The sequence below is a fragment of the Erinaceus europaeus genome, chromosome 1 (genome assembly GCF_950295315.1).
Source record: "Erinaceus europaeus chromosome 1, mEriEur2.1, whole genome shotgun sequence".
Lineage (NCBI taxonomy): Eukaryota > Metazoa > Chordata > Mammalia > Eulipotyphla > Erinaceidae > Erinaceus > Erinaceus europaeus.
In genome coordinates, this window is record NC_080162.1 from 166,284,813 (window position 1) to 166,428,991 (window position 144,179).

A 144,179-nucleotide genomic window follows, 5' to 3' on the forward strand; every position below is an offset into this window, starting at 1 on the left:
TTCTTCCTTCAAGCCATTCATGACAACATAACTACCTCCGTATGTCCCTCTCCTTTTCCCTCTCTCTCTGGGTGCTGATGGATCTGGAGTTCAGAGCCCTCTTATCTTCATCCTATCACTTCTTCCTTGATGGGAGTATGGATCAAGGTTTTTTTTGGGGGGGTGGTGCAGAAGGTAGGAGTTCTGACTTCTGTAATTGCTTCTCCACTGATCATGGGCATTGACAGGTAGATCCATACCCTCTGCCTGTTTCTCTTCCTCTAGTGGACCAGAGCTCTGGAGATGCGAGGGTCCAGGACACATTGGTGAAGCCATCTGCCCATAGAATTTGGGATGGAATCATGGTAACATCTGTAACTTGGTGTCTGGAAGGTGGCATGACCTAAATTGAGAAAAAATGGTTAATGAACAGGAACCAAAAAGTAGGATTAGAGCAGATGGGATTAGGGATTTTAGGGTAGAAGAAAGATAGGAATTCCATTTTAGCATGTCCTTGAGTGCACACAACTATGGCAGTTTTGCTTGAGTTTGATAGCTAGCCTGAATTTGGATAAAAATATTGTCTGAGAGAATGGTGTCAGAGTAGAGAAAAGGGCTAGAAAGTTGGATTAGAGAAGACAGTAATTCTTGTTCTTGGAAAAAAAGATCCATGGCTAAAATTAACTATTTCCTTCCACTCATCTGACCCAGGGCATATTTATATTTATTTGTGTTTATATTTATAATTTATCACCAGAGCCTGTTTAACTTCTAATTCCCTATTGGTCTGAATTTATAGCACATGGTCACGGCTGGGAACATTGAAGGCTGCACTTATTTATTAATCTCAACAGGCCTTTCTTGTGTGGCAGGGCAGGAACCCCCAGCCTCACTGCAGAGACTGGGGCTATTCTGAACGTTGTTGCTAATCAGCCAGTGGAGGTGAGGAGAGGGATCTCTTAAGAGGTCTAGGCCCATCATATGTGTGTAGGGATCCAAGGATTCTCTAACTAGGGCCCCAGATGATGAGGTGGTGCAATATTGACCAAAAAGATCATTATTAAGTGGTCCAGTCTCTTTTATCCAACTTTTGTAGCCATCTCTTTATCTGGTGATCTTAGACTTTCTCTCAGTTGTTTAGACATTGGGTATCATTTGTTGAGCCCAGTCAGAATTAACTTTTGGGTATCTGTCTTTTTTGGGCCCTTCTGCTAGCTGATTTGGTCTAAGTCCAATCAATTAGAGAATTGATGATGCCTTCTTTAGGCACTTCAAACATTATTGAGTGCTTTGACTTTGGATTATATAATTGCCCCTTGTTTCTGGATACATGCACACCTGTCTCCTGTTCCCTAAACCCTAGCCTAATTTGCTGTTACTTAGTTAAATGATGTGCCATCTAACATGGATGTAGGTAGTCCCATGTGTTAGGAAAGGTCTCACAAGATTTGAGGAGTTGCAAGGTTGACTTCTCAGGCCTGGTATCTCTGGTTACAGTCCACAGTAGGAATTCAATAGCAGCATAATGTGGGGTGGCAGAACTGGTAGTGATTTGGTTGAAGTCGACAGAGGTAGTATGGTGGTAAGGAATCAGAGAAGAAATATCAAGAAGTATAGGCATAGTCCTAGATATAGCAGTACTAGTAAAATGAGGATCTTAAAGAGAACGCAAGGTGTTTTTTATATTCTTAGAGCTTAGAGTATCAATAATTAATAAATAATCATTATTATAACCAGAATAGTTGGGGGTTTATTTTCTATGATAATCTAATGTTTAATATCTATAGTAATATGCTTCACTATGCTTTGAATGATTTTAGTGGTGTCTGAACTTCTTTGTATTTAAATATGTACAGGGTCAAATGGTCTTGATCTGTCTGACCTAAAGTTGTGAATGATTTAGATGTTTACAGAGCTATATTTGCAGTTACATTTTTAGAGCACCTTAAACAACTTAATCCCATTATCAGAATTTGATCATCTTGGATATCTAAGATATTAAAGTTTAGGCAAAAGCAAATATTTGTTATTAGTGCTATTGTTTAGGCAGTTAGGGAACTTGAGATATTTATTTATTTTCTAAAGATATTTCTTATATCTTTTTAAAATATTTATTTATTTATTTTCCCTTTTGTTGCCCTTGTTGTGGTCATTATTGTTGTTGTTCTTGATGGATATGACAGAGAGAAATGGAGAGAGGAGGGGAAGAGAGAGAGGGGGAAAGAAAAATAGACACCTGCAGGCCTGCTTCACTGCTTGTGAAGCAATTCCCCTACAGGTGGGGAGCTGGGGTCTTGAACTGGGATCCTTAAGCCGGTCCTTGTGCTTTGCGCCATGTGCGCTTAACCTGCTGTGCCACCACTGGACTCCCAGAACTTGAGATATTAAATCTACCCCACCCCTACATGTCATATTAATAGTGATAGAACTAAATAGTGATACAACTAAAATGTTACACTTTTCCCACCACCTAAAGCCTGTTATCTCCCACCCCCAGGTAACTACTCTAGTTTTTCAATTTAAATATGGGTTGTGTTGTGTGTGGTTGTTTATTTTAAGAATGTGTGTTCAGTTCTCTAAATTCCACATATGAGTGTAATCACAGATTCTTATGGCCCCATGATATCAGTATACACTACCCTTCATCAATTTGTCATCTTCCTCCACCATAGAACACTGGGTTCTCAACCTCCCTTTCAACTTTCCCTTACCGTTACCCTTAGGATCCTTAATACTGCTGTACTTTGCCATGTGTGAGACCCAGGTTCAATCACAACCCCCACCTCATTGGGGAAAAAACTCAGTGTTGAGATTTCTTTCTCCCAAACCTTCTCTCTGCCATGCTGTCTCTTTCTGAAAAAAATCATCGTAGCGTAGTGAAGCCCTGGAGATGATAGGAAAAAAAAAAAAAGTATCTTTGAATCTCAGACAGATTTAAATATTGGGGGAAGAGGGTTGTGGGCTTGTATTCTTTACCTTTGATGGTCTTTGTCTATATCTCCATGATGCCTACCTGGAAGCTAGGCGGCATTTGACTTTGGACTTAAACTAGGAACTTTCTCTTATTTCCATCATCATCTTGACTTTGTGATCATCACCATGCTTTCATAACTCACTCCATCTGAAGGGTACTTGTATTCATTATATCCTTATGTGACGTCCAACTTCTATATCTATACCCTGGTCTGAGTATCAGTTGTCTGTTATCAGAATCATCTTCTTTACTGTTCTTTTGATAGCAAAACTGGAGCATAGGTAGATTAGACAAGCCTAAACTTGGTGGATTTTGTAGAATTTGACAATTAAGAAATGTAATCCTAACAGGCCTGAAAATATTGTTTTACCATGCAGTTTTTTTTCCCTGAATAACATGGATGGTTATGTACAGACATTTTATTCTTTTCATTTTTTAATCAGACCTTAGTATCAAGAAATATCACCTCTACTGTTCCCAGCTTCTGTCATGTGCTCCCAACTCCATCTCTTAATCTTTGCCCACTGACTCATTTTTTTTCCTCCCAAGGGCCTTTGAAGTGCTTAATTCCCTTTCCTAAGATATCACAAAGAGATGATTCAAGAGAATTAGATCAAAAATAGTGTCAGCTTTTTCCAGTTAATTCATTGTTAAATTCCTGTACATTTTCATGATTTGTTTTCCTGGAGGCTTTGACATTTTCCTGCTTGGTTGTGAGGTATACTGTATTAAGCACATTAACACTTGAAGATTTCTATGTAATTTGAAAGTCCTAGTGAGAGCTAATAAATACTTTAATTACCTGTAATCCAAAAAGATCAGTGAAGAGTACTATTTATAATTATTTTAAAATCATAAGAATTTTAAACTTAAAAAATTAAATTCTAATTATGTTTCATACTTTTTACTTTAACCCAAATTATATGTTTGTCCTTTATTTTTAAGTATAAATATTTTGATGAATAAGAGAAGGTAAAACTCCACTACCTTGTCTGAATCTTTCTCATAATTAATGCTTATATTTAGATATTAACATTTTGGGAAAAATTAAGCTGTTGTTAAATGTGCCAAGGCTATAAAAATGAATATACTTTAAGTTACAATTTCTTCAGAAATCTATAATTTTACCACTTTAAAAAGTGGTTTAAATTAGTTTATATGCTTGTTTTTAAAGCAGGACTTAGGAAGATACTTTGCTTTAGCTAAACTTAATACATAGTTCAATAATTTTCCATATGACTATTACTTCAGATAAAGTATAAAGTGGATCAAATCTTATGTTGTCTTGCAAAAGAAAAAGTAATCAGTATTCACTAATATCATAGAAATACTTATAGAGAGATAGAACTTAACTCTTTTTTCCTATATATGGTCTATATCTTTCTGTTCAGTAGCACAGCCACAAACCACATCTGGTTGTTAAATTTAGTGAAGTAAAATTAGTTTCCTTGTTTTAGCAGCATTTCAAGTGCTCAGTAGTGGCCCTGTTAGGCACCAGAGATAGTAAACATTTTTATCAGTACGGAAAGTTTATTGGAGCGTGCTGATCTCAGTTTTCTGAGCTCATCAATTTATGATTAGAGGCATTATAAATTATTTAGTGTTTTTTGATACAGTATATTTTATAAGTGACTGAAATCTGTTTTAAGTCCTAGGCTATGAAAATAAGCTTTTCATAATACTTTTTGAAGTTTACATCTTGATAATTACCCTGATACTACAGGTGGACTCCTTTTATTTTTCTTTCTTTTTCTTTTCAAAGTGAAAGATGAGAGAGAAGGAGGGGACACTGCAGCACTGCTCTACCACACATGGGGCTTTGCTCGGGCAGGTAATTCTGTGCTACTACAGGGGCTTGCTCAAACCTAGGTCTTCATGCATAGCAAAGTGTACTCTGATGGATGTGCTAGTTCCCAAACACCTAAGTGATGTTTTCTTGTACTTACAAAAATTATTTCTATTAACAATAATACAAACATATATTTAGAAAATAGAAATCACTTATATAGGAACAGAAGGACAGATAAAATGAGTTGTTGACTGGATTTGATTTTATGACCAAATTCTATTTCCAAAGGAACTTTTTTCCCCTGAAAGAGTAGGTTCTAGAACAAAAAGCAAGCTTTTTTCTTCTAAAGCCAGGAGATTGGGTCAAGGAGGTCTTAAACCAAAAACAGTACAATTCAGTGATACAATACCATTTCTGGTAGTTTTAATTTAACTGCATTCCCATTTCTGGACTCCTGTATCTGGACTCTAAGTGGACTTATGGGAACTGCAGGGGCCATTTAACATATTAATAGCTCTTGCTGTGGTTAGCGACTTGCCAAAGGCAATGCTATTAGTGGTAAAGCTAAAGATTGAACTCATGTAGTAAATACAGACCTCAGTCAGCTGGAGTAATTCTCTGATTTGATATTTGTGATTTGTTCAGATTCTCCACACCACAGGTAATTCTGGTGTGAGAGGATTTTCAGGATGCTTTTGATTTTATTAACTGTTAAAAATTATTTGGCTCCACATATTCCATATATCGTGAAACAAAATGAAGAAAAACAGAAACTTTTAAATTTAATAAGTGTAACATTAAATTTGAGAGACCCATCCTACTAGGGAAAGAGAGAGGCAGACTGGGAGTATGGACCGACCAGTCAACGCCCATGTTCAGCGAGGAAGCAATTACAGAAGCCAGACCTTCTACCTTCTGCAACCCTCAATGACCCTGGGTCCATGCTCCCAGAGGGATAGAGAATGGGAAAGCTATCGGGGGAGGAGGAGGGATTTGGAGATTGGGTGGTGGGAATTGTGTGGAGTTGTACCCCTCCTACTCTATGGTTTTGTTAATTAATCCTTTCTTAAATAAAAAAAAAAAAACAATAAAACAACAACGGCAACAAAGGGAATAAATAAATATTTAAAAAAAAAAATGACCTCCCAGAAACTTCTTCAAGGAAGTTCATAAAAAAAAAAAAAAAAAAAGAAGACCATTTCATAAATGACGTAAAAAAGATTTGACATAGATTTTAGAATTTCTTTGGTCACTGTTTAAAACTGCAACACCAGTGTCATGATAAATGAAAAAGAGCAATTGTTAGTATTCCAAATCTGTGTGATTACATAGCTATAATTGGTTCTTAAATGCTAGCCAACATCTGGTTGTTGTAAGATACACAGGGCAGGGAGTCCCGCAGTAGAGCAGCGGGTTAAGTGCAGATGGCGCAAAGCGCAAGGACGGGCCTAAAAAAAAAAAAAAAAAAATTTGAGAGTAAACTTTGTATAAAGAAGTTCTAAGAGGGATCCAAGCCGCAGTGCAGTGTGTTAAGTGCGCATGGCACAAAGAGCAAGGATATAGGTTCCAGCCCCAGCTCCCTACAGAGAGTCGCTTCACAAGCAGTGAAGCAGATCTGCAGCTGTCTATTTTTCTTCCCCCTCTGTCTTCCCTTCCCCTCCTCTCTCGATTTATCTCTGTCCTACCCAACAACAACAACAATAATAACAACAACTATAAACAAGGGCAACAAAAGGGAAAAAATAGTCTCCCAGTACAGTGGATTTATAGTGCAGGCACTATGATAACCCTGAAGGCAAGAAAAAAGAAGGAGAAAGAGAGGGAGGAGGAGGGGGGAGGGGGAAGGAGAGGAGGAGAGGGAGGAGGGGGAGAAGGAGGAGGGGTAGGGAGGAGGGGGAGGGGGAGGGGAAAGAGGGGGAGGAGGGGAGGAAGAGAAGGAGAAGTTCTAAGATAAGGTTTAAGGTTTTTTGAAACTTAAGTATACCTCTAGAAATGATAATTTGATGATAAAACAGGCAAAAAGGGGCCGGGTGGTGGTGCACCTGGTTGAACTCACATTACAATGCACAAGGACCAGGTCTGAGCCCCTGTTCCCCACCTGCAAGGGGAAAGCTTCACTAGTGGTGAAGTAGTGCTGTAGGTGTCTCTCTGACCTTCTCTATTACGCCCTTCTCTCTTGATTTCTGGATGTCTCTATCCAATAAGTAAATAAAGATAATAAAAAATAAAAGGCAAAAATAGTACATATAATGTCATTCCTTTTTAATAAAATCTGTCATATGAAAAATAGACTAGAAAACATATTCTCAATTATTAATAATATCTGTATAAGTAAATAAGACAAAACAGATTTTTAAAAGATGGATAACATTCTATGGAAACATATACTTTTAAATTTATCAAGATTGTTCATAGCACCTTATTAACCTTGTTAATTATAAACAGGGTTCCTATAGTTAATCTTTTTTTAAATTTTTATTTATTTATTTAAGAAAGGATTAATTAACAAAACCATAAGGTAGGAGGAATACAACTCCACACAATTCCCACCACCCAATCTCCATAACCCCCCCCTCCCCTGATAGCTTTCCCATTCTTTATCCCTCTGGGAGCATGGATCCAGGGTCGTTGAGGGTTGCAGAAGGTAGAAGGTCTGGCTTCTGTAATTGCTTCCCTGCTGAACATGGGCGTTGACTGGTCGGTCCATACTCCCAGTCTGCCTCTCTCTTTCCCTAGTAAGGTGTGTCTCTGGGGAAGCTGAGCTCCAGGACATATTGGTGGGGTCTTCAATCCAGGGAAGCCTGGCCAGCATCCTGGTGGCATCTGGAACCTGGTGATTGAAAAGAGTCAACATATGAGGCCAAACAAATTGTTGAGCAATCATGGGCCCAAAGCTTGGAATAGTGGAGAGGAAGTGTTAGGGAGGTACTCACTGCAAACTCTAGTGTACTTCTGCTTTCAGGTATATATTTTGCAGTAGTTTATGGATACGTGTGAACATAAGCTCTCTCTCACAGAAACTGGTGTATATCTAGGTTATGGGACTTAGTTAGAAAGTGAACCACCTGAGAAGAAATTAGAGTGTACTATAAAAAGAAAGGTCTCACCCGAGTAATGAAGTTGAAGGGTTGTCATTCCACACGTGAAGTCTCTGGACACAGTCTGAGGTAAAGCATGTTGAGGTGGCAATCGTTGCGTTGGTTAGGTTGTGATCAGCGGATGCAAAATTATTTGGTATGGATTGGGAGAGGCATACGGGAAAGTGGGCCCTATCCAAGGGTTCCAGGACTGGAGGAAGTTGGGGCTCTATAGTGGATATGTGAGGTTCCTGCTGTCTTAGGGTTCAAAAAGACAATCGATAGTTAATGTTATCATCACATTATTTGGTAATTGGGTTAACTTTGAAAAGTCCTTTTGTTATGGTTTGCTGTACAGTATCCAGTATCTTGTATATAGCTGTGCTATTGGATGCTTCTAATCTACTTTGTCTAGGCTTTTGAGAGAGTCCGCAAATCAAATACACAGCCTATATATTAAAAAGATTCAGTTTGTGTTTTGAAAAACTTTGAGACATACAATTGATTTTCCCCCTCTCATATTAACTACTGATTTATATGTCTACATTTTGCTAGGAGTGTACATAAACACCATTCCCACCACCAAAAGACTGTGACCCATCCCTCCCGCCCACTCCCACCTCCCACTGCCCCAGGAAGCTGCATGTCTACCCCTCACCACAGGGTTTTTACTTTGGTGCCCTACTTACAATTTGGTCAAGTTCTGCTTTTAGTTTCCCTTTCAGATCTTCTTATGCAACTTCTGTTGATGAGTGGGATCATCCCATACTCATCTTTATCTTTCTGACTTAGCTCACTTAACATAATTCCTTCTAGCTCTGTCCAAGAAGGGTCAGAGAAGGTGGGTTCATTGTTCTTGATAGCTGCATAGTATTCCATTGTGTATATATACCACAGCTTTCACAGCCACTCATCTGTTGTTAGGCACCTGGGTTGCTTCCAGGTTTTAGCTATTATGAATTGTGCTGCTATGAACATAGGAGTACACACCTCTTTTTGGTTGGGTGTTATGGAGTCCTTGGGGTATAACCCCAGGAGAGGAATTACTGGATCATATGGAAGGTCCATGTCTAGCCTTCTGAGAGTTTTCCAGACTGCTCCCCACAGAGGCTGTACCAATTTACATTCCCACCAGCAATGTAAAAGGGCTTCTCTGTCCCCACATCCTCTCCAGCATTTGTTGCTGCTGTCCTTTTTAATGTATGCCATTCTTACAGGAGTGAGGTGGTATCTTAGTGTTGTCTTAATTTGCATTTCTCTGACAATCAGTGACCTAGAGCAGTATTTCATATGTTTGTTAGCCTTTTGGATCTCCTCTAAGGTGAATGTTTTGTTCATATCCTCTGCCATTTTTGGATGGGGTCATTTGCTTTTTTGGTGCTAAGTTTGCTGAGCTCTTTATATATTTTGGTGATTAGTTTCTTGTCTGATGTCTGGCATGTGAAGATCTTCTCCCATTCTGTGAGGGGTCTCTCTGTTTGTTTGATAGTTTCTTTGGATGTGCAGAAGCTTTTCAATTTGATGCAGTCCCATTGGTTTGTTTCTGCTTTAGTCTTCCTTGAAATTGGGTTTTATTCATCAAAGATGTCCTTGAGGTGTAGGTGGGAAACTGTTTTGCCAATGTTTTCCTCTAAGTATTTGATTGTTTCTGTTCTGACATCTAGGTCTTTGATCCATTTGGAGTTGATTTTTGTTTCTGGTGAGATAAAGTGGTTCAATTTCATTCTTCTGCATGTTACAACCCAGTTTTCCCAGCACCATTTATTGAAGAGAGCCTCCTTTTTCCATTTAATCCTTTGGGCCCCCTTATCAAAGATTAGATGCCCATAGGTGATGGGATTTATTTCTGGGCTTTCAATTCTGTTCCACTGGTCTGTGTGCCTATTTTTGTTCCAGTACCATGCTGTTTTGATGATGATGGCTTTATAATATAGTTCAAGGTCTGGGAGTGTGTTGCCTCCATTTCTGTTTCTTTTCCTCAAGATGGTTTTGGAAATTCTAGGTGTTTTCAAGTTCCAGATAAATGATTGTAGTGTTTGTTCTATTCTCTTAAAGAAGCTTGGTGGAACTTTGATGGGTATTGCTTAAATTTGTATATTGCTCAGGGGAGAATATTCATTTTGATGATATTTATTCTTCCAATCCATGAGCATGGGATATCTTTCCATTTCTTGGTATCAGTTTCTATCTCCTGGAGTAGCGACTCATAGTTTTCAGCATACAAGTCTTTCACTTCTTTGGTCAACTTTATTCCTAGGTATTTGATTGATTTTGCTGAAACAGTAAATGGACATGATTTCTGGATGTCTTCTTCTTCAGATTTAGTGTTTGCATAAAGAAATGCCACTGATTTTTGTACATTGATTTTGTAGCCTGATACCTTGCTATATTGCCTAACAACTTCCAGTAGTTTTCTACTGGATTCTTTAGGTCTTTCTATGTATACTATCATATCATCTGCAAATAGTGAGAGCTTGACTTCTTCCCTTCCAATCTGTATTCCTTTGATTTCTTTCTCTTGCCTGATTGCTATGGCAAGAACTTCCAATACTATGTTGAAGAGTAACGGTGACAGTTGACAGCCCTGTCTAGTCCCCAATCTGAGGGGGAATGCTTTCAGCTTCTGTCCATTGAGTATGATGTTGGCTGTAGGTTTGCTATATATAGACTCCACTATCTTGAGGAATTTCCCATCTATTCCCATTTTTTGTAGAGTTTTGAGCATGAATGGGTGTTAGATTTTGTCAAAGGCTTTCTCAGCATCTATTGAGATAATCATGTGGTTTTTGGCTTTGCTTTTATTGATGTGGTGAATGACATTGATTGACTTAGGGATGTTGAACCAGCCTTGCATTCCTGGGATGAATCCCACTTGGTCATGATGAACAATCTTTTTGATGTGTTGCTGTATCCGGTTGGCCAAGATCTTGTTTAATATTTTGGCATCTATGTTCATCAGAGATATTGGTCTGTAGTTTTCCTTTTTTGTTTTGTCCCTATCAGCTTTTCGTATCAGGGTGATGTTGGCTTCATAAAAGGTGGAAGGGAGTATTCCTGTTTCTTCAATCTTATGGAATAGCTTAAGAAGTATGGGTATTAACTGTTTCCTGAAAGTTTTGTATAATTCGTTTGTGAAGCCATCTGGTCCAGGACTTTTGTTGTTGGGGAGATTCTTAATAACGGATTCAATTTCTTTGTCTGTGATTGGTGCATTTAGATTTTGTAGTTCTTGGTTCAGTTTTGGAAGTGCATAGGTTTCTAGGAATTGTTCCATTTCTTCCAGATTCTCTAGCTTGGTGGCATATAGTTCTTTATAGAAGTTTTGCAGGATTCTCTGGATTTCTGTGGTGTCAGTTGTGATATCTCCAGCATCATTTACAATTCTATTAATTTGAGCCTTCTCTCTTTTTTGTTTGGTGAGTCTGGCTAGGGGTTTGTCAATTTTGTTTAATCTTTCAAAGAACCAACATTTGGCTTCATTGATCTTTTGTATGGTTCTTTTATTTTTGATGTTGTTTATTTCTGCTCTAACTTTAGTGATTTCTGTCCTTCTGGTTGCTTTAGGGTTCCTTTGTTCCTCTTCCTCTAAGTCCTTGAGGTGTGCAGTAAGGTCGTTCATTTGAGCTTCTTCTTGATGTTTAATATGTGATTGTATGGCTATAAGTTTCCCTCTCAGTACTGCTTTAGCTGTGTCCCAAATGTTTTGATAGGTTGTGTCTTCAATTTCATTAGTTTCCAGGAACATTTGAATTTCCTGCTTGAGTGAGTCTCTGACCCAGTGGTTCTTAAGGAGCATGTTGTTTAGTTTCCAAATTCTGTGTCTTTTAATTATTTTCTGTTTTTTGTTAAATGTTAATTTTACTCCACTGTGGTCTGATAAGATACTTGGGATGATTTCAATGCTCTTGAATTTATTGTTGCTGTCTTTGTGGCCTAACATGTGGTCTATCCTTGAGTATGTGTTACATGGATTTGAAAAGAAGGTGTATTCCAGTTTTTGGGGGTGAAGGAGTCTGAAAATGTCCAAGAGGTCTAGTCTGTTGATCTCTTCATTCAATTCTCTTGTATCTTTATTGGTTCTCTGCTTTGTTGATCTGTCTAAGTGTGAGAGTGGGGTATTGAAGTCTCCCACTATTATTGTATTACTATTGATGTATTTTTGAAATTCTTTCAGTAGATGCTTGATGTATTTACATGGTCCCTCATTGGGTGCATAGATGTTAATAATTGTTATGTCTTCTTGGCTGATTGATCCTCTAGTCATTATGTAATGTCCTTGCCTATCTTTTATTACTTTATTTAATTTAAAATCTATCGTGTCTGAGATGAGAATGGCTGTTCCTGCCCTTTTTTGTGGTCCGTTAGCCTGTATGATCGTTTTCCATCCTTTCACTTTAAGTCTGTGTTTATCTTGTTGTGACAGATGGGAATCTTGCAAGCAGCATATGGTTGGGTTATGTTTTCTGATCCATCCCCCCACTCTGTGCCTATAGATGGGTGAGTTTAAGCCATTGACATTTATTGATATTATGGATTTAATGTATTGTAGTGCCATTTTTCAAAAAAAAATTTGTTTGCTCTGATATATTGCAAGTATTATAGTGATGTTCTTGTTTATAAGAGGTCTTTTAGAACCTCTTTCAGGGCCGGCTTGGTGATGGTTGCCTCCTTTAACTGTTGTTTATCTAAGAAGGTTTTGATTCCTCCGTCTAGTTTGAATGAAAGTCTAGCAGGTTATATTATCCTTGGTTGAAACCCTCCTATAGTTAATCTGAAATAGCTTCTTATAATTTTGACTTGTCTTTTGACTTCAAGGAATTTCTAATCACCCCTATATTCTCATAGTAGACAGTTCTTTTCCGCTTACAACACACTAATTTATAGTATGCATTAATATCTACTAAGTAATATTTTCCATATTTTAGCCCCTAAGTTAAACCTTTATATACTTTTTCAGGGCCTAAATTATAAGTGAAATGCATTTTAAGTCTATAATGTAGCAAAATGGTCTATCTTGCTGACATAGTCATCAGTAACCACCTTTCAGACTAGGAAGTACTGGATGGCTAGAGGAAAAGATTTTACTTGATTTGGTACTTTTTCTACTGCCACAGTACAAATGATCATAGATCTTTGACTATTGAATGGTATTCACAAAGTACATTTCTTAAAAATCCATATTATAATATTGGCTATTTCCTCTTTCAAAAGTTTAGGATAAAGTGTACAGCTACACAAACTAAATCCTGTCTTTAGAGGGAATTTGGACAAGTAAAAAAACTGCTGTGATTAGATAGTAGAAAGGGGAGGGCTACCCATAAAATATATGAAGCAGGATTGGAAGATTGAACAATAGTTATGGAAAAAGACTCATGCCTGAGGCTCAAAGATCCTGGGTTCTTTCTCCTACACCACCATAAGCCAGAGCTAAAAAATTTTTTGGTTTAGATAGATACACACCTATGTATTAAACCCTGCCTTCCTCCTCTTCCATCTCATATGGTCATCTTGGGTTTCTCATCTCAGTACATTTTTCCTTCTCTTTCTAATATGAACAGTAAAGTCACATGAGAATAGGACAAAGAAAAATAAGACAAACAAGGGGGAAAAAATAAGACTGAACAGAAAATCTGTGGTAACTCTGAGAATTATTTCAGGGTGATTTCTGGTCACACTGAAAGGGAATTAGATTTCGCAGCGGAAAGGAAAAGGCTCTTCCTTCTTTCACTTCATTTCTAGCCTAGAAAACGAAAGTCCCTGGAAACACAGAAAACCAGAAGCTTCAATTTGTAATCATTTTCAAAGCCAGATGCATGATTCCTGTCTCTTCTAAAGGCTTCTTTCTGCTTCTTTCCCCCCATAACTTCTATGAGCCTTCCCTTTCTTTGCTGCCACTTCCCAAATTGGCCTCTTTGGATGGACTATAGCTTCTCTTACAAAAGGGCTATTTACTGGCTACATAGATTTTCTGTCTCTTGCTCTTTAGGGTATGTAGTTGTATTTTATTTTCCATTTTTTTCTTCCTTTGCTTGCTTGCTTGTTTTATTCCTTGATATTTTATCAGAAGGGAAAAATCTCTTTCTAGCTTACTTTTTTTTGCTGCTGAACATCTTATGAGCAGTTATTTATTTTTTTATTCTAGCATTATACCTTTGCTATGTTTATTCTCTGTGATGAAATAGTTCCACATCATGCATGGTAAAATATATTCACACAAAGTAAACAATATATTTCTCTGAGTCCTAAAAATAATCCACCTGTGTTAGAATTCTGTTGGAATATGCCTCATTTACAGAGGTTGGTAAGGAAAATTATGCTTTTGCTTTTGAATTTCTGTTTTTAGACGTGGCACGTTTATGTTTTATGTTGAGGAATATTTGTAATTAAGTTAAAGTTATAGAGACGTCATGCAACGGAAGCATAGTAGTTGTTAAGAAACCTATAAATAGAATTCAAGTGAATTCGCATGGGAAGGACATTTTGTGACCCTGCTCCATATGTTCCCTCCTCTGCTCGGTATGCTTCATAATTATTTCAAAGTACAGTAGCTGTGGATGGTTAGAATTTCTGTAATTGCTTTCCTGTTTCTCTTGTTCTTGTAATTTTCAAACAATGGTTTCCAAACCTGGAAGTTCTAATTCACTTGATCATCCTTGTCCAAACTGTCTAGTTCACAGTTCACTCATATATAGTGAATGGTGTCCTACATAAGTTTTCCCAGCCCCCTATAAATTCCTTGCTATAGAAAAATTATCTCTATCACAGTCATAGTAGTGTCTTCAGTGTTTATCAAGTACATTTCAAAAATCAAAGATTCCTTATTTGTAAAATAAATAAATGACTGACAAATTTAGAAGGGTGATGGAAACATTATGTAATGGCTGAATGTTTGATAGCTTGATTTAAGAGTTGGGAGCATAGAGCAGAAGATAGATTTGAGAATTCTCCCACAGTTTGCTTCCTAGTCATTTTCTCCCCCCCCCCCTTCTTCCTTTCTTCCTTTCTTTCTTTTTCTTTCCTTTTATCCCTTCAGGGTTATTGTTTGGGCTTCGTGTTGACACTATAAATCCATTGTTTTCTTGGATGGGACAAAGAGAAATTGAAGGGGGGGGGATAGAAAGATAAACACCTGCAAACTTGCTTCACTGCTTGTGAAGTGATGCCTGTGCATGTGGGAGCCAGGATCCTTGAGCAGGTCCTTGTGCTTTGTGTTCTGTGCGCTCAACCTGGTGCGCCACCACATGACCCCAACTTCCTAGTCTTTTAGTAATAGTATTAATGATACAAATGATGATGATGGTATCACATAACTACTTCCCACTAGCAGTTGAGAAATTCTGGAATAATTGCTTTATGTACATTATCTTATTTCATTAAATTAAGACCTTGTGACTTAGGAATTGGTACCCCTGATAAGTACACACATAAGGACACACACTAGGACCTGGGTTTACGAAAATTTCACAAGGGGTGAAAAAGGGATGCAGGTGTCTCTATCTCTATCTCTATCTCCATCCTCCCCCTCGATTTCTCTGTAGCCAACAGATAAATAATAAAAACTTAAAAAGTTGATGTGTTAATTAACTATCATATTTAAATATGAAAACTAGGAGAATTTAAGTGATTTGCTTAATGTCATATAGCTAGAGAGTGCTAGAATCTGAACCTGTTTATTCGCCTAAAAGAAGTTAAATCAACGTAATTGAAATGCTAAAACTTAGTCAATTTCAGTTTATTTAGACTGTTTCAGGGCTCTCCTGAACTTTGTGGTTAGTTTTACCCTCAGGTTAACTTTTATCATTATCATGATAATAAAAAGGTCAATAACTTTATGGTGCAAGTGTTGGGCACTTCCAACAGAAGAAAAAAAATCTTCTGTGAGTTCTATTATGTGATAGAAATGATATATCTTTCTCAGACATTCTTATCAAGTTTCTTTGTCCCCAGTTGAGTCATTCATCCATATTTGAATATATTATTATGACCTTATAAAAGCATGGTCAAACAGGAACTATAGGTAGTTTCTCTTGAATTACATGAATCCCAGCTAATTGTTGAAAAAGCTGTGACCTAGAAGGTGTCACAGTGGATAAAAAATTGGACTAAAGCATGACATCCTTAGTTCAATCCCTGATATTATATGTGCCGGAATAATACTCCGGTTCTCAGCCTCTTAAGTCTAATAGGTAAATGAATACTTTTAACAAGTAAATTCTGGAAAGGCAAACATTAGTTATATGCTAGAAAATTACAGATGTAAAATTTTATTTAAATAATCTTAGTAAACATTAAGTCTTCCCTTAGTAGGGGAACAATACAGTATCATGAACATATTTATTTATTACCTCTAGACTTATCACTGTGGCTTGATGCTGGCACTACAATGAAGCTGAGGCCATTTCTCCCCCCCCCCCGATTTTATTCAGTAAGACAGAGAGAAGTTGAAAGAGGAATGGGAGATAGAGAAAGATGGACACTTGTAGACCTGCTTTATCATTTGTGAAGCATTCCACTGTAGGTGGAGAGTTAGGGCTTGAACCCTGGTCCTTACATGTAGTACCATATGTGCTTAACTGGGTGTGCCATGAAAATTTTATTAATATATCTTATAATGCCAGTGTTTTTTTGTTGTATTGAGATAAAATGGACATATAATGTTGTGTTAAAGTTGTATAATATATTGACTTTATACACATATATTATGAAATGGTGATCATTTCCACCACCCAAATGAGTATAGTATTTTTGTGGTGATGAGAACATTTAAGATTTACTCTTTAATCAACATTCAAACATATAAACAGTATTATTAACTATAAACTATTTCCTTTGATTTTTTTCATCTTAATAGTAATTTTTCTTTCTGGAGTAACCTTGGTTTAAAAGTCATAAGTGTTTTAGAAGTACATTTTTTCCCGCCTATTCAATATGTTTTAAATCCAACAACCACAAACTCATCAATTTCCCCCCCACCAATGTCGTAGTTATACTTTTTTCCTTTTTTATTGTTTTATTTATAAAAAAGAAACACAGACGAAACCATAAGATAAGAGGGGTACAACTCCACACAATTACCACCAGCAGAACTTCGTATCCCCTCCTCCGATAGCTTTCCTATTCTTTAAAACTCTGGGAGTATGGACCAAAGGTCATTGTGGGTTGCAAAAGGTGGAAGATTGGCTTCTGTAATTGCTTCCCCACTGAACATGGGCATTGACAGGTCGATCCATATTCTCATCCTGTCTCTCTCTTTCCCTAGTGGGGTTGGGTTCTGGGGAATCAGAACTCCAGGACACATTAACGGGGTTGTCTGTGCAGTGAAGGAGATTTCAGAGAGCCCCTTCAGCCATGTAAGGGTAAAAATTGAAAATTATAATGGGGGCTAGAATGTTATGTGAAAAAGTGAGAAATGTTACATATGTACCAACTACTGTATTTTACTCTCTATTGTAAACATTAATCCCCCTGATAAAGAAAAGAAAGGGAAAAAATAAAGTTATAACAGAGCCCCAACCTGACCATACTGATCTCAGATTTTTGTAAGAGTATCAGAAATAAATGCTACCTTGTAGCTCATATTTTGTTTTGGCTTGTAGACAAAGTCATATTGTGTTTACACAGCTACACAAAAACAAATTCAAGAAAGCTGCATGGAAATGGAGACAAATTGGAGTTATGTTGTTACGAGTCAAACAACCACTAGGGTACTGAGAACATTCCTGTAGGGGAAAAAAAAAAAACCCAAAATGAAATATATCAATCAACACCACTTATTTAATAAAGTATATTTGCTAATTAGAGCACATTTTACAAGAACACACACAAAACAGCTATGTACATTAAACACAATAGAATTATCATCTATTTAAAGGGTGGTCTGGCAACTAAAAGGGAATAAACAAAATAAGACAGTCTTAGATGAATCAATGATGATGTATAATAAAATAAGATATATGATGAGCTTGATCTGACTCAGTTGAAGTCTTAAAAAACACATAATGAAGAAATTATTACACCAATTTAGTAAAAAATTTTCTGCAATGGGTCAGTTTTTCAAAATACATAGTTAGAACTGATCAATGTCTAATAAAACGTGAAATTATTACTTTACTTCAGTGTTTAAATAAATTCTGTTTTCCTTTCCCCCTTTGTTCTTAGTCTCCTTTACTCATGTTCCATTTGTCACCCTTAATTTAAATGTTAATATACTTTAAGGTTTTATTCTTAGTCTTCTGCTCTAGGAATAGTTCCTGAGAATCTGATTCATGTCTTATGATCTTAACAGCCAAGAACAATCTTTCTCTAGCAACTTTTTCTCCTCTGACAATTGATTCCTTCCTGAATATACTTTGGTGTTCTAAGCTTAGTGGGCTAGATATAAACTTGTCTCCCTTTTTTAAAATAAAAACAAACAAAAACAAAACCTTTGTTTTGTTTAGTTTTACCAAGCACTGCTAAACTCTCCTTTATGGTACTGGGGATTGAACCTAAAAGCTCAGAGCTTCTGGCATGAAAGTCAATTTGCATAAGCACTATGCTGTGACTTCAGCCCTGGGGGCTGTTCCCATGGGGGATTGAATTGTTTAAATATTCTTACCCTAGTACCAGAAACTACTTTGGGAATTGCATAATACTTTTTCTTCTTCATATATATAGTCTTATTGGGTGTACTTCAGAAGTAGTTCTAAAGTATCTCCACAGCAACAGAAAGGTGTTGAAGAGGTTTAAGCACCAAATTAATACAACTAGTGTTGATTTAATAGTGATTACTATAAATTCACTAAGAAAAAAATTGCTGAAGAATTAAAAGTATTAAGATAATGAATTATTGAACAAGATCAGGAAAGAGATTGTGGATAGTTGGACAAAGATGGTGACAGTGGAAAGGTAGAGAAATGAATTACTTTTATAGGTACTTTGATGGTAGAATAGAATTTGGTGATGGACTTTACATGAATACTTGGGAAGCTGGGGAGAACTATCAAGGTGCTAATCAGGTTTCTGCTATCAGCAATTTTGTATAGATAGTTGTGTACAAATTTCCAGATAAAGAATAGCAAATTTTTCTTGGGTGAAGATTGTTATTACAGCTGTGGATATTTTATGTTGGAATAATTTGGGCATACAAGTAAATGTGCTTATATTTAGGTTGAATGAACCTATCTAGTTTTCAGAACTGATTCAGAATTTAATGTGTTTAGAGAGTTTAATGGAGAGTTGGTGATAACGTGGGTGAGAGTACCCAGGAAAAGAATAAAATGTGGAGTAGGTAGGCTAAAATCCTAAAAAACACTCACATTTGCTAGTTGATAGAGTAAAGGCTTCTACAGAGGAGGCAGAGAAGACAGAGGAATTAGGAGAAAAGTACAAGATAGAAGTTAGATTGGGAAGAACAACAAAAGGGTGAATTAATCTACAGATAATTATGCTGAACTTTGGTCCTTCAATTCACCTCTTTATTTAGGTAATTTTAATTTTTATCCTTTTGGTAGAATAAAGCTGTGTTTCAACATATAGCGCTTTTCTGAGTTCTGTTAGTAAATTAATGAACCTGAAGGTATAACTATCCAAACAGAAGTAAAGATGACCTGGAAACCTCTGAATTTCTGCTGGTGTCTGAAGCAAGGAAAATCTTTTGTAGGGAGCTTTCAAAGCTTGACCTAACTTGGAGTAATTGACATTAGAAGTCATTTCATTGACATTTAGAAGTCATTTCAATGACCTAGCATAGTGTGCAACAAATAATAGGTGTTAATTAACAGTTGTCATTAGTAATCTGAACTGTGACTCTTACATGCATAATATAATACAAATAGATGGTCATTAGTATCATATTTATATTTTTTGTGAAAATAAAGGCCAAAATATGAGTAAACTCTGGTTTATTATGGTTCTGGGGAACCTCTGGGGTCTCAGATATACAAATCCTGTGTTTTAACTGAATTATCTGTCTGCCCCCCAAACTTCTTTTTTCTGTTAATGTCATATTGATAATATTAGTAACTGTTTAAGTTTTTATGACCATTTTTCAAAGTATATTTAAATTAATTTTAAGTCTTTAACATTCAGTAAGAGACTTTTCTATTGTAAGAATAGTGCTTAGATGTATAGGATTTCTTCACTCCAAGGTTATTTTTTACTAAGTTTATTTATTTTCATGAGAGATAGAGTGGGTGAGAGGGAGATATGGAGAATAGAACACTATTCAGCTCTGGCTGGTTTATGGTAGCATTTGGGCTTAAACCTGGGAGCTCAGAGCCCCAGACATGAAAAAAAAATTTTTTTAACCATTATACTGTCTCCCCAGTCCCTAAGATTTATTTTTTAGTGAGAGAGGCCAATATATTAACAATTCGAATAAGGTAGACTGTAACAAATATTTTAGCACAGTCAAAGGCTAAATATTATCAGAGTACAAGGAGGAATATACTAATGTTAAATGTTTTACTCTGTAACATGGGCTTATTTGTAACATATAAAAATATTACATAATTCTATACATTTATGTTCAACACTTCTTCCTTTTAGTATTAAGTATAGTACCATGTACTATGTTCAGTTGTCAAAAATTTTATAATCAATTGTTCCTCATCTATAATCCTAGAAAATATTTTTCTTCCTATATATTTTCTGTTCATTTGAAAATATCACTGTGGAGATACTCTCATTTATGCAAACTACATTTTGTAAGTATAGTTTACTCAAGTGTTAGGTCTAAAGAATCTAAGAGTTATGCAATGAATACTAGTTGTTATTCTGATTTGTGTCTAAAATAGTTTCCTTTTTCAATTTTAGGGAAATAGAGGGAGAGAGACAGGCTTTACAGCACTGTTCCACCACCAATGGTGCTTTCCCTGGCACTGTGGTCCTCTGTTGTGGCAACAGTGACTGCAACCAGGGGCTTGGTGAGGTGTGCTCTATTTCAGGTGAGCTATCCTGCAATAGTTTCTTATTGATGGAAATTAGACACATTTGACTTTGCCAGTACAATTAGGGGAATTCATCATTGTTTATAATAAACTGGCTTAAGATCTAATATTTAAAATTGAAGATGTAAGGGTGCTCAAAATCTGTAGTGCTTCTTATGTGGGTACATTTAACCTATGAGGACCAAAAGCAACACAACTAGAAAAATGTCTTCTTAATATATTGAACTTTTTGAGAATGTACTTGACAAGGCTGATGAATCTTGTGGCAATGTTGGTAATTTAGTATCACCAAGTATAAGAATTAGACTGTGGCATATCTGACCTTTGGTAATTTAATTTTTCTCTACATTTTTAGCCTCATGGTTCTGCTATCTAGTCAAGGTTTTCCTAGAAGGAAAGTCTCCCACCCCAAGATTGTTACATTCTGCTTCTGCTACATTCTTTTCTAGAATGGCCTTATCATTTCAGTATGTTTGATAAATACCAACCCATGTTTCAGTACCTAGGTGATAGGTGATGCTGAAATTTTTTAAGTTATCTTTATTTATTTATTGGATAGAGACAGGTAGAAATCGAGAGAGAAGGGGGATGATAGGGAGGGAGAGAGACAGAGAGACACCTGCAGACCTGCTTAACCACTTGTGAGGCTTTCCCCCTGCAGGTGGGAACCAGAGGATTGAATCTGGGTCCTTGCACATTATAACATGTGCGCTCAACCAGGTTTTTTTTTTAAACACATTTTATTATTTATAAAGTGGAAATATTGACAAGACTATAGGATAAGAGGCATACATTTCCACACAATGCCCACCCTCAGAGCTCCATATCTAATTCCTTCCCCTGATAGCTTTCCTATTCTTTATCCCTCTGTGAATATGGAACCAGGATCATTGTGGGGTGCAGAAGGTGGAAGGTCTGGCTTCTGTAGCTTATTCTCTGCTGAACATGGGCAGTGGCAGGTTGATCCATACTCCCAGCCTGTCTCTCTCTTTCTCTAGTGGGGCAGGGATCTGGGGAGGCAGGGCTCCAAGACACATGCTGATTTTTTTTTTTTTTTTATGAACCATTTCCTATAACATCTTTGAACTCTGAACTCTGTACTATACAGCCTGTGGAAGAACTCCCAGTGGTAACTTCGTATTGATATTCAGGCATTTTTAAAACCTCCCTGTCATGAGCTTTAACTAGTGATTTGCTCTTCATAAATAGAATGTAGAAAAACAATTCAACTCAACTTCTGAGATGAAGTTAGACAAGAATAGACACCCCATCACACATACATGCAATCCAGCACCACACCCTGCTTAATTTTGATTTCACTGTTTTAATTTTTTGCCATCAAGACTATTGGTGCCTACATGGTATGGCACTTCCTATAAATAACTATAGAGCCATGCAACAAGATAGAGATCATAGACTCAGGGATCAAGAATATTTGGAGTCTACTTCTGCTACTTTCCCTTGGAAACTGTGTATTAAGCCAGTCATATTTTATTTCTCTATACTTCTATTTCCTATCTAGAAAAAAATCATGAGAGCAACCATAATCTATGTTTCCATAATTAAGTGTGCAAAATAAGAAAGTAAAAGAGACCAAATCATAGTTAGTATCCATTAAGTGTGAACTATTGTTATCATTAGTACAAAGAGATGAGGTGATTTGTCTAAGGTTGTAAAAAAGTTGCAAGTGGAGTTTATCTGGTTACTATAGTAATTAAGTAGTCTTTCTACTAATCCTTATTACCTCTGAACCTGCAAAAGATATCCCTCCAGGGAATTGTAAACATCATCAGAAAGCTTCCTTCAGGCTCTGTCACTCTGACAAAAATACCTACAGAGGACACTGATCTTTGTTTTCTCAGGTCCAGTCAAGCAAGTGAATTGTTCGCTCAGTTAACTGTCCTACATCTAATCTGTCCTTGATCCACAGAAAGAGAAGCAAAAATATCTGTGAGGCCTATAGCTACTTAAACTGGAGGTCAAGACCTTTTGTTACCTGACCACAATCTACAGATATTCTTAACCCCTGAGTTTGTCATCCCTATCTTGTTGTCACATGACTATATTGTCATTTATAGATGGAGTGGGGCAGGTGGTGGTGTATCTTGTAGAGCATACATTACAATGAATAAGGACCTGTGTTCAAGTCCCCAGTCCCAATCTGAAGAAAGTTTCATGAGCTATGATGCAGTGCTGCATGTGTCTCTCTTCTTCTCTGTCCCCTTACAAAATAAATGAAGTTGCTCTATAAGCACTGACAGTAAGATTTCGAAGACATTTCTATGTTGAAAACAACAAGTTGCAGAGAAATTGTAAAAACTTTTATTTATGAAAAAACCAAAAATATACATATTTCAATACAAATAGACATATTGGACAAATGTATACACTAGAAACAAAAAAAATGTTGAAGCCATTGCCATGTTCAATTGAGAAGAATAAAATTCATTCTACATGGTATAAAGAACAAGGAACCTCTGACTTTATTTTGTGGAAGAGTTGTGTGGTAGAAAAGTAGAGGAAATGACTAGAAAACCCATGGTTCTAGTCTACTCATGTCATGTTTCTGAGTTGCTAAAAGACGCAGCATAATACAGTGTGAGGCCTAACTGTGACCTCACATCTATAATAGTACTTTTAGGACAAGAGATTTAAATAACTTTTTTCTTTTACATCTTCTAAGATAGTGTTGACTGAATTTACATTATAAGATCAAAGGGTAGCTTTCCAGCTAAAAGTAATGCTTGTGCCTTATCTTATTTTAAGATTATTTATTTTGGTTAGAGACAGAAATTCAGAGAGAAGAAAGAGGAAGGCAAGGAGAGAGAAGGAACATGCAGCACTGTTTCACTGTTCATGAAGAGAAGCTTCCCACTATCAGTGGGGGCTGGAGGCTTGAACCTGGGTCCTGACACATGCTAACATATGTGTTCAACCACATATGCCACCACTCAGCCTTCCATCTCATCTTTAAGAATGATAAAAGAGGGCTGGGTGGTGGCGCACCTGGTTAAGCGCACATGCTACAATGCGCAAGGACCCAGGTTTGAGTCCCTGGTCCCCACCTGCAGGGGGAAAGCTTTGCAAGTGATGAAGCAGTGTTGCAGGTGTCTCTCTGTCTCTCCTCCTCTACATTTCCCACTTCCCCCTCAATTTATGGGTGTCTCTATCCAATAAATAAATAAAGGCAATAATAGAAAAAATTTACAAAAGAATGTCAAAAGCCAACATCTTTCAGTTAGTGAAAAAATGTGAGAAATAACAAGAAGTCTTCTTCTCTTAAGAACAACTGTTTTGGGGGTCCAGACAGTGGTGCACCTGGCTAAGTGCACACATTACAATGCACAAGGATCTGGGTTCAAACCCTGGTGAAGCAGGTCTGCAGGTGTCTCTCTTCCGCACTATTTCCACCCCCTTGTAATTTCTCTCTGTCTCTATTCAAAATAAATAAATAAAGATTAAAAATTTAAAAAAAATATTAAAAAAAGAACAACTGTGTTTTCTGTTTGTGCTTGTAAGTTACCTATATAAATCAAGACCAAACCTCTGAAGGTGAGTCAGTTACTCAGAAAATATGTTGACTATTCCCTGACTAGGTTCTCAATTTGCCTCTGAATAGTCTCTTTAAAAAACCACTTTTTATACCTAAACTATGATTTTACTATGGTCCTTGTCTGGGTTTCTTCACAGTTTTCTAGGGCTAAGTCTTTTTTTCTCCTTTAGGCACCAAGGGAACTAATCTAATTATACTCTTAATATTTTATTCATCCATATCTTACATTCTCTATTTTTTAAATTAATTAATTAGTTGATTAATTAATCTATTTATTTATCTTTTGCCTCCAGGGTTATCACTGGGGCTTGGTGCCTGCACCGTGAATCCACTGCTCCTAGGGACTATTTTTTCCCCTTTTTGTGCCCTTGTTGTTTAATGTTGTTGTGGTTATTATTATTGTTGTTGTTATTGATGTCATTGTTATTGGATAGAACAGAGAGAAATCAAGAGAGAAGGGGAAGAAAGAGGGGGAGAATTGATAGACACCTGCAGACCTGCTTCACAACTTGTGAAGCGACCCCTCTACAGGTGGGGGTAGGGGGGCTCGAACTGGGATCCTTACACCAGCCCCTGCGCTTTTCATCATGTGCGATTAACCTGCTGCGCCACCGCTCGACCTCTACATTCTCTATTTCATCACAAAAAACCTCTTCCCCACCCAAACTGTTTGCTTTCTTTAAAGATATTGGTCTATTAAAACTCAGAATTGTTATTATGCAAAAATTGATTTTATTTCTTTAAGATAAAGAAACTCAGACTTTAAATACTCTTAGAAAACATGGGGAAACAAGCTGTATTCTTTATACATACTACATATATATTTTTTCTCTTAAAAATTATTTATTGGGAGTTGGGCAGTAGCGCACATGGCGCGAAGCGCAAGGACCAGTGTAAAGATTCCAGTTTGAGCACCCAGACTCCCCACCTGCAGGGGAGTCACTTCACAGGCGGTGAAGCAGGTCTGCAGGTGTCTTTCTCTCCCCCTCTCTATCTTCCCCTCCTCTCTCCTCTCTCCATTTCTCTCTATCTAACAACGACGACAGCAATAATAACTACAACAACAGTAAAAACAAGGGCAACAAAAGGGAAAAGAAATAAATAAAATTTTAAAAAATATTTATTTTTTATTAGTGAGTGCGATCCACTCAGCTGCTCAATTATGGCTCGTGGCACTACTAGGGATTGAACCTGGTGTTGCTGAGAGTGTGGCAAACTTTATAGGAAAGAGACATAGCTGGCACATAGACAGGATAGGGCCACTGGAAGATACAATACTTTGCTGATTTTCCCTTGCAATTTTTATCCTTGCAAGTGCTTTCATCCCCTCCCCCCCACACACCAGGTGCTTCACTTCCTCTCTTCTCTGGGTACAGGTGCATAACAAGAAACCACCCTGGAATGTCAGGAGACAAAGAACAAGGTCCTGCATGTAATTTAAAACTGTCATGAATGACTCTGTCACCTCTGAGCCCAGGGCCTTTCTAGCCCTAATTTGCCTTTAACACTAGGGTTTTAGATGCCTCAGGCAAGCAAATTTTGTGTTTTGAACACATCAAACAATCTTCCCACCAATATATTTTTTTTCTTTTCTAATACAGTACAGGAAGGAGACCTGAGCCAAGCAGTTGTTTCTATAATAAAGCAGGTTGAATATTCATGCCCAATTCACATATGGGAAAGTGCCTCGAAAATGAGTTATCCAGACATTTAAAGGTCTGTAAAGGAGGCCAGGCGGTAGCACAGTGGGTTAAGCACACATGGTGTGAAGCACAAGGACTGTAAAAACCACTGAATCACACTTAATACTTGGTGAATATTATCAAAGTACTCTGATTGAGTGATATTTTAAATATTTTTTTCCACACTAATTACAGGAAATGTGTTTGGCAAGCATCAAGCACATCTAATGATTAGTTAGAATACCCCTTAATGATCATGCTTAATTCTGCAGGTGAGCCATATTTGTGAGCAACTATCTAATGTGGAAAGATACTCAATGATACACCAAATTTTTGTACATATTAACTTTTTGTTAATTTAGAAGGATATTGTCTCAAATAACATTATACAGTCCTAGTTGTCTTTAAAAAATGAATATTATTTTTAAAAAGGAAAAAGATGGACTTAAAAAACATTGAAAACAATATATCCATTTTTTGCCACAGATGTTAAAAATGGAATAGATATAAAATTAAATAAATATTCATGAACCATGATTCATCTCCTTCATTTGATAGGAAGATGATATGTCTCTATGGTAACAGTAAAACTGCCATCGGGAATGAGTATTTTTCTCTGTGTGTATTTTCATGATCATATAATTTCAGAAGTATATGATTAAGAATAAGAAATATTCTGAAATGAGCTGAGGGTGGATCAATTGAGGTAAAGTAAAACAATGGAACAAAGGGAAAATCTAAATCTAAGAGAGAGAATAAATTATTGTGATATGACAAAAAAATACATTCCAGGAGATGAGCCGCCATTCTTCATTGGGAAAATTACAACTAATCTCTCAAGTCTGTGAAGTAGAAAAGGAAAGTGAAACAGTAATCTTCAACTCTGTCCCATGATATTAGAGAAGAATTTCAAACCTTTGACTTACTGATTTGGGTCAGGAGAGATGGAAGGAAAGGGATGAAATAATAGCATTTATACATGTTGATTTAGCTACCCTCATTTCAGATATTATGATAAGAGCAAAGAGACATGTTTTTCATCATGAGTCTCTGAGGTGGCATTGGGAAGACAGCGTGGAATGATTTGGACTCACAAGACAGTATAACAACATTCCTTATGTTCATCTTCATAATCAACATCTTCAGATTTAAAAAATTATCCAAGTCTTTTCTTTGGGAGAGCTATCTACTTGAGACACTAGAAGTTCAGAAATATGACAATACTATGGGGAACTTAAAATTCATGTCTCTTCTGGGATACTATTTTCACTATTGAGGGTCATATAGAAATGGGACTTTGTGAAAGAGATGCTGATTCCAACCTTAGTGACTATCTCCTTCACTTTACGTCACAAGTAAGATGAAGACCATTGCTCCAAGGGACATCTTAAGACCTTATTTCTCTTCATGAGTGGAGAGAACTGTTCTTTTCTGGCATATGCAGTATTTGGATCCCAACCTCATGCATGCAAGTCTTATATTCTATTGTGAGCTATCTCCCTATTCTATTTCTTACTTCTTATAAAAAAATTACACTAAGATAATTTTATCAATATTTCATACATTCTTATCAGGCATCATTAAATTTATATTAACTTACTGCTTTTATATGATTTAAGGAATATAAAATAATCCTGGGAACTTTCTAACTAACAAATAAGGTATGTTGCAAGAAGAATTAATATCATCAAAATGAATATACTACTCAGAACCATCTACAAATTTAGTGCAATCCCAACCAATCTTTTTAGGAGACTATAACAAAAGCTACAAATATTTATCTGGAACCAGAAAAGACCTAGAATTGCCAAAATAATCCTGAGGAGAAAGAACAGAACTGGAGGCATCACACTCCTAGATCTCAAATTGTATTATAGGGCCATTGTGATCAAAACTGCTTGACACTGGAATATAAATAGACACAGTGACTAGTAGAATAGAATTGAAAGCCCAGAATGGATCAAGATCTTGAACATTAGACCAAAAACTGTCAAAGACTTAGAGGAAAATATTGGCACAACTCTTTTCCATATAAATTTTAAAGGCATCTTAAATGAAATGAATCCAGTTGCAAAGAAGACTAAATAAAAGACAAATCAATGGGACTACATCAAATTAAAAAGCTTCTGCACAGCAAAAAAACCAACACCCAAACAAAGAGATATCCCACAGAATGGGAGAAGATCTTTTCATGCCATACATCAGATAAAGGCTAATAACCAAAATATATAGAGTTAACTAAACTCAGCAACAAGAAAACAAATGATCCCATCCAAAAATGTAGAGAGAATATGAACAGAATATTCTCCGTAGAAGATATCCAAAGGCCAATAAACATATGAAAAAATGTCCCAAGTCATTGATTGTCATGTTATAAATGTACAAACTATTGTATTTTACTGTCAACTGTAAACCATTAATTCCCCCAGTAGAAAAATAAATAAATAAATATAAAATTTAAAAAAGTATGTTGCAGAACTTAATCCCATTTTTTTTCACTGAAAAAAAATACATACCATTGTTTTTAGTATCTCGAGTCTGGAATCCCCAAGAATAGCTATTTCAGACACTGATACCTGGTATTATGTGGTGGAATCACTCTGGCTATGCAAAATGATGGGGTGAACAGGAAGAAAATTGTGTGATTACTTCATATACAAAATTTCTATTAATTTAGTTCTTCATACTATGTTGTGTTTGATCAGTATGTCTAGTGTCATGTTGTTAATTTCCTGCCTTCTTTCCAACATCGTGTCAAACTGTAAGGATCTAAGTTTTGTTACCATCCTCTAACTGCTTTCTTGTAAGATCATTTGTTGATTTTTTTGCTTTTATTCTCATCCTTACTCATTTTTCTTTTGCATATACATGTACATATATATATATATCTTAATTGTTAAACATGTTCAATTTCTTTATTTTAAACTTGTTAATGTCTCCCCAATCTTTTTTAAAAAAGTCCAAATTGAATATCAGCATCTGGTTTCGTTTTAGCTAACATTCAGGCTCACTATGAAGTGCTTTTTCATCTAACTATACTAACAGGATATTTCTTTCTTTCTTATTCTTTTTTTTTTTTTTTTCTGCTTCCAGGGTTATCACTGGGGTTCATTGCCTGCACTACAAATCCACTGCTTCTGTGGTCATTTTTTGGATAGGACAGAAAAATTGAGATGGGAGGGGATGATAGAGAAGGAAAGGGAAAGACAGACACCTGCAGACCTGCTTCAATGCTTGTGAAGTGACCCTTCTGCAGCTGGGGACCTGGCGGCTTAAACTGGGATCCTTGTGATCCTTATATGGGTCCTTGCATTTCGTACAATGTTCCTAACTCCATGTGCCATTGCCCAGCCCCCCAGCAGGATTTTCTCTGGTTCCCTATGTGCCATATTCTTTTACAGTTGAGATTTTAATGTGATTTTTTTTTCTGCTCCTGAAACATCTTTTCTTCCCCCATATTTATTTTTTATTATCTTTATTCATTGGATAAAAACAGTCAGAAATCAAGAGAGAAGGGAGATATAGAGAGGGAGAGAGACAGAGAAACACCTGTAGCCCTGCTTCACCACCCATGAAGTTTTCCCTCTGCATATAAACCATAAATCTATATGCATATAAAGCATATATATATATATGAAATATCATGATGTATTTTTCCTGTGTTTTTCTAAGGTCATTTAGTTACATAAAAACAAAGATCAATCACTGATATATTACCTGTTTTATTCTGTAAACTATTGTCATCTCTCAGTGAGGTTCATAACCCCTCATTCATAGAAGGACCTGTGTTTATTGGGGAAAAAGTGAACCAGGTGCTGATTTGCAGGCTCATATGAATTGAAAATTATACCATGCCAGGAGTTTAGAAGAGAGTGAAACAAGTCAAGTCTGATGGTGCAAGTTCAAGGAAGTATGGCAACATATCCCAGTCTCAAGTTCCATTAACTTTTTGCCAGGTGATCAAATGTGTGTGTGATCTTGCATTGTTGTGATGGAACACAGTTCTTTTATGCTTAACAATTTCTGGACTTTCTAGATGATGGATTCATTCAAACTGTCCCACTACTGACAGTACACATTTGAACTGATTGTTTAGTAGGAGCTTGAAATAGCAAGGCACCTTTAAAAAATCCCACCATACTGACAATATAACCTTCCTCTGATGAGTGTTTGCTTTAGATGTTGTTTGAGGTGAGTCATCAAATCATGACCAAGACTATTTGTATGCCACATTTATATAAATAACCCACTTTTCATCACCAGTTATCAGTTGCTTCAAAAAAAGGATAGTTTCCTCATATTTAATGAGCATATCTCTGATGTTTATATGTGCCATCAAATGAATTTGAGTTCATGAGTAACATAAGCATTAAGTTTCCTTATGTCCCAGCTTCTTCAGCTAGTTGTGAACATCTGAATGAGAGATTTTCAATGTTTCTACAATATCCCCATGTCATGTAATGTGAACTTGCAAAAAGACAAAACAAATAAAAAATATAAGCAGCAAACTGTTTCTAATATTTGTGGAGAACTATGATAGATATCTGTGGGAGGTGAGAAGGTGGGTTTGGCTTGATCAATGCCTTGATTTTATTGTCATCAGCCTCAATGAGCCCTCCTGACTGATATGGGTCATTGAAATCAAAATTACCAGCATGAAATTTTTGTAAATGTCATTTGATATTGACATTCTTGTAGAGTATTGCCATTTTAAACTTTATGCAACTTTTCATAAGCTTGACATGTGTTCTTCCCTTAACAAGAGTAAAACAGTAAAATTTGGGGGAAAATCAAAACAAATGATCTTTTTTTTTTTTAATGAAGCTACAACTGTCACTTGTCAAGTGGCATAGCAATAGCATAGATGTAGTTACTCTAGTACTTCCAAAATGAACTAGCACAGTCTGTTGTAAAAATGAGTCATGACTTTTCCAACAATCCCATACATTTTCCCCCCAGCAGGATTATTGCTAACGCTTGGCATTGCATGGTGACTGTACTGTTCCTGGAAACCATATATTTTTTTTCTTTGCTGAAGGATAAAAGATGAGAGTTAGTAGAAGGGAGAGGGAGAGAAACAGAAGGAGAGACACTTGCATCACTGTTCTGACATTTCTGAGTATACCTCCTGAAAGTGAGGGCCAGGGGCTTGAAGCAATTTCTTCTCAATGATAATGTGTACATTCTACTAGGAATGCCACCCATGTGCTTCAAACGGTATTTTAACACATTTTATCTTGTTAGAAATAATACAAGAAATGCCTGGTTTTTTAATAATTAATTTTTGGAGGCAATCAGTCATTGCAAGAAGTTACTAGGTTGTGGTGATATGAGAATATATATATATATATTTTTTTTTTTTTCTCAGAGTGCTCCAGACTCTTAAATGAGTGTTGATCCCTGCTGTAAAACAACAAACCCTCTTTCCAACCTCATCCATTACTCTGCTTTTATCCTCTTCAAAAGTGATATTCAAACATCCTATAGTGTATTTTGTTGATTGATGTGTGTTGTCTTTGCAACATTGAATATCAGCTCAATGAAGAAAGAGGCTTTTTCTCTTTTGTTTACTACTCTATGCCTAGGTGCCTAGAATAATTGATAGTATAAAATAAATATTCACATAAATTTTAGCTGAAGAAATTAGTGAATAGCTTCCCTTTTATGAAACAGAGAGTAGGGAGGTTTAAGAGGTGTGATTTTAAATTCTAATTTTACTACTTACTAATTCTGTACCATACGGCAAATTATCAATGTTCTTTGAAGATATTTCCTTATTGTAAATAGAGCAGTAGTAATATGTCCATTTAACTAAGAGCTCCATGAAAGACCTTATTACAGAGGTTAGTGTAAAACAGTTGCCTAATAAAACCTATTTTCAGTGACTCATTCTCAAATACTACTTACTGTGTGATTACCCTATGTTAAATCCTCTGCTCTGACATTAGGAATAGTACAGAAGCAAGAAAGAGTGCAGACATAGTTGTTCATATAGCTTCTGTGTGAAGAAGAGAGGAAAACACATAAGAAAGGAAACAAAGATAAACGTTTATGCTAAGAAGGTACCTCGGCCTCTTAGTGCACAGAACATATATGTCTGAGACTCCATAAGCCACAGGTTCAATCTCAGGTACCATGTTATACCAGAGCTGAACAGTGCTTTTCTCTTTTTCCCCCTCTCTCATTCCCCTTCTCTCATAATAAGTAGATACATTTTTTGTCACTTATTTTTTTATTTTTGTTTTGTCACTTATTTTTAAATTTATTTTAAAAAGAAGACATTAACAAAACTGTAGGATGGGAGGGGTACAACTCCATACAATTCCCACCACCAGGTCTCTATATCCCATCCCCTCCCCTGATAGCTTTCCTATTCTTAATCCCTCTGGGAGCATGGACCCAGGGTCATTGTGGGTTGCAGAAAGTGGGAGGTCTGGCTTCTGTAATTGCTTCCCCACTGAACATGGGTGTTGACTGGTTGATCCATACTCCCAGTCTGCCTCTCTCTTTCCCTAGTAGGGTGGGTCTCGGGGGAAGCGGAGCTCCAGGACACATTGGTAGGGTCGTCTGTCCAAGGAAGTCTGGTCGGCATCCTGCTGGCATCTGGAACCTGGTGGCTGAAAAGAGAGTTAACATACAAAGCCAAACAAATTGTTGAACAATTATGGACCTAAAGGCTGGAATAGTGCAGATGAAGTGTTGGGGGGTACTCACTGCAGACTATTGTGTACTTTTGCTTTCAGGTTTATATTTTGCCCTAGTTTATGGATACGTGTGAACATATGCTCTATCTCAGGGGACCTGGTCTATATCTAGGTTTTGGGACTTTGTTAGGAAGTGAACCACCTGGAATGGAATTAGAGAATACTATGAAAAGGAATGGTCTCACCCAAGTAATGAAGCTGAAGGGTTGTCATTCCACACCTGAAGTCTCTGGACACAGTCTGAAGTGAAGCATGCTGAGGTGGCATTCGTTGAGTTGATTATGTTGTACATTTTTAAAGTAGAACTTCTGAACTTGCAATATTGTGAGAAAGAAGTAAACTAGAAATTGGCATACAGTTACTAAAACAGAACTGTTATTTAACATTTTGATGATCAAAATTACATATTATATTTGTTTATCTAAAGTTTTACTGATATTTATCTTTACTGTTGTTGTATAATTGTATTTTATTAACCCAAATCACCTGTTTATACATATGTATTGAAGGTATTATTGAAGTTCTAGTAATTATTTTTGTTAATGTTTTATTTATTTTAATGAGAAAAATGAAAGAAAGAAAGAGAGTGAGACCAGAGCTCTGCTCAGCTTTGGTTTATGGTGGTGCTTGGGATTGAACCTGACACCTCAGAGCCTCAGGCATGAAAGTCTTTTTTTGCATACTTATTATACTATCTCCTTAGCTCTAATTCTGACAAATCTATCTTGATATTTAAAGAAGATAGGGTGCTGTTTATAGAGTGGTAAGTTTCTGTTTTGCCCCTCTAGAAGACCTATTTCCTGACTTCTCTAGAGCTCCTATAAGAGAAAGTGTACAAAGTAGGACTTTCTTTAAATCGTTTCAGGATTAGCTGAGAAACCACTAGCCAGTCACTGTGGTATAGGCAGAGCTCAGCGAGTGATCAGAAACTGTTAATTTATGAGAGGCTGGACAAATACGAAATTGCAATGGACTATAATCTGAAGAGGCATGAAAAAAGAACATGTTACTGGAGCTGGAAGAGCACATGGAGTAAGAGGATGGTTGCTGCAATGACAGCTATGACACTGATTGTGGAGTGCAGGAAAGAGGGGGGCAGAAATGCCTAAAAAGTCAGTACTTCGCTTTCTACCTCCTTATTCTCCTGCTGGCAAGTCATATTATTTAAACTAAAATGGATGCTATATGATTAAAAAAAAAAGAAGCCTAGATGAGAAATTCCATAAGAGACAACTTTCTGTTGCAGACAGAAGGGTGGTAAAGAGCAGATAATGAGACTTGTAGTTGGAGTTTTTATTTCCCTGAGTTACCCGCTGGGACTCCCTGATGCTTATTTTAAATATTCAGAATCATCTGTCTTGATCATTACTTTGAGTCTGAAAGCTTCCTTAGAAATAGAGGCACAAGATCAATACTTTAGGCTGCTCCAGAGAAGACCTGGTGGCAAGGAAATATTTTCCTTTTGGGGGTAGATTTCTGTAGGCATGAAAAGGGTATAAATGGAATATTAATGAGACCATTTTGAGAGACACTGATAGAAAAATACTCTAGTGGATACTAATGAAAAATGCTAAGAGCAAAGACTCCAAGATGGAGAGAATTGTAAAACCTTTGAATATATTAGATAGTGTGATTTGTGTTACACACACACACACACACACACACTTACACACATATAGTGGTAGACTTCTAAGAACTGAACTTCTAAGAACAGAATGAACTTCTCAAGCATTCTGCTTAGAACCTTTTCCTTTTTGAAGTGATATTTACTCATATCAGTTTGGGTTTTTTTCTTTATTTTTTTACCTTATCATTTCCTGTTAAATCATACTTATATCTCCGTTCTTTTAGAGAGATCCATCTTTCCTAATATTTTGTTGACTAATATGAAAGCATATTCATAAATTCAATGCAGAAACCTAACTGCCATGAGGTCTCACTTTTATCACTCTTTATTTATGAACTAAACAGTTTTTATTTTTTTCTTTCTTCTCTAGACTATTTGGGCTTAATATAATTGAAACTATTAAAAAGATCAAAGAGAATGTGTGGCTAAACATTCAAATTGAAAAGTGAATTGAAGATGTTTTTTTATATATGTTGATTAACTTTCACCAATGCAATAAACACAATTTAAAACTAAGCCAGGACATATTTTTTCTTACATATTATACAATTTTATACGACACAATTAAATTTAGATTTATTTACTATTTATGGTTAATACAATATTAAATAAAATATAATAATATTTATGGTTAATGAAAAAATAACCAGCTATTGTAATATTCTCTTGTTCTAAGTAACATGATTTTCCTTATATTTTGGAAATCCTTTACTTTCATTTTAACTTTAGAATATCAGATATAGGGAGTCTGGCGGTAGCACAGCGGGTTAAGCGCACGTGGCACAAAGCACAAGGACCAGCCTAAGGATCCAGGTTCTAGCCCCCCGCCCCCACTTCAGGGGAGTCGCTTCACAGGTAGTGAAGCAGGTCTGCAGGTGTCTGTCTTTCTCTCCCTCTCTCTGTCTTCCCCTCCTCTCTCCATTTCTCTCCTAGCCAACAATGACGACATCAATAACAACAACTACAATAATAACTGCAACAATAAAACAAGGGCAACAAAAGGGGAAATAAATTTTAAAAAATAAAAATAAAAGAATATCAGATATATATGTCTACATATGTATATACACATATTTGAATGCTTATATAATCTGTCTATCTGTACTGGTTAGACATCATTAAACACAAGCTTGTCTTCATTTACTTGTGTAATGATTGAGTTATGCCACTGACTATTAGCTTAGTTTATTAATATAAAACATGAATGCTTAAAACACTCACTATGCTACCCTGTATAGTAGTTGAAAGAGTTTCTCATTTAGAGTGGCATATCAGCTATGTTTTGCTCTCAACATTTAATGAGAAGCAGTCATTTGAATCACTTCCAGCAGCCTGAAGCTTGAATTTCCAAATGTTGCATATAAGTGTTCAGTGGATTTATGTTTCATTCTGGTAGAGATGTTCTTCTAATGGATTTTGCCTGCAGCTGGTGATATTCATTGAGCAGTGGTAGAAATCAATTAAATTATACTTTTTTTCCCTTTATAAATAGATGATTTCATAGATTTATACATTGTAAAGGGGGATGCTTTCTAACATCAGTGTTTAACTTGAATCCATATTCAATCTATGCTTAATAAGAGGCTCATTCTTAATAAGTGAGATGCAGTTCTTATACCAGGTACGACACATAACATTTCATTTCAGTCAATTAATTTGGTGCTATGGAGAATTTTAATTGTTTGGCTCATTAGAAATCTTTTGTTTCCTAAGGCCACCGTCTGAAATAATGCCATGGAAATACATTCTTTTCCTTACTCTCCCCATAGAATGCAGTACTCTTGTGTTATACTAGAAGAGACAATAAAATGAAAAGACTTCAGAAATTATGGTTTATAATGGTATACATTTTTTATTGAGGATTTCAAATACAATGGAATTTTTTCATAGTAAATTGTAATGACTATTCTAGACCATATCTACCAAAAATAAAAATTTCTGAACACTAAGCCCTGCTTTTAAATCATATACACATGAGCCTAATTGGAAAAGAAGTGCTGAAGAGTTCTTTTGCTTCATAACTTTTTACTCAAAGTAAATAACATTTGCCTCATTTGTCAAATATATTTCAATTAGAATCATTTTTACAGTATTGATTTTGATAAACTAACCTTGGAGAGTAAGGGTCACAGGAAGTTTTTTTTTATTATTATAAGTGTAGTTTTCCAGAAACAGCATACAATATAATATATTCTGACTAAATTAGAAGTATGTAGTATAGTGAAAATGTATAAAACTTGCATTTTTTATCAATATTTTTTCTTAGCTCAGCAAATCTGGTCTCAGCCTTGGTGAATTATGAAGACCATTTTTTTGTGTGTGTGTGTTGAACAAAATTGTTCAAATACTATGTCTAATGTATGCTACAGTATAAAGTTTGATTTTAATGTCTCTTATGCCAACACATTTTGTCCAGAAGGATGAAATACTATCTTTTTTACTTGCTGAGTAGCAGTCCACTGAGTATATATCCTGTACCTTATTTATCTAGTCATTTAGATTGTTTCCATAGTTTGATTATTATCTTCACTCTCTTTTTTCCTTCCATAAATTCCATTCCTGGGGAGTTGGGCAGTATCACAGTGGGTTAAGAGCTTGTGGTATGAGGCAGGGACCTTCTGTAAGGATCCGGGCTCTAGCCCCAGGCTCCTCAACCTTCAGAGGAGTCGCTTCCCAGGCAGTGAGGCAGGTCTGCAGGTGCCTATTTTTCTTTCCTCCTCTCTGTCTTCCCCTCCTCTTTTCATCTCTCTCTGTCCTATCTAATAATGACATCAATAACAGCAACAATAATAACTCCTACAATCAGTAACAACAACAACAACAAAAAACACAAGGATAACAAAAGGGAAAATAAATAAATATAAGAAAAAATTTAAAAATTCCATTCTTAATACTTTAAGCGCTTAAATTTTTTTTTCTTTATTGGGGAATTAATGTTTTATATTCAACAGTAAATACAATAGTTTGCACATGCATAACATCCCCCAGTTTTCCATACAACAATACAAGCCCCACTAGGTCCTCTGTCATCCTTCATGGACATGTATTCTCCCCACCCACCCACCCCAGAGTCTTTTACTTTGGTGCGATACGCCAATTCCATTTCAGGTTCTACTTGTGTTTTCTTTTCTGATCTTGTTTTTCAACTTCTGCCTGAGAGTGAGATCATCCCATATTCATCCTTCTGTTTCTGACTTATTTCACTTAACATGAATTTTTCAAGGTCCATCCAAGATCGGCTGAAAATGGTGAAGTCACCATTTTTTACAGCTGAGTAGTATTCCATTGTGTATATAGACCACAACTTGCTCAGTCACTCATCTGTTGTTGGACACCTGGGTTGCTTCCAGGTTTTGGCTATTACAAATTGTGCTGCAAGAACATATGTGTACACAGATCTTTTTGGGCATCAGAATGCCCCGGTCAGCAGGGCGGTGAGCAGGGGCTAGGAACCCAATGAGACCTGAAATGATAGGGACAAGAGACACGAAGAACGACAGCAAGTCAAGTTTCTGATCAAGCTGTAAATTTTATTGTGAGCACAGGCATTATAAGGCTTTGGGGAAGGAGGGGGGAAGTGCTGGAGGAGGAGGAGGGGGAGCAATCTTCAAAGGGGGAATGTTCCTTGCAACATACAATGGATGAAATCATGTTTGCTACCACAGCTATGTGTTGTGTCACTGTTTCTGATAAATGGTCTACCTGAGGGGAAAATGGCCTGCCCAGGGGGAAATGAAACTTGTCTCGAGGGCTTCCATTGTTTCAAAGCTAATCATCTATCAAGCAGAGAAATGGCTCCTGGCAGGTTCCTTAGGATATATCCCCAGGAGGGGAATTGCAGGGTCATAGAGTAGGTCCATTTCTAGCCTTCTGAGAGTTCTCCAGACTGTTCTCCACAGAGGCTTGACCAATTTACATTCCCACAAGCAGTGCAGGAGGGTTCCTTTGACCCCCACACCCTATCCAGCATTTGCTGCTGTTATCTTTTCTGATGTGTGACAGTCTCACAGGAGTGAAGTGGTATCTCATTGTTGTCTTGATTTGCATTTCTCTAGCAATCAGAGACATGGAGCATTTTTTCATGTGTTTCTCAGCCTTTTGGATCTCTTCTGTGGTGAATATTCTGTCCAATTCCTCCCCCCATTTTTGGATGGGGTTATTTGTTGATTTGTTGTTGAGTCTGGCAAGCTCTTTTTATATGTTGGTTATTAAACTCTTATCTGATGTATGGCATGTAAAGATCTTCTCCCATTCTGTGAGGGGTCTCTTGGTTTGGGTAGTGGTTTCTTTTGCTGTGAAGAAGCTTTTTAATTTGATGTAGTCCCATAGGTTTATACTCGCCTTAGTCTTCTTTGTAATTGAATTTGTTTCATTGAAGATGTCTTTAAAATGTATGCAGAAAAGAGTTCTGCCAATATTTTCCTCTAAGTATCTAATAGTTGCTGGTCTAACATACAAGTCCTTGATCCACTTGGAATTTACTTTTGTATTTGGTGAAATACAGTGATTCAGTTTCATTTTTCTGCATGTTTCAACCCATTGTTTCCAACATCATTTGTTGAAGAGACTCTGCTTTCCCCATTTAATAATCTGGGCAACTTTGTCAAGGATTAGATGTCCATAGGTGTGGGGCCTCACTTCCGGGATCTCAATTCTATTCCACTGGTCAGTGTGTCTATTCATCTTCCAGTACCAAGCAGTTTTGATGACAATGATCCTATAATACAGTTTGAAATCTGGGAGTGTGATGCCTCTGGTTCTGTTTTTTTTTTTTTTCTCAAGATTGTTTTGGCAATTCTAGGTCTTTTCTGGTTCCAGATACACATTTGTAGTATTTTTTCTATTCTAAAAAATGTGCTTGGGATCTTGATGGGGATAGCATTAAATTTGTAGATGGCTCTGGATAGTATATTCATTTTGATGATGTTAATTCTTCCAACCCATGAACATGGAATATCTTCCCACTTCTTTGTGTCTTTTTTAATTTCTTTGAGTAGTGACTCATAGTTTTCAGTATACAGGTTTTTCACTTCTTTGGTTAGATTTACTCCTAGATATTTTATTGTTTTTCTTGATATAGTAAAAGGAACTGATTTCTGGATTTCAATTTCTTCTAACTTAGTGTTTGCATAGAGGAATGCCACTGACTTTTGAATGTTAATTTTATAGCCTGACACCTTACTGTATTGCCTGATGATTTCCAAAAGGTTCTTGCTGGATTCCTTAGGTTTTTCCATGTATATTATCATGTCATCTGCAAATAAGGAGAATTTGACTTCTTCTCTTCCAATCTGTATCCCTTTAATTCCTTGCTCCTGCCTGATTGCTATGGCAAGAGCTTCCAACACTACCTTGAATAGTAATGGTGATAGTGGACAGCCCTGTCTAGTACCTGATCTGAGTGGAAATGCTTCCCATTTTTCACCATTGAGTATGATGTTGGCTGTAGGTTTGCTATATATAGACTCCACTATCTTCAGGAATTTTCCATCTATTCCTATTTTTTGTAGTGTTTTGATCATAAAGGGATGTTGTATTTTGTCAAAGGCTTTCTCTGCATCTATTGATATGACCATGTGGTTTTTGGTCTTGCTTTTGTTGATGTGGTGGACCACACTGATTGATTTATGTATATTAAACCAACCTTGCATCTTTGGGATAAACCCCACTTGGTCATGATGAACAATCTTTTTAATATATTGCTGCATCCGGTTGGCTAGAATTTTGTTCAATAGTTTCACATCTATGTTCATCGAAGATATTGGTCTGTAGTTTTCTTTTTTGGTTGTGTCCCTGTCTACTTTTGGTATCAGAGTGATGTTGGTTTCATAGAAGCTGGCAGGGAGTATTCCAGTGTCTTCAATCTTCTGGAAGACTTTTAAAAGTAGAGGTATTAGTTCTTCTTTGAAGGTTTTGTAGAATTCATTTGTAAAACCATCTGGTCCAGGACTTTTATTTTTGGGGAGATTTTTGACAACTGTTTCAATTTCATTAGCTGTAATGGGCCTGTTCATGTTATCCACTTCCTCTTGACTTAGTTTTGGAAGTTGGTAGGTATCTAGGAAATCGTCCATTTCTTCCAGGTTCTTTAGCTTGGTGGCATATAGTTGTTCATAGAAGCCTTGCATGATATGTTGAATTTTGCAGTGTCTGTTGTGATAACTCCTTTTTCGTCTAGTATCCGATTTATTTGGGTCTTCTCCCTTTTTTGTTTTGTGAGTCTGGCTAAAGGTTTGTTGATTTTGTTTACTCTTTCGAAGAACCAACATTCACTTTCGTTGATTATTGTATGGTTTTCTTATTGTCAATGTTATTTATTTCCGCCCTAACTTTAGTGATTTCCATCCTTCTGATTGCTTTAGGGTTCCTTTCTTCTTCTCCTTCTCCTTCTCCTTCTCCTTCTTCTTCTTCTTCTTCTTCTTCTTCTTCTTCTTCTTCTTCTTCTTTTTCTTCTTCTTCATCTTTAAGATGTGCAATCAGGCTGTTTATTTGTGCTTTTTCTTGTTTCCTAATGTGTGCTTGTATAGCTATGAACTTCTCTCTTTGTACTGCTTTAGTTGTGTCCCAAATATTTTGATAGCTTGTGTCTTCATTTTCATTGAATTCTTAAAACATTTTGATTTCTTCCTTTATTTCCTCTTTCCCTCAGAAGTTGTTAAGAAGTGTACTGTTGAGCTTCCACATTTGGGGACTGTTACTAATCTTTTGTTGATTGTTAAGTGTTAGTTTAATTCCACTGTGGTCTGAGAAGATGCTTAGGAGGATTTCAATGCTCTTGAATTTGCTGATGCTGTCTTTGTGGCCTAACATATGGTCTATCCTTGAGAATGATCCATGTGGATTTGAGTAAAATTTGTATTCCAGTTTCTTGGGATGAATGACTCTGAAAATGCCCAGTAGTTCTAGTTTATCTATCTCTTCATTTAGCTCCCTTATGTCTTTATTGATTTTCTGCCTGGATGATCTGTCAAGTTGAAAGAGTGGGGTGTTGAAGTCCCCTACTATGATTGTGTTCCTGTTAATATATTTCTGTAGCTCTTTCAGTATATGTTTGATGTATTTAGATGGATTCTTATTGGGTATATAGATGTTAATAATTGTTAAGACCTCTTGATTGACTACTGATCCTCTGAGCATTAAATAGTGTCCATTCCTCTTTTTTAATCTTATCTATTTTAAAATCTATCATGTCAGATATAAGAATACCTGTTCCTGCCCTTTTTTGTGGGCCATTGGCTTGTATGATAGTTTTCCATCCTTTCACTTTAAGTCTGTGTTTGTCTTGTTGAGTTAGGTAGGTTTCCTGTAGACAGCATATTGTTGGGTTGTATTTTTTGATCCATCTTCCTACTCTGTGTCTTTTAATAGGTGAATTCAGGCCATTGACATTTATTGATATCAAAGATTGAAGATATTTTAACACCATTCTTGAAGAGTTTTAGAGTGTTCTGATATATGTCCTATTTATGGTGGTCTGACTGTTTATAGGAGACCTTTCAGAGCTTCATTCAGGGCAGGCTTGGTGATAGTTGATTCCTTCAACTGTTGCTTGTCTGAGAAGGTTTTGACGCCTCCATCTAGTCTGAATGACAGTCTAGCAGGATATAGTATTCTTGGTTGAAAGCCTTTCTCATTGAGCACTCAATAGATATCTTGCCATTCTCTTCTGGCCTGTAGTGTTTGTATGGAGAAGTCTGCTGCTAATCTTATGGGTTTTCCTTTGTAGGTGACTCTTTGTTTTTCTCTTGCAGCCTTCAGGATCCTTTCTTTATCCTTATTCCTTTCCATTCTAAGTATGATATGTCTTGGTGTCTTTAGGACTGGGTTAATTCTGTTTTGGCTTCTTGAATCTTTACATCTTTGTTGTCTAGACTAGAGAAGTTTTCAGCTATTATGGCCTGGAGAATGCTTTCTTTCCCTCTCTCTCTTTCTTCCTCTGGTATGCCAATAATGCATATATTGTTTCTTTTGAAGTCATCCCATAGGACTCTGTTGTTGTTATCAGCATCTATTAATCTCTTTTTGAGATCTCTTACTTCTTTTTTAGTTGTCTCTAATTTGTCCTCGATCTTGCTAATTCTGTCTTCAGCCTCATTGATTCTATTCTCTCTGCCCTCGACTGTTTTCTGGAGTTCATCTATTTTGTTGCCCTGTTCTAATACTGTTTTAGCTTGTTCAGCTAGTTGCATTCTTAGCTCAGCAATTTCAGCTTTCAGCTCTCTAATAACCATGAGATAATTAGTATTTTCTTCCATAGTCTCATTTATTGTTACTGTATTTCTGATTACAATTCTTTCAAATTCTTTACTCACTCCTGTGATTATTTCCTTAGCTAGTGTTTAGATGTTGAACTCATTATTTTGTGCTTCACCCTCTGGGGGACTTTTACCTGGACTCTTGTCCTGGTTAGTTTCTCCAATATTTCTTCTTGTTGTTTTAACCATTTTATATATTAAGTTATGAGTTCCCTCTCTCAGAACTTTTCAAATTACTGATCACTATTGCCTGGATTGACTTGTGTCTCAGTAAGTTAATTAAAGGGTTCACAGTGGTGGAAATTAACAGTTGTTTCAATAGTATTTTAATCCCTGAGTTGGAGCTCAGTGGTTTAAAACCCTCTTTTTTTTTTCTTCCCTGAGGGCTTTTAAACTATAAATAGGCTTCTTAGCTTAATCACTGACTCCTGACCAAGAGATAAAGCAGGGTGTGGCAGATATAATCCAGTGGTTATGCAAAGAGACTTTCAGGTATAGGTCTTCTCCTGAGTTTCCTGGTTAGATCTCTGTCCCCTGGTGTCCCTCCCTGTCGCTGCTCCAGATTCTGAGGGCAGTAGCAATGGAGACTCAGAGTTGCACTTGGTGAGTCTCTGGGGATCCTTCTCCTCCCTTCAGCTGTCCCCTTGTTGGTGGAGCAGATTGGAGCTGGTGTCTCCACTGATAAACTGCTGGAATGTTAGCAGTCACTTAATCTCTCCCTACGCTCTTCTCTGTCACCAGCCACACGTGTTTGTACTCACTGGTGATTTAGTGGGTTCCTGTGGTCATTCTAGTCCTGTCTTGTTTCGATCCTGGGTGGTCTCCTTTGGTATTCCTTAATTTTTTTTAAAATAAAGATCTGGTCACATACTCACCTGCTTACTACCAATCTCAATCAGATGAAAAATTCAAACTCAGCATGGTTGGTAGGATTTACCTTGAGTCTGATGTATCACTGTGACTTCAACTTCATTTGGGATAGCTTCCTCCCTTGTTCACCTTCCTCCAGACATTTCAGATTTGCTGTTTAGGGGTCTGTGGACTTGCTCTTCCCTCTGTGTTGGGTCATTCTTTTGCCTGTATCTTAACCTGATGATTTCATTCAGTCTTGAACTTCATAGTAAATCATATTTCCTGAGTGAAGCCTGGACTAATATTCAATATGTTACATCCTCATTATTATTAGATAATGACCTATTTATAACTTTTATATAATCTGATATTTTGTAATGCATAAGCACATAAATGCCTTTATCACCAATGTACATGTGTTTGCTTTTCTTGTGTTTAATATTATAATAATAAGAGCTTATAAGTTCTGTAAAGGCAGAAGTAGGTCTCTTGCTGAGCAATATATAACTCATACCTATACTTGAAACATGGTAAGACTTTTCTAAATATATGTTCAATGATTTAATGAATAAATAAGTGTGAGAAATAAATGTAGCAGTGACTTAACTACTTTGAATACCTGTAAACAGGTTAACTGTGAAAACTACTATGTCAAATCACCTTTACACAGAGAGGAAAATAGGAAATAATTCCAGAAATGAAAATCAGGATTTAACACATTAAATTATATATTTAAGTCTTGAATAGAAATGGAAGGAAATTAAAATAATGACTAAATTAGAAGTATATAGTATAGTGAAAATGTATAAAACTTGTATTTTTTTATCAATATTTTTATTAGCTCAGTAAACCTGGGCTCAGCCTTGGTGATATGTGAAGACCATTTTTTGTGTGTGTGTTGAACAAAAGAATGCAACTATATAAGACTTTCATAATTTTCTCTTGACTTTTGCCACCAAGGCTTTACTGGGATTAGTGCCTTCATGATTCTACCATTTCCAGTGGACTATTGCTATTGTTTGGACTGATTTGTTTGTTTGTTTTACCATCTTCCAACAGAGAGTGAAAGTTATAGAGGGGGAGAGACAGAGTGAAGGGGAAAGATACTACAACACTACTTACTTGTTAGCCTGAGGCTCAACTGGATACACATAGTAAAATGTGCACTATCCTGGGTGAATCATATCTTGTCCATACATAATTTTTTTCCCTTTTAAACATGCCAGGTTATTGTTAAATTGGTACATAATGAAGAAAGCAAACAAGCAAACAAAACAGTCAAGTCAGTTGTCTTTAAAAAAGGACATATATGATTTAGTAATAGTTTTCTAATTGCAGAAGGCCTCAGAACCATCTAGGTAATGAGTTTAAATATAGAATCCTACACCAAATTCCCAGAGATTATGATTAAGTAAATCTAGAATGCCACTTTAGGGTATACAGTTTTAATAGTCATTCAGATGAAGGTGCTCTTTGGATCATAACTAAACAACTCTGACATGGGTAGAGAGACACACAAAAATATGCCACTTTGTTGGAAAATAACCTTGATGGAACCTGCACAGGATGGAAAAATTGAAGAATGAGGTTAACACCTATGTTTAGAGGTAATTGCTAAGTAAGATTCTAAATTGTAAACAGAAATTACTCAGGAGTGGGAATCACAAGGTTATGGCATTTCGAGTAAAAGAAGATGCACAACAATCTCTTTAATAGTGAGAGAAGCGCTATCCTGGGAAGTATAAGTAGCTCTCAATAGCTGCAATGTGTAGGCTGGTAGTGATGAGACCAGAGAGGTCAGCAGGCCTTATTATGATTTTCTGTGCTATGCTAGGAGCTTGATTTAATCTAGTGGGTAATAATAGTGATGTCTTCACAATGGAAATTACATACATACAAATACATGGTTATATTTATAGAATTCTACATAGGAAAGCAAAAAGTGGATTGGGGTATATAATATGAAATTTGGTGAAGTCAGTTATAAGGTTTTCACATTTATTCGAGAGATGACAGGAATAAAAAATAAGATATTATGACAATAGAAAAAAACAGCAAATAAATAGATGTGATGGTTATTTAGTTTGTACAATTGATAGAATTTAATGATTCCTTGTGTATGGAAAGTTGAGACAAAGGAATAGAGGGAAGATTGATTTATATTTTAACAGAGTATATATAACATAGACACTAATTAATTATTGATCAATGAACTAATTATTAAAAATATAAGTCATTTTAAGAACTTCCTAATAACAATACAAATATGAGATACCAAGAATTTAGGAAAGAGAAAATGTTTCAAAAATGTACTTTTATTAATATTGATCTTTAGATTTTAACTGAAATATTAAAGGAAACTTGTTGGAGGTATAGATCCCCCAACCTGGGTAGAGGCCTTTCATTTCTACATTGAGTCTTGAGGAGGTAGACCCCAAGGCCGACCTGGCCTAAAGGTGTGTCCCTCCTCGACTCTGTAGGCTGAGATGGCCTACCTTCTTATACAACATACCTAAAGGTTCCCATTTCTCATGTGTGACCAATATGTGACCTCCCTTTATAACTTGGATCCTTGTAGGCTGGTAACTTGCCTTTGAGCTTGAACTGGATATGAGAAGCAGGTGTAACCTAAGAGCATGAGTAAGGTGCACCTGGGGTTAATTAACATGGAGCGTGAGTGTCACACGCTTTCCTCATTGGGTCCTACATACTTCCCCTATGTTCCTATTGGATGGTGTATCTAACTCCGTGTGTGAACAATAAACAAGCAGTCTCTGAAACACTCCTGGAGGTTGGTTCTTTCCTTGGCGCCTCACCCTTACCGCTGGTTCCCGATTCCTCATGTTGCTGCTGCTTCTCCGCTGGCTGGAGGATGCCCAGAAACAGAAACTTAAAACCCTAAAAGCTTTAAACAGTCTATAAATTATCATTTTGCAACTAATTAAAATTTCACATTACAGAAACAATCTAACTCAGTAACTACAATTATTTCAGAAAAAGTCAGAAGAATCACCTCCGTGAATGCCTATATCCTACACTCACAGTCTCTTTCTTTCTCTTTTTCTTTTTTTTTTCTTTCTTCATTCCTTTCCTTCTTTTAAAAACAGAGTCCTGCTCATCTCAGGCTTATGGTGGTAATTGAACCTGGGTCTTTCGAGCCTCAGGCATGAAAAATCTTTATGTAGAACCATTATGCTGCTTCCCCTGTCCATTCCCAGTTTTCTTTTCCATGTAAAGATTCAACAGCGACTGATCTTTTAAAATTTCCCATAAATTTTGCATGTATGATGGTAAAGTGAGTATAACAAGAATTATGTTAAATATGTTAAATATGATTATATTAATATGGTACATATGTCAACATATATAAAAGAAACATATGAAAGATCCTAACTTCAGATTCAGTGTAAGTAGTTCTGTCAATAGGTTGAGTGTGGAAATTACCAGTTTCGTTTTTGTCATTTCTGGGCCAAAGCATAGAAGAGCAATGGTGTGCTATCTTGGCAATATGTTCACCTTCACCTTGAGAAAGCAGAGTCACTTGATAAACAGAGCTGGAACATTGACTGCCGGGAGGACTGACACTTTGAAGAGTCACTCACCTGGTATCATTAGACTTTGTGTGAGTGGGAAGAAAATCTTTGTGTTGTTTACCCATGGCTATCATAGTGTTCATTCGTTATTATAGTCCAGCCTCATCCATGCTCATTAATCTAGTAGGAAGATTCAGGAACATGGCATGTAACCAGGGACATAGCAACAGGCTCTGCACCTGAGAATGAGAGACTGAAACATAGGATAAGCAGAACAAACAAACAGTGTTCGAATACCAGTGTGTAAAAAGTGACTATATGACCCCTGGGTCAGATTGGTGGGGTAAAGAGTTAATTGTACTAATATATTTTCTTTGAGTTTGGCAGCTACTCTGCCCTAATCCAGCTTTTGAGTTCTATTCTCAATTCTGTCATCATCTTCCCAGACAATATTTTTGTCCATCTGCATGTTTGTTATCAAGTGCAAGCAAAAATTATTAAAGTTATGGCCCCTAGGAACTTACCAAAAATAGACTTCCTATCTTCTTTCTACCTCAGGATCCCTAATCTCATCAGCTCTATTCCTACTTTTTGGTTCCTGTTTATTAAACACTTTGCTCTGCTTTATATCTTACCACCTTTCAGCCACCAATTTTCAGATGCTACCATGATTCCATGCTGACCTCTGTGGACAGATGACCTCATCAACTTATAGTGAAACCTTATCTCTCTAGAACCTTATCCCCAGTAGGGAAAAATAGAAACAGACTGGTGGTATCCATCAACCTGCCAATACCCGTGTCCTGCTAAGAAGCAATTATAGAAGCCAGAACTCTCACCTTCTGCAACCCATAAGGAACTTTGGTTCATACTCCCAGAAGGGGAGAATTGTTAGGAAACAATTACTAGAGGGGTCTGAACTCCAACTCTGTCAGAGAGAGAAGAGAAAAGGAAAAAAAAAAGTACATTCTGAAGTAGTAATAGGTGTAGGTGTGAATTAGAAAGGAAAAGAAGGCAGGACCATAGAAAAAATGGGGTGGGGAGCAGACACCAGGTTAAACACACATAGTATGAAGTGCAAGGACCACCTACGGATCCCAACTGGAGTCCCCTGCCTCCCCATCAGCAGATGGGTCACCACCCATCTCTATTTCCCTCTCCTCTCTCAATTTCTCTTTGTCACATCCAATAAAATAAGAAATGACCACCCTGGGGCTCAGTGCCAGCACTACAAATCCACTGCTTCTTTTTTTTTTGCCCCTGCAAATAGGGACCAGGGGCTTGAACCTGCATCCTTGCACACTGTAATGTGTGCACTTAACCAGGTGTGTCACCGCCTGGCCCCTAGGATTTCTAATAAAAATATCAGGAAGACTGGGATCAGGACACTCTTCAACAGCTAATGTTTCAGCATCCCTTTGCAGAACTAGGTCACTATGACTCAGTTTCATTTACTTGTGAGCTGGATACTATACTTCAGACACAGTGATAATCTTTATTAGGTGTGGTTGAAAGTGGCTGTGGTGATGCTAGCAGCTCTTGGTAACCAAATCTTGTCCAGATTGTGTGAGAGGAAAGGGAGTTCTTTTGGACATAGTGAAATTATTTGTTCCAAAAAGTGATATTTTACTTAATGCTTGACTTAATGCATGGCCCCAAAGATGAATTGAGAGGGCATAAAAAGATATCATTTTTCTCAAATGAGCAAAAAGCCACATAGCAAAACTATTCCCTTTGTCTACAAAGAAGAGTACTGGTTGATTTTAGATAGCTAGAATAAAACCTAAGCCACATCTAAACTGAAACATGGCATATTTAAATTCGATTTGCATTCAGCTAGAATCTCACATCCTTTGTGTTTTCTGTGATTGAATTACTGCAATAATATTGCTTTTTTAGGTCTTATGAAAAATTAATAACTTAATTCCCCGTGAATCTTATTAATATTAATGTAGGAACTAAGAGTAACACATAACACATATAATACTTGCCTGTGGTCTGTTTTATGGTGTCAGTCCCAACTTTGTTATTTATTAAGTCTTAGTAGGGTATAAAATGCTTCATTAAATAGTATCTGATATGTCTATAGGAAACACTATATGTGAGAGAAATCTTTTCTGAAAATATTATGCTTAATTCTAGCCCGAAATGGTTAATTTCACACTTCAGAGAAAGTGGAAAAAGCTACTTCAAGGCCTGACTTTAGTGTACTTCAGACATATTCACAACCAAGGAAAAGTCATAAGCAACAGAGAAAAATTCTTATTTACTTATTTAAAAATGTATTTATTTTTTATGAAAGAGAGAGGTGAGATATCGAAGCATTGCATCATCTGCATGTGGCCCTGCCAAGGACTGAAACTGGACCTTCAAACTTTCAGTTCCTATACTCTAATGAACTGAGTTCTAGATCCCAAGCAGAAGAGGATTTGTATATTATAAGCGACTCTGTAGTCTGGCATATCACTATGCATGTGTTTTCCTCTTAAGGCTATACTGATATCAAAATGGCTATTATCATCCACTCTGAGAAGTTTCTTTCTTTATTTTGTTAGTATATTGTCCAATGACTAAGTATAATCAGGATATCTTGAACAAAATCATCTCATTTATACACTACCAGGTGTATAAAATGTTTCAAAATATCTTCCTGGGTCTCTGTGAAGGAAATACTTAACAAACTAATTAAAAAGTAAATTGAGGTAAAAGTAAATTGAAAGATATAAGACATTGCTAATATATAGTTTTTTAATTAGCAAAAAAAAACCTTAACATAAAATACTTCTGATTTTATTTAAATGATAAAGTTTAACTACTCTTTTCAAGATTGTTGTAGCTAACAATCCACAAATATATTTTAACTTAGAACTTAAGTAAATTTATTGTGATCAATAAAAATAAAAATATACACTACTTGGAAGGAGAGTGAACAAGAAAGTTTTAATACTTTAAGTGAGTTTCTGTCTAGAAATTAAAAAATTAATTAAGGATTTAGTTGCATGCATAAAACAGAAATAATATAATGTAAATTGTGGTCTTCAAGGAAATACCAGCTTTATAATACCATAGATTATTGACTGAAAGGTTTCTATCCTGAGCTACTAGCCAGTTTCTTTTAGAATAAAGGCCAAATCCATTTTGAAATATAGCATATCCCCTTAGTTCTACGCTACTAACTTCCTAATTCATATCTACATTTATTAAATGAAATTCTTTTTTTTTTTTTTTTTTTTTTGCCACCTGGGTTATCGCTGTGGCTTGGTGCCTGCACTACGAATCCAGTGCTCCTGGAGGCCATTTTTTTCCCATTTTGTTGCCCTTGTTGTTATTGTTATCATTGCCATTGATATTGTTATTGGACAGGACAGAGAGAAATTGAGAGAGGAGGAGAAGATGGGGAAAGAAAGATAAGACACTTGTAAACTTCCTTCATCGCTTGTGAAGCAACCCCCTGCAGGTGGGGAACGGGGCTCTAACCGGAATTCTTACTCCTGTTCTTGCATTTTGCACCATGTGCGTTTAACCCGCTGCCTTGCCGCTGGACTCCCATCAAGTGAAATTCTTGAATTCAATTGACAGACTTCATTTGCAAGGATTCTGAATCATGTTAGAGAATACTGTTTTTCAAGGAAGCTGAGTTAATAATTATATACAAATACAACTGGGATTGCCACATGGCGGCTGTTAGCGTTTGTTTCTTTATTTTCTCTTGGACCATTGCACTTATTTGGCATTCACTATTTTTAAAAAATATTTAATTGAAGTTAAGGGAAAACACACATCAAGCCAGCCTATTTTTGAGGTAACGGTGGTTAGTTTTCTATGTTATGCATTTATTCTCCTTCTGTTGCCTGTATTGGAATGTAGGAACAAGTGTCACAAAGCTTCAGAGCATAGGTAAACAAATCCTTGAATTGCCTGTAGAGTTTGCCAAGTGTGGAGCAGCTGCTGTCAGGGGACAGAATCACAGAATGTAGTTAAACAGAAATAGAACATTCAAAACAGGACATGAGATGCTGAAAGAAAGTAGGCCAAATTAAAAGGAATAACAATTTCAACTTAATACTCTTTTCCTCCCCAGGTTAATCTTGGAGTTTGTGCCTTCTTGCAGGATACCTGTTTTTCTATCACAATGCCTGTCAGTGAACCACAATCCTCTATGTAATTTTCTGGTAAGAATATCCATTTACTATATATAGTCTATCTCAACATACTTTTCTTCCTACTGTCTTCAAAGTCATTGATATCTTCAGATCTGTCTTATAATTTTCAAGGGTCCTGTTTATATTTTAACATGAAATGTTACTAGATAACATCTCAGAAGGAGGAGAGAAAAAAGATGTCCCACTGACTACGGCAAAATGACTCCAGATCTTAAATTGCTGCTTTAGATTTATTTAATTTTTTATTATTAAAACATTTGTTTGTATTGAACACTTTCTTTTTTTATTTATTTAAGAAAGGAGACATTAACAAAACTGTAGGATAGGAGGGGTACAACTCCACACAATTCCCACCACCCGATCTCCATATCCCATCCCCTCCCCTGATAGCTTTCCCATTCTCTATCCCTCTGGGAGCATGGACCCAGGGTCATTGTGGGTGACAGAAGGTGGAAGGTTTGGCTTCTGTAATTGCTTCCCCGCTGAACATGGGCGTTGAATGGTCGATCCATACTCCCAGTCTGCCTCTCTCTTTCCCTAGTAGGGTGGGTCTCCGGGGAAGCTGAGCTCCAGGACACATTGGTAGGGTCGTCTGTCCAAGGAAGTCTGGTCAGCATCCTGCTGGCATCTGGAACCTGGTGACTGAAAAGAGAGTTAACATACAAAGGCAAAAAAATTGTTCAACAGTCATGTACCTAAAGGCTGCAATAGTGCAGATGAAGTGTTGGGGGTGTACTCTCTGCAGACTCTTGTGTACTTCTGCTTTCAGGTATATATTTTTCCCTGGTTTATGGACACGTGTGAACATATGTGCTATCTCAGGGGACCTGGTCTATATGTAGGTTTGAGGACTTTATTGGGGAGTGGAACACCTGGAATGGAATTAGAGAATACTATGAAAGGAAAGGTCTCACCTGAGTGATGAAGCTGAAGGGTTGTCAGTCCACACCTGAAGTCTCTGGATTGAACACTTTCATGTACTGCTAGATTATTCCTTCAGTGATGACAGTCATACCACTGGCTACAGAGTGTATTGGCTGCAAAGAATCAATGAGTTGAATCTCACTATGGGCACTGCCCTTGACCTTGCTTTACTCAAAAATATATTTCTTTAATAAAATTATTCTTGCTCCAAAACACTGTAGAATGAGTATTAAGTTTCAATGATATTGCAGTTCAACTTCTCGTTTTTCTTATTTCATTACTTGTGTTATACCTAAGAGTTGTTCCCAATAATACTACTTCAAGTGATGATGACATGATAATATATAGTAAATCCTAAAGACTTCTCTAAAAATCTATTGGTAACAAAAATTAAGTAGTAAAGTGGTAGGCTAAAAGTTAGTATACAGAATTGGGTTGCATTTCTATATGCAGTCAATGAACTAGGAAAAAAAAAAAGAAAACAGTTACACTTAGGATAGCATCAAAAATTTAAATACCTAGGAATAAATTACCCAAAGAAGGTAAAAACAATTGCACATCAAAAATGTTAAATCACAGCTAGAAGAAATAGAAGGATCAGTAAAATAGCTCATGTACCTAATATGTCTGCTTTGCCTTGTTAGCAGTCCAAGTTTGAGTCTGGTCCCCACTACATTTGAGTTATCTTCAGTTCTATGATATACTTTTCTTTCCCTATCTATCTCTTATTCTCTCTCTATCTATCTCTGTTTCTCTCTCTGTCTGTGTCTGAGTGTGTATGAAGATTTCATCCCAGTGTGGTGATGACTTGATGATGACAAAAAGAAGAAAGAGAGAGAAAGAGAGACAAAAGAGAGAATAGTGAGACAGAGAGAGAGAGAGAGGGAGAGAGAGAGAGAATAAACACTGGACAGTGGAAATGGAAAGATGAATCGGAAGAAGTAATACTATTAAAATAATTCTATCCAATCAACATATACATTTAATGCACCCTCTGTCAAAATACCAATGGCATTCTGTAAAGAAATAGTATAAGTGCTATTGAAATTTGTTTGGAACCACCCAAGATCCCGAGTTACAAAAGCAGTCCTGACAAAAAGAAAAATGGGGAAATTGCATATTCTGAATTCAAACTATACTATAAAACTCACAATCTCAGCAGTGTGGCATTGGAATGAGAGTAAATGTATAGATCAAGGGGATAGAATTGAAAGAAACAAACCCACATATATATGGACAACAATTTTTTTAAACTTTTTTTTGTCACTGCCCCCCCCCAATACACACACACATTAAATTGATCTTTCCTTTACTAACACATCAAATGCTGCTCTGATTACTCATCCAGCCCAAGGAAACCCAGAGAAGTAGAGGATTTTCTCCTACATCCCAACACCACCTTCCTAAACTCTAGAGGAGCCAGAGTCTAGTGACAGGGTCAGAGGAGCACAATCACACAGCAGGAGGCCAGTTTCTAAGAGGTAGAGAGAATCCCAGGATCTTTGATTTGGAAGCCAAACTGAGGTGGAAGTAGGGAGGAGGCCCCAGTGCAGCTGCCTTTCTGTAAGCTGTCAGTCAGTGAAGGGTGATCCAGGGACTACTGAAGGGACAGCAAAAGAGAAGAGAAACTCAGTGCCAGTAGCCTCAATGTGAATCTATGCACAATGCAGAATTCAGCCTTTAGGAAATGTCTGGTTCCTCCTACAGTCTCTGCAGGGCCCTGGAATTTTCAGAGTTCACTTTCCAAATGTTCTCTGTGCTATTTCTCCAACTCTGGCAACAAATGGTTACTCTTGGAGGTCACCTCTTCAGCCAGCATCCCTTGGAGAAATAGTGCCCATTGCTCAAAATGATTTTATGCTTCCAAGTACGTTGTCTTCTTGGAAAGAGCTGGGTGTAGGGGCAGGGAGATAGCTCATGCAGTAGAGTACCTGCCTTACTATGCATGAGCCCCTGGGTTTCATCCCTGGCACTGCATGGGAGAATCTGGGCATGGATGGAGCAGTGTTATGAGGCCTTTCTTGTATCTTCTTTCTATCTAGTCTTTTTTCCCCATATTTTATTTATTCATTTATTGGATAGAGACAGAGAAAAAAATCAGGCAGAAGAGGGAGACAGATGGAGACAGAAAGAGAGACATCTGCAGCACTGATTCACCACCTGGGAAGCTTTTCCCTGCAAGCGAAGATTGTGGACTTGAACCTGAGTCCTTGTACATAGTAACATGTGTACTCAGCCACCACCTGGCCACTCCCTATCATCTTGAAAATAATGAAGAAATTGGCCCAAGATACTATCAGGTATGCATGAGACCCTGTCCTATATTAAAAAAAAAGGGGGGTCTGAGAGGTGGCACAGTGGATAAAGCACTGGATTGTCAAGCATGAAGTCTTAAGCTCAATTCCTGGCAGCACATGTACCATAGTGATGTCTGGTTCTTTCACTCTCTCTCCCCTATGGTAATCATGAACCACAGAACCAGGTTCTGGCTTTGTAAGGTCCAGTCCCAGTGTCAAAGGTCCTGGAATCTAAGAGAAAAGCCAAATAGGTGGGTTGAAAGTGACAGTACTGTGAGCACCTACAGAGAAGAGGGAACTATTAGAAGCTGTGAACACACACAGAAGGGAGTTTAATCCAGCTCTCTAGACCTTGTTAGTCTCTGATTCCAGATTGAGGCAACAATTTCTGCAAAGACCCAGAGGGGAAAATGTTTTAGAATGTTCCAGAAAACTCAAGAAATTCAAGGTGAGATGTTCATGCAGGAACCCATTTCCTGGCTGGGAGTGCAGAAGGTTGTGGGTTTAAAATGTGCATGGAAGAAGTGATCAGTTATGTCTTTTAAAAAAGATTATTCTGGATGGAGAACAGAGTCTATTCCAAGGTGATTGTAGCAGTGAAGAAGGCATCATTATTATGATGATAACTATAATTATTTTTACCAGGGACAGATACACACATTATAAGCACGGAAAGATAATTTGGGGGTATGAATGGAAAGGAAGTGTCCAAGCTTGTGGCTTGAGGAGTGGGTGGGGGACAGAGATGATAAATGATTCAGGACTCTGAGCGAGAGAAGGAAGGGAAGTGGGACGTATGTTAGGTGGTAGAATCCTGAGACCTTTGGAGGAAAAATTCATTTTCACTTCATTTGAAAACCCTAACTTGGGGGCCAGCTGGTAGTGCAGTGGGATAAGCGCACATGGTTCAAAGCACAGGGCTGGTGTAAGGATCCCAGTTCAAGCCCCTGGCTCCCCACATGCAGGAGGGTCACTTCACAGGCGGTGAAGCAGGTCTGCAGGTGTCTGTCTTTCCTTCCTCCTCTCTGTCACCCTCCTCTCATATGGACAACAATTTTATAAAAACCAAGAGCATACAATATAGAAAAGAAAATAGTATTGGAAAGAGTATTGGGAACACTGGATAACTAATTATGAAAGAATGAATCTCTCACACTATACATAAAAGTTAACTCAAAATTGATGAATAACTTGGATGTTAGAATTAAATACTTAAACTACATAAAATAAAATAAAGGCAATATACTCCATAATATTGTCTTCAGTAATATCTTTGGAGATTTTGTTAAAATGGCAAGGGAAAAAAACAACAAAAATAAGCAAATTAGACTATATCAAACTAAAAAGTTCTATGTACTAAAACATACTGGCATTGAAATTAAAGGATCCATTACTAATTGGCAGAATATATCTGCACATCATTCACATGAAAATATCATATCCCAAAGCATAAAGAGTTCATAAAATCAATAACGTAAAAACAAATAATCACATCAAAATTAGGTAGATTTTCACACATACTTATCCAAAGAAGACATACAGACCATCATATAAAAACAGAATAATTTCTCAGACCCTATATAAGTATTTAAATATAAGTATTTAGTAAACCCAAATTTTGTTCTGTGGATTATAACATAACTGTATCCTTACCTGCTCATACCACTGAGTTGCTGAAAACCAGTAGAGAGGGAAGGAGAGAATTCCTTTCTTCCATGATTTCATTAATTTTTTATTTTTTTTGTAATATGCTTTTGGCTAAGGGTATATGAAATTTCCCTTGCAAACTGAAGTTTTCACTCATATCTATACAGCTCAAGTTTTGTACATATATGTGTGTATTGGTCTCTTGACCACTGTTTATTCAGACTATATCAATAATTTGACTCTTTGTTTAGTATTCCACTCACAGTGCATCTTATCTGGCTTAGATTGACAAACCAGCAGTGTTAAATATCCCTACGACAGGGTACCATTTTCCCATTTAATGCCTTTACAGATATAGCTAATTAATTGATCATGAGCTTAATGCTTACTCCACTTTGCAATTTTCAAGAATCACAGTGCATGCAAGTGTTCAGGATCTTTTTACACAGTCCAGACTTTGCTATCTTCTATTCTTTAGTCAGTCCATTCTCACAGTCTTTATATTTTTGTCTTGCTTTAGATGAGGATGGTTACATGTCTGTTATTATTGTTGTTGCTTTATGAGGGACATAATACTTTACACGACAGTTGTTACATAGACACAATTTCTTATCTTTCCATAACAGATGTCTGTACAACACTTCTGCTATGGATTTAGGTCCTTCTCCAGCATTGAGGATCGGGTCGTCAGTGTTCATTGAAACCCCTCAGTCCCCCAAGCCTTTGACCTTACTGCAATAGACCAAGGCTAGTTCAAGTTTCACCTTGTGTTTTCCTTTTCTTTCCTTGTTTATCAAGGTACATCTATGAGTAAGATCATCTTGTATTTATCGTTCTCCTTCTGACTGAACTCATTTAACATCAATCCTTCAAGTGCCACCCAAGATATGGAGAAGAATATTTTATTATTTTTTATAGCTGAGTGATATTCCATTGTGTAGGTATACTACAACTTAATCACTCATCACTGAACATTTGGGTTGCTTCCATGTTGGCTTTATTAGAAATAGTGCTGCTATAAATAAAGTTGTATAAAGATCTCTTTGGATAGGTGTTTTTGCTGTCTTAGGATAGCTCCTCAGGAGAGGACTTGCCCAATAATAGGATAGGACTGTTTCCAGTGTTCTGAGAAATCTCCAGACTGTTTTCCACAGAGGCTGGACCAATTTAAATTTCTTTTTATCTATTTTTTATTTACTTATTTTTTCTATTTTTTTTACTTATAAAAAGGAAACATTGACAATTCCATAGGATAAGAGGGGTACAACTCCACACAATGCCCACCACCAGAACTCTGCATCCCATCCGCTTCCCTGATAGCTTTCCTATTCTTTAATCCTCTGGGAATATGGACCCAGGGTCATTGTGGGATGCAGAAGGTGGAAGGTCTGGCTTTTGTAATTGTTTCCTCTCTGAACATGGGCATTGACAGGGCGATCCATACTCCCAGTCTACCTCTCTCTTTCCCTAGTAGGGTGGGTCTCTGGGGAAGCGGAGCTCCAGGACACATTGGTGGGGTTGTCTTCCCAGGGAAATCTGGTCAGCATCATGCTAGCATCTGGAAGCTGGTGACTGAAAAGAGAGTTAACATAAAAAGCCAAACAAAATGTCGACCATTAATGAACCTAAAGGCTGGAATAGTGCAGATGAAGAGTTGGAGGGTCCTCCATTTTGTAGATAATTAGTAGGCCTATTTTAGTTATATTCCAAACGGCCTGTGGCTATACTAGTTTTTGGGTTTTTTTTTTTCCCCTCAGCCTGAAATCTGATATGCAGGTGGATGCAAGTTTTTGTCTGGGGAGATGATGTAATGGCTGGAAAAGTCACAGAAAGCTGGATCAGGGAAGAGATTAGCTCCCTAACATGTGGAAGGGGTATAAATATTGTTGACTGTAAACCCCATTGATGTGATGTGTTCTGGGGCCCATATTCAGCTTAGGAGCCTATGTGACCTCTGCTTCCCAGTAGATCTGAGCTCACATTCTGTGATCATGAGTAGGAGCATTCCAGGCTGCCCCAATATCAGGACCCATCTTCCTCAGGTGTAGCATAGAGTATGTTGTCCATCCTCTCTACTGTTGATCCAAGTTGAGGGCAAGATCCTATGCGGGGCCCACAAAAAGGTCTATGTTCTTGTTCCTCATAGAGATGACCAGTACCAATAGAGAAAGGGATTTATTTGAGGTCTTGGCCCATCATGTCTGTTTGGGAATCTCAGGACTCCTAGATTAGGGCTCCAGCTGATGGGGTGGCCTTATAGTGACAAAAGAGTTATAATTAAAGTATGCCAATCTCTTGTCCTTATTTAGCTTTTGCAGCCCTTGCTTTGATAAGGATACCCTGGGAGTGAGTGAGAGAACTGTAATAGGAAGTAGGTGAGGAGGGTGTCTAAATCTAAGTAGACACTGTTTCATTATGAACTTTATAGTGACTCACTAAAGACTATTGTGTACTTTTGCTTTCAGGTATATATTTTGTCTTAATTTATGCATACATGTTAACATATGCTCTATTTCAGGGGACCTGGGCTATATCTAGGTTTTGAGACTCTGTTAGGAAGTGAACCTACTTGCATTCAAGCAACTTTTCTATGTAATGAGGAACTATTGGCTATATTAATACACTTACAGTTTCCAGAAATACTTCTTTATTTTGTCAGTAGAAGGAGTTTTAATCATTACCTCATCACAACAGAAATGTACATAAGTGTATTCGTGGTAATAAGGCATAGTTGTTATCAATATTCCTTCATCTGTAAGGTACACACTGATAACAGTGTTACAAATAGTGCATATCTACCTGTGATATAACTTATTTTATCCACCTTAAACATCAATAATAAAAACAACTTTTGATTATGATATAGAAAAGTCTGAATTATTGTTATTTCTTTTTTAAATTGTTTTAATACCAGTGTCTTAAAACAATTATAGAAATGTATCACCAATGACTAAGAAATAGAGTTTTTTCTTTAGTTTTAAGATTTTTCAGGGCTACGATGGTGGCACATCTGGCTGAGCACACATACTGCAGTGCACAAGGACCTGGGTTCAAGCCCCTAGGTCCCCTTTGTAGGGGAAGAAGCTTTATGCATTAAGCAACCGTGCTACAAATCACCCCCTCTTTATCTCCCTCCCTCCTCTTACCTTTCTATGTCCCCTCCCTTCTCAATTTCTGTCTCTATTCAAAGTAAAATAAATAAATAAATAAAAGTTTAAAAGAGTGGGGGAAAAGATCTTTGTTGCATTTGGCAATTTAAAAAGTGAGTTTGTTGGGATTTTTCCTTTTAAATAAGCGTTTCCCCTGTACTTAATTTAGTATTCAAGAATCATATTCTTTTTAATAGCTTCTCTCCTACTTTTATGAAATCCAGGGACTAGGGGAAGAGAGAGACAGGAGGGGAGTATGGATCAACCTGTCAATGCCCATGTTCAGCAAGGAAGCAATTACAAAAGCCAGACCTTCCAACTTCTGCATCCCATAATGACCCTGGGTCCATACTCCCAGAGGGTTAAATAATAGAAAAGCTAGTAGGGGAGGGGATGAGAAACGGAGTTCTGGTGGTGGGAATTGTGTAGAATTGTACTCCTCTTATCCTATGGTCTTGTCAATGTTTCCATTTTATAAATAAATAAATAAATAAATAAATAAATAAATAAATAAATAACCCAGTGACTTGGAAATCTCTGTATATTGTGGCTCTATGTTCTAAAGGGCAACAAAATCATTTCTTACCTAGAACATAGTTTCTTTCTTACTGCAGTTTTGTGGCAAAAAGAGATATAAAACATGTTCCTACATAGACTGATTTTTTTTTTTTTTGACTGAGAAGACTGAAATCAAGTGTGCTCATGGCATTAAGTCTCAAAATCCTGTTTGTCAGGCTGATCTGTGGAGAAGTGAACAGGCACTTGTAGTACCCTATTACATGAGAAATGATACCTAGATGCTCATGAAGATCCTGATAAACAAAGAGACCAGAAAATGCTTCAACTATTTCACAGTTATGCTAAGCATAAAGAAAAGAGAAATCTCTCTGAGAAAAAGAATGCCTCTCTGATTAGGAACAGTGTTCCTCACACAGAGTTTTTTTTTTTTTTTTTTTTCCTTATCACTAGGGCTTCACTGCTCCAAGCTAGATTTTATTGTATATAGAGAGACAAAAACAGAGGGATAGAAAGATATCAGAGCACCAGTGTAGAATTGTACCCCTCTGTCAGGTTGCGTCATGGGGGAGAGAGTAGAGACCAGGTACTTGTGGCAGAGTGGGAATGCAAATCTTTATTCACTCAGATGCCCCAGAATTGGATGAAAGCACAGCGGTTTAGGCCATGTGGAGCTAGCAAAATGGCCACCTCCCACTATGCCCACCAGCCCTTTTCCGGGTTGGGTCATGGAAGAGAAAAAAGAGAAGAGAGTGAAAGTGGAAACAGGAGAGGCTTTTATTTATTTATTTTTTTAATTTTTTATTTAAGAAAGGATTAATGAACAAAAACATAAGGTAGGAGGGGTACAACTCCACACAATTCCCACCACCCAATCTCCATAACCCACCCCCTCCCATGATAGCTTTCCCATTCTCTAGCCCTCTGGGAGCATGGACCCAGGGTCATTGAGGGTTGCAGAAGGTAGAAGGTCTGGCTTCTGTAATTGCTTCCCCGCTGAACATGGGTATTGACTGGTCAGTCCATACCTCCAGTCTGCTTCTCTCTTTCCCTAGTAAGGTGTGTCTCTGGGGAAGCTGAGCTCCAGGACACATTGTTGGGGTCTTCAATGCAGGGAAGCCTGGCCAGCATCCTGGTGGCATCTGGAACCTGGTGATTGAAAAGAGGAGAGGCTTTTATGGGAGAGTTCCGGAAGTGGCAAGTTGGGACGGAATTGGCTAGGAAAGGGGTTGGAGAGAGGCAAAAGGCATGTTGGGAAGGTGGAAGCGTCCTTAGCAACTGTTGCAATGGTTTTAACTGAATTAGCAATACCCTGAGGGGATAACGTGGTGGAGATCTGTAAATAATATTTGCATGGAAGTATAGTGGTTTGGGGGCCTTACCAGTGTTCAACCATATCTGCTCAATTTCCCAACACCCCTCTTATCCTATGGTCTTGTCAGTGTTTCCATTTTATAAATAATAAAAAAAAAAGCTCACTGACTTGGAAATCTCTATATATTGTGGCTCTTTGTTCTAAAGGGCAACCAAATATTTCTTACCTAGAACTAAGTAAGCATAGTTTCTTTCTTATTACAGCAAAAAGAGATCTAAAACATGTTCCTACATAAACTGATTTTTTTTTTCAACTGAGAAGACTGAAAGATATCAGAGCACCAGTGCACTGGAGGTCAAGGATTCCCTTTCCCTTACTCTCTCCCTATCTCTTCACTTTCTACTGATTTCTCTCTCTCCCCCCCCCCTCTCTCTCTCTCTCTCTCTATATATATATATATATATATATATATATATATATATATAGTATATATATATATCCAATAAATAAATAAAACATTTAAAAAACAAAATTATAATCTCCTTCTTAAGCAACTCTTGTATTTATATGTTTTCACATTTATTTAATTACCTCCGTTTTCAATTTCAAGCTCTCTCTACATCTCCATATCCAAGAGCAAATTTTATTGGCGTGTCAAGAGCAAATATTATTGGCGAAGAAATATGAGTCAAGAGTATTTAGCAGAACTGGAACTAGGAAGAATGCCCCCTGGCCCTTCTTCTAATATGTTCTTTTTATGCCATGTGGCTTACAAAATTAACAAAATAGGCCAGGTGGTGGCTCACCTGGCTGAGCACACATATTAACAAAATAATCCTACTTTAATTTACTTTTGTTGACCTGGCAAAACAGAACCATTGTTACATATGAACACATAGGTGGGGACCAGCAGCTCAAACCTGGGTCTTTGTGCACTATGACATGTGTACTCAACCAAGTTACTCCACCACCCGGACCCTATATGAACATTGCCCAAAAAGCATGACTGTAAAGATGCTACATTTCTCCTGTGACAGGATTAGTCCTTTTTTTTAAAAAAAAAAATTATTTATTTTCCCTTTTGTTGCTCTTGTTTTTTTATTGTTGCTGTAGTTATTATTGTTGTTGTTATTGATGTCGTTGTTGGATAGGACAGAGAGAAATGGAGAGAGGAGGGGAAGACAGGGGGAGAGAAAGATAGATACCTGCAGACCTGCTTCACTGCTTGTGAAGTGACTCCCCTGCAAGTGGGGAGCCGGGGGTTGAACAGGGATCTTTACCCCAGTCTTTGTGCTTTGCACCACCTGTGCTTAACCTACTGTGCTACTACCCAACTCCCCAATTAGTCCTTTTTTATTCAGCTTTAATATCCTACTAACATCTGAGAGATATTCCTGGAAAATTTAAATAAAAATACAATGTCTTTTGTAAGTAAATTTGCATAAGTTATTTCATAGCTAAGAAGGGAGCAGTATGGCTTCCAATTTCGTCATGCTTTTTATACTTGTAACATATGTGAGTTGCTACACTATAGTATGTTTGCAGTGTTTGTTCATAATTGAATACTTTGTGACTAGAATAACATATTTTAATTGGAATATTGATGATTTCCACAATCACGTTTAACCATAGAAGAAATTAATCATTACCTATATTTATTTCCTTCCTTCCTTCTGACCTCCCTTCTCTCCTTCCTTCCTTCCTTCCTTCCTTCCTTCCTTCCTTCCTTCCATCCATCGTTCCAATGGCACTGCACAGCTATGGTTTAAGGCGGCTAATTACTAGGTACCTGGGGCTTCAAAGCCTCAGGCATGAAAGTTTTTTACACAGCTCAAACTATTTCCCATGCCTGAAATAGAGTATCAACCAATATAAAAAGCTTATCTTTTCTTCAAGTAAAAAAATTTCTTACTAATTGTAGCAATTATAACAACTCTTATTTGCATAGATATTATGTCAGGAGATTATAAAAACTTAATGCAGCCACACTGTATTTGGTTCTTTTTGTTAATTTTTTGATTTAATATTGATTTATAAAATTATAAGATAACGGGGTATAAATCCACACCATTCCCACCAATAGAGTTCTGTGTTTCCATCCTCTCCACTGCAAACTGCACTAGTTCTCCCAAGATCACAGATATGGGTTTATAGATTGACTATTATTTCTGTAACATCTCTCTCTCTCTTTCTATATATATTGTTTTCCTGTGGTCCTTATTTTCTTCTTATTTTTTAAAGTAACATCTACTACTTCTGAGTGTGTTTTTTATTTTCTCCCTCTTCTTTCTCTGAGTCCTCATGGAAATGGAGTTCAGAGCCCTCTGGTCATCTTCCTCTAACATTTCTTTCTCTCTGGGATTATGGACCAAAATTCTTTTGGGGGTGCAGAAGGTTGAAGGTCTTTGAAGATCTATCTTTTGTAATTGCTTCTCCACTGGACATGGGCATTGACAGGTTGATCCCTACCCCCAGCCCGTTTTAATCTTTCCCTAGTGGGGTAAAGCCCTGGAGAGGTGAGGTTCCAGAACACACTAGTGAGGTCATCTGCCCAGGTAATCAGGATAAAATCATAGTAACATTTACTACTTGATGGCTAAAAGGTGGCAAGGTATCAAGCAGGACAAATGTTTAATAAACAGGAACCAAAATGTAGGAATAGAGCTGGTGATATTAGGGATCCAGTTGTGGAAAGAATCTAGGAATTGGGAGTCCGGCAGTAGCACAGCGGGTTAAGTGCACGGGTGCAAAGCACAAAGACCTGTGTAAGGTTCCTTTGAATCCCCCGGCTCCCCACCTGCAGGGGAGTCGCTTCACAGGCTGTGAAGCAGGTCTGTAGGTGTCTCTCTTTCTGTCCCTCCTCTGTCTTCTCCTCCTCTCTCCATTTCTCTCTGTCCTATCCAATGATGACATCAATAACAACAATAATAACTACAACAACAATAAAAAAAAAGAAGCTAGGAATTCTATTTTAGGTATGTTCCTAAGGGCCCAAGACTTTGGTGATTTTTGCTTGTGCTTGATAACTAACCTGAAGGTGGACTAAAAATATTGTCTGGGAAGATGGTGTCAGAGTTGAGAATAGCACTAGAAAGCTGGTCAGGTCAGAGTAGACGAGGTTCACCACCACCGGACCCAATGCCCTACTCTCCAAAGGGAGGCTGGATCATCCTACCTTGACACTCAAGGAAAACTGGTAGTGAAATGAGTGCAGCCTAGATTATTCCCAGCTGTGCCCATTGACTTTGAACAGCGAATGTCAGGGACTCAAATGTTATACAAGTTCCTGTGCTAAATATGAATATATATAGGCCCTGGGTCAGATTATCATGTTAAATAGGTAATTGTATTTATATATTTTCTCAAGTTTGGGAGCTACTCTCTGACCTGATCCAGCTTTCTAGTCCTATTCTCAACTCTCCTTTGGAGAGTGGGGCAGTCCCTACCATTGCTAGTTTATACTGAGTGTACTATTCTGAAGAAGCACAAAAGAGGGATTATGATGACATTTCAGATGGAAATGGAGTGGTGATGGAGAGAGGGGTCTATTAGAGATCTAGGATCATTTTATCTATGGGGAAATGCAGAGAAGAGATTCCCTGAGTAGAGCCCCAGATAATTAGGTGGCTTGGCAGTGACCAAAAAGGCCATCATTGAGTGAGCCAGATTATTACCCTTGTTCACCTATTGTAGCCCTTTCTTTATCTGCTGAGCTTAGATTTTTCTCCATTGTTAAAGCATTTGTGTGGCTGGCACTTACTATATCCAAACCAGTATTAGGTTTATGGAGTCTGGCCTCAAGTTAGGGAGAAAATACAGCTAAGATTTTAGTGGGGTCTAAGTAAACAAGTTTTACTGCATTTGCTTGTTTGATGACTAATAAAGGTTGTCATAGAGACAATAATTGTCCTAAAGTTAATATTTTCTGGCAGTATATCTCTTGGCCAATTGTATACAGTCTTTCTTCTTTGAAATATTATCAAGGGATCACAATAATGCTGATACTGTTAGAAGAGATTAAGAGATATATCTCACTTTATTTTGTGTAGTTGAGTAGATAAAATGATAGAGGGGAAATGAAGTAAGGGGCAGGAGAGGAAGGTATCTAGGCCTAAGTAATAAATATTTCATTAGAGAATTTATGGTGCCTTCTCCAGGCCTCTGCTGGATTGCCAAACTCATTAGGTCTATGTCTAATCATAGCGGACTGTTAAGCACTTTTATACTGGGGTACATTTGCCCCCTAACTTATGGATATGTGTACATATGTACCCAGTAGCAGAGGTCCTAGTCCATATCTAGGTTCTCTAATTTTGTCAGATAATGCACCACCTGAAAAGGAACTAGGGAGTCCCATGTGTTAGGAAAGGTCTCTCCAAATTATTGGAGTTGGAAGGCTGACATCTCAGGCTTGAAGTCTCTGGATACAGTTTGAAGCAAAAAGGCAGTGGCAGTGTAAGATGGCATGTTGGCACTGATTTATTTAGTTGAGGTCAGCAGACACAGTATAACAGAGTAAGGGATTCAGAGGAGAGGCATCCAGAAATATAAGCAAAGTCTCAGAGTTTCCAGGACTGGGAAAACTACGATTTTTAAAGAGAATAAGGAAAGTTCCTCACAGCCTTAGAGTTTAAAAAAGAAATTGATTCATGCCTGAGGCTCCAAAGTCCCAGGTTCTATCCCCTGTACCCTCATAAGCCAGAGCTGAACAGTGCTCTGGTAAAAAAAAAAAAAAAAGAAATTGATAATTATAACCAAGTTACTTGGGAGCTTAGTTTATTATGAAAATCCCATGTTAGGATTTATTTGACTTCACTGTGCTTTATGTCATTAAATGCTTTCTACAAATAACTATATCTTAGGTACTGACAGGATGGGATGATTCTGATCTATCTGGTCAAAAGTTGTAGGTAACTTAGTATATAAAGTATTTATTTTTAGAGTTGTTTAAACAGTTTAAGCTCAGTGTCAGAATTCAGTTAGATTACACATTTGAAACATTAAATGTTTAGAATAAAACACACACACACATCCAAAACCAAAATCTAGGCAGGTGTGGAACTTGAAACATTCAATCTATTTTCCCCATGACTATTTGTTCAATTTTGAGTGGAATCACTTTTCCCCTAACATGTATATGAAAGTCTCTCCAGCCACCTTCCCCACCCCACCTCATTTAATCTTACATCTCAGAGATGGGATCTGCTTTGAACAGTTGCCTCTCTAGTTTTCACAAATTTATTAATAAATAGAACAAAATTCTAGCCAGCCAGATTAATAAGATATACATAACTTACAACAATAACAAAAAATATTTCATCCAAAAATGGAGAGGTGATATGAATAGAATGCTTACCACAGAAGAGATACAAAAAGCTAACGTGAACATGAAAAGAAAATGCTCGAAGTTATAGATTGTTAGAGAAATCCAAGTAAAGACAATGAGATACCACTTCACTCCTGTAAGAATGTCAGACACCAGAAAAGATAACAGCAACAAATGCTGGAGAGGTTGTGGGGACAAAGAAACCCTCCTGCACTGATGGTGGGGATGTAAAATGGTCCACCCCCTGTAGAGAGCAGTCTGGAGAACTCTCAAGTAGAACTACCTTATGATCCAGCAATTCATCTCCTGGGGATATATCTTAAGGACCCAAATATACCCATCCCAAAAGATATGTGTATACCTATGTTCATAGCAGCACAGTTTGTAATACCCAAAACCTGGAAGCAGCCTAGATATTCAGCAACAGATGAGTGGCTGAGTAAGTTGTACATATATAGAATGGAATACTACTCAGCTATTCAAATGAATTCACCTTTTTCTCTCATCTTGAATGGAGCTTGAAGAATTCATGTTAATTGAGATTAACCAGAAAGAAAAGGCTGAATATGACATGGTCTCATTCATAGAAGTTGAGAAATAAGAACAGAGAAGTAACACAAAGCAGAGCTTTGACTGGGCTTGGTCTATTGCACCAAAATGAAGGACTCTGGGAGGAGAGGGATTTTTTTTCAGGTCCTGGTGCAAGATGGTGGAGGAGAACCTAAGCTGGGGGTAAGAGTGTTTTGCAAAAAACTGAATAATTTACACATGTACCAACAATTTTATTTACTATAAACCAATTATCCCTCATATAAAATAATAATAAAAAGAAAGTACTTCCACAACAAATCTTCTTGATATCTAACCAATACTACTGAAAAGAACAATGATAAGCTCAGTTTAATCTTATTAGATTTTTTTTCAATATTGTATTTATAATATGTGGTTTCCAGGAATATATGTTTCCATTTGCAATCAAGAATTTATATATTTAATTATTTCCTATTGTTGGTGAATTTACTTATTACTATTATTTTGAAATGGTTATAATAGCTATCTTTATAATAGCTAATATGTTTATAATAGCTAATATGTTTACCTTTTTATGATTTATTGGTGGGGTTAATGATTTATAGTACAGTTGTTAACACATAGGTACAATTTCTTATCTTCCTTTGATAAGTGTTTGTAAAAGGCTGTCACCCCCAATGTAAGTCTATTACATTTTTATCTTATCATTGACCACTTTTGCTTTAGAAGATGTCTAAGTCAGTGATAAAATATAATTTTAGATAAAGTCTAGAAGAGAAATAAAGGTTGTATTATTTATACCATGTTTAGAAAGACATAGATTCCTTGCATTAGTTTGTTGTTCTCTAACAGCCTAATTACCTGGGAAATATTTTTTCATCATTTTATATTCTTAGGAAATCTTGTCATTTTTTTTACTCTATGGTTTATTTTGTATATTCAGATGGCCTTAGTGTGTGCATATATATTATAATATATGCATATACATAAAATATATGTAATGGTTACAGAATTGTTAATCCATACACCAGTGAGAAACAAATATACCAGTCAGGGTATTATGTTTTTGTGCAGTTATTTTTGTCTTTATCTTTACAGTATCCATTTGAATCAGTTTTCCAAAGTGACTTAATTCAGCTCCTTTTTACACTGTTCCCTTCTATGTGCTTATGTAAGTCATTTATAATAAAATAGATTCACTTAACAACACAACTGTACTCTATCTTAGGTTCCCTTATGTCTTGGTTGGCATTTAAAATTATGTAAAGTAAAATTTTTTTTTTGTTTTGAAGTTCCAAAAATGTTGACTAATGTGGTGAATCATGTATCTACCATGGCAGAACTTGAAGTATTTCCATCAACCTTGAAGTACTCCACTGAGCTACTCCTTTGTAGTTTATTTCTCTTTCCCAACCCCAACCTCTTAGCAGCCGCTAATGGTTTCCAACTCTATTGTTTTGCTTTTTTTTTCTTCTGGAAATTCATATAAATGCAACCACACCCTGTTTAGCCTGTCACTTAGTAAAATACATTTAAGGTTCGTATATGTTGCCTTTTGAATCAAGAGTATTTTTTTTAAATACTGACTAGTACTCAATGGATGAATGTATCAGTATGTTTATCTACCTACCTATTAAAGATCATATGTTTAAAGGCTTTAATGTTTATGAAAATAGTTTCTGTAAATGTTAACATACAGATATTTTTCCATAAAAAGTTCTCATTTCACTAGGATAAATACCTAGTAGTGTGGTCGCTGTTTCAAATGCTAGGCAGATCTTTAACCTGAAAAGAAACTACCAGACTCTCTTCCAAAGTGGCTGAATCTTTTCTCATTCCCACTAGAACTGTATGAGAGAATCCCTTTTTCTATGCTTTTTCCAGCATATAATATTGTCAGTTTTTTTTCCTCCTTGCCCTTCATCATCCATGCAGTTCCACTTGCTTTTGTCTTTGAACATTTCCCCCCTTTTGTGTTTTCATGGGGTATCAATAATCAAATCCAGCGGCACCAATATATAAAGCATACACACTACCTATTGAGTCACTTCTCTAGTCCCCCTCAGGGATATATGTATATGTACATATGTCTATGTATCTATTTATATGGGCATCACTGGGGCTTTACTGTATTTTTCTTTGTTGATGTTTACTTGTATTGCTATAAGTATTTCTATACTGCTTTTGCTGCATCCCATAGTTTCTAATAGATAATCTGTTAATTTTTTTTCTCAAAATATCTTTCTTTTTTAAGATTCTCTGATTCTTTATCATTGACTTCTGGGGACTGGTGTTCTCTTTCAGACTCTTCACCTTGTTTTCCCTTGCTCAACTAAGCACACATTTCCTTCTTCTCTCACCCCCCCACCGAGCAGCAGGTACTAAGGCTTTGGTTGATTGGGATTATTCTCTTGTTTTAGTAGTGGGGACTTCCAGGGAAGAGCTAGTCCAAATACCAGAACCATAATCTTGGCAAAACAAAGGGCAAATGTTGGTTGAGAAAACCATGTTGCTTATTTTCTATCTGGAATCAGGTCAACAGCCCGTTTTTCCATTGTTATGGGTCTCTTCAGTTCATAGAGGGGTTTTCTGTAATCTCAAAAATCCCTCTACTGTTGACACTACAGCCAGTCTTTCCAAAACCCAACATCTTGTCCTAAGGTTCTGTCACCTCAAATAGTATTGTTCTTCTTCGCTGAGTAGGTCATATGTGTCAGCCTCAGTGCAACAAAGTATTGAATTCCCCCAGTTTCTTCTGCCATCAGGAATGTCTGCTTTAGATACACTCCCCTCTCCCTGATTAATACCTATCTACTTGTTTACAGGAAAAAATGTGGATCAACTCAGAAAAGTAGGTTAGTGAAATCTCCTTATGGGAAATAGTTGAGTTCTGGTTGTGCTCAGTGAAAAGACTTCCTAACAGATACTTTGCCATGAGGGGCTGGGTGGTGGTTCACCTGGTTAAGCACACATAGTACAATAAGCAAGGACCCAGGTTCAAGCCCCCAGTCCCCACCTGCAGGAGGAAAAACTTCACAAGTGGTGAAGCAGTGCTGCATGTGTCTCTCTGCCTCTCTCCCTCTCTCTCTCTCTTCCTCTCAATTTCTGGCTGTCTCTATCCAATAAATAAATAAAAAGATAATTTAAAAATTAAAAACCAGATATTTTGTCATGTAGTGACATTATCTCCAATATTGGGTAGCATATACAATGTATTAATTAGTTTTAAAGACTGGAAAGCCCAAGACCAAAGCCTTTACTTATTAAATGTTGATCAGAGCTTGATTCATGGCTTATAGATATCCTTTTACTCTCTGTACTTTTACATAGTTAAATACATGAAAAGACTTCTCAAGGTATCTTATATAAAGACACCTATTCCATAATTGAAGACAACCTTTACAACCTAATCACTTCTCAAAGACTCCCAATGCATATTATCACATTGAGGAACATGGTATTTCAGTATATAGTTTTTCATTCATTCTTTTTCCTAATTTATCACGAGACGATGTGAAAAGGCTCTTTCTACATAGCCACACCTCCTGACCACTAGGAGTATAGATTTTCTCCTGAGTCACCTGGCCAGTTCCCCCCCCCCCCACAAACCCCATGTCAGTATAGGGCTTCCTTGCTGCTATTCCAGCCCCCTCAGGGACAATAGTACTGGAGACCCACAGTTGTAAATTGGTGAGGCTTACATTGTCCTGCCTTCAGCAATATTTGCTGAGCAAACTCAGACTACAGGTGGTGTTTCAACTGGCAGACTGCCAGACTGGTACCAGCCCTTTCAAGTAGGTAAGAACTTTTAGCCCCAGGAATCTCTCCTTAAGTCCTCTGTCCAGGAGCCACATGTGTTTGCACTCACCCATAGCTTGGTGGGTTGCTGGAGTGATCCTAGTTTTATTTTGTTGTGTTCTCAGGTGATCCTCTTTGCTATTCCTAGTTGAGTCAAGAGAGCAAATCACAGCTGCTGCTACTCTTGGCTACAACTAATATGCAGTTTTTAGTAAAAACAAATATTCAGTGCAGAATACTTTAAGTCTCCTTTTTATTCACTATAAAGCTGTCCTACACTTCATCCTGTCTTTAAATATTTGCAAAGTGCACATGATTATGCGAGTGGTAGGAAAGTACTCTTGCTATAGTATACTTTGGGAAGTCTTTGCTTAATCTCCTTTAATTTTCTTTATTTCCATGGGCTATTTTCAAATTTTACATTCCCAGGCCCTATTTCAGATCCATTAAATCAAAATTACTGAAGGGTCAGTCTAGATATCTACATTTTGAAGAAGCTCCTTAGGGCATTTCTTTTGCACAAGGTATTTGAGGACGACTGTACCAACCGTCACTGGAGTACTCCCTCCTAAATCTTCCCATTTTATATTACTACAAACATCTGTATAAGTGTATGGATACGCTGAACAAATCTGCAATTGTTGTACAGCTAGGCAAGTCAGCTAATATGTTTGAATGTTAGATTCAAAATGAAGCTTAATCTAGTAATCTGGAAATATTGGCAAATTTTAAAAGGATAAAGACCTAAAAGAAAGTCATGTGACAAAGAGTCAAAGTATGAATGTCTGTGCATCTATGTAAATGAGTATATGTTTAAAATACTGACTTATCAATTCAATGATTATTTTTAATACAAATGGCTTATGGCAGTGAGTTTAGAAAGTTTAATGAATAGAGTAGATTTTTTAACTATGAAGTATAGTAAGAGTTCTGTGGTCACTGAACTATCTAGAATAATATATGTAATTTAGCTCCATGTCTTAAAAATCATTGTATAGTAATAATACTTAATTAAGGCTATGTTTAATAGATTATTGCCAGAATTTCAAATTTTATTATTATACAATTGTCCGTATTTTGTGACACTTCTGTAAAATTTCTAAAATATTTTACTTAAATTCTATCCTTAAGAGATTTTTTTTTAGAAATTGTATATTCACACACTTCTGCAGTGGGGTGTGAATACATTAAACTTTCTAATGTGCTTTTGTAAATGTGAAAATATTCAGAATTTTATCGGATTGACAGCAGAAGAAAATATTCAGGAACTCTAACTGAATGTCTAACATAGTGCTGACACTTTTCTCAACAGTCAAATGAATTTTACTATAGAGGTTTTGGCTTTTCAAATTTGTCTGCTTCTCTGAGGTTAAAAATTAGATGCAGCTTGTGATTTGGTTTTCATTTTATTTCAGACATTCAGTCATGCATTTATTCATTTTTGCATCCATGCCTCTGTTCTAGAAATATAAAATACTTCTGATTGTGAGTGCTATACAGTGAGTAGGAAACTATAGACTCTTTACTATAGAACCAATATAGTTAGGAGGACCAGACTTTCAACCACATTATTGACATATAAAGGGGAGGGGAAATGCTGGCTTACATGGTACCTGTGTCCTTGTCTGTCTTTATGCTATCCAGGAAATTAGTCTGGCTTTGTGTGACTATTGAGCATGTGAAATATGGCTAGTTCATTTTGTGCTTAGATGTGAACACACCAGATATTGTGGATATGGTACCAAAAGAAAACCACAGTATTTTATATTGATCATTTGCTAAAATGATTGTTTTATTTACTCAGTTAAAATAAAATATAAAGCTGTCTTTTACTTTTTCCAAACTGGATCTGGAAATGCAAAATTTTCATTTTATTTACTATAGTATAATGATTGTGCAAAGGACTTTCATTCCTGATGATTTTCATTTCCTACACCACCATATTTTCTATCATTAACAAAACCAAACAAAACATAAGATAAAGTTTTTTAAAAGAAAATTAAAACTTGCACTTGTAGCTCTTAATGTAGTTCTTTCTTTCTTTCTTTCTTTCTTATTTTTTTTTTCTTTGCTTCCAGGCTTATTGCTGGGGCTAGGTGCCTGCACTATGAATCCACTGCTCCTGGAGGCTATTCTTTCCCTTTTATTGTCCTTGTTGTTTATCATTGTTTTTTTTTTTAATTTTTTTAAATTTTTATTTATTTAATTTTTTTTTAAAATTTTTTATTTAAGAAAGGATTAGTGACCAAAAGCATAAGGTAGGAGGGGTACAACTCCACACAATTCCCACCACCCAATCCCCATAACCCACCCCCTCCCATGGTAGCTTTCCCATTCTCTATCCCTCTGGGAGCATGGACCCAGGGTCATTGAGGGTTGCAGAAGGTAGAAGGTCTGGCTTCTGTAATTGCTTCCCCGCTGAACATGGGCGATGACTGGTCGGTCCATACCCCCAGTCTGCCTCTCTCTTTCCCTAGTAGGGTGTGTCTCTGGGGAAGCTGAGCTTCAGGACACATTGGTGGGGTCTTCAATCCAGGGAAGCCTAGCCAGCATCCTGGTGGCATCTGGAACCTGGTGATTGAAAAGAGAGTTAACATACAAAGCCAAACAATTTGTTGAGCAATCATGGATCCCAAGCTTGGAATAGTGGAGAGGAAGTGTTAGGGAGGTACTCACTGCAAACTCTAGTGTAATCCTGCTTTCAGGTATATATTTTGCAGTAGTTTATGGATACGTGTGCACATAAGCTCTCTCTCACAGAAACTGGTGTATATCTAGGTTATGGGACTTTGTTAGAAAGTGAACTACCTGAGATGAAATTAGAGTGTACTATTAAAGGAAAGGTCTCACCCGAGTAATGAAGCTGAAGGGTTGTCATTCCACACATGAAGTCTCTGGATACAGTCTGAGGTGAAGCATGTTGAGATGGCAATCGTTGCTTTGGTTAGGTTGTGATCGGCGGATGCAATATTATTTGGTTTGGATTGGGAGATGCATACGGGAAAGTGGGCCCTATCCAAGGGTTCCAGGACTGGGGGAAGTAGGGGCTCTATAGTGAAGATGTGAGGTTCCTGCTGTCTTAGGGTTCAAAAAGACAATCGATAGTTAATTTTATCATAAAATTATTTGTTAATTGGGTTAACTTTGAAAAGTCCCTTTGTTATGGTTTGCTGTACAGTACCCAGTACCTTATATATAGCTGTGCTATTGGAAGCTTCTAATCTACTTGGTCTAGGCTTTTGAGAGTCCGCATATCAAATACATAGCCTATATATTAAAAAGATTCAGTTTGTGTTTTGAGAAACTTTGAGACATACAATTGATTTCCCCCTCTCATATTAATTAACTACTGATTTATATGTCTACATTTTGCTAGGAGTGTACATAAACACCATTCCCACCACCAAAAGACTGTGACCCATCCCTCCCGCCCACTCCCACCCCCCACTGGCCCAGGAAGCTACATATCTACCCCTCACCACTGGGTTTTTACTTTGGTGCCCTACTTACAATTTGATCAGGTCCTGCTTTTAGTTTCCCTTTCAGATCTTCTAAGTCAGCTTCTGTTGATGAGTGGGATCATCCCATACTCATCTTTATCTTTCTGACTTAGTTCACTTAACATAATTCCTTCTAGCTCTGTCCAAGAAGGGTCAGAGAAGGTGGGTTCATTGTTCTTGATAACTGCATAGTATTCCATTGTGTATATATACCACAGCTTTCTCAGCCACTCATCTGTTGTTGGGCACCTGGGTTGCTTCCAGGTTTTAGCTATTATGAATTGTGCTGCTATGAACATAGGAGTACACACCTCTTTTTGGTTGGGTCTTATGGAGTCCTTGGGGTATAACCCCAGGAGAGGAGTTATTGGGTCATATGGAAGGTCCATGTCTAGCCTTCTGAGAGTTTTCCAGACTGCTCTCCACAGAGGCTGTACCAATTTACATTCCCACCAGCAATGTAAAAGGGTTCCTCTGTCCCCACATCCTCTCCAGCATTTGTTGCTGCTGTCCTTTTTGATGTATGCCATTCTTACAGGAGTGAGGTGGTATCTTAGTGTTGTCTTAATTTGCATTTCTCTGACAATCAGTGACCTAGAGCAGTTTTTCATATGTTTGTTAGCCTTTTGGATCTCCTCTGTGGTGAATGTTTTGTTCATTTCCACTGCCCATTTTTGGATGGGGTCATTTGCTTTTTTGCGGCTAAGTTTGCTGAGCTCTTTATATATTTTGGTGATTAGTTTCTTGTCTGATGTCTGGCATGTGAAGATCTTCTCCTATTCTGTGAGGGGTCTCTCTGTTTGTTTAATAGTTTCTTTGGATGTGCAGAAGCTTTTTTCAATTGATGTAGTCCCATTGGTTTGTTTCTGCTTTTGTCTTCCTTGCAATTGGATTTGATTCATCAAAGATGTCCTTGAGGTGTATGTGGGAAAGTGTTTTACCAATGTTTTCCTCTAAGTATTTAATTGTTCCTGGTCTGACATCTAGGTCTTTGATCCATTTGGAGTTGATTTTTGTTTCTGGTGAGATAAAGTGGTTCAATTTCATTCTTCTGCATGTTTCAACCCAGTTTTCCCAGCACCATTTATTGAAGAGAGCCTCCTTTTTCCATTTAATCCTTTGGGCCCCCTTATCAGAGATTAGATGCCCATAGGTGTTGGAATTTACTTCTGGGCTTTCAATTCTGTTCCACTGCTCTGTGTGCCTATTTTTGTTCCAGTACCATGCTGTTTTGATGATGATGGCTTTATAATATAGTTTAAGGTCTGGGAGTGTGATGCCTTCATTTCTGTTTCTTTTCCTTAAGATGGTTTTGGCAATTCTAGGTGTTTTCAGGTTCCAGATAAATGATTGTAGTGTTTGTTCTATTCTCTTAAGGAAGCCTGGTGGAACTTTGATGGCTATTGAATTAAATTTGTATATGGCTCTGGGGAGAATATTCATTTTGATGATATTTATTCTTCCAATCAATGAGCGTGGGATATCTTTCCATTTCTTTGTATCAGTTTCTATCTCCTTGAGTAGCGACTCATAGTTTTCAGTATACAAGTCTTTCACTTCTTTGGTCAACTTTATTCCTAGGTATTTGATTGATTTTGCTGAAACAGTAAATGGGAGTGATTTCTGGATGTCTTCTTCTTCAGATTTAGTGTTTGCATAAAGAAATGCCACTGATTTTTGTACATTGATTTTGTAGCCTGATACCTTGCTATATTGCCTAACAACTTCCAGTAATTTTCTACTGGATTCTTTAGGTCTTTCTATGTATACTATCATATCATCTGCAAATAGTGAGAGCTTGACTTCTTCCCTTCCAATCTGTATTCCTTTGATTTCTTTCTCTTGCCTGATTGCTATGGCAAGAACTTCCAATACTATGTTGAAGAGTAACGGTGACAGTGGACAGCCCTGTCTAGTCCCCGATCTGAGGGGGAATGCTTTCATCTTCTGTCCATTGAGTATGATGTTGGCTGTAGGTTTGCTATATATAGACTCCACTATCTTGAGGAATTTCTCATCTATTCCCATTTTTTGTAGAGTTTTGAGCATGAATGGGTGTTGGATTTTGTCAAAGGCTTTCTCTGCATCTATTGAGATAATCATGTAGTTTTTGGCTTTGCTTTTATTGATGTGATGAATGACATTGATTGATTTACGGATGTTGTACCAGCCTTGCATTCCTGGGATGAATCCCACTTGGAAATGATGAACAATCTTTTTGATGTGTTGCTGTATCCGGTTGGCCAAGATCTTGTTTAATATTTTGGAATCTATGTTCATCAGAGATATTGGTCTGTAGTTTTATTTTTTTGTTCTGTCCCTATCAGCTTTTGGTATCAGGGTGATGTTGGCTTCATAAAAGGTGGAAGGGAGTATTCCTGTTTCTTCAATCTTATGGAATAGCTTAAGAAGTATGGGTATTAACTGTTTCCTGAAAGTTTTGTAGAATTCGTTTGTGAAGCCATCTGGTCCAGGACTTTTGTTGTTGGGGAGATTCTTAATAACGGTTTCAATTTCTTTGTCTGTGATTGGTGCATTTAGATTTTGTAGTTCTTCTTGGTTCAGTTTTGGAAGTGCATAGGTTTCTAGGAATTGTTCCGTTTCTTCCAGATTCTCTAGCTTGGTGGCATATAGTTCTTTATAGAAGTTTCGCAGGATTCTCTGGATTTCTGTGGTGTCAGTTGTGATATCTCCTGCATCGTTTACAATTCTATTAATTTGAGTCTTCTCTCTTTTTTGTTTGGTGAGTCTGGCTAGGGGTTTGTCAATTTTGTTTAATCTTTCAAAGAACCAACATTTGGCTTCATTGATCTTTTGTATGGTTCTTTTATTTTCGATGTTGTTTATTTCTGCTCTAACTTTAGTGATTTCTGTCCATCTGGTTGCTTTAGGGTTCCTTTGTTCCTCTTCCTCTAAGTCCTTGAGGTGTGTAGTAAGGTCGTTCATTTGGGCTTCTTCTTGGTGTTTAATATGTGATTGTATGGCTATAAGTTTCCCTCTCAGTACTGCTTTCTCTGTGTCCCAAATATTTTGATAGGTTGTGTCTTCATTTTCATTATTTTCCAGGAACATTTGAATTTCCTGTTTGAGTGAGTCTCTGACTCAGTGGTTCTTAAGGAGCATGTTGTTTAGTTTCCAAATTCTATGTCTTTTAATAATTTTCCGTTTGTTGTTAAAAGTTAGTTTTACTCCACTGTGGTCTGAGAAGATACTTGGGATGATTTCAATGCTCTTGAATTTATTGATGCTGTCTTTGTGGCCTAACATGTGGTCTATCCTTGAGTATGTGTTATGTGTATTTGAAAAGAAGGTGTATTCCAGTTTTTTGGGGTGGAGGAGTCTGAAAATGTCCAAGAGGTCTAGTCTGTCAATCTCTTCATTCAATTCTCTTGTATCTTTATTGGTTCTCTGCTTTGTTGATCTGTCTAAGTGTGAGAGTGGGGTATTGAAGTCTCCCACTATTATTGTATTACTATTGATGTATTTTTGAAATTCTTTCAGGCGATGCTTAATGTATTCAGATGTTCCCTCGTTGGGTGCATAGATGTTAATAATTGTTAAGTCTTCTTGGCTGATTGATCCTCTAATCATTATGTAATGTCCTTGCCTATCTTTTATTACTTTATTTAATTTAAAATCTATCGTGTCTGATATAGAATGGCTGTTCCTGCCCTTTTTTGTGGTCCGTTAGCCTGTATGATCGTTTTCCATCCTTTCACTTTAAGTCTGTGTTTATCTTGTTGTGACAGATGGGATTCTTGCAAGAAGCATATGGTTGGGTTATGTTTTCTGATCCATCCACCCACCCTGTGCCTTTTGATGGGTGAGTTTAAGCCATTGACATTTATTGATATTATGGATTTAATGTATTGTAGTGCCATTGTTCTAAAAAACAATTTCTTTACTCTGATATATTGCAAGTATTATAGTGATGTTCTTGTTTATAAGAGGTCTGTTAGTACCTCTTTCAGGGCCGGCTTGGTGATGGTTGCCTCCTTTACCTGTTGTTTGTCTAAGAAGGTTTTGATCCCTCCATCTAGCTTGAATGAAAGTCTAGCAGGATATATTATCCTTGGTTGAAACCCTTTTTCATTCAGCGCTCGATAGATATCTTGCCACCCCCTTCTGGCTTTTAGAGTTTGAGTGGAGAAATCTGCAGATAGTCTTATGGGTTTTCCCCTGTATGTGACTTTTTTTTTCTCTCTTGCAGCCTTTAGGATCCTTTCTTTATCCTTAATTCTTCTCATTGTGACTATGATGTGTCTTGGTGTCTTCAGGTCTGGGTTGATTCTGTTTGGTACTCTCTGGGCCTCTTGAACCTTGATATCCTTTCTGTTATTCAGGTCTGGGAAGTTTTCTTGTATTATTTCCTCTAGAATGTTTGCTTCCCCTTCCTCTCTTTCTTCCTCTGGCAGGCCAATTATACGAATGTTACTTCTTTTGAGATCATCCCATATGTCTCTGTTGTTGTTTTCAGTGTCTCTCAATCTCTTTTTAAGCTCTTTCACCTCTTTCTTAGTTTTCTCTAACTCATCCTCTGTCTGACTAATTCTGTTTTCTGCTTCTGTTAGTCTGCTTTCCCTTGCCTCAGCTTCTTTCTTCATTACAGCTATTTCAGCTTTCAGTTCTCTAATTGTCTCAAGATAATCAGTATTTTCCTTGGGGGTCTCAACTGTTGTTTCCCTAATACTGCCATTCCTTTCCTCCAATGTTGTTTTCATTTCTGTGATTAATAAGTTTATTATTGCTTGCATACTTTTCTTATCTATGGTTACTTCTGACTGATTTGTGGTTTCTCCTGGGCTCTTGTCTTCATTCATTGGGGTAGCAGTTTTATTTATTTTTAATCTACCCATTTTTTTATTTATGTGTTTCTCTCTTTTTTTTTATTCTCTGTTGTTACTCAGTTGTTGTGTTTTGAGCACAAGTAACACTGTACTAAATACCTTTTTGCAATTGCACTCACCAACCTCTGGAATTACAGTAGCAACTGAAGTAAGTATTGAAGGAGTTTAATCGTTACCAGTTAGCCAAACAATTTCTCCAGTCTGTGAAAAAATAGTAACCAAATCCCAGTGAAGAAAGAGAAAAGAAAGAGAGGATAGTAAGAATAGACAGTTATGCAAATCTACTATCCAGTGTATATTCTAGGGGTAACTAGAGTGTAAAGGGAACTAGAGCAGAGATACACACATAGAGAGTCAACTCTGGGTCAGATTTCTTCCCCAAAGTAATTCACAAATTCAGAAAGTCAAAGAAGAAAGAAGTGTATGACAAGATTAAAAAAAAAAAAGAGAGATAGAGAGATATAAGAGAGAGAAAAGGGAGAAGATAAGAAGATGAGTTGTAATTAAAGAGCAGTGCGAGGAACTTCCCAAATGTGTATCAGTGAATTTAAAAAACAAACAAACAAACAAACAAACAAACACCCTGTTTGGTGGTATGGGGTATCCTGCTAGTAGCTGGTCCCAGGCACTGCTTGGGGGGGGGGGCGGCGGGAAGGATGTATGCTTGAAAATTAAAAGGAAGAAAAAAGAATTTTTTTCCCCTACTCTAATTCTTAACCCAAATTAAGTTATAGACACCTCCTTGGTGTCACCGCTATGGCCCCTTATTGGCTGGCCTGCTAAAGGCAGAAAATCCTATTGTTTACACGAGATGTGTCTGGAGCTCAAAGGCTAGCCGCTTCTCAGTCCGCCATCTTCCGGGAAGCCCCCCACTCCAGACTTTTTTAAAGGATTTCTCAAAAATGAAAACTAGCTCCAAGTCCTTTGATCCAATGAGAGCTATACTCAAGAAGTCTTTGGATCCGCCCTCAGGGTCGCGGTGGACCCTGGAGACTCCCAAGAGGAAGCCCCCGAGCTAAAGTGCTCTCTCCAGGTCCTCTGCCCGCTGCGCTCTGCAACCGGCGGAGGAGCCGCCTTCCTGGGCTGGCGGAGGACAATGCCCGGCGCACTCACCTTGCCCGGCGCCACCTGGGAATTCTGGAGCCCCGCTAGTCCGTGTCACCTTTACTCTAATTCTTAACCCAAATTAAATTGTAATCACGTCTTTGGTGTCACCCCTTATTGACTGGCCTGCTAAAGGCAGAAAATCCTACCTTGCCGACGATGCGATCAGAGCACTCGCTGTTAGCGACTTCTCAGTCCACCATCTTCCTAACTCCCCTGTTGTTGTTATTGTTGTCATTGTTGTTGGATAGGACAGAGAGAAATTGAGACAGGAGGAGAAGACAGAGAGGGGGAGATAAAGATAGCTGCAGAACTGCTTCACCGCTTGTGAATTGATACCCCCTGTAGGTGGGGAGCCTGAGGCTGGAACTAAGATCCTTGTACTTTGCATGTGCACTTAACCCACTGCACTACTGCTGGCCCTCTTTTATTTTTTATTTTTTTGCCTCAAGGGTTTTTTATTTTTTTGCCTGCTAGGGCTTGGTTCTGGCACTAAGAATACACTGCTCCTGGTGGTCACTTTTTTCCAATTTCATTGGCTAGGACTGAGAGAAATTGAGCGGGGATGGGGAGATAGAGAGGGTGAGAGACAGGGAGACACCTGCAGACCTACTTCACTATGAAGCTTCACCCTTGCAGGTGGGGAGCTAGAGGCTAGGAGCCAGAGGCTGGAATCCCCATCCTTGCATGGGTTCTTGAACTCCACTGGACATGGGTGTTGGCAGGTGGATCCATGCTCCCATCCTGTTTTTAATCTTTCCTTAGTGGGACAGGGGCCTGGAGAGGTGAGTACATTGGTGAGGTCATCTGTCCAATGAAGTCAGGTTGGTGTTATGGTAGCATCTGCAATTTGGTGGCTGAAAAACCATTAAGATATAAAGCAGAACAAATTGTTAAATAATCAGGAGTCTAAAGGTAAGACTATAGTATATGAGATTTGAGGTCTCCATTTTGGAAAATGCTAGTAGGTCCAGTTTAGGTATATTTGAAGGGGCCTATGACTTTATTCATTTTTGCCTGAGCCAGATAGCTAACATACAAGTGGGCTAAAAAAAGGTATTGTCTGAGGAGATGGTGTCAGAGTTGGGAATAGGACTAGAGAGCTGTATCAGGGAAGAGAGTAGCTCCCAAATCTGGGAAAAATATATAAATATTGTTAACTGTAAACCCCATGGATTTGGTCTGGAGCCCATATTCGGTGCAGGAGACTATGTAACTTCTGAATTCCTATATATCTGAGCTCGTATTCTGTGGTCCACAGGAGGGTCCACTATGTTGTTTCTGATGGAGATGACCAGTGACAATGGAGAGAGGAATTTGTTAGAGGTCTAGGCCCATCATGTCTATGTGGGAATCCCAGAATTCCTCAACTAGATCCCTGGATGATGGGGTGGCCTAGTAGTGTCCAAAAGAGCCATCATTAAAGTATGCTGCTCTTGCCCTTATCCAAATTTTTTAGTCCTTGCCATATCTGACAAGGTTAGCCTTGGAGTGATTAAGGGAAGTGAAATAGAAAGTAGGTGAGGAGTATATCTAGGTCTAAGTACAAACTATTAGATTAATTACTTTATGGTACCTAATTTTTAAAAAGTGTCCAATTTTTAGGTCTTTCTACTTGCTTGCTGCTCTTATTGAGTCACTGCAATCTATTGTCACTTTACATTAACACACACACACACACACACACACACACACACACACACACACACACATATATATATATATATATGACTGATTTATGGTTACATGTGAAAGTGTTCTGTCTCCTGGGCCCTGGTCTATATCTAGGTTCTGTGGCTTTGTTAGTGGCATAGGTGCCACCATCTGAGCTGCTTTATACAGTAACAGCTTTGCAGGAAGTTCAGCATGGCTGGACTCTCTGGGCCTAACTGAAATCATCTTGCCTTTTGCCATGTATAGGAGATTAAACTCTGTGGTTTTAATAATCCTTATCTATGGCCAGACCAATAACAAAACTAATGACAAAGCCTGCACTGCACTCTGTAAGATTGATCATAATGGAACAAGCAATATCAATAATGCAGAATTTTTCAGGAGACTCTCAGAGGAAGAACTGTTTTCCCCTTTTGTTTAATTGTACAAAGCTATGTAATATTACTAAAGAGGTTCAGAACATGACAATTGGCCAATTGTGGAAGAGTTACTTGTGCCTTTTGTCACCCCAGCACCCATACCACAGGTAGAAAAGGTTAGAGGAAAATATAAAGAACTATAGTTTTCCCCAAAGTGTAAGGGCCCTTACCAACTGCCCCCACCTACCGACCCCCCTCTTCCATTTATAGGTATATATGATGAATACTGTAGTCATGTGATTAACATTAAGGGCAAATGGGTTGAGGTTAAAAAGTTGCCATTTATGAATAGACTGGGAAGGTCCCGTCCTCCTTGGCGTTTGCCTTCCCAGAACAGAAAATTGCTATCATTAGGCAGTTTAATAAATACTATAAAAGGCAGGAATGTGACATCTATTGCTTACCTGAAACAGAAGAGTTCAATAATAGACAGAGATATTAATCGAGATGCTATCAACAAGACAGTTTGCTTTGTAGAAACTGACCTTTTTGAAACAATGGATGCTTTACAGAAATCTCATGATATTCCAAGAAGGTTGCTCAAGAAAAATGGGTTATAATTTATAGATCAATAAGTAATAAGAAGAGTTTATATTATTAACTGTTAAAATACAGAAATTAATTTTATAGTAAACAGTTGTGCAAAGAATTCTGCAGAAATAATAAACTGACACATGTTGTATCCTGGTGAAAAACATAAAATAAAGCTCTGCAGAGAGAAAGCAGAGATACCTCTCTCCTGCTCTTGAAGCTATAGAGGTGTCTCTCACCTCATTCGCACAGACTCTCCTCCCCCTTCAGGGACTCTAGTAACCTGCCGAGGCTGGCCACCAGCATGGTAGGAAGTGCACTGCCTGATAGGGAATTGAGGAGTCCTCTGAGCCAGGAATAGTCTCACCAGTGTACTGGAGCTGAATTGTTGACATTGTAGGCCTGACTTCTGTAAGCATAATCTAAAGTAAAACATGTTGAGATGGTAGTGGCTGTATTGATTTGGTTGAGATCAGCAGATACAGTATCAAATGGTATGTGAAATGTGCAGGAAAACAAGCCATGCCCCCGAGGTTCCAGGACTGGGAGAACTATGGGTACTATGGAGAATGGGGAAGGTTCCTGCTAGAGAAAGAGCATGAGAGGCAATGATATCACAGCACTGAAGACTCAAAGCTTCCTACAATGTAGTGAGGAGCTGTTGTGAACTTGCTTCATATATGACAAAACAGCTACACTGCCCAGGTGAGTTATCTTGCTGTGCAGTGGTTACTATTTTATCTCCTTTATAGATGAAGGCACTAACCCTAAAAGTCTTATGTTAAAAAAATAGTTCAATGCTCTTAGAATTTGAACTAGCAAATATTTTTTATTGTTGATATTTCCCGTATATCCCCACTACTGGAATAAAAGAAATGTTAAGAATATTGGCTGAAGAAACTTTTGCTTGGCAATATAGAAGTTCTATTGGGAAGTCAGAAGTGCTACTCTGACTAAATCTAGTGTAGGGCACCAAAGTAAAAACCCTGTGGTGAGGGGGAGCGTGGACATTAGGCTTCCCAGGGTGGCAGGGGTAGGGAGGAGGGGACACAGCCTTTTGGTGGTGGGAATGGTGTCTATGTACACTCCTATTAAATGTAGTCATATAAATCACTAATTAATATGAGGGGAAAATTGGTTATATGTCTCAAACTTTTTAAAACACAGACTGAGTCTTTTTAATACATAGGCTGAGTCTTTGATATGTTGACTCTCTCAGAAGTCTAGACCAGGGAGAACAGAAGCAACTGGTGGCACAGCTATTTACAAAATGTTGGGTATTATACAGCAAATCCAAACAAAGGGACTTTTTAAAGTTAACCCAATTACCAAATAATATGATGATAACAATAACTATCCATTGTCTTCTTGAACCCGAAGACAGCAGGAACCGCACATTTCCACTATAGAGCCTATATTTTCCCCAGTCCTAGAACCTTAGGGTGGGGCACACTTTCCTGCATGCTTCTCTCAATTCATATCAAATAATATTGCATCCGCTGATCACAACCTAATCGATGTAATGCGTGCCACCTCAGCATGCTTCACTTTAGACTGTGTCCAGAGACTTCAGGTGTGGAATGACAACCCTTCAGCTTCATTACTTGGGTAAGACCTTTCCTTTCATACTATTCTCTAATTCCATTCCAGGTGGTTCACTTCCTAACAAAGTCCCCAAACCTAGATATAGACCAGGTCCCCTGAGATAGAGCATATGTTCACATGTATCCATAAACTAGGGCAAAATATATACCTGAAGCAAAAGTACACAGTAGTCTGCAGTGAGTACCCCCCAACACTTCATCTGCACTATTCCAGCCTTTAGGTCCATAATTGTTCAACAATTTGTTTGGCTTTGTATGTTAACTCTCTTTTCAGCCACCAGGTTCCAGATGCCAGCAGGATGCCGACCAGACTTCTTTGGACAGACGACCCCACCAATGTGTCCTGGAGCTCCGCTTCCCCAGAGACCCACCCTACTAGGGAAAGAGAGAGGCAGACTGGGAGTATGGATCAACCAGTCAACACCCATGTTCAGCGGGGAAGCAATTACAGAAGCCAGACCTTCCACCTTCTGCAACAATGACCTTGGGTCCATTCTTCCAGATGTATTAAGAATAGGAAAGCTATCAGCGGAGGGGATGGGATATAGAGATCTGGTGGTGGGAATTGTGTGGAGTTGTACCCCTCCTATCCTATGGTTTTGTTAATGTGTCCTTTAAAAAAATGACAGTTAAAATGCAAAAAAGAGAAAAAAAATAGAAAATAAAAGAAATGCTATTGGGCAAGCCTCACAAACCCCACTTCACTCTCCATATATGTAACTTTTCTCCTGGAAAAGTAGTGTGTTCCCAGACCCTAAATACTTACAGAATTCCAGGAACTGGCTTTGAGATAACTGACACATTTCCTGAGAAAGTTAGTGTCTACACCTGCAATCCTACCTCCCTACTCTACTCTCAAAAGTCCTGACTGTTGCCTTAGATGGCATTTTGAGACATGAGACTGGCATCTTTTCAGGTTTTGTTAACATCTGATTAAAATATATTTTATTACATTTAATTTTGCCTCATTATTAATTTGCTTTGTGAGTAGCAAGCACTGAAGCCTTTTTTTGTTTTTTGGAAGTAATAATCAGGGTCCGGATGGTGTTGCACTTGGTTAGGTATCTTATGGAAACTATTGTTTGCTCATTGGAAATAGTGCAGGATTGTTTGGGGATCCTGCTTCAATCAGATGTTCAGGGAAGAAGTGTTTGTTTGCTTATGGAGCTATATATATTTAAAAGAACACCCTTTTTTATTTCTCTGTGAATTTAGCATGAGAAGTTATGTTAGAGTGAACTTAAAAACTGGAAAGTTGGTACAAATGTAATTCATTGATGGAAAGTGAGACTTAAAATTTTGTAGGCTTATGGTTTCCTATCTTTCATTTAGTTTTGTATGGCTTCACTTTATTATTCTTCTCAAAAGACCATGGAGTTGGGAATTTGGTTGGTACTCCCATTCTAAAAGAATACACGGGTAGGGCAGTGGTGCACTGAGTTAAGAGCACATAGTAGGAAGCAAGCTCAAGGACCCGCTCAAGGATCCGGCTTCAAGCTCCCAGCTCCCTACATATAGGGGCGGGGTTGCTTCACAAGTGGTGAATCAGGTCTGCAGGTTCTATCTTTCTTTCTCTTTCCCTTTCTATCTTCCCCTCCCCTTCAATTTCTCTCTGTCTTATCTATCTATCTATAATATATATATGCCAGGAACATTGATAGTGCAGGCACTCAGTTCCAGTGATAACCCTGGAAGCAAAAAAAAGAAAAAAAATTGAGTCTTTATGGAGCTTTTGATAATTAATTAGCTATTTTAGTAATAGACTTCTAAAAATATTTTAATGAGGGAGTCGGGCTGTAGCGCAGCAGGTTAAGCGCACATGGTGCAAAGCACAAGGACCGGCATAAGGATCCCGGTTCGAACCCCGGCTCCTCACCTGCAAGGGAGTCGTTTCACAGGCGGTGAAGCAGGTCTGCAGGTGTCTATCTTTCTCTCCTCCTCTCTGTCTTCCCCTCCTCTCTCCATTTCTCTCTGTCCTATCCAACAACGACGACTACAACAATAAAAAACAACAAGGGCAACAAAAGGGAATAAAGAAATAAAATAAAATATTAAAAAAAAAATAAAAAATAAATAAAAAAAATATTTTAATGAGAGAGAGAGAGAGACCAGAGCACTGCTCAGCTCTGGCTTATAGTGCTGGGAATTAGATTTGGTGTCTCAGAGCCTTAGGCATGCAAGGCTTTGGCATAACCATTATGCTGTCTCCCCAGCTCTGTAACAGACTGTTACAGATTTTTACAATTTGTAAACAAAGTGTTTCTTTTCAAGTCTGTTCTCCAATAATATAATTTACTATAAATTTAATATAATTTACTGTATGTAGTAATAATATAATTTAATATGATTTATTTATAAATTTAATATAATTTACTGTGTGCAGGTCTTTGAATTCCTTCTTTGAGTAAATTTATTCCAAGGTATTTAATTATTTTTAGTACAGATGCAAATGGATAGTTTCTCTGATTTCTTGTTCTATTTTGTAATTTGTATGTGGAAGTACAACAGACTTTTGTAGATTAATTTTGTACCCTGACAATTTTCTTCTTTTATAATTTCTAAAATCCCTTTTCTGGGGTGCACATACTACCATGCTTAGTGCAAGTACTGGGGTTGGAGCCTGCTTCCCATCTGCAAGGGGTTAGCTTTACAAGTGGTGAAGCAGGTCTGCAGGTGTCTATCTTTCTCCTCCTCTTTCTATCTCACCGTATCTCTCTCAATTTCTCTCTAGCCTATCTAATGAAAATTAGAAATAAGGGGGCCATGTGGTAGTGCAGCCGGTTAAGTGTACATGGTGCAAAACGCAAGAACCAGTGTTAAGGGTCCTGGTTTGAACCCCTGGTTCCCCACCTGCATGGGAGTAGCTTCACAAGCGGTGAAGCAGGTCAGTAGGTGTCTGTCTTTCTCTCCCCCTCTCTATCTTCCCCTGCTCTCTCCATTTCTCCCTATTCTATCCAACAACAATAGCAATACTAATAATAACAACAAAAGGAAAGAAATGGCCTTCGGGAGTAGTGGATAGTGCAGGAAAGGAGCCACAGCAATAACCCTGGAGGCAAAAAAAAAAAAAAAAGAATTAGAAAGAAATGAAAAGCAAAAAATAAAATAAAAAAATGCCCGTGGAAGATTCATCATGCTGGTACTGAGCCCTAACAATAACCCTGGAGGGAATGAAAACAAAAAACAAAACAAAAAAACCTTAGTTGAAGTCTCTTAGCCTTGTTTTTGTTTGTTTGTTTGTTTGTTTTGGTTTTTTCTTAACCACCCCTCCTCTTTTTTTCTTTATTGGGCAGGGGAATTAGTGGTTTACAGTAAAATATTGTGGTTTTTATATGTGTAACATTTTTCCACATAACAGTATAACCCCCTCATGTCTATTTAATGTCATCTGCAAATAGTAAGTTACTCCTAATTTGTTTTCTAACTTTAATTCCGTTTATATCTTTCTTTTTATTCCTCCTAATTTCTGTTGCCAAGTAAGAGAGGAAAAAGATAAAATCTACACAGACTTACAGCACTGTATTTAGTAATGGAGAGGGGGGGCATTATTGGACTTGCCTCTTTCTTTTAGAAGCCAAGCACTCAGAATTTTTGTTGTTTATTCTTTGTTTGTTTTCATTGAGTGTAATATTGGTTGTGGGATTGTGACCTGTCTCCTTAATTATATTGAAATTCATACTTTATATACCTATTTTATTGAGGATTTCTAAATGATTATTTATTTTTTAATATTTATTTATTCCATTTTGTTGCCTTTGTTGTTTAACATTGTTGTAGTTGTTGATGTCATTATTGTTAGATAGAACAGAGAGAAATGGAGAGAGGAGGGAAAGTCAGAGTGGGGGGAGAGAAAGTTAGAGAGTTGCTTCACTGCCTGTGAAGCAACTCCCCTACAGGAGGGGAACCGGGGACTTGAACCAGGAACTTTACACCGGTCCTTCCGCTTTGTGCCACATGTGCTTAGCCCGCTGCACTACTGCCTGACTCCCTCTAAATGTTTATTTTTTAGAGCGGGAGAGGGAGAGAGAAAGGAGGAAGTCAGTGCTCAACTCTGGCCTAAAGTAGATTCCAGAGGAGGGAATGGGGATGCAGACATCCAAGTATGAGCTCTACTACTGAACTATCTGCTCACTCTTCTGAGGATTTTCTTTTTTCCTCATAAAGTATGCATTTCTGTATCTGTTGTGAAAACTGTGATTTTTTAAATCTTTATATTGATGTGATTTATCATATTTATTAACTTCCATATGTTGAATCATCCTTCCATCCCTGGGGTAAATTCCATTTGATTGCATATATAATCATTTAATGAGTTGTCGACTTTATTTTATTACTATTTTTTTGAGAAATTTTACAACTTTTTTCATCAGAAATATTGGTCTGCTTTAGTTTGTTGTGATGTCTTCTTGCTTTAGAGTCAAGGTTATGTCAGTTTCAAAGAATGTTTAGAAAGTATTCCGGGAGTCAGGTGGTAGGGCAGTAAGTTAAGCGTACGTGGTGCAAAGCTCAAGGACCAGCGTAAGGATACTGGTTTGAGCCTCTGCCTCCCCACCTGCAGGAAGGGGTCACTTCACAAGCGGTGAAGCAGGTCTGCAGGTGTCTGTCTTTCTCTCCTGCCCCCTTTGCCTTCCCCTCCTCTCTCTATTTCTCTTTGTCCTATCCAACAATGACTATAACAATAAAATAATAAGGGCAACAAAAGGGAATAAATAAATATTAAAAAGAGAAAGTATTCTGTACTTAACTTTATGGGAAAATATGAGAAGCATTAAGGTTAATTCTACTTTTAAAATTTGGTAGCATTCACTAGTGAAGCAATACAGTGCTATGCTATTGATATTTGTTTGTTTATTTATTTACTTATAAAAAGGAAACACTGACAAAACCATAGGATAAGAGGGGTACGACTCCAAAAAATTCCCACCACAAGAACTCCCTATCTCATCCCCGCCCTTGATAGCTTTAACATTCTTTAACCATCTGGGACTATGCACCCAGGTCATTGTGGGATGCAGAATGTTGAAGGTCTGGCTTCTGTAATTGCTTCCCTGCTGACATGGGCATTGGCAGGTGGATCCATACTTCCAGCCTGCCTCTCTCTTTCCCTAGTGGGGTGGGGTTCTGGGTAATCAGAGCTCCAGGACACATTGGTGGGGTTATCAGTCCAGGGAAGTCTGCTTGGCATCATGCTAGCACATGGAACCTGGTGGCAGAAAAGAGAGTTAACATAAAGCCAAACAAGTTGTTGACTAATCATGAACATAAAGGCTGGAGTAGAGCAGATGAAGAATTGGGGGAAGGTCTCCATTTTGTAGATAATTAGTAGGCATATTTTAGTTATATTATAAAGGGCCTGTGACTATCCAATTTTTTTTTTTCCCTGAGCCTGAAATCTGATATGCAGGTGGATCCAAGCCATTGTCTGCGGAGATGATGTCATGTCTGGATAAAGGAACAGAAAGCTGGTTCAGGGAAGAGAGTAGCTCCTAAATATGGGAAAGGTGTATCAATATTGTTAACTGTAAATCCCATTGATGTGATGTGATCTGGGGCCCATATTCAGCTTAGGAGCCTATGTGACCTCTGCATCATTGTAGATCGGAACTCACATTCTGTGGTCATGAGAAGGAAAGTTCCAAGCTGCCCCAATATTAGGACCCATCTTCCTCAGGTGTAGCATAGAGTGTGTGGTCCAGCATCCCTTCAGAGGATGGAACATTCTGTACCATTGTTGATCCAAGTTGAGGGCAAGGTCCTATGGGGGCCCACAAAGGGGTGTATTGTGTTGTTCCTGATAGAGATGATCGGTAACAAAGGAGAGAGGGATTTATTCGAGGTCTAGGCCCATGTCTGTTTGGGAATCTCAGCACATCCTAACTAGGGCCCCAGCTGATGGGGTGGCCTGATAGTGACTAAAGAGTCATCATTAAAGTATGCCAGTCTCTTGCCTTTATTCAGCTTTTGCATTCCTTGCTTTGATAAGGGTAGCTTAGGAGTGAGTGAGGGAAGTATAATAGGGAATAGTTGAGGAAGGTATCTATGTCTAAGTAGACACTATTTCATTATGAACTTCATACTGACTCACTGTAGACTATTGTGTACTATTGCTTTCAGGTATATATTTTGCTCTAATTTATGGATACATGTGAATATATGCCCTATCTCAGGGGACCTGGTCTATATCTAGGTTTTGGGACTTTGTTAGGAAGGGAACCACCTGGAATGAGTTAAAGCATCCTATGAAAGGAAAGGAAAAGTAATGAGGCTGAAGGGTTGACATTCCATGCCTGACATCTCTGGACACAGTCTGAAGTGAAGCATACCGAGGTGGTACTCATTGTATTGATTAAGTTGGGATCAGCAGATGCAATATCATTTGGTATGTGAACTGAGAGAGGCATGCAGGAAAGTGAGCCTCACTATAGAGGTTATGGAAGTGGGGAAATATTGGCTCTATAGAGGAAGTGGGAGGTTCCTGCTGTCAGGGTTTAAGAAGGTAATAGATAGATATTACTGTAATCACATTATTTGGCAATTGGGTCAACTTTAAAAAATCCCTTTGTTAGGATTTGCTGTATAATACACAACATCACCATGATTTATGTCCTTTGATATTCTTTGATATTATTTGTATATAGCCATGTCACTGGGTGTTTCTGTTCTCCCTGGTCTTCACTTTTTTTTTTTAATATAAAAAGGAAGCATTGACAAAACCATAGGATAAGAGGGGTACAACTCCATACAATTCCCACCACTAGATCTCCCTATCCCATCCCCTACCCCCCAATAGCTTTCCTTTTTTATTGTTGTTGTAGTTATTGTTGTTATTAATGTCATCGTTGTTAGATAGGACAGAGAGAAATGGAGAGAGGAGGGGAAGACAGGGGGAGAGAAAGATAGACACCTACAGACCTGCTTCACAGTTTGTGAAGCAATCCCCATGCAGGTGGGGAGCTGGGGGTTTGAACTGGGATCTCTATGCTGGTCCTTGCACTTGGCACCACGTGCGCTTAACCTGCTGCACTACCGCCCAGCTCCCAGCTTTCCTTTTTTTATCTCTCTGGGAGTGTGGACCCAAGGTCATTGTGGAATGCAGAAGGTGGAAGGTCTGGCTTCTATAATTAAATCCTTGCTGAACATGAGCGTTTGACATGTCAATACATCCTCCTAGCCTGTATCTCTCTTTCCCTAGTTGAGTGGGGCTCTGGGTAATAGTGCTTCAGGACATATTGGTGGGGTTGTCTGTCCAGGAAAGTCTGGTCAGCATCATGCTAGTGTCTGGAACCTGGTGGTTGAAAAGAGAGTTAACATACAAAGCCAAACAAACAGTTGAACAATCATGAACCTAAAGGCTGGATTAGTGCAGATGAAAAGTTGGGGGCTCCTCTATTTTGTAGATAGCTAGTAGGCCTATTTTAGTTATATTACAAAGTTTTTGTGGCAATACTAGTTTTTTTTTTTTGTTTGTTTGTTTGTTTTTCTCCTGAGCCTGAAATCTGATATGCAGGTGGATCCAGGTTATTGTCTTGGGAGATGATGTCATGTCTGGAAAAAGGAACAGAAAGCTGGATAAGGGAAGAGATTAGCTCCCTAATATGGGAAAGGGGTATAAATATTGTTGACTGTAAGCCCCAAATCGATTTGATTTGGTCTGGGGCCCATATTCAATTTAGGTGCCTATGTGACTAGATCTGAGCTCACATTCTGTGGTCATGAGTAGGAACATTCCAAGCTGCCCCAATATCGACCCATCTTCCTTAGGTGTAGCATAGAGTATGTTGTCCAGCCTCCCTTTGGAGGTTGGAACATTCTCTACCATTGTTAATCCAAGTTGAGGGCAAAGTCCTATGGGGTGTTTTATTGTTCTGGATAAGGATAACTGGTAACAATGAAAAGAGGGATTTATTTGAGGTCTAGGCCCATCATGTCTGTTTAGGAATCTCAAGACTCCCCAAATAGGGCCCCAGCTGATAGGGTGGCCTGATAGTGACTAAAGAGTCATCATTAAAGTGTGCCAGTCTCTTGCTCTTATTCAGCTTTTGCAGTGCTTGCTTTGTTAAGGTTAGCTTTGGAGTGAGTGAGAAAACTATAATAGTAGGTGAGGAGAGTATCTAAGTCTAATATACTATTTCATTAGGAACTTTATACTGACTCATTGCTGACTATTGTGTACTTTTGTTTTCTGGTATATATTTTGTCCTAATTTATGGATACATGTGAACCTATGTTCTATCTCATGGGACTTGGGCTATACCTAGGTTTTGGGACTTTCTAGGAAGTGAACCATCTGTAATAGAATTAGAGAATCCTATGAAAGGAAAGATCTCACCTGGGTAATGACGCCGAAGAGTTGACATTTCATGCCTGATGGTGCTGGACACAATCTGAAGTGAAGCATGCTGAGGTGGTACTTGTTGTGTTGATTATGTTGGGATTGGTGATGCAGTATCATTTGGTATGAATTGATAGAAGCAAGCAGGAAAGTGAGCTCCACCTTAGAGTTCGAAAGACTCGGGGAAATATAGGCTATATAGAGGAAGTGGGAGGTTCCTGCTGTCTTAGGGTTAAGAAGACAGTAGGTAGTTATTGCTATAATTACATTATTTGGAAATTGGGTTAACTTTGAAATATCCCTTTGTTAGGATTTGCTGTATCATGCACAACATCACCATAATTTATGTCCTTTGATATTATTTATATATAGCTGTGCCACTGGTTGCTTTTATTCTCCTTGGACTAGGCTTTTACACTCCTATTGATTTGTAGTCATATAAATCACTATTTAATTAATATGAGAGGGGAAGAATTGATTGTCATTTTAATACATAGGCTGAGTCTTTGACAAGATAACTCTCTTTTAAAAAATTTTTTATTTTTAAAAAGGAAACATTGACAAAACCATGGGATAAAAGGGGTACAGCTTTGCACAATTCCCACCACCAAACCTCTGTATACCATTCCATCCACTGATAGCTTTACTATTCTTTAACCCTCTGGGTGGGAGTATGGACCCAAGATCATTGTGGGGTGCAGAAGTTTGAAGGTTTGGCTTCTGTAATTGCTTCCCCGCTGAACATGGGCATTGATAGGCCTATCCATACTCACAGCCTGTTTCTCTCTTTTTCTAGTGGGGAAGGGCTTTGGGGAGGCAGAGCTCCAAGGCACATTGTTGGGGTCGTCTGTCCAGGGAAGCCTGGTAGCATCCTGCTAGCGTCTGGAACCTGGTGGCTGAAAAGAGAGTTAACATACAAACCCAAACAAATTGTTGACCAATCATGAACATAAAGGCTGGAATAGTGCAGATGAACTGTTGGAGGTCCTCCATTTTGTAGATAGCTAGTAGGCATATTTAGTTGTATTTCAAAGGGTATAAATATTGTTGAATGTAAACCCTGTTGATTTGATGTGATCTGGGGCCCATAATTAGCTTAGGAGCCTGTGTGACATCTACATCCCTCTAGATCTGAGCTCACATTCTGTGGTTATGTGTAGGAACATTCCAAGCTGCCCCAGTATCAACCCATCTTCCTCAGGTGTAGCACAGAGTATGTTGTCCAGCCTTTCTTCGTGGATGGAACATTCTGTACCATTACTGATCCAAGTTGAGGGCAAGGTCCTATGGGGCCCACAAGAGGATCTATTTGTTGTAGAAATGACCAGGAACAATGGAGAGAGGGATTTCTTAGAGTTCTAGGCCCATCAAGTCTGTTTGGGAATCTCAGGACTCCTAGATTAGGGCCCCAGCTGATGGGGTGGCCTGATTGTGATGAAAGAGTCATCATTAAAGTATGCCAGTCTCTTGCCCTTTTCAGCTTTTACAGTCCTTACTTTGCTAAGGTTAGGAGTGAGTGGGAGAACTGTAATAGGAAGTAGGTGAGGAGGGTATCTAAGTCTAAGTAGATACTATTTCATTATGATATTGATACTGACTCACTAAAGACTATTGTGTATTTTTGCTTTCAGGTATGTATTTTTCCCTAATTTATGGATACATGTGAACATATGCTCTATATCTAGAACCTGGCCTATATCTAGGTTTTGAGACTCTGTTAGGAAGTGAACCTCCTGGAATGGAATTAGAGAATACCATGAAAGGAAAGGTCTCACCTGAGTGATGGGGGTGAAGGGTTGGCATTCCATGCCTGACGTCTCTGTACACAGTCTGAGGTGAAGCATGCTGAGATGTTACTGGCTGCATTGATTAGGTTGGTATTGGCAGATGCAGTATCATTTGGCCTGACTTGAGAGAAGCATGCAGGGAGGTGAACCCCACCCGAGAGTTTCCAGGATTAGGAGAAACATAGGCTCTATAGAAGAAATGGAAGATTTTTGTTGTCTTAGGGTTTAAGAAGACAATAGATAGTTTTTGCAATAATCACATTGTTTGGCAATTGGGTTAACTTTGAAAAAGTCCCTTTGCTAGGATTTGCTATATCATAGACACCATCATCATATTTTATGTCCTTTGACATTACTTGCATATAGCTATGCTAACAGTTGCTTTTGTTCTCCCTGGACTAAGCTTTTAAGAGAGTCAACATATCAAAGACTCAGCCTATGTATATCTCAATGTTGTCTTTATTTGCATTTCTCTGACAATCAGTGACCTGGAACAATTTTTCATATATTTGTTAGCCTTTTGGATCTCTTCTGTAGTGAGTGTTCTGTTCATATCCTCTGCCCATCTTTGGATGGGGTCATTTGCTTTTTGTTGCTAAGTTTGCTGAGCTCTTTGTATATTTTGGTTATTAGTCTCTTCTCTGATGTATAGCATGTGACAATCTTCTCCCATTCTGTGAAAGAGAATTCTTTGTTCGTGTGATAGTTTCTTTGGCTGTGCAGAAGCTTTTCAATTTGATGTAGTCCTGTTGATTTTATTTCTGCTTTAGTCTTCCTTGCAGTTGGGTTTGTATCATCAAAGATGTCCTTGAGTTTTAGGTGGGAAGTGTTCCATATAAGTACCATGCGCTAACCAATTGCACGACTGGAGCTCCATAGGTGGGAAGTGTTCCACCAATGTTTTCCTCTAAGTATAGTTTCTGGTCTATCATCCAGGTCTTTGATCCATTTGGAGTTGATTTTTGTTTCTGGTGAGAAAAATCGTTCAGTTTCATTCTTCTGTATGTTTCAACCCAGTTTTCCCAGCACCATATATTGAAGAGAGCCTCCTTCTTCCATTTAATACTCTGGGCCACATTATGAAAGATTAGATGTCTATAGGTGTGGGGGGTTAGTTCTGGCCGTTCAATTCTGTTCTACTGGTCTGTGTACCTATTTTTGTTTCAGTACCAGGCTGTTTTGATGATGATAGTCTTATAGTTTGAGATCTGGGAGTGTGATGCCTCCATTTCTGTTTCTTTTCCTCAAGATGGTTTTGGCAATTCTAGGTGTTTTCAGGTTCCAGATAAATGATTGTAGTTTTTGTTCTATTCTCTTAAAGAAACTTGGTGAAACTTTGATGGTTATCATGTTAAATTTGTATACTGCTCTGAGGAGAATATTCATTTTGATGATATTAATTCTTCCAATACATGAGCATGGGATGTCTTTCCATTTCTTGGTTTTATTTTCTAATTCCTTGTGATTCATAGTTTTCAGTATACAAGTCTTTCACTTCTTTGGTCAGGTTTATTCCTAGGTATTTTATTGATTTTTGCTGCAATAGTGAATGGGAGTCATTTCTGGATATTCTCTTCTTTGGATTTAATGTTTGCATAAAGAAATGCCACTGATTTTTTGTACATTTATTTTGTAGCCTGACACATTGCTATATTGCCTAATAACTTCCAGTAGTTTTCTGCTGGATTCTTTAGGTCTTTCTATGTATACTATCATATCATCTGCAAATAGTGAGAGCTTGACTTCTTCCCTTCCAATCTGTATTCCTTTGATTTCTTTCTCTTGCCTGATTGCTATGGCAAGAACTTCCAATACTATGTTGAAGAATAATGGAGATAATGGGCAGCCCTGTCTCTTCCCCGATCTGAGGGGGAATGCTTTCAGCTTCTGTCCATTGAGTATGATGTTGGATGTAGGTCTGCTATATATGTACTCCACTATCTTGAGGAATTTCCCATCTATTCCCATTTTTGTAGTGTTTTGAGCATGAATGGGTGTTGGATTTTGTCAAAGGCTTTTTCTGTATCTACTGAGATAATCATGTGGTGTTTGTTTTTGCTTTTATTGATGTGGTGCATGACACTGATTGACTTACTTATGTTGAACCAGTCTTTTCTGGGTTAAATCTCACTTGGTCGTAATATCTTTTTGATATACTGTTGTATCCGGTTTTCCAGTAACTTTTTTTATATTTTCACATCTATGTTCATCACATATATTGGTCTGTGGTTTTCTTTTTTTGTTGTGTGCCTATCTGTTTTTTTGTATCAGGGTGATGTTGGCTTCATAGAAGGTGGAAGCGAATGTTCCTGTTTCTTTGATCTTGTGGAAGAGCTTTAGAAGTATAGGTATTAAGTGTTTTCTGAAGATTTTATAGAATTAATTTGTGAAGGCATCTGGTCCAGGACTTTTGTTGTTGGGAAGATTCTTAATAATGGTTTTGATTTCTTTGTCTGTGATTGGTGCACTAGGTTTTGTAGTTTTCTTGGTTCAATTTTGGAAGGGCATATGTTTCTAGGAGTTCTTCCATTTCTTCCAGATGCTCTAGCTTGGTGGCAAATTGTTCATTGTAGAAATTTCACACGATTTTCTAGATTTCTATGTTGTGATATCCCTTCTATTGTTTACAATTCTATTTATTTGAGTCTCCCCCCCCCCCTTTTTAGTGAGTCTTCCTAGGGCTTTGTCAATCTTGTTTAATTTTTCAAAGAACCAACATTTAGATTCATTGATCTTTTTTATGGTTCTCTTGTTTTCGATGTTTTTTCTGCTCTAATTTTCCTTTGTTCCTCTAAGTCCTTAAGTCCCTAATGCATGCAGTAAGATAATTTATTTGAGCTTTTTCTTGTTCTCTAATGTGCGATTGTATGACTATAAGTGTCCCTCTCAGTACTGCTTTGGCTGTGTCCCTAATAGTTTGATAGCTTGTGTCTTCATTTTCATTTGTTTCCAGGAACATCTGAATTTCTTGCTTAAGTGACTCTCTGACCTAGTGGTTCTTAAGCAGCATGTTGCTTAGTTTCCAAATTCTGTGACTTTCAGTAATTTTCTGTTTGTTGTTGAATGTTAGCTTTACTCCACTGTGGTCTGAGAAGATACCTGGGATGATTTCAATGTTCTTGAATTTGTTGATACTGTCTTTGTCACCTAACATTTGCTCTATCCTTGAGGATGTGTTATGTGGAAATGAAAAGAATGTGTATTCCAGTTTTTTGGGGTGTAGAACTCTGAAAATGTCCAAGAGGTCTATTCTGTCCATCTCTTCATTTAATTCTCTTGTTTCTTTGTTGATTCTCTGCTTCGTTGATCTAAGTGTGAAAGTGGCAGGTTGTAGTCTCACACTATTAATGTATTACTATTGATGTATTTTTATAATTGTTAAATCTCTTTGGTTGATTGATCCTCTAATCATTATGTAATGGCCTTGCCTATCTTTTATTACTTTATTTAGTTTAAAGTCTATTGTGTCAGAGATGAGAATGGCTGTTCCTGCCTTTTTTTGTGGTCCATTGGCCTGTATGATAGTTTTCCATCCCTCACTTTAAGTCTGTGTTTGTCTTGTTGGATCAGGTGGGTTTCTTGCACCCAGCATATGGTTGGGTTTGTTTTCTAATCCATCCTCCCACTCTGTGCCTTTTAATAGGCGAGTTTATGCCATTGACATTTGTTGATATTATGGATTTAATGTATTGTAGTGCCATCATTCAATAATATTTATTTGCTCTGATTTATGGAAAGTAGTGTGGTGATGTTCTTGTTTATAAGAGATCTTTTAGAACCTCTTTCAGGGCAGGCTTGTTGATGGTTTCCTCCTTTAACTTTTGTCTGTCTGAGAAGGTTTTGGTCCCTCCATCTAGTTTGAATGAAATGATATATTATCCTTAGTTGAAACCCTTTTTCATTGAGGGTTCAATAGATATCTTTCCATCCTCTTCTGGCTTTTAAAGTTTGAGTGGAGAAGTCTGCTGATAGTCTTATGGGTTTTCCCCTGTATGTGTCTTTTCGTTTTACTCTTGAAGCCATTAGGATCCTTTCTTTATCCTTACTTATTTTCATTATAACTATGATGTGTCTTGGTGTCTTCAGGTCTGGGTTGATTCTGTTTGGGACTCTCTGAGCCTCTTAGATCTTAATGTCCTTTCTGTTGTTCAGGTCTGGGAAGTTTTCTTCTATTATTTCCTCAGCCTCAGCCTCAACCCAGGAAAGTCTACCTGGAGTTTCTTTCTTTTTCCTTCTTTCTTTCTTTTTTTTTTTTTTTTTTGATACCTCTAATAATTGGCTGTCTTTGCTCAGGCTACCTGTAGCCAATCTGGAGCAGTCTAAGCAGCAGACTGTTAGGGTTTTTTAATTCTATTTTATTGTATTATTATTACTATTATTATATACACATGTCCCATTTTCCAACCTGCTTCTTCAGGTTCACCAAAATTAACTGTTGTTTTTGTTTTATTTTTTTCAATTGAAAGGTGATTGGGTGTCCTATCCATTGTAAGTGGAACTTATTTCTCTCCCTATTCCCTCCACTTTCCTTTTTTATATCCTTCTAGTTAAATTAAAAAAAAAACCTTTCCTTCCACTGCTCTTTTTTTTTTCTTTTTCTTTTCTTCCTTCTTTTGCTTTCTGAATTCACTGATACTATCTTGGGAATTATTTTGTGGAAGAAATCTGACTCGCAGTGGACTCTGTGTTTGTGTGTCTCTCTTTTCTACTTCCCTTTCTCCTCTTGCTATCCCTAGAATTTACAGTGAATAGTAGATTTTCATAATTGTCTATTCCTGCTCTCTCTTTTTTCCTTCCTATTTTTTTTTCTTTTGGTTTTGGTAGCTGATTTTTCTTGGACTGGTGGTGCTGTTTTGCTATTGTAATTTCTGAGGTTTCTGACTACATTTGTGAAAGGGCTTTAGTATAGCGTGGCTTGTACTCAAAACGCAACAACTGAAGAACAACAGAAGAGAAAAATAAAAACCACACTAATAAAAAACAATGGTTAAACCAAAAGCAAATAAAACTTCTACCACAATTAATCAGAATAGGAGCCCAGTAGAAACTCCAAATCAGTCAGAAGTAACCATAGATAAGAAAAGTATGCAAGCAATAATAAACTTAATAATCACAAAAATTAAGAAAACTATCAAGAAAAGGGCTACCAGAATTAGAGAAACGACAGATGAGACCCTCAAGGAAAAATAATAGCTACCTCGAGGTAATTAGAGAACTAAAAGCTGTAATAACTGAGCTAAAAGACCAACTGGGATTCTTCCTCTGGTGCTTGCGCTTTCTGCCACTTGTGCTTAACCTGCTGCACTACCGCCCAACTCCCATTGTGTGTCCTTTTAAAGCAGATGTAGGGATTTAAAGGTGGGATATGGGAGAGAGGTCACTGGGGTGTTGAGGATCCACATCTGTGGTGGATGAAAATGATGCTTTGTGGACCGTGAGATATGCTTATACATATCTTTGGGAATGTGTGAAAGTATCCCTGTAATAGCAATTCTGTAAATTAACATTTCCTCCAAAGTGATAAAATATAACTCTGAAAATAAAGCCAATAAACATTAAGAAATTGAGGTTAGTTTTGGTTTATTTTAAAAAATGTTCCATGAATACATGAAAATAATGTATATCCATCCTGATAGTAAGAAATCTTTAAATCTATATTAAATATTTCTTAGCTACTTTGCTACTTCAGATCTTCATTTCCTTGAGCCTTTCCTGTCTGAATGGTTTACTTATGTATGTGGATGCAAAAAATCCCTTGCTATTTCTGAAAGACATAGAAGAAAGCTCAGAAGACCTGGGCAAAGTCATACAAAAATCAGGAAAAATAGCCATAGTGATAAAAATAATTAGAAAACAGAGTTTACAAATAACAAACAAAATTAGAACTTTAAATAAGTAGACAGCAGATATTCCATATGCAAAATGTTCAACACAAATGAGATAAAATCTGTTATAGAAAGCTATGTACATGTGACAATCCAAGTAGAATGCTAAAATCAGTAAACTTAAAAAATCTTTATGTATTTAAAAAATTATTAATGATTTAATAATGTCCATAAGATTGTGGGATAAGAAGGATACAGTTCCATACAATTTCCACTGCCAGATTTCCATATCTCATCCTCTCCATTGGAAGCTTCCCTATTGTTTTTTTATTACTTAATTTTTATTTATAAAAAGGAAACACTAACAAAAGCCATAAGATAAGAGGGGTACAACACCACACACAATTCCCACTACCAGAACTCTGTATCCCATCCCCTCCCCGATAGCTTCCCTATTCTTTATCTGTCACTACCAAAGATCTTTATAGGGTACAGAAGGTAGAAGGTCTGGTTTCTGTAATTGCTTCTCCACTCGACATGGTCATTGACAGGTCAATCAGTACTCCTAGCCTATTTCTATCTTTTTCTAGTGGGATAGGGCTCTGGAGAAGTGAGGTTCCAGGACACATTGGTGACAGGGACTGTATTAGTGTTGGCCCTAAATTTTATTTCTGCCGTTATTATGAGAGAGACATATAGACATTTTATTTATTTATTTTTCCTCCAGGGTAATTGTTGGGGTTGTTCAGGCACTACTAGTCCACTTTTCCAGATGGCCCCTTTTTTTTTTTTTCTTTTCCATTTTATTGGATAGGAAAGAGAGAAAATGAGAGAGGAGGGGGAGATAGAGAGAGAGAGACTAAGAGAGACACTGCAGACCTGCTTCATTGCTTGTGAAGAGTCCCCCTGCAGGTGGGGAGCCCAAACTCGAACCTGGGTCCTTGTGCAGATCCTTGTACTTAGCACCTTGTTTGTTTAATCGGGTGTGCCACCACATGATCCAAGGGTGAATTATTTATGATAGTGAGCATCTTTGTTTGAAATGTTCTATCTATAAGCAAAGGAAACCATGAATTACTAGTAGCAACCACCAGAAGTTAGAAGAAAAGCATTGAATAGAAGTCTTCCCTCAGAAGAAATCAAATGTATCAACAACTTGATTTTTTAAATTGTGGCCTCCAGAATAATGAGAGTATAAATATTTATTATTTAAGTCACATTGTTTATGAGAATTTGTTACAGTAGCTTTAGGAAACCAGTACAAAAGTCAATATAAATCACCCAATATAAAAGTAGTTATTTTAGGATAAATGTCTGCTATTTCCAGTTTCTGATAGATCATATACCACAAGTAACAATTCCTCTCACCTAACCTATACAACAAAGTGGAAAAAAAAAAGATTTATCAGTGCTTTAACAATGGTTTACAAGACTTTAAGATTACAGTGATAGAGTTCCATTCCACACCACCAAAGGTCTGTGTGCACCCCATCCAAAAAAAAAAAAATCCCAACATGGTTTTCATGGAACCTTAGAGACAATAGGCTACTTTGTTTTTTTTTTCCTTATTGAAAGCTCATATGTTTCAGTTCTCTAAGTTCTACATAAGAACAACACCATTTGCCAGTGAAGTAAATGAGGTAAAAAAAATGCCACACATTTACATAACTGATCAGGTGACTCAATGAGTTGTGTATATTTTGTTAGTGAATTCTGAACGTTGATTAGAAAAGGTTATATCTGATAAATCTTTGGAGTAGGAAACTAATCTTAATATTTGAATTTTTTCTTCCCTCCAGATGTATTGCTGTGACTCAGTGCCTGCACTATGAATCCAGTGTTCCTGGAGACCATTTTTCCATTTTCTTGCCCTTTTTGTTATTGTCGTTGTTGTTGGATAGGACAGAAAGAAGATCGAGGGGAGGAAAGAAAGATAGACAACTGCACACCTGTTTTGCTGCTTATGAAGTGACTACCTTTAGTTGGGGATTCGGGGGCTCAACCTGGGATCCTTATGCTGGTCCTTGCACTTCACACCTTGTGAGCTTAACATGCTGCACTACCGTCCCATCCCTATATTTGAATATTTTATTTCACTGAGTATATTAGTGTATTGGGTATATTGTTAACTATTTGATAATTAAACAGTCTTTTTTTCCTACTCTTTCCAAAAATTGTTTTCAGGTAGCCATAACATGTAAAGTAAATGAGAGTACATCATTTGCAAATTATAAAGATCTTATACTCTTATCTTATGGGAGGACTGAACAGAAATTATTTAACTTACCCTTAGGTTTCTTGAGTAATTTTAATAGGTTGGCTACCATGATGACTAACATTCTACAACTATGCTGTTTTTAAGTATTGTGGAACTCTTCATCTTAACTAGATTTCCCTTTTTCTGTTGTCTCTTTTTTAAAATGCTGAGTTCTGGGGACAGGCAGTGGTGTACCTGGTTAAGCACACATCTTCCCATGAGCAGGGACTTGAGTTTAAGCCCCTGTTCCCCGTGTGTGTGTGTGTGTGTGTGTGTGTGTGTGTGTGTGTGTGTGTGTGCGTGTGTGTCGGGTGGGGGGTAATTGAAGCAGGTATGCAGGTGTCTTTTTCTCTACCTATTTCCCCCATCTCTCTTATTTTTAGTCTTTTCTAAAAACTAGAAACACAGGGCCTGGGTGGTGGCACATCTGGTTGAGAGCACATGTTACAATGTACAAGGACTCAGGTTCAAGTCCTGGGTCTCTTCCTGCAAGGGGAAAGCTTCAGAATGGTGAAGCAGTGTTGTAGATGTCTCTCTGTCTCTCTCCCTCTTTATAACCCATTCCCTCTTGATTTCTGGCTGTCTTTATCCAATAAATAAATAAAGATAATTAAAAAATTAAAAAATAAAGATAAAATTAAAAAAACAACTAGAAACACACATGTTAAAAATTTTTTTAAAAAAGTGTCTTCCAGGAGATTTGGATTCATAGTACTGGCACTGATGACCCTAGTGGCAATTTAAAAAAATGCTGAATTCTGCTATAAATGTTAGATTGAAATCAAATATAGGACACTTTGGCAATGTCACTGAAATGATACCTCAGTGCCATTTAACTGTTTAACCTTTTATGAAACAAATTGCCGGGCTAGTGTGGGGGTGTGGGGGGTGCCTTTTCCCCGGGCATGCACTCTCTGGGTTGGAGAGAACTCGATCATAGCCAGCCTGGGCTGCTACTCACTCAGCGACGTGGGAGAGATGTCTCATGAACTAGTGGCAGAGTGGCAATGCAATGTCTTTATTGATGAGAGAGCCAACACTTTTAAACGGTAGACCTGAAAGTGGCAAGTTGGAAATGGCTAGGAAGTGGGTAGAGAAAGGCAAAAGTGCGAAGGAAAGGTAGGAACTTCCTTAGCAACTGTTGTGAGGGTTTTAACTGGTAGGAATAATATTACCCTGCAGGCAGGGAGTTAGAAAGAAGATAGATCAAAGGAATGGAATGGGTGGGGATCTCTCAGGCAAAACAATGATTATGTAGATAGGCCATAGAATCAGGAATGCAGGGTGCTTTGTGAGGCTCCTCACAATTACCCGACAACAAATATTGAGTACTGATTGATTTATGGAGCAATGTCTTTCTGATTATATGTTAATAGTTTTTATTCTAACTTTTTAAAAAGGATTATTTCACTTTTCAGTATGTTTACTTTGAAATCTGATATCTTGGCAACAGGATTATATCTGACATGTTTTTCTACATAATCTTTCAGGAACTCAGATTTTTACTCACTAGATGATTTAATTTTCTTCTCTAAATGTGACATTTAATTGTAATGTACTTGTTTTTCTTGACTGCTACCTTTATAAGAACAAAGTTGGATTACTGTTATGGCACAATCCAGACTGATTTGGTCAGATTTATTTAAGATGACATGTAAAGAAATTTTTCTGTACTCATAAAAATGTGCTTTTCATAGTTTAATGCTATATTGTATTTTAAAGGATATGTTTATTTATTTAAATGAGAGAAATAAGAAAAGAGATATAACCAGAGTTTCACTCTGTTACATATGATGCTAATGATAGCATTTAGGATTATATACTTTCAAGTCCAACACTCTAGGCTCTGTGTTAGCTTTTAGATTGCCTATGATACGTTTTAGAGTTTACTTTTCATTTTTTTCTTTAGTTGAAAATGGATGTTATTCTCAGGAAGCAGTTTTAAGACCTACCCTTTTTTTCTAGCCTATTCCCTGACTTCCTGGTATGGTTAAAGTCTTTGACAATTGTCATGTAGCTATAATAACACTCTAAAATATACTATGTCAGTCTGGAATAGACAGCAAGTTCTCCTCCTAGGATGTGATGAGTATCCCATGTTTGTGACAACTTATTAGATGACTACTGAAATCAATGGGATAACTTTTAGCACTCAATATGCAATTATAGGTTTTGGTCCTATTTAATTTTACATATTTGATGAGCCTAGAAAATTAACAAATAGGAACCAACGAACTAATATTAATATAACTCTCAGAAACTGATTTGCTTTCTCGAACTCAAAATCAGTTCAACATAAACAGCAAGTCAAACCATTCATTTGATGTCATGCAAACTATAAAGAATAATACGCATACTCCGCTTTCTCTATTGAACTGAGTTTTAGACCTAACCATAATATATTGCTACATATGTATAAAACATAATATTTTCTCTCCCATTAACTTATAAATGCAACCAAGAAGGTTATTCTAGACACTGCACCTTGCCAATTATATATTTAGGGTTTTACTGTCACAACAGTCCTATAAGAATTGTGTCTCTAGGGACTGAATTATGGTACACACAGGTTACTATGCACAAAGATTTGGGTTCAGGTCCCCACTCCCTACCTGCAGGGGGCAGCTCCACAAACAGTGAAGTAGTGCTGCAGATACCTGTTTCTCTTTCTCCCGCTCCCTCTCAATTTTTTTATAATTTTATTTTATTTATTTATTCCCTTTTGTTGTCCTTGTTGTTTTTTATTGTTGTAATTATTATTATTGTTATTGTTATTGATATCGTTGTTGTTGGATAGGACAGGGAGAAATGGAGAGAGATGGGGAAGACAGAGAGGGGGAGAGAAAGACAGACACCTGCAGATCTGCTTCACCGCCTGTGAAGTGACTCCCCTGCAGGTGGGGAGCCTGGGGCTCCAACTGAGATCCTTAAGCGGATCCTTGCATTTTGCTCTACCTGCGCTTAACCCGTTGCGCTACTGGCTGACTCCCACCCTCTCAATTTTTCTCCGTTGTGCCAAATTAAAATATATGTAATAATGCGAATATATATTATATATAGCATTTATAAAAAGAATTTAGTTTCTACTGACCTTTTAAAAAATATATATTTATATATAGATATATATAAAAAATATATAAATTTATATTTATATATAAATATATATTTATATATATTTAATTTTAATGAACGAGAGAGAGACAGAAAAATAGAGAGATAGGTAGATAGAGAAATTGAGGCCAGAGAACTACTCAACTCTGGCCTTCTGGTGGGGGAAGGGCTTGGGGGAGAGCAGCAGAGCTTAGGGATTGATCCAGGACTTTGTTGCCTCTGGCATAAAAGTCTTTTTGCATAACCATTAAATTGTGTACCCCACCCTTTTACTGGAAAGAAAATACGTTCAGTGAAGTTAATGAACTTGCCTAATACAACATATGTGGAATGCAACAGTCACAATTATATATCATGCTTGGCTCCAAAGCCTATGTGCTTTTTTCTGTCTCATCGAAGCTCTGAGTATGTCTTTCCGCTCTATAATTGAACAACCAGCAGGTGACTTTCTTACTATTTCTAAGTATGAATTTAAATTATATTAACCTTTAATATTTATTTATTTATTCCTTTTTGTTGTCCTTGTTGTTTGATTGTTGTCATCATTGTTGGATAGGACAGAGAGAAATTGAGGGGGGTGGAGACAGAGAGGGGGAGAGAAAGATAGACACCTGCAGACCTGCTTCACCACCTGTGAAGTGACTCCCATGCACATGGGGAGCCCGGGCTCCAACCGGGACCCTTAGGCTGGCCCTTGCTTTGAGCCACATGCGCTTAACCCACTACACTACCGCCTGACTCCCTATATTAACTTTTAAAAGCTTGTGAATGATTCAAAAGAAAAACATTTTACAATCTATGACTGCCATAAAAAATATATATAGCTTGGCATCATCCAGAAACCTTGTCAGAATGTTCTCTATTCTAATGTCTGAGTCATTGCCAAGAATAAAAACGAGCACCAGGTTTGATCTGTACCATATTACAATGTGGCCTCTCGATTAAACTAATGGATAACAGGAAAAAAAAATCACTTCAGTTCATACTGTAAAGAATCAGTCACATTTCTAAAGGGTCGGTAGCGCTATTTGTCCTATTCAATGGTGTCTAAAGATTCCCAGACTTTACAACTTCAACTGTCATTTCTTGGGAAGAGCAATCTCTTGTTAAGGTATGTTCTACAAAAAACAAGCAAACAAACAAAAACGCTATTTTTTTCTTGAACTGTTCCATCAAATTTTACCTTAAGAGCTGGGAACTTTGCTTTCAGAAAAATACTTAAAAGTATTTTTGAGAACAGATAGCCCAGATAGCAGAAACAGATAAGACAACCTATGCTACTCTTCCCTGTGAAGATAATTTTATAGCTTAGTAGCCATCTGGATTGTATCACTTTTGAGCTAAATGGACATCAATACATTTTTTTTTTCTGAATTCTCACAGATTTTTGTAAAGAAACAGGTATCACAAGGGCTGCAGGATGATTATCTGCATCATCATGAGGTCACTTTTTTTTTTTGTATAGTCTAGGTACACAGAATCATGAATCACTTCTATTTTTCCTTGTCATTGAATTTTGTTTCCCAAGTACATGAGTAAATTTTGTTTCCCAAGTACATGAGTAATATTTTTCACCAGTGTGAATTTTATCTAACATTTAATATTTAATTTACTTTATTTTTTATGCTGAGTTGTCAGACTAAGAAATATGCATGCATTTGTCATAGTTTTATTTGCACAACTTTTATTGAATTATCATCAGTTAACACTGTGTATACTTAATGTATCACACAAGCCATCATTAGTATTTGCATCACATTATGTTCACCACTAAAAATTGATAGTTTTCCTATACCACACAGTTATCCCCTTTTATCTGATTTTGAACTCATCTGTTCCCTTTTCTGGTAAACATTAATTTGTTTTTTTGCAGTCTAAATGCTACTTTTAAAAATTTTAGTAAACTTGGGAGTCATGTGGTAGTGCAGTGGGTTAAGTGCAGGTGGCTCTAAGCGCATGGACTAAGGATCCCGGTTCAAGCCCCAGGCTCCCTACCTATAGGGGAGTTGCTTCACAGGCAGTGAAGCAGGTCTGCAGATGTCTGTCTTTCTCTCCCCCCTCTGTCTTCCCCTCCTCTCTCCATTTCTCTCTGTCCTATCCAACAACGGTGACATCAGTAACAATAACAATAATAAAAAACAAGGGCAACAAAAAGGAAAATAAATAAATAAATATTAAAAAATTAGTACACTTGTGAGGCCAGGTAGAGACACCAGGTAGAGTTCACATGTGACATTGTGCAAGGACCTGGGTCCAAACTCCGTGTTCTCACTTAGAAGGTGGGAATCTTTACAAGTGGTGAGTCAGTGCTGCAGGTGTCTTTCTCTTCCTGTTTGTAGTTCCTCCTTCCCTCTCAACCTCTCTTTCTCTACTAAAAAAATAAAAAAGTAGTAAACTTGTTTGGCTTCTCTATAATTTACTTATAAATCATAGGGTATTTGTCTTTCTCCTTTTGACTTAGTTTACCAAGCATATTGCCTTCTAGTTCCTTTCAAAACATTGTACATGGCAGGATTTCATATTTTATAGACATTATTATTCCATCATGATTACTTGCTGTATCCCCTTTATCTAACCATCTCCCAATGGATATTTAAACTCTTTCTAACTCTTGACTATTACATGCAGTGCTATAGTGAGCATGAAGTTGGGTAATTCTCATGGTGTTATTGTTTTGGTATTTAAGTAATCGAATTTCTATTGTCAAATTTGTGAGAAATATCTACATTGCAAATATCTGTACCAGTTTCCACCAACATTATTGAAGTGTTCCCTCCCCTCTCCTCCCCTCTACTCTCTTTACCATCTTCTCTTTCTTTTTCTCTCTCCTTCACACCTCCTCTTCTTTCCTCCTCCTTCTTCCTCTTCTATTTTTTTATCACTAGAACTGGACCGCTTTAGATCAATTCCCAGGTTGATATAGAGTTGAGTAACAGTCAGAACTATAAAGACATTATTTCACTGAAGCTTCTTCCAGTGATTTGGGGGTTAGGATTGTATTTGTATATTTTAATTAGAAAAACCTATTTGAGTAAACTATTTCTTCTCTCTAGAACACCCTATAAAATAAAGTTCAATTTATTATAAAAGAAAAAAAACTTTAATTTTTATTTATAAAAAAGAAACACTGACAAAATCATAGGATAAGAGGGGTATAACTTCACACAATTACCACCACCAGAACTCCATATCCCATCCCATCCTCTGATAGCTTTTCCTATTCGTTATCTCTCTGGGAATATGGATCCAGGGTCATTATGGGGTGCAGAAGGTGGAAGGACTGGCTTCTGTAATTGCTTCTCTGCTGAACATGGGCATTGACTAGTCGATCCATACTTCCAGCCACTTTTTCTCTTTCCCTAGTGATGTGGGGCTCTGGCAAAGTGGGGCTCCAGGACACATTGGTGAGGTCATTTGCCCAGGGAAGTTTGGTTGGCATCATGACAACATCTGGAACATGGTGGCTGAAAGAAGAGTTAACATATAAAGCCAAACAAATTGTTGAGTAATCATGAACCTAAAGGCTGGAATAGTGCAGATGAAGAGTTGGGGGGGTCTTCATAATATAGATAGGCCTATTTTAGTTATATTCCAAAGGGCCTGTAGATATACACGTTTTCTTTTTTTTTCTTTCTTTTTTTTCCTGAGCCTGACATCTGATATGCAGGTGGATCCAAGTTATTGTCTGGGGAGATGATGTCATGGCTGGAAAAAGGACCAGAAAGTTGGATCAGGGAAGAGAGGGAAAGATGTATAAATATTGTGTAAATATTGTTGACTATAAACTCCATCAATTTGATCTGATCTGGGGCCCATATTAAGCTTAGGAGCCTATGTGACCTCTGCTTCTGGTAGATCTGAGCTCACATTCTGTGGTCATGAGCAGGAACTTTCAAAGCTGCCCCAATTTCAGGACCCATCTTCCTCAGGTAGAAGATAGAGTATGTTGTCCAGCCTCACTTCAGAAAATGGAACATTCTCTACCTTTGTTGATCCACATTGAGGGCAAAGTCCTAAAGGGATCTATTGTACTGTTCCTGATGGAGATGGCCAGTAACAATGGAGGAGGGATTTAAAGGTCTAGGCCCATCATGTTGGTTTGGGGATCTCAGGACTCTCCAATTAGTGCACCAGCTGATGGGGTGGCCTGATAGTGACTAAAGACTCATTGTTAAAGTATGCCAGATTCTTGCCCTTATTTAGGTTTTGCAGTCCTTGCTTTGATAAGGTTAGCTTTGGAGTGAGTGAGAGAACTGTAGTAGGAAATAGGAGGGTATCTAAATCTAAGTAGACACTATTTCATTATGAACTTTATACTGACTCACTACAGACTATTGTGTATTTTTGCCACCAATGTGTCCTGGACTTCTCCAGAAGCCCCACTCCACTAGGGAAAGAGAGAGGCAGGCTGGGAGTATAGATCAACCTGTCTATGCCACCAATGTGTCCTGGACTTCTCCAGAGCCCCACCCCACTAGGGAAAGAGAGAGGCAGGCTGGGAGTATAGATCAACCTGTCTACGCCCATGTTCAGTGGGGAAGCAATTACAGAAGCCAGACCTTCCACCTTCTGCAACCCACAGTGTCCTTTGGTCCATACTCCCAGAGGGTTAAAGAATAGGAAAGCTATCAGGGGAGGGGTTGGGATACAGAGTTCTGGTGGTGGTAATTGTGCAAAGATGTACCCCTCTTATCCTATAGTTTTGTCAATGTTTCTGTTTTATAAATTAATAAAAAAAATTAAAATTACCTACTGCAGTGAAGCAGTGCTGCAGGTCTCTCTCTCCTTCCCTTCCTCCCTTCCTCCCTCCCCCAAGCCTCCCCCTTCCTGTGCATATCTCTCTGTTTCTATACAAAATAAGTATATAATAATATTAGAAAGGGAATTCTAACTTAAAATTAAATAAAAAGGAGTGCCACCAGGCCACTTATGCTGCCACTACCTTTTGTTTCAGAATGTCTCTATAAGTAGATGATATCTTAAAACATTAAAATTTAGCTCTAATAGGTACATTTGTGAGAATAGCAATAATTACAGTAAAGAGTTAATTTTTCATTAATTTTATTCATGCCAAAGTGGAAGAATCATTGTTTTGGAAATGCACATTTGTTTAAAATGGTGGTGAATTTGTGTCTGAAATTAATTTTATAAATCCCTGGGAAAGTATTTTAACTTTGAGATTTTAAATGGGCTACAAAATTACCTCAGGCAGCTTTCTGTTTAAGTGTAACATTAGCAATGCTATATTCAGAGCATACTGATGATAAAGTGAAATCCCTCCATTCATTAAAAGGAAAGGGATGCAGACAGCCACTAATAATGATGAGGATAGGGGACAATCATCATGAAAATCTGAAGCTTAGAAATAAGTATTAAAATGACTGCAGTATTAATTTAAAATTTTGAGACATAGATTACATTACTATAAGCCAATAATCAGAAATATATATAGAGAGTCCATAATTAGTGGTTTGAACACATCATTTGGATAATTGATTTATCAGTCTCAAATTGGTGTTTGATTTAAGCACACCTATTGTCTCTTTAATAAGTTATCTATAAGTACATGTCCAGTGGATATGAAGATTAATTGGGATCCTTAGGAAAAAAAATAACATGAAAATATATGATAGTTTCAGTTTGAAGTTTTTTTTTTTTGAAAAAAAAACTTCAAAATATTAAGGCAGAGGACAAATGATCTTTTGGTCCTAGACCTTGTATTTATCCTTAATTGAATTTAATAAAAACAAACAGAAAAAAAAACAACAGAAACAACCCACACTGTGTTTCCAACTAGGAAAATATAGTCATCATTATTATTGTTTTAGAAGACATATATTCAGGACCGGGTGGTGGTGTACCTGGTTGAGCGCACATGTTACAATGCACAAGGACCCAGGTTCATGCTCCTGGTCACCACCTGCAAGGGGGAAAAATTTGCAAGTGCTGAAACCACTGCTTGTAGGTGTCTCTTTCTCCCTCTCTTCCTTCTTGATTTCTTGCTGTCTCTATCCAATAAATAAATAAAGATAATTAAAATTTAAAAAGTTATATTTTTCTTCTCATATATACAGTGCTTCTGTCAGCATCGTCTGGGTGAGATAACCCAAATTCCTACTGCTTTAATGCATATTTGCAAAGTCAGTTCATGTTCTCACACAACCATGAAGATACACAGTAGGTCCTAAAAATATCCAGATGTGAAGCAATAAAAATACTGAAACATTAGGGGAACAGGAGAAGCCTTCATTTTATAAATGTAATTAGTACAAGCTGACTTTACCTCAAGAGGCACAAAACAGGCTTTGTAATAATAAAATATAAATAAAAAACTTAAAAAGCCCATAGAGGGGAAAACCATTCCTTCTGTCATTGAACTTTGTTTAGAAACCAAATAGTGTGTATTGGATTATTGCTAGAAATCTAGGTTTGGGTGTGTCAGGAGAAGACTGCTCACCAGCCACATAAAGACCAATAAAATTTTACAGTGAAAAAGGAAGTCAATTAAAAAAGAAAGATAGAAAAGCTTGGGATTTGATTTCACAGTTCCCTTTGGATATATAACTCTTTAAAAGAAAGACAAAATTCTACCAGGAAAGAAACAATAAAAATCATTACTATTCTAAATTCTCCTCTTCCTGAATGGGAATGTGTACATTTGAATCAACCTGAATAAAGACATTTCAATTTTAAATTCACCTTTTAAATAGGGTTTAATTCTGCCTTAATGCTTACTTCTTCCCCTCCATCTTTCTCTCCTTCTCCTTCTTCTTTTTCCCAGTGCAGTGATCATGTCTAGTTTACAGTGGTACAGAGATGTTTTTTACTACTTTACCTGTTGTTTAACTAGTTCTGTTTTTTTTCTTTCACATCAGCTAAATATTTTTTAAAACAGAAGCCATGATTAAAAAAAAATTTTATTACCTTTATTTATTCATTGGATAGAGACAGCCAGACATCGAGAGGGGAGGGGGAGACAGAGAGGGAGAGCGATAGAGAGACAACTGCAGCATGGCTTCGCTACTTGCAAAGCTTTCCCTTCGCAGGTGGGGACCAGGGGCTTGAACACGGGTCTTTGCACATTATATCATGTGCGCTCAACCAAGTGTGGCGCCACCTGGCCCCCAAACTCATGATTTTTAATGGTAACTTTCCATAGTTCAGATCCTCTATTAAAATTGCACATTATAGTGTCATCTTCAAGTCACTCATATGATTTAAAATTGGGGAAGGGAAGGATGAAAGAGAACTGTGTGTGTCCTGATGTATAATGAAATTGCACTCATATATCTGTGACTGCACTGTTAAGTATTAACTTCCTCAAAAATAATAAAAAAGATTAAAAATGGTAAGTTGTTAAAGTCAGTCTATCTTAATAAGTTCAGAATGTGTCATCCCAAATATGCTTCTTTGGTGTGATTTAGAGTTAAAATCAGTTGAAAAAACAACAAATTCAAGGAAAAATATTTCTGACCTTCCCTTCTCTGCCTAAAGGCAGACTCTTCAGAAAGAAATATATTTATTTGGATAAGCCTCCTTAATGGGAGTTTTCATCCAGGGAAGATGACTTATCCCAGGAAAGGAGTTTAAAAGTTAACACCACACCTAGTCAGACTTTGCTATGTCATCCATTTTAAGAGTTCATTCATCTGTCTTAAAAATTCTTTTATTTACACTCCCCTAAGCCTCTAATTTGCTAACATTACCCCTTCTCCTTCCTAAGAAAATATTTAAAACTTTGAATCTTTTATTTTTTCACATCTTTGCATACTTTTTCCTATTAATAAACCTCTTATTAATTTATTTTATAGATCTAGCTATTAATCCAAGGTTGATAGATGTAAAATCTTTCTTTATCTATGTATCCAAACTGTTAGATTTTTTTCTTCTGTGTCTTAACTAAAAATGTATATTTTGGATAACAATCCAGTATGTGATTTATATCTATAGTACGTCTCAGTTCAGACTAGTCACACTTCAAGTCTGAATACTCACATGTGACAAGTAACTATCATATTGGATTTAGAGTTTCCTACTTAAGACTCAGTACTGTCACATGCTAGATAAGAGATTTAAAGCCTTCACTAATGTTCAGCTTCTACCTCTATAAAATGAAAATAAGCTTCTTAGTCATCCTGGTACTGGCTAGCTTATTCTGAGTTCTGTGAAATTGTAGTAAGAATTTTCAAATGTAGGATATTGATTTTAAAGAGTATCTTTGTTAAAAGGATAGCTAGAAGAGGAGAGTAGTGAGCAGTGGGTCAACTGCTTAGCACTAAGAAGCTGCAGCTCCTGGTGCGGCCATTTTTTCCATTTTTTTTTTTCCACTTGGCAGGACAGAGAGAAACAAAGGGAAGGGGAGGCAGCGAAGAAGAAAGAGAAATAGGTATCTGCAGACCTGCCTCACAATTCGTGAGGCATCCTCACTGCAGGTGGGGAGCAGGGGCTCAAACATAGATCCTTGCGCATAGCGATATATGTGCTTAACCTGGTGTGTTACTGCCTGGCAGGAGCCTATAAGGGTGGTTTTATAGAAATTAGGGACTGCTGGACTACCTTTGATCTTTTTCATCCCTAGCTACCAGTATTAGCACCAGAATATTACATGGGATGTAAAAAAAGTAGATTGAATTTCAGGACCTTCCTATGTTCTCATTTTGCCTAGTCAGCCTGCCTCAAGACATTACCTAGCAAATATAATCTCATAATAAATATTAGTTTGTGTTATATTATGAAAAAGCTAATGATGAAAGGTTTCTAAGGTGTTGTTAAAATTCAGAGGCTGCTGGCCGGGCTAGCTTCACGGGCGGGTAACAGAGACGACCAGAGACATACGGCTGGGCAGGGAAGCTGTATTTCTTTATTCAGAAACAACAATTCATAAACTAACCCAAACTGATCACCAAACAGAACTCTGTTGCCTCTTTCCTCCACGACGGCGCCAAGCACTCTCTAACTCTGTAACTCTGTAACTCTGTAACTCTGGAACTCTGGAACCCTCTTGGGGTTCCTTGGGGCGGGGCCAAGCAGGCCCGCGAAATTAGCAGGACTGATCCAATTTTCTTGGCGGGGGAGAGCTAAAACAACCCAATGTAAAGCATACAACAATTCCCCCTTTTCTTTTTAACTAAATGACTACAGTATCAAGGGTGTGGGGTGAACAGAAACCTATATCGTACAGGCATTTTTTAAAAAAGAAACTGGCACAAACATGGAGAAACATGTAAGCAAGTAACAAGAACCAGTGTGCTTCCAAGGGGAGGCCTGAGGGGACCATGTTTTGTCTCTGTGGGCAAAACTTTATCAGCTTAAAAAAAACATTTCTTGCCTCTGGGGGGAGTACTTGCCTCGACAGGCATTTGCATGGGTGTGGGGAACGGCCTAGAGTCTCAAAGGCAGCTGGCTGCAATTTACTTACTATGAAACAAAACTTATTAGAATAACCATAGCGCAATCTAATGTTTCTAATAGAGAAGGAATTTGAGACTTTAACATATCAACAACGTCTTTTTAACCTTTTGTTACACCCATTTAAGATGGAGATGTAACCTAGGTGTGTGCAGGAAAGGAAACCTCAGGCATGAGAATAATTAGCATAGTCATTGTGCGATCTACCATTTCTAATAGAGAAGGTAATGGAGAGTTTTACATATCAACAAGTCTATTTAACCTTTTGTTTAGACCATCTTAGTTAAAATATATTGATTGTTAACTAATTTTTACCTCAGACTTTAAATGTAAGTTAATTTTATCTTTATGAGAATTACGTTGAAAACCTTTTTCATTTATCTTTCACTAGTAAGAATTTAGCCTTAAAGTTACTGTTTACCAAACTTTAAACATACACATAAACATGGTCATTAATGTACAAGGAGAGAAATCTTTGTTATGAAGATATGTCATTTCAAACATGAATTTAGATATGTACTGTCTTAGTTGTTGGGGGGGTGCGTTGTCCAGTGGTGGTCTCTTGGGCAGCTTCACTTCTAGGAATTGCAGGTTGCGATCTCTGCACAAATCTCTGCATACTCTAGCTTGTCTGCCTTCATACCGGAGCTGAGGATCTCTGCCAGGATGTCCAGTTTCGGCAGGGAGCCTGGGGGTCCGGGAGGTCCGGGATCGTTCCAGAATTCATAGCACAAGGGCGGGCGGGCCAGCCTTGTAGAAGGTGCGGGCCGAGGTGCCCAGGGGTGGCAGCCATGATAGGCTGCCGCGGCCCTGCCCCATGGCCCTGTCATGTCTGCTGCCCTGCTTGCAGTGGCCGAGCAGCATGGAGGGATCACACGTCCAGTGCCCTGCGCCACACGGTGGAGAGCCAGCTCCTGTGGGCTGGCCTGCATGCTGGCATTGGGCTCCTGCATGTTGGCATTGGGCTCCTGCATGGTGGCATTGGGCTCCTGCGTGTTGGCATCGGGCTCCTGTGTGGTGGCGTCTGGCTCTTGTGTGCTGGCGTTGGCCTCCTGCGGGCTGTGGGGCTGTGGGGCTGCGGGCGCGGTGCACAGGGTTGTCTGGGCGCAGCCGGCTGGCTGGCTGTTTAACCAAGTGGAAACAGCAGCTCGCGCCTCGCCTCCCTCCTGCTGGCTATTCCCGCTGGCTGTTCTGAGTTCGCCCTAGCGAGTGGAAACCACAGAGTGGTCCAGAGATAAATGTTCCAGAAACAGCAAAACAGTCTTGTGAAGAAAGAGCAGAGGCCTTTGGAAATCTCTTCACAAGCAGAAGAGAAGGCCATAGTACATAGGTAGCCAAATTGTCTTCACTTATCAGAGATGCGCAGGTCAGGTCCACGTGGGCGCCATTTGTTGTTAAAATTCAGAGGCTCTAGCTGGCCGGGCTAGCTTCATGGGCGGGTAACAGAGACGACCAGAGACATATGGCTGGGCAGGGAAGCTGTATTTCTTTATTCAGGAACAACGATTCATAAACTAACCCAAACTAACCACCAAACAGAACTCTGTTGCCTCTTTCCCCTGCGACGGCGCCAAGCACTCTCTAACTCTGCAACTCTCCAACTCTCGAACTCTGGAACTCTGGAACCCTCTTGGGGTTCCTTGGGGCGGGGCTAAGCAGGCCCGTGAAATTAGCAGGACTGATCCAATTTTCTTGGCGGGGGAGAGCTAGAACAACCCAATGTAAAGCATACAACACTAAGCAAGTGTGGGATATTTTCTTTCTTTTCCTTTTCTTTTTTTTTTTTTTACCTCCAGGGTTAAGGAATATTTTCTTACAGACTGAAGACATTTTTGATTAGAGGTTTATCATTTAATAAAACAAACAAACAAACAACAGCAACAGTGAAAAACAACAACAACAACAAACAAACAAAAAATCCAGAACCTCCACATGAAATGTTTTAAATGGTTGTTAAGGCAAGGTAGAGTCATTTTGGGCACATGTTAGAATAAGGTAAAAAGGTAAAGTGTACATATTTCCAATTATAAAGTCAGTGAGACATGGAGAAATAATAGGTCACATGGTGACAGAAAGTATAATTGAAAGGTAATTTGAGATAAGCTTGAATGATCACTAGTGTTTCTAATGGAAAACTATGCATTGCCAAGGTTAAAGTGTATCCTTCTAAGTTATCTGAGATTAGTCTTTCATTACCTTCAAGAGATTTTACAAGTTGGCAAATTGTGGCTAACTGATAGGGATACAAAATAATTCTTGTTCTTAGACATGCAAATAAATTCTGTCTGGTGGAAGTTCAGTTGACTTTCCTCCCCTCTCCTCCTTTGGGAAAAAGTAGGTTTTGCATCCATTTGTAAATTCAGTTCAAAGCTTCTTTACTAAGGAAATTTTATTCCATATAAATTTGTGCTTGTCTGATTTTTCCTTTGAGTCAGTTGTAACATCTACCTAATTTCCTCATTAATAAGCAGTTAAAATGTTAAATATTGTTCATTTTACTTTCTTTAAGAGGCTCCTGACTTTATCCCTCTTGAGCAATTATCCTTTAGCACAGTTATCTAACAATGGATTATCAGACTTAGAAGAACCTTCATGAATTCATTAAAAATCCAGTATATTTGTAAGCAGAGAAGATGGCTCAGGGATAGCACATTGGACTTGCATGCTTATGACTCTATTTGATCCCTGGCAGCTCATATGCCAGATCGGAGTTCATTCTCACTCTTTTTTGTTTTCTAACTTAAAAAATTAAATATATTTTTTAATTCAGTAAATATTAAAGAATTAAGAATCACATCGTTTCTGTTCTTGATTTTGGTTGAGTGTAGACATGATTAGAATCTTTTCTGTGAAAGACGAGGTAACACTGATAGTGCACTGTCTAGTCTTTTGAAAAACCACAGGATAGGAATTAAAAGTGGTATGTGCATAATGATGAAATAAAATAGTATGTACTATAATATGCCAAGAGAAGTACATACAGTTTTTGGAAGTCATTAACTGGCAGAAGTGATGGACAGAGGAGTTTAGGAATTGATTTACTTGAAACACAAATCTTTGAGCTAGTGTTAAAAGTTGTAAAGGAAATCTTAGGTAGAACAATAAAGTGGTCATTTGAGTACATACTTCAATATGTATGAAACTTGCATTTTTTTCTCCATTCCAGAATTTATACCTAAATTCCATAATTAAGAAAATTTCTCTATAGGATTCTTTTGCTTGTGTGGCCTAAATGCATAAACTGACAGATGTATACAACCTTTTATTGCAATTCAAAACTATTAAGGCTGTTTCCCCTGACTTGCATCAAGCTAAATAAACACACTCTGTTCCAGTAGAAACTTGTAATGTTTCCTTTCTCTGCCTTTCAAAATAATCAAAGCAGAGTTCTTAAAGCCCGAGTGTCTCACCTGTGTAACCTAATGTCTCATTTATTTTGTTTATCCTGCTTTAGGGAAAATCAGAGGTAGCTTGACATTTGCATTGCTAATAAATCACTTTCAAATTGCATTGGTACTTACTTCACTTGGTTTAGATTGGCATCTTGCATATGAGCAGGGCCATCTGGTCACTACTGCTAGGAGTCATGACTAAAAGTTCTTACACTTAAGGAATATATATCCTTGACAGTTCTTTGCATTTTTCTTTGTGATTCTTTTTTCTTATTCCACAACCGTATGGTGCTTAAATTATAAAACATCTTATTTTGACTCCTTATTTTTGCATTAGTTATTCTGTTTGGATTCCATTTTTCTTTTTCTTCCTTCCTTCCTTCCTTCCTTCCTTTCTTTCTTTTTATTTTATTTACTTTTCGTTTTGTTTTCTCTTAACAAAGTTGTATCTCTGCTTGGATTCTTGATATTTTAATATCTGGCTTGCTGATATTATCACCTAACTACTCTGAAACTAAATCCACCTAATGCTTTTATCTACTCTCCCTTTTTTCTCTTATTCAACCAGTTACCCAATTTAATTGATTGCAATCTTTCCCATCTTCTTAAAAGGTTATTTTTTATTCCCAAGGTCTGTCACCCAGCATATCTTCCATAATCATTCATGTACATATTGATTTGTTAACCAATTTTCCTATATTTAAATTATTTCTTCTCTAGATATTCTGCAAACCTTTACTTCCCAATAACTTCTAATTTATAGTTCACACGGAAAATAATATGTTTTTAATGTACACTGATAAACAGAGAAGGCTGCACATTTGACAACAACTCACCCAGGAGACTTTATCCATACTAAATGTTAAATGGAACAGGTAGTTCGGTAATACAACCCTTGAAAGCATATCAGTGTTCTGCTCTGTGCTGACTGGGAAGCCCTACTATCAACTAATATTAAGCCTCTACTATAAGTTAATTATTTATTTAATTACAAATCTAGTATGTCAATGAAAAAAAAATCCTACACTGAATCTCCATTGCTAAACAGGGCTAAGTTTAGAGTTAAAATTTTTTTTACAACCAACTGTAATATAATTTCCGATATTCTTTCTTTTTTAAAATAAATTTGCTTTGAAACAATGACTCCAAACCTATTATTTTCTCCATAAAATCTTTGGTATTTCTTAATTGTTATGAGTAATTTATGTATTTCTCATGATATATAAACTAATTAGGTCTGGACATTACAAAATTATTTTAGTTGCCAAAAGCAACAATATTTACTGTATACCATTAATCCCTCCAATAAAAAAGCTGAAAAAAGAAAAATAATAATTTCAGTTAATTAATTTTTCCTAGGCTAAAATTTAGAAACTATCAGACTCAGATCTAACAGTATAAAGTAACATATTAGAACAGCCAGCTTAAGTAACGATGAGAAGAAAAATGATGGGTCATAGAAAACTTTTAAAAATCTTTGACAGTGATTATTAGGTACAAGATACTATGCTAATTGAAAGCTAGTAAAATTGCAAAATACTGGTCCTGAAATGAATGCAGCCTACATTGTTCCCAGCTGTGGCCATAGACTGTGAGCTCAAACTGACAAAGACTCAGCGATTACACAGGCTCTTGTGCTAAATGTGCATGGGCCCTGATCAAATTAATGGGACAAACAGTTAATTGTATTTATATACTTTATTCAAGTTTGGGAGCTACTCACTTTTTGTTTTTTTAATTTTTTAATCTTTACTTATTAGATAGTAAGAGCCAGAAATGAAGAGGGAAGAGAGAGAGAGAGAGAGAAAGAGAGAGAGAGAGAGGGACTACTGCAACACTGCTTCACCACTTGAAAGGTTTTGCCCTGCAGGTGGGGACCAGAGGCTTGAACCTGGGTCCTTGTGCATTTTAGCATATGCGCTCAGCCAGGTGTGCTACCACCTGGCCCTGGGTGCTACTCTCTGCCCTAATACAGCTTTTCTGTCCCTATATCAACTCTGATACCATCTTCCCAGAAAATATGTTTAGTCCACCTTTATGTTAGCTATAAGGCTCAGGTAAAAAATTACTAATGTCATGGTTCCCTAGAAATATACCTAAAATAGACTTCCTAGCTTCTTTCTACCCCAAGAACTCTAGTCTCATCTTCTCTATTCATACTTTTTCTTTCCTGTTTATTAAACACTCTGTCCTGCTTTTTATCTAACTGCCTTTCAGCCAGCAAGTTGCAGATGCTACTATGATTCCATCCTGACTTTTCTGGGCAGATGACCTCACTAACATATACAGCAACCTCACCAGAGCCCTATGTCATTAAGAAAAGATAGAAACAGGTTAGGAAAAAAAAAAAAAAGAAAGAAAGAAACAGGTTAGGGGTATGGATTGGCCTGCCAATGCCCATATCCAGTGGAGAAGCAATTACAGAAGCCAGAACTTCCACCTTCTGCACCCTCAAAAGAATTTTGTCCATACTCCCAGAGGAGGAGAAATATTAGGGGAAGATGACTAGAGGGCTCTGAACTTCAATTCTACCAAGACCTAGATAGAGAAGAAGAAAAAAGGGAGGACATTTGGAAGTAGCAATATGTGTAGGTGTGACTTAGAAAGGAAGAAAAGGGGGGGGGTGCACCTGGTTGAGCACACATTACAATGCTCAAGGATCTGGGTTTGAGACCTTGGTTCCCACCTGCAGGAGGAAAGCTTTGCAAGTGGTGAAGCAGTGTTTCAGGTGTCTCTGTTTCTCTCCCACTGTCTATCACCCCCTTCCCTCTGGATTTCTTGCTGACTCTATCCAATAAATAAGTAAAGATAATAAAAAAACATAAAAAGGAAGAGAAGGCAGGGTATTATAACAAAATTGACAAAATATATAAATATAGATAGAAGTTATAGAAATAATAGTCAACCCATATCTGTGACTTTGGGAGAACTATAGCATTTTCAATGGAGGGAACAAGGTACTCTGATAGTGGGAAAGGTGTGGATTTATGCCCCTGTTACCTCATAGTTTTGTAAATAAATATTAAATTACTAATAAAATGGAAAAATTATGAAATAAAAATTGTACCTAGCCTTATGGGCTGGCTTTCCTACAGTTTAATTGGTGTCAGAACTGACCAGACTATAGTAGAATGGCCTGGTACAAAGAAGTCAAGCAAAGAAAAGCTTGAATGATAATGAAAGCTAAAAATAACCCAGGCAAATACAAAGGCAAACATCAGACAAGGTTAACTTCAAGACAAAGCAAGTTCAGTAAGGTAAAGTAAGAAGAGTCATGGTCACAAAGAAGCTCTGCTATGAATCCTAATATATCAAACATCAAAGCATAACATTTATAAAGAAAAAATACAGCGAATTTTAAATAAATAAAGTGATATGACCAATATAGGGATGAAAAACTATTCATGGCTATAGAATATAAACATGGTTAGTGAAGTATCTCTAACACACACACACACACACACACACACACACACACACACATACATACATATATATGGAGAGAGAGAGTCATACTTGTAATACTTCCTGGTAACCAGCTTTTGTAAAAATTGACCAAATATTAAACCTCAAAAGCAAATTGCAACAGTAAAATATAAGCAGAATATCAAAGAATAAAATTATCAATAAATATCAAAAATATGATGAGAAAGAGAGAAAACAGAGCACTGCTCTCATACATGCAGCACCAGGGATTCTACCAAGAGCTTTAGGCATCCAAATTCTGTAGTCTACCAACTGAGTTACTTCTCAAGCTACTATTTTTCTCTCTCTCCCAGCTCTCTCTCTGTCTCTCTCTCTGTCTCTGTCTCTCTCTCTCTCTCTCTCTCTCTCCCCTCATTACCAGGGCTTGGCATCTTTAAAGCTTATCTTCTCATATAGAGACAGAGAGGAGACTATACTAAGCAATGAAACTTACTCCAGGCCTGTGGAGGTAAGACTCAAAGTTGTATAATGCACACGGCAAAGCAGATGTACTATCCAATGGGCATCATGCATACTAACTGCCATCTTTATGAAGATAGGTTTTTTTAAAAAAAAATTTTGATATTTATTTATTTCCTTTTGTTGCCCTTGTTTTAACGTTATTGTTGTTGATGTTGTCGTTGTTGGATAGGATAGAGAGAAATGGAGAGAGGAGAGGAAGACAGAGAGGGGGAGAGAAAGACAGACACCTGCAGACTTGCTTTACTGCCTGTGAAGTGACTCCCCTACAGGTGGGGAGCCGGGGGCTGGAACCAGGATCCTTATGCTGGTCCTTGTGCTTTGCACCACCTGCGCTTCCTGGCTTCCACACACAGGTTTTTCTTTATGACTCAAGTCAGTTGTAGATAATTACAATATGATTTTATTGGAGTAGGAAAGTTCATGTTATAATACACACACACAATTCAATTTACACTTAAATGTGGAGAGAAGAGTAGAAACCACTGTCACTGCTTGGGAGACTTGTGTGAGTGAAAGCATGCACTAGCTTAATTTCCACTGGGCTTTTGTTTACATAGAGGGATTTGCCATTTCCACTGGTGAGGGTCTTCTAGGCCCCTGGTAGACTACAGGATATAGCTAAATTTTGGTCTTATTTGGTGCTGAACCCGCTACAATAGTAATCTAGAGGTGTGTTATGAGAACTGCCTGTTGATCTAACTTAGGCAGTTCTAGTTCACAGGTGTTATCTGTTCTTGCTTCATTAGAATGCTTGCATTTTAGATAAGCTTCTTTCACTCATGTTCTTGCCTTTGCATCAATGGTACTGCTCTATCAGAGCGGTTCACAATTTTCCTCCAGCTGGGGTGACACTATTTTAGTGGTCCCTACATTTTTACCAGCTGGAGTTATTATAATGCCATTGAACATAATATTTCGATGTGTTAGAATTACCATAATGTCCATACATATGACAGCATCATAGTTCATAGTATATGTCAACATCTTTTTTTCAGCAATAGGCAAAAAGATCAGCATGCGTGTTACTAAAAAATATGATTTTCTGCAGTGATAACAAAAGGTTGGCTAAAATTTACCTATAAGCCATAAGAAAACGCAGAAACAAAATCAGGCACAAAAACATGCAAAACCTAAGGAGTTTATCTATTCATACACAATAACCTGTAAAGAAAATTCAGTGGAAGAAAATATATTATTAATGAAAAATATGTAGAACCTCTGTAAAATATAACTGATAATTTTGCTCGGTTGAAGCAAGGAGTATATCAAAATCATTTCTTCTCATATAAGAAGCTCCTATTTATACAGATGTCAATTTCTTCTCTATTAGCCAGTGAATTCAGTTTCATCAAACATGCCAATAGGGGTGAAGGGAGAGTCTCACATTTCCCTTCAGATGCTTTTGTTTTGCCTTACGCATTTACAGAATTAATGCCTCATTTCTACAATTCCAAGTAAAGGCTAAAAAGTGATACAAACCAATAGAATCTTGAATTACTTTTTAGGTGTGGAAAATGTCATGAACTAAGAGCTAACACTTGTAGAGTACTTACCATGTTCCAAATTCTATTCTTTTTAATTTTTTTATTATTTATTTTCCCTTTTGTTGCCTTATTGTTTTGTAGTTGTAGTTATTGTTGTTGATGTTGTCGTTGTTGGATAGGACAGAGAGAAATGGAGAGAGGAGGGGAATACAGGGGGAGAGAAAGACACCTGCAGACCTGCTTCACCGCCTGTGAAGCGACGTCTCCTGCAGGTGGGGAGCGGGGGGCTCAAACCAGAATCTTTTCACTGGTCCTTGCGTTTTGTGCCAGGTGCGCTTAACCCGCTATGCTACCGCCTGACTCCCTCCAAATTCTATTCTAAAGTGAGTTTAATGCAGAGGCATTACCAATTCTTACATGGTAAATAACAAATTGTAGGGGCTGGCTGGTGGCACACCTGGTTGAATATACATGTTACAATGCACAGGGACCTGAGTTAAAGCCCCCAGTCCCTACCGGCATGGGAAAGCTTCACAAGAGGTGAAGCAGGTCTGCAGGTGTTTCTCTTCTTCTCTGTCTCCCCCTTCCCTCTTGATATCTGGCTGTCTCTATGAAATAAAGAAATAAAAAATAAAAAATATTTGTTTAAAAATAAGTAACAAATTGTAAGAATGACTGTGAAACCAAATATAACACCAACTGAGTCTAACTACCAATTGTGTTATTTTATGAGTAAGTAATAGGTCTATACATCTAATATATGCTCCTAGACTCTCATAGTCTTTAAATTGCATTTTTGGCTTGCTTGATATGACTATGTCTTGGTATTTGCTTTAGACTCCTGTTTGAAATTTAAATAGGGATCTTTATCAGCTCATGTCAATGGTGGCTTAGACAGGTAATTGCTAGAGGACGTTAAAAATTTGGTTATGAAAAGATCTCTCTAATGTTGGTGAGAATGGAGAATAAGAAGCTTGAGGGATGACTGATAGTGGATATAGCAAGAAAATAAAACTAATGGGCACTGGTGGAAGCTCTGGTGCTGTGGTATCTTACCATTTCTCTATCTGAAAGAAAAATCGTCACCGAAATTAAATGGGTTTAGATAGAACGTTGCAGTGTCTGGTGGCAGCTGTGTATCAAGATTGAGAGGGAATGAGTGAGATTAGGCAGTAGCTCTGGTATCAGTTTCAGGTTACCTGGAGAGTGACTAGGGGCTAGAGATTTGTTGTCTCTGGTGTCCATTGATATGTATATACCAAAACTGAGTGGCCTCCACATAACCAGAGGTCTTTGTTTATAGGCGATATGGAATACCTTGTTGCCATACTTATGCAGATTTAAGCGAGATGGGGATCTGGGACACAAGTGATGGGGAGGGTTTGTAAGGAGAATGGATCCTTAATTCCAGCAGTTATAAAAAATTGTTCTCTCTTTATCTCAGGCCTGTTTAGCTTTGAGTTGGATGTGGTTGAAGCCCTCTTCAGTGACTTGTACTTAGGGCCTATTATTCCAGAAATGGAGATTCAATATGTTATCTACTGGCTGATCCATTACCGTTTTTAGAGAAAAACAAAATGACACCCTTAGTGACTTAAAATAACTTTTTAAAAATTATCTTTATTTATTTGATAGAGACAACCAGTAATTGAGAGGAGGGGGAGATAGAGAATGGAGATAGAGACAAAGAGATACCAGTAGTACTGCTTCACGACTCAGAAAGTTTTCCTCCTGCTGGTGGTGACTGGGGGCTTGAACCTGGGTCTTTGCACATTGTAACATGTACACTCAACCAGGTGTGCTACCACCTGCAATTTCCTGTTCACTCTTTTAAGTATAGGATAGTAAGGTTGGGATTGCTAAGGTTTGGTGCACTGCTCCCCCCCCTGCCCCGCCCCATGATTCTCCTCTAAGGACAGTTTTGCACCTTAGCAATTACTTGTGGAAAATTGGTCTAACCCTTGTGGAAAACAATCTGGAGGTTTTTCACAACACAAGATGTTGACCTACCTCATGAGCTATAAATTCCTTTCTGAGGGCAAATCTAAAGTATATAAACAAACCTATTCAAAAAAAAGTCTATGCCATCTATGTTCATAGTAGCAAAGTGTATACTAGCCCAATCTTTGAAGCAATCTAGATATCCAAGGACAGATGAGTGGCTAAAAAAGCGTTGTATGAATAGACAATGAAATACTACTGAGACATTAAAAATAATGATGTTTTCTACTTTGCTTCATCTTGGAGGGAATTTAAAGGCATTATGCTAAGTGAAATAAGCCAGAAAAAAAAAAAAAGACAAACATCAGATGACTATACTATCGGTGGAAGTCAAGAAACAATACTAGAAAGGGAAAACACAAAGTGAACCTTGGACTGGGTAGGGTGTACTGCAGAAAACAAAATACTCTGTAAAGAGAGGAGTTGGGAGGGTGTAAAGGATCTTGGGAGACTGATGGGCCAATATACTAATAACTGCACTATAAACTACTAACTCTTCAGAAAAATGAAAACAAAAAATACTTGCAGATTATAATTGTCTGCTGGCTACTGGAATGTCTTTTCTGGAGTGGGTATCACTCTTTATTGTCTCTACCTGGACATTATCTATATCTTTGTTCTTTGCTGTGGAAACTCTATTTATACAGGCTTCAGTATGGTTTCTGTGCAAATAGTTGGTTTGTTTTGTTGTGTTTGCCGGACCAAGAAACCACAGGTTTTCTTTGTTCAACTGTCTTGCCAGAAGTCTAGTTAAAAAGAAAATTCAAATAAGAGTTACAGCTACTAGAGCTACAGTACTCTTGGTGTATATATATGTGTTTGTATTCCTGAGCAGACTTTTCCTATGTGGTAAATTCCTAGATAATTGTGAAAATTTATCATTTATAATTTATTAGGTGATATTAGCTCATCTTTTTAAAAAATTGTGACAATTTCTCACCAACAGCATGACATTTATTTTCATTATTCTCTTACATTTGTTAACATTGGATTTTTCCATATATGAATGAAAATTTGATTTAACTATATGTACATTTTTAATTCATAGACTTACTCATTTTTTCCATTTGGTTATCATATTGATGTGTGATATTGCACAAAGTTTTTAGAGTTTCTGTATTATTGCTTACATAAGTGATATCTTTGCTTTTGAGAAATGTTTTTATTTCTACTTTATAATAATCTATAATTATAGTTTCTAGGTAAATTTACTTGTATTTTAAATGAAATTTACTGTTTATTTTACCTTTCATTGCTTCCTCATTCCACTCCAATAACATTTTCATTCTCATCAACTATTAGAAGCATTCTCTCATTTTTAAAATAATTTCCTTGCTTAGCATATCAGCTATCATCATCCACTCCCAAACTGTACCACCATTTTAATTTTTATTTTCAAAATATATCTTCCATAGGGCAAACAGTATTATTTCTGAAAACTTAAAATCATACATAACAGTTCAGTGCTCTCCTATACTTTTTGCTTTCATTTAGCGTAAAATCTAAACTTCTACTCATGAAGTTCCTCATACTTGAACCTCTGCTTGTCTCTCAAATTCTTTATCTGCTTACTCCAGCTGTAATCCAGACTATTTTATGTTTGTCTTCTTAATACTTTTTTGTGGATTTCACAGGCTTGATTTCTTCACCGAGAGAGACTCTCTCATTCAGATACATATCTGGAAACAAATTTACATATTCTGTTCTTTCATACTAGTCTTTGCTCCGATGTTGTCTACTCCTCTTGTTATATATTATAGTAATTATTCCATGGCATTCTATCATAGGTTACACATCATATACATTTCTTTGTTTCTGAAATTATTATCTAACACGTCAGATACAAGTTCTATGCTACAGAGACAGTAATTTCTAATAAAATTGCACTGACTAATATTGTTTATACTGCTATACAGATTCAGAAGTAATGCCTACACATCTCTATGTGTGTATGTGTTTCATTGAACTATTATCAAACTTCCACTGCCATCCTTCTATCCACCCCCCCCCCCCCCTGCTCACTTCTCTCTTGCCTCTCTAATCTCCCTCTGGTAGCCACCATGATTTTCAAGGAGTCTGAATTATTTTGTTGCTTTGTCACACATACTTTATTATTCCTTTTCTACTGGTACTTACACATTATTCATTAGTTTATTCCTATGAATTTTTTTTTTACTCCAAAGCAATTGTGGAGGATTTTCCATATTTATAAAGCTCATGACAAATTTCCGCAGCCTAGAATGTAGTGTGTAGTTCCACTTGTTTGGATTATTGTTGACTGAAGAAACATATACCTGTATTTTATTTACTTCTTTCTCATTCTCATTAATTTATGATTCCTAAGTAGCACTTAAATCCTTTTCATGCCATCTCTGTGAGATAACATAGAAAACCTCATGGGTTTGTTGTTGTTATTATTATTATTTTTTTTTCTGCACAGAGAATGCAGACCTTTCCCATGTCTTTTAATCACCTATAAAATTAAAGTTCATAGTTCTTTATAATAAATTTATTCTATTCTTATTTACTAAGTAGTCACTCTGTCTTATCTGCATACCAGAACTCCTCAATAAGTTTTTCCCAGTTTTGTATTACTCTTTAAAAAAAAATTATAAAAAGGAAGCACTGGCAAAACATAGGATAAGAGGGGTACAACTCCACACAATTCCCACCATCAGAACTATGTATCCCATCCACTCCCCTGATGGCTTTCCTACTCTTTATCCTTCTGGGTGCAGAAGGTGGAAGGTCTGGCTTCTGTAATTGCTTCCCTGCTGAACATTGGTGTTGGCAGGTGGATCCATACTCCTAGCTTGTCTCCCTCTTTCCTTAGTGTGGCAGGGCTTTTGGTGGAGTCATCTGTCTAGGGAAGTCAGGTTGGCATCATAGTAGCATCTGGAACCTGGTGGCTGAAAAAAGAGTTAACATAGAAGCCAAATAAATTGTTGACTAATCATGAACCTAAAGGCTGGAATATTGCAGATGAAGATTTGGGGTCTCCACTTTGAAGATAGCTAGTAGACCTATTTTAGTTATATTCCAAAGGGTCGAGGACTATAGTAATTTTTTCCTGAGCCTGACCTCTGATATGCAGGTGGACCCAAGATATTGTCTGGGGAGATGATGTCATGGCTGGAAAAGTGCTAGAAAGTTGGATCAGGGAAGAGAGAAGCTTCCAAATATGGGAAAGGTATATAAATATTGTTGACTGTTGGTTCTGTGTTATTCTGTTGCTTATGCTTTCTCCTGACCTTTTTGTATGTTCTGTTTCCCAAATCCTCTTCCTCACATTCCTTGATTAGGATCCTATGTAATTGTTACTTCTTCCTGGAACACTTTCTTTTCTTCTCTGATAAAGCCAGGTCTATTATTAAACTTTACTTACATCATGTAACCATATCTCTCAGCACTTTTCAGGCTTGTCTTTTTCCATTGTCTGAGAATATTCGATGATGTCACCATCTGTTCAAGTTCACTAATGGTAGGGACTGTGTCTGACTTGCTCTTCATCTCTTATTTGCCATCCCTAGTGTGATAAACTGATTCATCATCACAAGTGTCCAGTAAGTATTCACTGACTAACTGAGAGAGTGGGTGCTAAGTGCTAAGTGCTAGATAAGCTATATTAAGTATTCTATACAACCCAACTGAGAAAATTTCTTCAGTATTATCAACCTATTCTCTTCTGTCTATAAACTTTCAAACAAAGATTTAGGTGAATTAGAACTACATAGGATTTTGGAAAATCTGCAGCTCTTAAACAATTTAATATAATGTGAGGTATTACCTGATGCTTCTGCTAGGAAGACAATGCAGACCGAAAACAGAGTGCTCACTATCTTTCAAGAGTGTCAAGTTAAGCAATTCTCTTTGGTGCTCCAGAAAATTATTAGCAATAAGCACTCTGGTCCTAATTTGACCCATATAGCATTAAGGTCATTGTTCATTTTTTACTGTTTCTTACTTAGGGAAAAATGTATTTTTTAAAAGATATATTCATTTACTTATTCCCTTTTGGTGCCCTTGTTGTTTTGTAGTTGTTGTTGTTGTTGTTGTTGTTGTTGTTGTTGGATAGGACACAGAGAAACTGAGAGAGGAAGGGAAGACAGAGGGGGGGAGAGAAAGACACCTGCAGACCTGCTTCACAGCTTGTGAAGTGACTCCCCTGCAGGTGGGAAGCAAGGGGTTCAAATGCAATCCTTAGGCCAGTCCTTGCACTTTGCGCCACATGTGCTTAAGCCTCTGTTCTACCGCTGGACTCCCACAAATAATCTATTAATGTACATGAATATTAGATCAACAATGGTAGAGAATGTTCCATCCTCTCAAAAGAGGCTGTACAACATACTCTGTGCTACACCTGAGGAAGATGGTTCCTGATATTGGGGCAGCTTGGAATGTTCCTACTCATGACCACAGAATGTGAGCTCAGATCTACCGGGAAGCAGAGGTCACATAGGCTCCTAAACTGATATGGGCCCCAGATCACATCAAATTGATGGGGTTTACAGTCAACATTTTTTACACACCTTTCCCATATTTTGGAGCTGTTCTCTTCCCTGATCCAGCTTTCTGGTCCTTTTTCCAGCCTTGACATCATCTTGCCAGACAATAACTTGGATCTACCTGCATATCAGATTTTAGGCTCAGGGAAAAAAAAACTAGTGTATCCACAGGCCCATTGGAATATAACTAAAATATGTCTACTAGCTATCTATAAAACAGAAACACTCCCCCCCCACCTCTTCATCTGCACAATTCCAGCCTTTAGGTTCATGATTAGTCAACAATTTGTTTGGCTTTATATGTTAACTCTTCTTTCAGCCACCAGGTTCCAGATGCTAGCATGATGCCAACCAGACTTCCCTGGACAGACAACCCCACCAATGTGTCCTGCTTCCCCAGAGTCCTTCCCCACTAGGGAAAGAGAGAGGCAGGCTGGGAGTATGGATCGACCAGTCAATGTCCATATTCACCAGGGAAGCAATTACAGAAGCCAGACCTTCTATATTCTGCATCCCATAATGATCTTGGGTCCTTACTCCCAGAGGGTTAAAGAATGTGAAAGCTATCAAGGGAGGATATGTGATACATAGTTCTGGTGGTGGGAATTGTGTGGAGTTGTATCCCTCTTATCCTATGGTTTTGTCAGTGTTTCCTTTTTATAAATAAAATTTTAAAAAAACCCCAAAAATTCCACTAATTATTATTCACTCGTTTAGTAAGCATCAATAGTAGTATACCAATTCTAAAGCAATAATAGCTTTTATCAGTTTTTAATCTAAATTTTCTTGTTTGAAAGAGTTTTAGCTACTATTCAGAATTTAGTGGAAATAACTTATCTAAAATTCTTCATGAAAAAATTTTGATAGTATGGACTTTACTGAATATTGAAATGTAAATGAAATTCAGAAGTTTTAAATAAATGTTTTTCCAAAAGATAATATTTTTCAAAAAAAATAATTATACATCCCAGATACTTGTCTGTGGAATACATTTGAAAATATTAAAATCAATTTTATTTCAATGCAATCAAAATTTACTGCTACAGAAGGAATGTTATGAAATGAGTACTCCTCTACATAACTAAATTAATCCTCTAATATTTTCTTTGTCCATATTTATATATCCTGCTCAAGAAATGACTCTTGCTTAAGGTGAACATGAGAATATATACTTTCTTAACCTCATTTTTAATTTTATTACTATTATTATTTTACCAGAGCTCTGGTTTATGATGATGCAGTGAATTGAACCTGAGACCCTGTAGCCTCAGGCATGATGGTCTGCTTATCTAACCATTATGCTGTCTACCCTGTCTAGAGTGACAATGTTGCTGCTTGACTGAGAGAGTTCTGCATTTGAGCGGTGGACTTGCATGCCTAAGATTCCACAGGCCCTAGGTTCAGTCTTGAGCATTTTTATATAAACTGGGTGGTACTCTGGTCTACTTTAGTATCTCTCATAAAAGATAAGATCTTGGAAAACTGTTGCCCACTTTTTATTCTTGCATTACCCAAGGTGAAATTGATTTGATATAATTATGCTTTTAAATGAAAGTACTGCATTCCATTTGCATCAAATGTGAACTGATTGTTAATACCTGTTGTTAATGGAAACCCAGAAACTAGCAATATTCTTTCTAAATGTATATTTTCCATTTTGGGGGGGTATTTTCACTGTTTATTTGTAAAAAAAGTAAAAATAAAGAAGATGTCTATTAATAAAATTTAGAAATAGTCATCTTTTGGGGCTGAGTGGTGGCACACCTGGTTGAGTGCACACATTACAGTGTGCAAGGACAGGTTCAATCTCCTGGTTCCCACCTGAAGGGGTGAAGCTTTGCGAGTGGTGAAGCTGTGCTGCAGGTATCTGTCTTTGTCCCTCTTTATCTTCTCTTCTCTCAATTTCTGGGTGTTTTTGTCAAATTAATAAAGATTAAAAAATACTATTTATTTATTATTTATTGTATTTATTTATTTCTATTTCTTCATGACAGACTTGACTAATGATGTGCTCTGTTACAAACTTTGGACTAGATAGAAGATTAAAAATTTTTCATGTTACGATATTTGATGTTAGCAAATTCTCATTGTCTTCTTTAATGTTTATGAAAGATATATCCAGTTGTTTTTCTGAGTGGTGTCATCAATGATTAATTTTTAACAAAGCAGAAAAACTGAAGGAAGCATATTTATTCTCTTTATATCCTAGTTCTAGTAGTTAATATAAGTATAATTATAAACCTTTATGACAAACTTTGACTAGCAGGAGGAATCAAAATGATTGATAACCAGTTTAAAATTGTGGAAAGTTAGTATATTGATATCTTCTGAATATAAGGGGAACCAAATTTTATAGTCATTTGATTAAAGTCAGATGTTGTTCCACTTAGAAATCACTTCTAGATATTAGATAGCAGGAAATATTAGACTATGCTAATCCAGATATGTATGGAAAATGTCTTAAAATTCCCTTTCTATATTCCTCTCTTTCCTATCCCACTGTTCTCTCCTTCCTTCTGAATTATTAAAAAACACATAATTATGATAGTATTGGAGTCTGCTACTATAATTCTTCTTCTAGCATTTGCCCTTCTTCCGTAGCCAGTCAACAGCGTCAGGTTGAGCCTGATGTAAAGTTTCGAGACCTCCTTTGAATCTGGAGAGGTGGCAGTCATTGACTATGTGGGTCATAGTCTGTCTGGAGCCACAGGGGCAGTTCGGGTCATCTCTGGCTCCCCAGCGATGGAACATAGCGGCGCACCGGCCATGGCCTGTTCGATAGCAATTGAGGAGGGCCCAATCATAAAGTGCTAGGTCAAAGCCGGGTTGATGCTTGCAGGGGTCTGTGATGAGGTGTTTGTTCTTGACCTCAGCTGACTGCCAACTCTGTTTCCAGGAGTCTGGAACAGAGAAGTTCAGTGTAGGCGTAGTAGACCAGATTGGATGACCAGACGTCAAGCGTTGAACAGGGTGGGCGAAGATAATGCGTTTGGCGAAGGACAGCCCCTCAACATTAAGTTGGAGGACTCGAAGAGCAGGACCAACAGCTTGAAAGCTGTCAGGAGCTGCTTGTTGCTGGCTTTGAAAGTGACTGGGATCCATGTGGATTCAGTCGGCTAGGAAGGATTGTTAGTTTCCCCAATGAATGGGTACTCACAGGATGCACCATGGGAAGGTCGATCCAATGCATCCCTGCTACTATAATAATTATTTTTATTACAAAGTATATTGAATAAAATATGCAAGTTATTTTTCACTGCCCTGCTTATTTATCTCCACTCTACATATATGTGATCATAAATAAGCTGACATAAATGCATGTACTTAACTGGTGTTAAACATATTTTTTTCCCTTACTCTGGGGTAGGTAGGGGGAAAGTTTCAGGTCCCGGAACATGATGGCAGAGGGCCTAGTGGGGGTTGTATGTTATGCATGTACAAACTAGTGCATTTACTGTCTACTGTAAAACATTAATCCCCCAATAAAGAAATTTGAAAAAAGAAAATATTTCCCATCTTGTCTTTTGACTTTGTTGTGATATGAAATCTGTATTTGCTTACAGTAAGACATCTCAGTCTTTTCATTATGGTTTCTGAGCTGATCTCATACTTAGAACAGCCTTCCTTACCTTAGTATTTTAAATAATGTATCCATGTACTCGTTTAAGTTGTGATTTTATTGTTTCAATTTATCTTTAATCTAGCTAGAAGTTTATATGATTGCTTTTTTCTTCTAAATTTATATTTGTTTTGAATAGCCCAAAGAAAAACTTGACTTTTACTTTTCTATTTTGTTTAATTATTGAATAGCCAGTTGTCTTATTCCCTTTATTTTACTTTTTAAATATCACAGCATTCAGTTATGTAAGTTCAAAAGAAAGAGAACAAAGCTTTATGTGGTCATTGTATCACTCTTCTGTTGTTTGATCTTTAAACAAAATCTTGCAGCCTCTCAGTGGTATTGATAAACATAGCTCCAGGGAAATTTATCATAGAAGAAGGAATTTATTGCCTATTCAATCTGTTTTTCATTTGAAGTAGAATTCTATTCAGATTATTTTAAAAAATGATAGGGTGGTTCAGGAGAGTTTTTGATGGGAAATTTGTTGACAACTGAGTTTGTGTACAGTCATAAAATGGCAGATTCTTGTTTATAGAAGATTCAATTTTTTGTCCAGTTGGAAGATAAGGTTTGCCAGTTTCAGAATTAAGTAATTTGCTCTCAACTGTAATGCTGAACTTCACAAGGATTATGTATTTCATTAACATATTATATATTCTGTCTTAACTCTATATAAGGACACTTTGGGAAACCAGTCACCCACCTATACCTGATACAAAACAGAGGGAAGAATTGCCTGTTGTAATCTCCTAAAACCATTTCCAAAAAACAACAAAACAAAAACAAAACCAAACAAACATATTTTCCTTCTCTTTGAATCCTCTCCCTACCAGCCTTTTTTCACTTTAGATGGAATTGGTACAGATTAGAATGACTATCTCTGGGAGCAGGGACAAGAAAATCTGTAACTCCAATGACTGGTCATGAAAATAAATAAACCATTCTCCATTGCAACTAATTAATTCAGTCAAAGTTATGGACTAATAAGTTAGAAAGTTCAAGTGATCACATATCACCAGAGATGTGGGTTATTTAAAATAATTTAAAATACATCCACTAAGGTTGAACTAACTCCTTGGATTCCAGTTTTAACTCTTGCATGAGAACTGTGTGTTATAGATTGCCAAAATGTGTATTATTTACTTAGCTTCTTTGGCTTTTAAAAAAATCCCATTAAGAATGGGGTTATGAGGATAAGTTAACACTGATTGAGTAACATTTAAATAAAGATTAATATAACTCTAATTTTGTTCTATAGGATACTGATTGATTCACAGAATCCATAAATTCAAGGTTCTGTATGTTAGCAATTTAGTATTAAGGCAGTTGCATTTTATATGATTTATAGACAAAAGGAAGAGATGGATGCTGACTGTTTTATTAGCTGGACTATGTTCTTAGAAGCACTTTCCAACTATTAATAAGGTCTAAAAAATCTCTTCCAAATTTTTTAAATCTTTATATATTTACCAGATAGAGACAGATAGAAATTGAGAGAGAAGGGGGAGATAGGGACAAAGAAACAGAGACACCCTCAGCACTGCTTCACCACTTGTGAATCTTTCCTCATGTAGGTGGGAACCGAGGCTAGAACCCAGTCCTTGTGCGTTGTAAAATGTGTGCTCAACCAGCTGTGCCACCACCATCCCCAGGTTTCAAAATTGCTACTTTAAAGTTACATTTGTTTTTAAGATATGTCTGAGGTCTGCAGATAAAGATATCTCAGTGTTATTCCAAAGACTCATGTCTGTTGCTCTAAATTCCCAGGTTTAATTTCCAGTACTACCATAATCCAGTGCTGATCAGTGCTTTTGTCTTTCTCTCATTAAAATATAATTTAAAAAATTAAATAAAATGTGTCTTCTTTGCCTCAGAACATATAAGGAATGCATCATTTTATATTAAATACAGAAAAGTATAAAAGATAAAGCAAGACTCAAGTATACTCTCATTGCCTACAGAAAATTTCATATAAAATTTAATGTTACTACTATATTTTCTCCTAAAAGTTCATAATTTCCTGTATTGTCACATATTTGTAGAAAGTTTTATCATTTTCTATTTCAAAATTAACTTATCGGGGCTAGGAGGTGGTGCACCTGGTTAAGTGCACACACTACAGTGCACAAGGACCCAGGTTCAAGCCCCTGGCCCCCACTTGCAGGGGGAAGGCTTCACAAGTGGTAAAGCAGGGCTGTAGGTGTCTCTCAGTCTCTCCCCTCTCCACCTCCCCTCCCCTCTCAATTTCTCTCTGTCTCTATCTAATAATAAATAGATAAAATAATAATAATAAATTAAAAAAATTAACTTATTTAGATATATATCTAGCCTAAATAATAATGTATAATTCTTTTTATCTTATTTTTGTTTTTTTTTTGTCACAAGCAATATTGCTAACCTATCTCTTTCTGTCTCTCATATTCTTTTGTATCTCTGATTGTTTCTATAGAAGAGGCTTCTGAATATATTAATAGCATCTCTTCTGAGTTCATAATGATACTGAGACCTTGTCTAAACATTGCCTAAGTATTTAACGAAAAGTTCAGTACCGATTTATGTTCCCTTAAGACCTGTTGTAGGTGCATTTGGGCTTTTTCTTTCAGATGGAATGAAAAGCAGAGCACCAAGGCTTCCCTTAATGTTTTAGAGGTTGGGCTTGAACCTAAGTTGAACACATGGAAAAGCAGCACACTATCCCAATGAGCTATTTCACTCTCCCAGAAGTTTTTTTTTTTTTTTTTAATAATTCATGTAATCATTAATTCACTGACTCTTATGTATTTTTTCATTTATTTCTGTACCATCTTGGTATATACATCTTTAAATGTCACTAAGTTAACAATATTAAATTTCAAATAGTAAGAATAACTAGATTTTTGACAGAATTGTAAAGAATAGTAGCTAATTGTAAAAGAGCTAAATGTTTCTCTGAAGGACAATTTAAATAAAGGATACTGAAATTCTTAAACTATGCAGGATGATAAAATAGAAATATGGAACTCTGGTTTGTAAAATAAAATGCTGATGATTGAGAAAAATCAAGTTCATACTATCAAAAAAAAATAAAAGAGATTGATAGAGAAATCTGCCCAATCTCAGTACTTTTAGAATTATTTACATTTCTGATGCCATTTTTCTTTCTGTTTAACTCGGACTTTTAGAAAAGATTATTGGCATAGAGAAAGTCACTGTTGACGAGGAGCCCCAACCTCACAACCATCTTATTGCCTAGCCCTGCTGGGTTTTGACAGCTTAAGTTGAAAAGGTGTGATCAAGATATCAATATTAAGAGTGAATACAAAAAAATAAAATAAATAAGAAGTAACAAAAAGTTTATTTAAAACACAAAATAAATTATCTCTGGACTTGGCCCAGTTGCACTTGTAATTCAACTCCTGCTAAAAGCCTCTCTTTTTAGTTTGTCTGAAAATTGTTTTATTAAAACTGGTGAGATAGTATAATTGTCACACACACACACACACACACACACACACACACACACACACACACACACACACACACACTATTCTTGTGCCACCTAAGTTCCCACATTTAGTCCCAGCACCATAAGTCAAAACTGAGCAGTGCTCTGGTAAGGGATGAATAAAGTTTGATAATTGAAAGTTATTTTATTACTGAGTCTCCTCATAATCATTGTAGAGTGATTACTGTGGATGAACATAACTGGTGCTATGATTGATTCAAAGTGGTTAAAACATGATTCCAGATTTTAACAGGTATATCATCCAGTGAGAAGACTGAAATGTACACAACACCATACAATGCAAATATCAGGACCAACAGAAGCAAACATTTGTATGCACAGTCATAGGAAAGAAGGATAAACTGTTGGAGAAAATAGCAAGGAATTTATAGAGGAAGTGAAATTTTGAAATGGCCTCCAAATGTGAATTTGTGAAAACTAATCCTGGAAGATGTCAGTGCTTAGTCAACTGAATAATAGTGAGAGGCTTTAATTTGCTAAATCAAGGTTGCATTCATTTATTATTCTTTCAGCCAATATTTACTGAATGTCTAATACTTTCTTTTTTATATGTCCTAATATAGTGCTAGAGAAAAAACTCAGAGCCTCAGCATGTACACTACTGCTGAGTAGTCTCCCAGACCTAATTTTCTCTTTTATTAGAGGGGGAGAGAGAAACACATTGAGAAGAGAGACAGCATAGCACTGCCCCACGACTCACAGAACTATCTTGCTACTGTTCCTCTTGCTGTTATGTGTTGTGGGTCTCAAACTTAGGGCCTTAATTATTGTAAGGCAAGTTCTCTGTCAGATGAACCATCTTCCAATCTCTAAAGGCCTAATTCTGAGGCTTTATTCTACTAGAAATAAGGGATATACTAATAATCAAAATAGACTTGGCCTATATTTTCATGGAACAAATTAAAACTGCACAGGGAAACAGATATTAAAACTGTAGATGTCCAGTCAACACACTGTTTTAATCGAGGTAAAAAAATAAAGAGCAAGAGAGGTCTACTTTAGATAGCTGGGAATTTCTGACAGATATTTCATTTCAGATTTGAAGAAACAGAGGAATAAGTATGAAAGTGGAGGTTGAAAAGAAGCACATTTCAAAATAGAGAAACTAGCATATGCAAAAACCTTGATGGGATGGAAAACTTAGGTTTGAGAAAATGAATTGAAATCAGTGAGACTGAAGGATACTAGTGGATAAAATGGAATGACCATTTAGACCCAGATCAATGTAGGATCTTTTCATCTACAGGGAGATCTGTATTAACTGTTTCAAATGTGTGGGAAGTCACTAAGGAATTTAAGAGAAATATTAACAACTGATTTATTAATCTGGATACTCTATGGAAATTAAGTATACCTAAAGGAATAGCTATGGGAAAATTGCCAGGACACTATGGTAGTGATATAGATGAGAAGAAAATGAAATGATGGTAGTATGGGTTAAGGTGACTACAGTTAAGATAAAAATTTATGGAATCGAGATGTATTTATGAGAATTGGCTTATAGTCATGAAGACATATTCCTGTTTAGGCAGGCCAGGGACTGAACAGCAAGAAACCCTGTGATTCAACTTCACATCATTTACTTCTGGAATTATTCCCTGCCTTCTCAAACTGACGTACATATCCCCTTTACGGTGCTCCCATGATACACAGTGGATATCAGTATTATACCATCCACATTATAACAAAATTATTTGTTTATGCCTCAAGAGAAAATGAGTACCTTGAGGGCACAGATCATATTCATCATTGATATATCTCATTTATAATCCCAGAATAATTATTTGTTGAAGTAAAAGAGTTTAAGTTGAAATCAGCACTATTATTTGCTTTGAAAATTAACAGTGGAGAACTAACAACAGTTTAAAAAAAGAGCTGTGTAACAAACTAGGAAGCAAATCAGTTGTAATTATTATTACTATACTTGATCTGGTAATATCTTCCATTATGTTATATGAAAAAAATAATAACATTTCTCTTTAGATGTATTTCAGGGTAATAGAATGGAATAGTATTTTCTTAAAATCTGTTTATCTTAAAACTGAGTTATCATTCAGTTGAAGTCCTATATGTCTGGGATTTATTTCACATTAATTTTCTTTTTTTCTCTTAAAAATTTTTCTTTTTTCTTTTTCTTTTTTGTTAATTTCTTATTTATAAAAAGGAAACATTGAAAAAACCATAGGATAAGAGGGGTATGGTTTCATATAGTTCCCACCACCAGACCTCCTTTCACCAACCCCTCCCCTGATAGCTTTCCTACTCTAACCCTCTGGGAGTATGGACCCAAGATCATTATAGGATGCGGAAGGTTGAAGGTCTGGCTTCTGTAATTGCTTCCCCGCTGAACATGGGCATTGACAGGTCAATCCATACTCCCATCCTGTCTCTCTCTTTCCCTAGTGGGGAAGGGCTCTGGGAAAATGGAACTCCAAGGCACATTGGTGGGGTTGTCTGTCCAGGGAAGTCTGGTTGGCATCCTGCTAGCATCTGGAACCTGGTGGCTGAAAAGAGAGTTAATATACAAAGCCAAACAAACTGTTGGACAATTATGGACCCAAAGGCTAGAATAGTGCAGGTGAAGCATTGGCGGGGGGGGGGGGGGTCCTCCATTTTGTAGATAGCTAGTAGGCATATTTTAGTTATATTTCAAAGGGCCTGTAGCTATACTAGTGTTTTTGTTTGTTTGTTTGTTTTTTTGCCTGAGCATGAAATCTGATATGCAGGTGAATCCTAATTATTATCTAGGGAGGTGATATCATGTCTGGAAGAAGGACCAGAAAGCTGGATCAGAGAAGAGAGTAGCTCCCTAAAATGGGAAAGGGGTATAAATATTACTATAAACCCCAATTTGATGTGATCTGGGGCTCATAACTAGCTTAGGAGCCTGTGTGATCTCTACATCCCTCTAGATCTGAGCTTACATTCTGAGGTCATGAGTAGGAACATTCCAAACTGCCCCAGTATCGGCCCATCTTCCTCAGGTGTAGCACAGAGTATGTTGTCCATCCTCCCTTCGGAGGATGGAACATTCTCTACCATTGTTGATCCAGGTTGACAGCAAGCTCCTATAGGGGCCCACAAAGGGGTCTGTTTTGTTGTTCCTGATAGAGATGACCAGAAACAATGGAGAGAAGGATTTATTTGAGGTCTAGGCCCATCAAGTCTGTTTGGAAGACTCAGGACTCCCCTATTAGGGCCCCAGCTGGTGGAATGGCCTGATAGTGACTAAAGAGTCATCGTTAAAGTATGCCAGTCTCTTGCCCTTATTCAGCTTTTGCATTACTTGCTTTGATGAGGTTAGCTTTGGAGTGAGTGAGAGAACTGTAATAGGAAGTAGGTGAGGAGGGTATCTGTGTCTAAGTGGACACTATTTCATTATGATTTTGATACTGACTCTCTAAAGACTATTGTGTATTTTTGCTTTCAGGTATATATTTTGCCCTAATTTATAGATACATGTGAACATATGCTCTATCTTATGGGACCTGGCCTATATCTAGGTTTTGGGACTTTGTTAGGAAGTGAACCTCCTGGAATGGAATTAGAGACTACCATGAAAGAAAAGGTCTCACTCGAGTGATGAGGGTGAAGGGTTGGCAATCCATGCCTTATGTCTCTGTACACAGTCTGAGGTGCAGCATGCTGAGATGGTACTTGTTACATTGATTAGGCTGAATTAGAGGATGCAATATCATTTGGCCTGACTTGAGAGAAGCATGCAGTAAGTGAGCCCCACCCCAGAGGCTCCAGGACTGGGGAAACATAGGCTCTATAGAGGAAGCGGGAGATTCTTGTTGTTTTAGGGTTTAAGAAGATAATAGATAGTTATTGTAATAATCACATTGTGTGGCAATTGGATTAACTTTGATGAATCCCTTTGTTAGGATTTGCTGTGTCATACACACCCTCACCATATTTCATGTCCTTTGACATTGTCTGCATATAGTTATGCCACCAGTTGCTTTTGTTCTTCCTGGACTAAGCTTTTAAGAGAGTCAACATATCAAAGACTCAGCTTATGCATTAAAAAGATTCAGTCTGTGCTTTAAAAATTTTGAGATATTCAATAAATTTTTCCCCTCTCATATTAATTAAATAGTGATTGCAAATTTATAGGAGTGTACATAAACACCTTCCCATCACCAAAAGACTGTATCCATCCTCTCACCCCCCATACCCCCCATGTAGCTGAACATTCACCCTCACCCTCCAACCAGGGTTTTTTCTTTGGTGCCCTACTCCAAATCCAGTCAACTCCTTTTTTTTTATTTCCCTTTCTGTTCTTCTTTCTCAACTTCTGTTTATGAGTGGGATCATCCCATACTCATCTTTATCTTTCTGACTTAGCTCACTTAACATAATTCCTCCTAGCTCCATCCATGATGGGTCAGAAAAGATGGGTTCATTGTATTTAATAGCTGCATAGTATTCCATTGTGTATATATACCACAGCTTTCTCAGCCACTCATCTGTTATTGGGCACCTGGGTTGCTTCCATGTTTTAGCTATTATGAAATGTGCTTTTATGAACATAGGTGTGCACATATCATTTTGGTTGGGTGTTATGGAGTCCTTGTGGTATATCCCCAGGAGACGAATTACTGGATCATATGGAAGGTCCATGTCTAGCCTTGTGAGAGTTCTCCAGACTGCTCTCCACAGAGGCTGGACCAATTTACATTCCCACCAGCAGTACAGAAGGGTTCCTCTGTCCCCACAGCCTCTCTAGCATTTGTTGCTGATGAACATTAATTTTATGTTCACAGATAGTTTAGAAAGAGAATAAAAAAGTAGACGTGCTGAAATATATATTCATTCTCCTCGACTCACAGGTGAAATGATTCATATTTATGACAACCGTTATCATTTCTAGGGTGTCTAGTGTAACTCTGTTGACCATATACATATATGTTGAAAGGAAATAGGAAAGGAAGCTGGGTTTTTGAATGGAAGTGTTAAGGCCTTGTAAGAGCTATCATTCTATTTGAAGGTGGAATGCAAATAGAATGAATTGATTCTGAAGAGATCTAGGGTTGAAAATGAGCAATGAATCAGTTTTCAAGTATTTATAGAGATAAATTAAGAAAGAATATTAAGTTTTCAACTTTAAAAAATTCAGCATAAAGGTTTGCATCAAGAATATTCTGTTCTTTACTCACATACCATCTTAATGAAAACTTCTCAGTTCCATTGTTTTGTTTCAAATGGCTCATGTTTTATTTATTTATTTTATTATTGGATAGAAACAGAGAGAAATTGAAAGGGGAAAGGGATATATAGAGAGGGAAAGAGACAGAGACACCTGCAGCTGACTTCACCACTCATGAGGCATTCCTCCTGCAGGTGAGGGCCAGAGGCTTGAACCTGCATCTCTGGGCCCTATAATGTGTGTGCTTAACCAGGTGTGTTACTGCTTGTGTCTTGATGATTCACATTTTATACCACATAATCCCATTTTTTCCTCCAGGGTTACCACTGGAGTTCAGTGTCAGCACTATCCACTGCTCTTGGCAGCCATTTTTTCTCAATTTTTATTAGGACAGAGAGAAATTGAGGAGGAGACAGATAGAGAGGGACAGAGAGAAAGACACCTGTATACCTGCTTCATTGCTTGTGTTCCTATCATGGGTCCTCATGCTTCATACTTTGTGTGCTTAACCCAGTGTGCCACCACCTAACCCCCCACATAATCCTTTATCTCTGTTTTATTTCTCCTTATACAAATAAGTGGAGATATCCTGAGAAAGCAAACTTGTGTAGCTGATCCATTAAGCTGCTTTAGACTATTTCACAGGGTTTTCTGATTCTAGGTCTTGTCTACTTGTATGCCTAAAATAAACTTTTATTTCCTGGAAGACAGATTGAGTTGGTCTCTATTCATTGCCACCAAAAGAGCAAAACTAAAAATAATGTTGACCAGTTATGTATAAGAATATGACAACTCTTTGTTGAAAAAAATGAGGAAAAATAAATCTTTTTCCAATTAGGTAAAATCATAGCTTTACATTATTTTTCATTTGAATGAAATCTCTAGTAATGGGCATTCTCTTTGGCTTATGGTTTTAGCTTCTAAGTAGTGGATATAGTTTATGTCTTGCCCTCAATCCCTATATGTTACAACTGTTGGTACCCAATTATCACTTTGGAAAGTACTTTTACAAGGATTGACTGTAAGGTATATATCCTGGGGATTCTATATCCTGGGAAAACTGGGCCCACCTAGGCATTGGTAATATTAGCAGTTTTGATTTTGAGATGCTTTTATATGTCTTGAAATGCTATGCCGCATTGCCAAGTTGTCCCTCACAGTTTCTGAATGGAAAAAAAAGATTTATTTATATCTCTATTCTGATGGCAACAATACAACAATATTTGAATCTTCAAAACTGGTCTCATCTGATTTTGCTTCACATGGAAGAAATAAGTGATTTGTTCTTTTGAAAAACTTAACTTGGAAATTTAGTGACAGCATGACATTAGACTCCCACACAAGCCTTTTCCTTCAGGGAAGATTGAACACCAGAAATCCTGTCTGATTTTCTTTCCCATTATTCTGCTCAAAGTCACTTTACTTCTGGAAATATTGACATTACAAACAATAGGGATATTTGGTGCTGGAAGCCCTTATCTTAAAAATTATTACATTTTCTGATCACGTTAGACTTACAAATAATATACCTAAGCATAGATCATAGCTAAA